Consider the following 144,179-nt stretch of genomic DNA (forward strand, 5'->3'; position numbering starts at 1 on the left):
CTGTAAACATGGTAGCATCACTCTTGTGGTTTCCTCACATAGAGACAAATCGGTGGAGGAGTTCATTCCATATATTGATTTATTTACACTATGGCATCAGGTGCATTATCACACTAAGTTCAGTGTATGGATAGATGCCACATTTTTGTGGCCTTGTTAGAAATTGGTTTACTGGTTGCCTGGGGTGTGAGCCATGGTCAAAGCAGCAAACACAATCCTAGTCAGGGTAAGGCTCAAGAAACCCCCCATTAACCTCTGCTCACCCCCTAGTAGCTTGGCATGGAGTAGGCTTAACTCAGAAGCAATGTTGGAAGTATTTGTGCAACATTTCAGACAGTAAACAGATTCCACACCAAATTAGACCAAGATTTAATAAATAAAACAAGACAAAAATGGCAAAAATCCAATCCGTAGAACCGGTGTTATGAATTGAAAGACAATAAATTGCAATATAGCACCTAACCTAAAGCACCAGCCACGACTATCTGGTTGTGCTGGACCAGGTCAAAGTCAAATGTTCAGGGAGACTACAATGGAGTGCGGATCGGATACAGTACCAGATTAGTTCAGCTGAAGTTTTACCTTCTCTAGTTTTGTCAAGAGTCCCGGTCGAGTTGGCAGAGGTTGGTGTAGTTTGAAGAGCGGGCTGGATGTCGTGGTTTGGGCAGACTGGAGCTTCACGTTGGCGGCCCCCGCGGGCTTCCAATTCTGCTGTGCGAGGACTGGCTATTGGCGGCTTGCACTGATTTTCGGTGCCAGCGGTGCAGTCCCATTGCAAACTGGCGTGTTTGTGAAGAGCCCAAAAGCTTGTATTAAGAGCCTGCTGAGCTACACCCAGGGTCTAGGACTTAAGGGGCACGGCTTGGGCATCAGGGACTCACTGAAGACAAGTCCTGGAGCTTTTCATGTTCCGAAGGCTCAGATCAGGAGGCCAGCAGACTAGCCCTTTGAGTCAGTCTGGGATCCTGGGTTCACGATTTGTTGCAGGTCCAGTTCTTCTCCAGGCAAGAGGTCAGCAGAGCTGGGCCGCAGTTCCTTCAGGGCAGCAGTCCAGCAGAGTGACAGTCTGTGTAGCAACCCAACAATCCTTCCTGGCAGAGTATCCACAGGTCCAGAAGTGTACTGGCGGAATGGTGTCTGGGGTTTGAGTTGTGCCCTTGAAGTGTGAAGAAGCTTCTAGAGGCATGCCTTTGGAATGTACTGATGCCCTGCCTTACCTTCCCTGGCTCTAGACTATCTACAGGGGGTATACAGCTCTTTGTGTGGAGACAAGATACAGCCTATTCAGGTGTTAGTGAGGCTGGGTCCAGCTCCTCGCTTCATCCTGCTAGAGATGGAGCATCCAGTCACACTTGCGCTCCCATTAAGTGTGGCTGTATAGAAGGAATAAAGCCCAACTCCCCACCACACCCAGTGATGTGACCCAGAGACAGGCTGCAGACACCAAATGTCTAAGGTAAGAAGATGTCAACTTTCTAAAAGCGCCATTTTCAGAATTGCTATTTAAAGTTTGACTTCACCAGAAGTTAAGATTTTAAACTAGGATTCCAGAGGCACCAGAAATGACCCAGTTATCTTTTACCATTTGGACATTACAATGTAATTTGGCAACTTCAATTCTATCCTGAGAGAGAGAGATGGGCATCGCAATAGTGAAAAACAAATTTGAGTTTTTCACTACCTTAACATGTAAAACTTAAAGGTACTTGGATAACTTTTTAAGTGAACTGCACCCTGCTCTTGGAGTTGTCCAGTGGCTACCTCGGGGTGACTTGTATGTATTCAGAAGGTTTAAGCCTAGCGAAAGGGTTATTTTGCCTGGTCGTAATGGCAGTTTAAGCTGCACGCACAGGCAAAAGCAGGCCTGAGATGTTTTTAAAATGCCACTTAAGTGGGTGGCACAATCAGTGCTGCAGGCCCACTAGTAGCTGTTAATCAACAGGCCCTAAGCACACGTAGTACACTTTACTAGGGTCTTATAAGTACATTTAATATGCCAATTGGGTATAAGCCAATGTTATCAACACAATAGATTTCTTAGGTCTGGTACATCTTTGAAGTAATGTAACAAAGCAGCAAAAGAAAAAATACAAGAGGGAAGAAGAAGAGCAATAGAGGTATCTCTTGGATAGAAATCTAATAGGGGAAGAAATCCCTTTTAGGATGAATGCCCTCACTCACCAAAGGTGACATGCTTCATCATCTGGGCTTTCTCCTCACAGTGGGAAATCCTAGTCCCACTGAGGGCTACAACCTCCTCTCTAAGAGGAGGGAGCTCTGGGATGTTTTGATATTTAAGCCTCAAAAAAGGATGCTAAAATCCCAAGTGTGAAGGATGGTGATGTGGGGGTGCAGCGCGATAAATCAAAAATAGAGAAAGTGTGAATCTAAAACTGCCTAGTGCAGATGAAAAGAAAACTTTATTAGCTCATCTGTACTGACAGATCTAAAACGCAGTGTTCAGCAGTGTATAATTAAACTGCTAGAATGGAAGGGTCGACATGTTTCAGGCACTTAACGTCTAACAAGTAAGTGTTGGCTTTCTTCAGGACCAGTAACAACGCTGCTGCAAAAGTGAAAAACAATACAAAATGTATACTTAGTAAAGAACAGTGATCCAAGTCCAGCATCAGTATCACTGGAACTTGTCCGTGTAGTAGGACAAGTGAGCCCACCTCTACCTGGTCACAAACTCAGGAAGGGGAGCCCCGCTCTCTCCGTCGGTACTCCGTTGCGGAATGCATATTTCAAAAGCACATTGCACTACCACAGAAGGAATTGTGGGCAAATTGGCAAAAATATATTTTCGGTTCCAATTTGATATGTATTGAGATCTGTAGATACTGCATTTTAGTTGTGGTTACACTCAGTGTCCTTTCCAAAGATCACGGTCAGTTGCCTATAAAATATCTAATCCTGGGTTTAACCCATTGGGATCAGAGTTGAAATTACTCTTTTTTATTGGATGACTGCTGTCTCCACAGTGAGTGGAATGCAGCATTGTTACGAGAGAAGACCGGTCTTTGGTATAAATGCAGCAACAGTGTTAAACATTCAACTGGCAGGCTAAGGGGTGCTCCTGTGGAGGAGATTTGGGCCCATTTTCTCCCCTCCAGCTATAACCTTTTTAGAGAGCTTGAGTAATAAAGGAGTTAGGTTCAATTTAAATTCACAAAGACAGTGTAACCCATTTGATTACACAGTAAAGCTCTGAATCAAAAAGTCAGGTTAAACTTAGATTTATTACAATTCCAAAACCAACATAATATAAATCAGTCTCAGAAACATTGCATAACGATACAGAATTAACAAACGACTTCCAACTCTACGAAGAAAATTCATTCGCGATAGTAAATATCCAATGAGAACCTCAGTAGCGATGGCACGAAGCAAATGAAACACAGCAGAATGAGAAGATTGCAAAATCCAATCCTCCTGTCTATAATGCATGAAGATTTCTAATTCCTCCCCAATTAAAATACTCCAAAAATGATAAACTAAGTTCAATCAGATCCATAAAATAAAGAGAAAGGTGCCAGTGTGGAAACTACCGTAGAAGTTTATAAAGCATTGCATAGCATAAAGCCACACAACGAGATTAAAGCATAAATGCAAGGCACACAGGTCTGAACCCATCCTAATCTAAAGAAATCTCAGTGTAAGTAGGCGTATAAAGCCACAGAACATTGCCTAGTTATGCCCTCAAAGACCCTCCTAAATTATTGTCATGGACCTAATTAAAGGCCACCTTCAAACAATACTCTCTTAGCAAAACACCCTCATAGTTCTTCTTTCTTTGATGTACATTTCGAAAACACACTCTTAACTCTTCTTTGAACCACATATTTTGAGACGACTTTGAATTTATGCCTTCATTCCACACGGACTGTAGGCCATCCGTCTGGCCATAATTTCTTCTGCCCTTGACTTCCTTCTCGTTTCCTTATCTGTTTCACACAAAGAGTCTTTCTCCATCAATTAGGTAATCTTACAAGGTACCTGGAGAGGGAAAAAAAGACCCAATCTGAGAAAGAATTTACATCGGAAGTTAGATCTTGCGAAACCCAAATGCTTAAGGCTTTTGGTCCAGTTAACAAATTCAAGACTTCAATGCGCCTTAAAAACATGAACAGTCACGTTATAAAAGTAAATGCATTTCTCTTGCATACATAATCTATTATATAATGGAAAAAACATCTTCGTATAAATGCAGAAAATTGCAATTCATTACGAATGGAAACATAACAGTTGAACACCCATATAAATATTGTGATTACATAGAATGAGCACTCCTTATATGGCTTTGTGTACTTTCTCTAGCGAGTTACATTACATCCCACAAATACTTAAGGCCTCAATTTAAATTAGTGGTCTAATCAATAATAATGAGGATAGAGCCTATTTTTTGCTGCTTCAGGGGAAAAATTGACCATAAAGTGACGTGGCTAATTTTAAGTTCCACAACAGCCTGGAGGAGCCTCACAAAGGCAAACCAAAGATTTCTCAGATGCACCCCTATATTGCCTTTTATTGTGTGGGTTAGTTTGAAGTCTTATTTTTAGGTTTAAAATTGTGTTAAGAAAAGGCCACAAGCACACTCTATAAATTGTTTAAGAAGAGCCTGAAATATTCCTGATTACATAAACATCCAGCCACTTCTCTTCATAAACCAGAGAAATACACCACACCATTTAATCTAGATGACCATGATGAATCAGGAAAAAAACCTCTTTGTACTAAAATAAGGAACAGCAACGAAAATACCAAGCACAGCAATTATCTTACCTCGCCATTTTATATATTCAATTTCGATTGTTTTCAAGTAGTATAGATTTGTTCCTTTCAAAGTGCACCACTTTTGTAAGCCACCAGCTTTTTTTATTTATTCAATCATTGATATAAGCTTGGTTTTAATTCTCTTTCACTATTTCATGACGATTTTCTTTGCTACTTTAAGTTGGTATAAGCTTTCTCATATTCAGGTATGGTCAATATAGAACGGCCACTGAGGACACAGAAGGATGCAATGACGTGCAGGTCACAAGTTGAGATCTATTTAGGGCCGACTCAGCCTTCAATCCTTCAACGATTGGTAAATTGAGTGCCATGAAATTGAGTAATAGTGACACATGGTATTTATAGCACTTAGAAATGTCAGAATTGCAATAAAACAAGCTATTGCTGCTGTTCTTACTAAAGCTTAGATTTGTAAATTTATTAAAGGTCAATTCTATTCTTCGACAAAAAGTGTTGATTTTTTTCAACATTCATTTAACTTGCCTCATTTCTCTTGCTTTTTCACACAAGTTCAGCACCCACACTTAGGGGCATATTAACAAGCCAGGCGATAAAATTATCGCCGCTTTAGCGGCAGTAAACTGCCACTAAATAAGCGATAATGGGCTTGATAATATGCTCTATGGAATTCCAATTGAAGCCCATGTTAGACGTCCTTCACATCTAACATGGGCTTCAATTGGAATTCCTTAGAGCCCATTATCAAGCCCATTATCGCCGTTTTAGCGGCAGTTTTCTGCCGCAAAAGCGGCGATAATTTTATCGCCTGGCTTGTTAATATGCCCCTTGATTTTCTTAAACTGTGTTCAATATTTGCACAAAATTACTCTATTGTACTAATTATAATGGCATGGCTAACTTTCTGTCCAAAGGCTGACCAGCTCCTTGTTCCACATACAAGATACAGGGGTAGACATGTCGCTTTCTCCATTTCAACTGCTGTCAGTTTCTGATATGTGGATAGCATTTTCTACTTATCTTTTCTGGATGCCAACCAAAATCATTCTGCTTTGGCTGGATATAATTAAAAGCGCCTGGAGAATTTCTTACTAATCACATTCTCTTGGGATACAACAGATAAGGAGTTCACTAGAAGTAGATACCTTTTGCTTTTCTCAAAGATGGCTCGGCTATGAGCAGATTATTTACTTCTTCCAAAATGTTTCTCCCATGCCACAAAGTTTTCTGACTCACAGAACATTTTTCCACAAGGAAGAAGTAACGCCTAAGCCTGGCTTGAGACACAGCTAGTGAATCAGACTTTAAGAGTTTTACTAAGGGCAACAAATACTAGGAACATATAAAAAAACTGGTAAGTCAGTCCACACTGCCTCCTTGGAGGCCTTTTCAGCATTCAATGCCAATTCTAAAATGGGCCTCAGAATTCCTTTCAGAGGGTCACAGGGTCACAGGGTATGCAGTGGGCCCAACCGTGGTGGTTAAGACCTTTTATTCTTGATGTCCCGGGCAGTACCCAGCAGGTGCAGGCTCTCTCCCTCAAGCGGCATTTCCCAGCGATCGTAGCTTCCCTCAATCTACAAAGATGCGGTAAGTCACTCTTCCCCACATGGCAGGGGATAAGGGGTCATTTGATCCTGGACCCTGGAGTGAGGGTGCAACATCTCCTGCGGTGTCCTTCACATTCCTCAGGCGGGTCAGTCGGAGGCAGTTCTTAGTGTACGGGCTCGACCTGCTGGTCACCACTGCAATCTTCTTTCTGGGCAACAACCTGAACTTCTGGAAGTGTTAGTACCGGCAAGACCTTCTGGCATATGGGGTTGCTGCAACACTTTACGACCTATACTCAAACTCCTCTGGTGCAGTCGCCCACACCTTAGCGGTTCTTCCTTGCATATGGGGATGATTAAAGCAAACACAAGACTGGATGTTCTGGCAACAATGAAATTAGCGGTGGCCCCCCTCTAGCGTACGAGGCCACTGCAATGACACAGTGTGGGCCTGGCACTTGCGTTGTGGTGCTGAATATACTGCTCAGGTCACAGCAGCCCTCTTCTGGCATTTAGAAGGTCATTGAATTGCTGCTGTGCATGGGCAAGGACCCAATCTGTACACTGACATTTCCTCACAACTCACTCCCTGAGTGCTCTCGATAGGGCTCCCCTCTGGACCTTGCACCCTTCAATACTCTCCTCTTCCTCACAGGGTACATTGGTCTTGGTAAGCAGGCAGCTGCTGGGGCTCCAGGGCAGGTAATCTTGGTTTCCTTGATTGAGGTCCCCTCACCCAGCAGGGAGACTAGCAGGCCTTCGCACGCAGTCCTGATCACAGGCAGAAATCTTGCACAGCTTCTCCTTCTCACAGCGTGCCTTGCTGCTTGGCAGATGACATTTGTTTGGGTCTCAAACTCCCGCCTTAAAGTCCATTTCCAGACACCAAATGTGATTTGGGGTTTGAGTCTTTGAAGTTTTATGTTTTGGGTTCTGCTTCTTTTTCAAGTATACCCTTTTTCTTCTCTTCTTTCCTCTTAAAAAGCTGTCTGTCACAGCAGAAAAGACTCTGAAGCTGATTGTCCCACAACACAGGGCATGGGAGTGACTAGAGTTCACACCTGGATGCCATTCACAGATATGTGCATCAAAAGGTTAATCCTGGGCTCCCAGCAATGCTCTTCATAATTCTTTTAGCAGACCAATCTCCTTCCTGAGATGTGTTCAGGTTCAAATGTGTAGATGGGGAATCTTTCTCCTTTTCATCAGTGTGTGTCCCACCCAGCTCACAGAAATACAGCTATATACATCTGTCTGAGGGATTACAGTACCCCTCATGTCTACCCTAGGCTGGTCTGTGCTTCCCAAAATGGAACCCAAGGTCCTCAATGTAATGTACTGTTGCAGGCACACTTGCGCTCAGTGTACTAAAACAGCACACATGCTCTCCAGTTCTCCAGTACTGTTATCCCCATGCATTGTGCCACTACAGACACACACATTCAGCACTGACATTTTGTCGGGGAGCACTGCTCGGTACTATACCTTTTCTGTATTGTACCAGGGTGTACTGGTTGCAAACACACACTGCCAGAACACCCACTATCCATGTGCGCGCTGCACAATACTTCACCCTTGCTGTATTGTATGTCTCACAAGCACACATGTATCGAGGACGTGCTTTTATTGCACACTCATTGTTCAGCACTACTTCTTTCATGTAATGTATTCCTAACGGCACACACACACTCAATAAGTACACTAATCATTCACATGCTTCACAAAACTGCTACCCTTATACTTTACCCTTCCCAGGCACACACATTTCGAGCGCTACACAGCAATCTACATTTACCTGATATAGGCCAAGGGTGAGTTTAGCACACAGCAGTGGAACTTTAAAATTGTGAGTGAACCTGTAGGCCTCACTCTGACACAGGGTAAAAAGGACATACTAATCACTACTGGTATGCTGCCCGACCGTGTTTGTACGGCTTAACTCTTGGTGAAGGCGATGCCCTTCCACCATTGTGAGGGTAGGGCTTTAAGTGTACCTCCTGATCCAACAGGACTACAATCCGTGACACATGCCTCATGTTGCAGATACTTGACCGGTGTTTGCCTATGACAAATGGCAGCATTAGGGATCCAGAGAAAAGTACAGTTGGGCACTCCAGGCTGGGGTGTATGTCGCTCACCATGCAGAAGACTTTTCTGTCCCAACAGGGTTTCTCCTTTGCTTGAACTACATCTATTACGCAATCTGATGTTTGTACATTATTTTCTATATTTTATAATATATGAACAAGTATAGTATATTTATTTCCCTTTTGCTCACATTTCCTAACCATCAGTGCCCTAGTGAGAATTTTATAATCAATTTTTAAAAGAGATATTGGTATTTTGAGCATCCTTGGTTGTTCATTCCCTATATGGTAAGAAACGTCATGAGCATGTCTCCTTAGTAAAATACTTGAGTATTTTGGTTATCAAGTCTTTATAAATCAAACACAATGACCCAAACCGAACATATAATGGGATTAATGAACCATACAAACCCTTCATATTGAAAGTTATATGTCACCGAAATAGACTGTACATCGACCTCTTTGTGCTGTTACTGCAAACATTGCAGGCACCTGAAAGTTTTTTGGGCATTGTTCAATACGCATAGCTAATTTACACAAGGAGAAAAGAAAATGCCTTACCTTGGAATGCTTACAATTGAGTCCTAATTCTTACACCTATTTGCTACATGTTTGCAGTGTTATTCATAGCAAGTGCTATCTGCTTCGCTGACATTCAATTACTTAAGTGTATCAACTTTCACACACCTTTCTATTTTCTGGGGCAGTTTGTAGGACAATTTGATTTACTATGCAATGTTCAAGTGTAGGTTTCCTGGGCATAGCCAAACTGGCTATTTTAGGACTGACCTTTGCGACAACTGTGGCTTTCTGGAAAGTTGAATGTCTCTGTATAGGAAAATGAGCATTGGCAAACCCAGTAGGTCTTGCCTTTGTGAGAACTTATTTTTTTGCCTTACTTTACAGTAGTGTGGTGTGGGTGAATAGTAATGTAGATTGTATGTACTACGGAAATCCAAAATACAATAATATAGAATAGAAATAAGATTGTCAGCATCACTGAAAAGAATTTGTGATGAAAAAGTCTGCACTTGGGACTGTATAATAACACTTTTAAAACAAGAAATTCACATGCTGTTTATTAAAAGACAAAAAAACTCCGAAGAGAAATGCCCTGTGTTTAGAGTGCATCTCACAATTTTGGGTTATTTTTAAAGTGAATTTTTGTGGGTGGGGATTGCAAAGCAGTTGCATTTGCGTTCTATGCAGAAGTCCTTGATGACATTTTAAAGCAGTCGCTGCAGCGTTGTCAGGAATACTTTGCAGCCAAATAGGACACAAAACCGCAGGAACACAAACTAGCATCATACAAAATAAAGATTGGAATGCGTTTTAATTGTGCAGTCCAAAGAAGTTCCAGCCATCTTATATGCTGCGACAAAATAGTCTTCACGTGGGTTTGTGATATATCACATTTAAAAAACAGAAATATGCATGCACAAAAAGACAAAAGACTACTGATCAGAAATACCCTTTGTTTAGAGTGCATCTCACAGTTACAGGTTGTTTGCAAAGAGCAGGAACTGCAAAGCAGTTGTATATGCTCTATGTGCTGAAGTTGATGACGAAATCTTAAAGCAGCCGCTGCAACATTGCCTGGCATGCTTTGCAGCCAAATAGGAACAAGCAATGGCCAGCTTGCATGTGTGCCTAAGAAACTTATGCCCTTGGGAGGCAAGCACTTCAAAGGCTGGTGGCCTTCTTACCGCGGTGTGCCCTCAATGCTACGTGCATATAGGTTCCTTTTAGAGAAGTGGAGTGCTAGATGGAAGCAGGGTGGCTCCATACAGCTTTGATTCGAAGTGGGTGCTGTGGGGGGACGAGGGGGTGCGTTAGTGGCTTGATGGTGACAAAAAGCAACAAAAAAGAAATTCAGCACTTTACGAAGAAACGGGAACCTTCTAAAACACGCGCTGGGCTCAAAGCAACAAAAAAAGTGTGCCTACATAAACAGAAATGGACAAAAATGCAAGGATCGAAGTAATAGGCCACTCGTCCATGTGAGAAAGCAAAACACCAAAAAGAGGGACAAAAACACGCATTACCCATATACAAGCATGCTGTTGGAAAGGACACATGAACAAATCAAAAGCGATGGGCTGGCTGTAAACCCACACAGGAGATAAAACATGCCTCCAAGAGAAAGCGCATGCGCTGCCTAGGCAGGACCTAAAGTGATAAATAAAATACCTGCGTGGGAAGTGACATATGGCTATATACGTGAGCGATAAGTATGTTTATCTAAAGTGACCGCTATGTTTAATTATCCCTGACATGTTATGGTGAAAAGTGATATAGCATGTTGTCATCATAGAAAAATCATACTTTTTGCCCTGGTCATCCCCATTTTCTGGACTGATGTGTGTGATTACTGACTCTAAACGTTCAGTGGGCCCTGCTAACCAGGTCCAGGGCCAGTGCAGTATCCTCTAAAACTAAATGCTGTTTGGTATACTTCTGATTGGTACGAACAACCTAATTGTAAGTTCCTAGTAAATGGTAAGGCATTAGGTTTAGAGATCCGAGTGGCCTTAATGACCTAAGTGTGCACTGCTGTGGTGCCTGATGTCATTTTAAAGCCAGGTCTGCCTTGCAGGCTGGTTTAAAAATAATACAATCCAAATTCGACTTTGCAATTGAAATTGCTTCGTATTACTTATAAGTCACACTCTAAGCTCTGCAATTAAAATCCACCCAATTTTCATTGTTTTAGAAAAAAACAATACATAGAAATGCATGATTTTCCCCACATTCCAATTATTCTAGACCAGTTTCTAACAATTGTTCCAAAAATTCTTTAGGGTAGAAGCATCCAACCTCCTGTGAAATTGTTTGCCTCATCAATGTCATTGGTCTAAATTACATTAAAATCATAATTTGAAGAGATTCCTACTTACCACCCCCCCCAACCTCCTGAAATGCTACCTAGCTTTTCCAATATCGCTCGCCTATTGTGTTTTAAAATGCATATTTCATCTTTTCAGCCTGCACAGCACTGCTGTAAGCCTGAGGCATGCGGAGGGGCTTGGTGGGCACACGAGGCAGACCCATTGTGCAGTCCCTTCTGGGGAATGGGAAGACTGATATGGTGGCATAGATTGTGCCATCTGGAAAAAGAGCCTTTCTTGTACATACACCTACCTACCCTTTAGGATGTCCTTACTTCATTGTCATTTCTTGTTCATTCCAAGCAAAAACACTTTTTCGCTTGTTTTCCTGGCAGAATACCTTTTGCTCTTTGATTGGTCGCATACCTAATTTCAACTTTATCCACCAGATGTGTATTGCAATGTACTATTATTTACTCCAGATAAAAATTTTCCCAAATATAATTTTTATTATTGATTTTTCAAAACCTGATTAGCATCCAGCAATCTCGAACTACATGTGATATCACTTCTGGTTAGTATCTCCCTCTCCAATTTCGGCTCTTTCACCCCACCCTCTCATCCCCCCCCCCCCCCAACTCGGGTCTCAGTGTACTCGGTTCTGTCGCTACATAACAGCATTATGATGAAGACAGTCTGTGTTGGCTTCCTCAGGACAGGGCTACCCCTGTTCCTCATCAGGGGCCGGTAGTATTGTTTGTTATAATATCTCTAATCGCACCTCAGTCTTACTCTACATACATATTGTCGTGGTACATAGGTATGGAGTTAACCATACTAAATCTTTATTTACTGTCACAATATTTTGGTAGTCAGTATTTGAGTCGCAATAGTTTTGCACATAGGTATTTTAGTTGTCGATTTTCTGGTAGTATACCCTCATCACCTTCCAATTACGAAGTAAGTTACTTTAGAACATGGGCTCCAACTTCTAAGGATGGAGGGTTTTATCATCGCTCTTTAATTCCACAAAGTTATCTGCATTTAAAGATTTTAGAATTAATCCTTTGAATAAAGGGTATGTACGATCCATCTACTTTTCTTGTATTATACCCTTTATTAAACCCTTCACCAAAGGTCTAAGATGGCAGAAATGTTATGTGCAGTGTTTTAAACACTTATCTCCTACTGGTGGTTGCCAGTAGGTAGTAATAGTTTGAACTTAGTTTCCATAGGAAAATATTTTTTTGTTTTGCAGATTTGACGAATCCTCACGAAATGTATAGAGCTAGTTTGCCACTCACTTCAGGTGCTATCTTGAAAGTTTCATGGTGACATATCAAGTGGGGGCTCAGAAAAGGGGGAGGTCCTAAAATGTGTTTTCACCATGTTAATTCTCATAGAAACTTTAGGCAGAGCTACAGCCTGAACTGCTGAACGGAATTACACCAAATTTGGCAGGAGGTTAGATGGAATTCCGAGGAAGTGCCTTTTTGTGGGGGAACATCCTTTACATCGCGGTTAGTACACCGCGATGCAGTTACATCGCAATCGTTACAACGACTGCGATGTTACCACGCCATGCCATTACAACGCAAGTCTTTACATCGACTTGCGCTAGATGGCGTGCTAACATTACAAATAGTGTAGTTTACTATCCCAACACCTTCCCTACTGTTAAGTGGACTGGAGTTGGAATATTAAATTACGCTTTTCTAATGTTAGCACGCCATCTAGTGCAAGTCGATGTAAAGACTTGCGTTGTAAAGGCATGGCGTGGTAACATCGCAGTCGTTGTAACGACCGCGATGTAACGGTACGCGTTGTAAAAACTCGTGTTGTAACATCGTACATCCCTTTTTGTGATTTGGTGTAAATCTGTTCAGTAGTTGCGGAGTTATTAACCAAAATCCAAATTAGTATACATAGGTAGGTGGATCCTCCGAGGATCCAACAGTCCCTGTGCTCAAATGTAATTGGCTGCCAACTCTTCAAACCAGGAAGTGTTGGCAGCTGTCTTGGGACTCATCTTGAGCAGAGTCCCAGAAAAAAACGTTAACAAAAGAAAAGGGGGCAGAGTACAACTGAACTGAACCCCTAGGCCTATTGTTGGCGTCCCCCAGGGACCACGCTGATCATAAAAGCATTTTTTTTTTAATTTAATGAATTTTAATGGGAGTCACGTTAAATCTGCGGCTCTGCTGAAATGTTTAAAAAAAGCTTTGCTGCTCTTGCCAAGCCACAGCAAAAGCTCCTTTCCAGCAAGAGAGAGCATTACAAATGATCTTCATGAGTAATTGGCCCCGAGGGCATTTGTATAATAAAGATGGGGCCATGCACAACCTCCCCTCCTGGGACTTATTAATGCACGTGGGACTGCCACCTCCCCTGAGCTTTTCTGTATCATTTTAAATGGAGGGGAGCCCCATACGGCCTGTCCCGGGGACCAGCACCTCCCCAGGGCCTATTCATGTTTAAATAGGAGGGCCTCTTGGATGCCCGTCTTCCGGGGAACTCCAGCTCCCTGGGCTAATTATTTATTATAGGGTGCTTCGTCCTGGCTCTGGGGACCAACACCTCCCTGGGGCCATGATCAATTTGTGGTAGCATGCCTCAGGGACCTCGCGGGGCCAACTTTTAAAAAAAAAAGATGACAGAGGAAGCCGTTCTCGGCCCTGGTGCACCATCACCTCCCAAGGGCAAGCCCACCACCCAGAAAGGAGGGGGATTGCACAGCCTCTCTCCTGGAGCCATAAATGGTCCTGGGAACGCCACCCCTCAAGGGCTGGCTCTTGGACATAGCTGTTTGCTGTGGCTTGTCAGGAGCTTTACCGCTCTCACCAAGCACCAGCACATGCTCCTCTTCCAGCAAGTGTGAGCATTAAAAATAATCTTGCTTGCTGGAAGCGGAGCAGAATTGCTTTTAGACAGAGGGGGCTGCATGTTTAGCAGCACCCTATGCCTATAAACAATGTTGACTCCCACTGGAGGCGGGGAGCTGGCAGAGACCGCAGGTGCTTTCAGGCTCCCCAACGAAATTCCCTGGGTGGTACCAGGGCACTCAGGATAGAGGCCGGGACTCGTGGAATGGGGTCCCTGCCGCTGAAATCGGCCTGGGAGAGGGGGCCACGTAGCCCCCCTCCCAAATTAAAAAAAAAAATAGAAAGGCTGGGGTTATATACTTCAAAAAAGAAAATTCTTTCCAAATCCAGAGGGTTGAGAGGCCCCTTTGCAATTGAAGGGGGCATGGGGGGATACATCTTTACTAGTGTATCAACACTAAGTGGTCCTTAGAAAAACATAGGGTAAAGGGGTGGGTCACCCCAAGTGGGTACAATAGCTCCACGCAACTAGTGCGGCAAAGGAAAAAAAACATTTTTTATATATATAACCCTCACACACTAGTAGTGTCATTCTTCATCATTTGGTTCACCCCGACTCCTAAAGGTCAGGGTGGGCTTGACCGTATTCCAAGGAGCACTTACAAGAAGGGAGACCAGGGGGCTTAACAAAAGATTAGGTCACTCCGACATGGATGTGAAATGGACAGTAATAGTTACTGACCAACGAGCAGCACTGGATATACAAATTAGAAACGTAAATCTGGATTGAACTACGAAATACCATGGGGGCAACTGATGAATTAACAACACAGGAATTCCAAAACGTATTACTATAATGTGCTCTATATAGTAAGACCACGAGAAAATATATATATTGGAGCACCTGCCTGAAGAACCCTCTAGAGACAAAATACTGGCTAGAAAGCCATGACTAATAAATAACTATAGCCATATTGCCCTTCGATGATACCACCTAAGAATGAACGGATTGGGGAGTACCACTACGCATACCACCATATCATCATATCCGTGATGTGTTCCCTGCTGGTTTACCAAAGAAATGTATATTAGATTGGCACGTGTGTAGATGTGGGTGGGGTTAGTATTCCCCCTATACATTTCTTTGGTAAACCAGCAGGGAACACATCACGGATATGATGATATGGTGGTATGCGTAGTGGTACTCCCCAATCCATTCATTCTTAGGTGGTATCATCGAAGGGCAATATGGCTATAGTTATTTATTAGTCATGGCTTTCTAGCCAGTATTTTGTCTCTGGAGTGTTATTCAGGCAGGTGCTCCAATATATATATTTTCTCGTGGTCTTACTATATAGAGCACGTTATAGTAATACGTTTTGGAATTCCTGTGTTGTTAATTCAACAGTTGCCCCCATGGTATTTCGTAGTTCAATCCAGATTTATGTTTCTAATTTGTATATCCAGTGCTGCTCTTTGGTCAGTAACTATTACTGTCCATTTCACATCCATGTCGGAGTGACCTAATCTTTTGTAAGCCCCAGGGTCAACCTTCTTGTAAGTGCTCCCTGGAATACGGTCAAGCCCACCCTGACCTTTAGGAGTCGGGGTGCACTCAATGATGAAGCAGGACACACTACTAGAGTGTGTGAGGGTTACATATGAAAAAAATGATTTTTTTCCTTCCCCGCACTAGTTGTGCGGAGCTACTGTACCCAGTTGGGGTGACCCACCCCTTTACCCTCTGCCCCTCTGTTTTTCTAAGCAACACACCTGTGGTCTTAGGTGGGTTACTCGTTTGTTTAATGGGGGAGGCCAAAATTGACCCGGGAGAGGGGCTACATGACCCTCCTCCCCAAGTTAAAAATAAATAAAAAGGCCTTGAGATAGGGTCCCAGGGGCTGAAATCGGCCCAGGGAAGGGGAGGTCGACGCGAACCCCTTCCCTAATAAAAAAATGTTTTTATTCATTTAAAAGTGGCCCAACAAGTCACTGGAGGTTCCTCCCTCTTTCACCACCAATCTACAAATGCACCTCCTGCCAAACTACTGGTTGAGGGATGAAGTCCCCTTGCATGCTGAAGGTCTTTTGGGGCCAACAAGCCCTCCTGTTACCTCAAGTACGTCCCACACAGCGGGATTGCTGAGAAGTCATCAGAGGACCTGCTACCTTTCACCACCACTCGGCAAACTCCTCCTGGTGTACTACTGGTTGGGGGATCAAGTCAAAATAAGGATAGAGGTACTGGGGCTTTTTAAGGTTCAGCACACGGACCCCTACAGTTATGAGAACAAAGAGTGTACTGTTTCTATGTAGGTATCTAGGTCCGGAAGGTGGTTAGCGGAGGGGAGTGCTCCTTTTAGGAGCAAGAGCCCTCACACACCTCGAGGGGTATCATGCTTTATCATCGGGCAGCTCCTCGTTGGGTCTGCGCTACAATGCCAAATGGGCCTCTCGAGGGGTCTCTTTGCCTGCAGGGCAATGAGTAGGTTGGCAGCCGCACCGCGCTCCGATACGGTAAGCTACCCTCCATTTTCCTGCCTGGATTTTTTTCATACCCCGATGGCCTCCCACCACCAGATATTTTCTTCGGCCACCTTGTGAGCCGAGTACGCACTGCGGACAATACACTGCGGCACCCCCATCGAGTGGTGTTTATTGTATGGCCCTCACATCTCTCCTTTATTTATCCTTTGCATTTTTAGCTTTGACGGTACGCTTTTCAGTGTATGCCTTGTCCAGTACAATTGGGACCGTGCCTTCCTGAATTCCCGGGTAATTTCCTTTGGTGAGTTTCACCTGGCTGAACTTCCCTCCCTGAGGTGCCGCACGCACCAATGTGTTATGTCTTGTTCACCGGCTACTACTATGCCACTCCATGTTCCTGTTGAGGTGCACTCACTAAGAGGAAGTTTACTTCACCTAGGAACTTTAGGCTGGTTTACTGGAAACCGCAATTCTTAGAATACTTAAGCGGCTGGTGAAATGTGTAATTGATTACAACCAACATCCTGTTCATCTGTCTACCTATGATGAGCATACATCGACACGCATCACTAGTCCACCTGAAGTCATATTTACTAAACTAATTATGCAGCTAGTGACCCGTGTGATTGATTACACCCAGCTCATATGCCTGCCTGTGATTAGCATGCATCGATACACACTATGAATTGCTGTCATCACAACAGTGGTAGTTCTCCCTAACAACTGTATTTGTATATAATCATGAATACTGGGTTTCAAATTTGTAATGCCTTTTCTGTACTCTCTTGTTTCTCGCCAATCTAGGTTTACCCCCAGGAGCTGTTCTGAATGTCTATGTAAAGTATGCTGGCCATATTCTGAAAGTCTATGTTAAATACACAGGGAATGGTGCATACACTCTTTATTTACCCATCCCTGTGCAGAGTAGAATAAGGTCCTAATGAAATGCCATGATCCGCTAGGGACTGTAACAGGCATGAAACATGTTGACCTTTTTGAATTACATTCATTGCAGCTAAATTGACCATTAATTCTATTCTATGCTCAAACCACGTTTTTATCCGTAACAAAGAGACCCTAGTATTAAAACGTATTTTTTGTTTGGATCCCTTTAGTCATTTTTAACACACTTCACCCTCACCCATTCTATTCACATTTTATCACTCACTTATGCAATACGCATAGGCAAAAAAAGAGAATATCAATGGCAAAGAGCCCCCTTAAGGGGCACGTTGGTCATTGCAGTGCTGGCCCAAGAAGGAGCTGCCCGATGATAAAGCGTGACACCCCTTGGGGCGTGTGAGGGCCCTTGCTCCTCCCCTCTGTTGACCACCTTCCAGACCTAGATACCCACTTGGGGGAAGAAGTCACCTTGGCTGCTGAAGGTCCTTGGGGGGCACGAACCCCTCCTGTTACCTCCAGTAAGTTCCACACAGCATGATTGCTGAGAGCTTGTTGGAGGCCCCTCCTCCCTTTTTCCACCACTCTTCAAATGCATCTCCTGGCTCACTACTGGTTCGGGATGAAGTTTTCTTAGATACTGAGGGTCCTTAAGAAGCCCTCTTGTTACCTCCAGTAAGTCCCATACAGCAGGATTCCTGAGAGCTAGTCGGAGGCCCCACCTCCTTTCTCCACCACTCTACAAACGCGAATGCTAGTTAAACAAAAAACCCATATAAAATCACTTAAAAAAACAAAGGTTTCAGGTATATTATAGTTAGGAAATAAAATTTGAAAAACCTTAGACTTAAAAAACAAAGGTTACAGGGATGTTATAGTTAGGAAACAGAATTAAATCAAGCATTGGTAAATGCATTAGGGTTAGCTTATGTGAGTTAAATAATTTTTTTGTTGTAAGATTTAGCTTGGTGAGCAGTTGTGCAACATGACTTACTGAAAGTGTTATGACTTTTTTTTATTGAGAAAGCAAATACATTTTGCAGTAACTGATGGCAATATAATGCAGGGAGATTAGGTAAATGGTGGAAGACAAAGAAAAGCAAAACAAATGCAGCAGCCAAGCATGTTTGATATGCATGCCATACTCGAGCAAACTCATGACCCAAACTTGCAAAGAGCTGTGAAATGCTTTCACCCCACTTCAAGAAGAGAACTGGAAAAAAGAGTAAATAATATAAGACATACAATTTGCCATTCAATGAACTGGGTCACCTGCAAGTGTCTGAAAGGTCCGTTACTAGCAACTACACTTGACAATGTGACTGGTGAAATGCAGTTGTTCCCCCACAAATGTTTGCCGTAGCCAAAAAAGGGGATGGGGAAGGAAAGACTTTTCATCCAAAATAATATTTACATGAAAAAAAAATCCACATAAGCAGGTTAGGAAAAACTGTAGTGTGCCAGAGATGAGAGGAAATAGAATATATTTACGTATAATTGGGAAGCTCATAGGGCCTATTTCGGAAGGCTATTTGTACACGTAATTTTGACTTAACATGCACAAATAGCTTATTGTTTGATTACAAAATTATCATTGTAATTCACAAAAGTCGATTTTGTAAAAGATTAAATTCACAGGGAATGGGTGTTCCAGGGTGGGAATGATCTGGAGGTCTGAGGACACCCACCAGCTTACACATTTATGGATATTCACAAACTCACCCTACCAGCCTCTTCCATTCTAGAAACAGTTAGAGATTGATTCCTGAAAAGGGCAAGAGAAATTCCCTTCATAGTTCGGGGAGGGAAATAAAAATGCCCGCACATTGGTGGGAGTATAGGAGAAGGGATATCCCCATGGCTGAGAAAAAAAAATTCCTGTGGAGATTTAAAAAAGGTAAAAAGGTAGCAAGCACTTTTACACTTCTCCTTTTGTCCATTGTGAAAATATGTACAGGTATAGATGAAAGTGCATAAGCATGCACATTTTCGTTTGATAAAATGCAACCCTCAAAACGGTTCCACGCTTAAAACTGGACAGCTGCAAATGCCGCCGGTTTCAATGAGTAAGCTGAAAAAAAAAGAGAACTCCAAAGGGATGCAAATCTGCACACGTGCAACGTAGTAAATGTTGGCGCAGATTTTAGGACTTTTTCCAGAAAGTTAGGCCCATTAAGAACTTATAGCATAGGACTGGGCAACGTACGACTTTCTTTTTTTACACATAGCAATATGAATGCATTTAATTTTTTTCATGGTACTTTTGATGCATGGACCGAACGTTCATAGGCGCAACCAATCACCGTGTGGATAATAAGGTAAACCATATTGTTAAAGCAGTCTCTTTGGCTACTCCAGCTATACAGTGTGGGTCAATGGTGCGCACAGCAAGCAAAAGCTAAATGAAATAAAACCTGAGTGGCGCGCGAGCTACTATAGAGGAAGCCTCAATTATTAGCTTCTATCCTGGCCCGCCTGGACTACTGCAATGTGCTTCATCTCGGCTCTAATAAATCTGTGCTTAATAGATTGCAGCGGGTCCAGAACGCGGCAGCACGCGGTATCTTTGCCCTCCCTAAATTCAGCCATGCCTCTAATCTCCTCAGCCGCCTACACTGGCTGCCCCTTGAACAGCGTGTTTGCTTTAAGACGCTCTGCATCACGCATAAGATACTGACAGGAAGCGCCCCAGACATTCTAGGCGATCTACGCACTCTGTACACCCCACCGTATGCACTGCGTTCGGCGAACCAGTGTCTTGCACGTATTCCTCGCATGCGCAGAACTAGATCTGGTGGCCGCTCTTTTAGACGTCCGGCCCCCGCTCTTTGGAATTCTCTCCCCCTACACATTTGCAGCAATCCTGACCATCAGGCCTTCAGACGTCTTGTGAAGACCTGGCTCTTTTCTCAGGTCTAACCCCTTGGTCTTGTCCCCTGCCTAGTCTTGCTCCAGCGCTAGGACGCCTCTTTGCCGAGGCAGCCATGCGCTTTACAAGTATTCTAATCTAATTATCCATTCTTTTCTCTGTTTTCAGTGTGTGCCAGCAATTGAATCGTAGGCATTAGCCCAGGGATCTTCAAATGCTTTTTCTCCAAGGCCCCTCAAAGCAAAATATTTTAAAGTTGGGCCCCCCCTTTAAAACTTTTTTCCAAGGAATGGGGAGTGGAAGGGAGGGCTCAGCACAGGGGGTCGGGCCTATGAGATCATTTTGTTGATACTTTTTCAGTAGTTTATAATCCACAATAAATCTGAAACTTACAAAGAGCAAATTCGTCAAACTAAAACAGAAATTGACCAACAAATTCTACTCCCCATAATCAGTGTGTTGTGTTCACCTTGCACACCTTGTGCCAATGCAACTACACTTGCTGCACTAGTGATAGATAGCAGCAGCCCTGAGTAGAAGGATATCTCCTCGGTCTCCTTCACCCGTCTCCCACCAATGCCTGATCATCACTACAGTCTTGAAACAGGCTCTGTACCTTTTGTTTTTTGGGAAATCTATTCAGCACAAACTCGGCCCAAGGGTATGGAGCTCTGGTTTACATGAGCACCAGTTACATTACACATGGTCAGATTTGTTTTTAGGCACATGGAGATTAAGGGATTTGCCCACGGGATGTTGAGTCGGGAGCCAGTACAGCCTTGAACTAATGGAGCCAGTTGTAGCTCCACAAAGGTTTTTTATTGAGAGGTAATGTCAGCTGAGTTCTTGAGTGCATCCTTTTAAAGAACTCAACAAAATGTTTCTAGGTGTAGTCTGATTACCGATTACTAAAATATATAGATAAAAATGATGACTTACATATTCACAATGTTTTCTGTCACAGGCTTGGACTTTTTAGCACTATATATACACATGCAACTATTCCCCACTGCACTAACTAGCATTCAGTTTAGTGTTTTTCTGGCAGGACCACTGAAATGTTGTGATTCTGCTGTATTTTACACATAATTATGGATTTTGCTGCATTTGCCACTTAATCAGTCGTCTGCTGCATAATATTTGAATTTTTAACAAAAATAAGTTTCTAGCTTAGACAGATTAAAAGGTATTAATAATGTAGCGATGTGTTGCCATGCATGAAAGGTGATTAGTCACCTTTCAGTTGCTCGTTGGTGTATTTCAGTGGGAAACTGGTACTAATGAATTTTCTTTGCCCAGGCTGTAGTCACATATGTACACATGTAAACATAATGAGATACTATCATAAAATGTGCCACATTAAGTCATATTATTTGCATTTCCTTGCAACATAATTTATGTAACCCTGCAGCATAACTTTGGTCCTTTCCTTTTGCATAATTTTAGTGGTGCTGCTTTCTGGCCACAAACATCTGCCTTGGTTGTATTAGGCAATTGAGGTTTGGTAGTAAAATTGATTAGTTTAACTTGCATTTATTTTCCATTTAACATGTTGTAACATGTTGTGCAGGTAGCTGAAGGTTAGAAAAATAACAAACCTGTTATAGAATATATTGCTCTTTTTAGCCGCATCCTTGACCCTGCCACTACACTCACTTACTCCCACCTCCGGGCATCCGGGATCACAGTTCATTCTCTGTTAAAGCCCTTCAGCTGCTATATGTAAATCTAGATTGCCTGTAAACATGCCAAATGAACAAAGTCCCGCTTCCATGCCATCCTCACTTGCAAGTACTTCACGAGCCATGTTCGCCACCCTGGGAATGCAGCCACGGCCACACAGTTTGAAGAACTCAGCTTTAGCCGTGTGATTAAACAAAGCTTTCATTAAATGATGCTATTGTTAAGAGTGAGGGCCTACCTAACCGATTCTGTCACACTAGCAAACATTTGAGAACACCCTTTCAAGTGTTTTACAGGGAGAAACCATGAGGCCCCCTTAATACCTCACTCCTGTGCAGGGAGTAATGGCATTTTTAGGGGGGTGTCGGGGAGTAGACGCATCATAGAATACAGAAAGGGGATGTTCTTCAATGAGGAAGGGCTGTCAAGTAGAAGTGTGATATGGTGACAGAGCAGCAGCGCTACTCCGGGCTATAGTAGCATTTATGCAGCAGGGGAAAGTGCAGGAGTGGGAGGACCCCCCACTGCACCCCAAACATTACTCTCTTTTACCACCACATTGACTAACAAGGGGGCCCGATGAACCATTGCTCCTCCACTGCTGCGACGTGCCTTCAACAGCTAGAAAATTCCTTGCCTATAGAGCAGTGACTCACAATTGTGCCCAAGATTTAAAAAAACAACAATGGCAGCCACACGCTCAAGAGATGGGGGTGGACGCTCACGATGACGTGGGATAATCAGCAAGTGGAGGGATTGTGAGGCAGACAAGAAGATGTAGACAGGACGCAACGTTGAATCAGAAGTTCACATCTCTGATCACTAAAGGGCTCTGCAGTCACTGCAGTGCGCTGAGAAGGGGCTAGCTGCGTAACAAACACCCTAATGCACCAAATGATGGACATTTAACAGCGTAAAACACAAATCACCCGCCAGGAGGTAATGAAATTCGTTTTCACAGAAGGGTTACCGAAAGGCGTGTTTGTGTTGGACAGAAGTTTGCAGAACGTACTTTTGCCCTAATTAGATTCTGTTTTCTTATTTAAAAATGAACCTTTTGACTGTTATATTCATTTCGAGGAAGTACAGCTGAAGGCATACTTTAAAAACATTTCTGCAGTTCAGAGAGGGGAAAAAAAGCAAAGAAAGAAAGTGCATTAAGGAAAGGGGAAACAGCTAGGAAGCAGTCAAGGTGTTAAGGGCTAGCCTTGCTTTAAATGTGTGCAGCCGGGCAACAAACAAAGAAAATGCTGTTCAAAAGAAGTCATACAGCTCTGAAAAAACATTGACAATGCGTGCTGAGAGCATGTATGTTATCCTTTACTGATTAACTACACTGTAGACACTATTTTGATGTTACAACTTATGCCCAAAAATAATGGAACTATCAGCAACATGTAAAGTAGGGGTGGGCGGAATTTGCGTAGTCTCGCTACGCAAAGCTCCGTGAAACAGTAAAAAGTCTCCGCGAGCACGCAGAGTTCCGCGAACATTCGGAATTGCTTGTTCCGCCCGTTCGCAATTCTTTTTTCTGTTCATGAACTCTGTTTTCGTGCTCGGGGGGAAATATTTTGCAAACACGCATTTTGAAAGCGCCAACAAGCAAAAATTCCGCGCAGCCGCGGATCGCGGTATTTTTTGGCAATTCCATGTTCTCTGCAGAACGCGAAATTACCCAAATTCTGCAAATTCTGTGAGCGGAACGGAATTTACCGCCTAGGCCTAATGTAAAGCAGTGAACGCTGCTGGGTAGTAGAGCACCTGAGGGTACAGGGAGCTCGGCTACAGTAGCTATTTCCTTGCCGTATTGCCCTTCTCCTCCAGAATGTACTAGTATCTACATTGGTGTAGACATAAGGAGCCCACCCCCGTGTCAGACCGCAGGCATTCATGTATGGGACTTGCAGGTGTGCTGCTGCAGAATGGAATACCAGTAGGCAAAAATGTGGTGTATTGGCCTGCAGGTGCAGGTTAGTGTCAGTGCATACTGAGTCACACAAGAACTGGTACTGTCGCAGAGGAATCGGGGTTCTGCATGCATCGGGTGGCAAGAGACTAGCCTTGAAATCCGCCGTCTTCTGCCTGGATCGAGAGGGTTGGCATGTATGCTGCTGTGGTACTCAGTGGCAGCATTGTGCTATCTTTGGCAGGTAGAAGGTGACAGTACACTGCTGCTCGTAGCTGCTGCCCTTCGTCCTGGAGCAGAGCTGAGGAAAATTTGCCACAATGTGCCATGTGGTGCTTGCTAGTTTTGTCTCTGTTGAGTCACAGTTAAGCGCGAACGGTCACAAGTGTTGCCAGACAGTGCCTCACCTGGCCCCAACACTTGTAGGCTGGTGAGGTGGGGCTTTCATCAGGCTGGGGCCCAGATAACCTGGCTGCAGCGATGTCTACAGTACCTGAGTGGCAGCTGATGTTGGGGGGAGGGGTCGGGGGTAGCACAAGGCTTGGAAAAACATTGTGCCTGCAGGTGAGTGGAACCTTCTCTGAGGTCACGCATGAACCAAATGTGCCACTCTGGCTGCAGTGTGCTGCTAAACAATGAAAGACAAATCTGCCACCAAGCTGCGTGGTCACAGTGTGGCAAGAAAACAACAGGCAATGCGCTGCCTCCCTGGATCCATGTGAGGAAGCTGCCAGTCTGTCCAAAATTGTCACTGAATCACGCCGCCAACACAGAAAAATGACAACCAACAGACAGACTCTTACAGATCCCTGTCAGAGAACCACCATGTACTGGAGCAGGTCCATAAACACAGGGAGTGAAGGAGCACAGAAAACTCCCTCCTTAGCTGGAAAAGAGCAGCCTGCACACCACTCAGAGCAGTGTTTTTGAAGAAGGGCATGCTATCCCGCAGCAGGGAAGGAGAGAGTACGCATGCATGGCTCACTGGGAATCCAAAGCTGGGTCTGTGATTGGTGTCTTAACACAATGCTAACTGGTGACGGCTGCAACTAATACCAGAGCACTGAACATGCAGTCACCAGCACCCTGATATTTTATGGTGTACAGCTGCACATGCAAACAAGCGCCGGCCTCTGGAACAAAAGGAAGCACTAGAGTGAGGGTCTGCTTTAGCCCAGGGGGGGACTTTTGAGTGTCAATTACCCCATTGGGACTGGTGAGTGCCATGCCACAACTGAATTTACTAGGTTTCTACTGAAACCAGCACAGTGTGCTGAGCCCAAAGGGCAGCGCTGTAACTAACTTTAAAGCAAGGTGGACTTCTTCTTTTTATTTATTTTTAGATTGTTGCTTCCAACGTTGCTCAAAAGAAGTTCCATGAAAATGGATAAACACAGTACTTTGCTGATGGGAAACTGATAAGAGAAAAGCACGGAGGAAAAGGAAATAGAATGGCTACAACCAATAGAAACCAGGACGATTAAAGTGACATGTGCAAGGACCAATAAGAAGTGAAGAAAAGTGAAGGTGGGATGTAAATCCCATTTAAGATATATTAAATGCAATAGTTTTCACAAGCGCTGTGCAGGCGAAACCTAAAAACTTAGAAGTTCACTGAAATAAACAAATGTTTTAGGGAAGTTCTATTTAGGCTCAGATTTCACTTGTACAAAACCAGTGAAGTACCTGAGCTAACTATAACTTATGCCCTTGCAATGCACTGCTTATGACCTCACATAATTACATCATCCATGACATGGTCAGTGACATCACTGATGACATCATCCACAGAACCACTCACACACCCATACAACCTCTTGCATGCCCACTCACAACCACTCACATACTCATTCACAGACCCATACCAGTACACACACCTACTCACTCCTCCATAGAGCCACTCACACACTCATACAGCCACTTACACAACCATTCACTCACCCATACTGCCATTCACACAACCAGTCACACCCATACAGCCAGTCACATAGCCACTCACCCCTACAACTACTCACACAACCACTTATTTACCTACAGTCACTCATGCAGCTACTCACTCACCCATACAACCTCTCAACACAGCCAATCGCTCACCCATACAAGCACTCAGACACCCACACAAACACGTATATACCCATTCACGCATCCCTGCAGGCAGTCATATCTGCTTAATCACCCATATAGTCATTCACATAGACACTTACTCCCCAGTACAACCATTTACACACCAGCACACTTAACAATACACTCACTGAATCAGCCACGTACTCACCCATACTGCCATTTATACACCCATTCAGTCACTCGTACAGTCATGCAGACACCCATTCACTCACCCATGAAGTCACACAGCTACTCACTCACCCATACAGCCACTAACACACCCACTCACTCAGCAACATAGTCACTCTTGCATACACCCAGTCACCCACACAGCTACTCACATGCCTACTTTTACACCCATCCAGCCACTCATACAACCACTCACTACACACCCACAAAACCACTCACTACACACCCACAAAACCACTCACTTACACACCCATACAACCACTCGGATACCCACTCGCACACCCATACAACCACTGACACATCCACTCACTCAGCTGCAGACCTAATCAGAAATCCACTCTCACACCTATACAGTCACATGCATGCATGCAGTCACAACCCCGTACCGCCACTCACACACAGATACAGTCACACATCCACTCAGCTCAAACGTGTTAGAGATAGTATCACTCAGTAGTACAACTAGTATACTAATTAACTTTTGTAGTATGTTCGTATATATGTTTAGCAACCACACGTTCTTAAAAACACACTCACTTGATTATTTGTCATCAGTGATGTCATTTGATGTGTCATCTGTGATGTCACTGCCCATGTGATTAGTGATGAAATATGTGAGGTCATAAGCAGTGCATTGCAGGGGCATAAGTAATAGTTAGCTCAGGTGACTATAACTGCTGAATTTCATTGGTTTTGTACAAGTGAAATCTGAGCCTAACTATAATGGCCCTGTGAGAGAGACGGGAAGATACCCCTGGTTGAGATGTTGGTAGATAGACCTCTAGGTGGGTGGGCCAGGCGGGGGGGCGGAGTGAGGGGGGGAATGTTTAGTTGAAAGTTCGAATGATGGTTATTGCTAATGTTCAAGCATATTGCCGGTTCGGTACACACTTCGAAGATCACCATAGATGGACTACCAGTTGCTGGACATATATTGATAAGACTTTAAAAAAGGATAATTTAAAAGATAAGTGTACAAATAAAAAGCATGTGCCATTTAAAAAGAAAAAAAAAAAACTATAATGGCCCTGTAACCTTTGTTTTTTAGTGGAAATTTTTTTTTTATATATATTTATATTCACTGAAAAAACTATAGTTTTCAGGGGCGTTATAGTTAGTTGGACATTTCCCTCGTACAAAACCCATGAAATTCCCCCGTTCTAGTTAGTTCAGCTAACTATAACTCACTGCTGATGACGTCACATATTACATCACTCATGACATGGTCAGTGACATCACTCATAACATCACTGATGACGTCTCAAATGACAGCTCCCCGGCTTGGATGCCCCGCCACATTAAAACATTAAAGTCCCAGTGGCTGGCCCCCCCACATAATTTTGAAACGCCCCAAGGGGTGGCGTTCCCCGGGCCTGGGGGGGCCCTCTGGGCCCTCCATTACAATTAAAATATTCCCCCCCGGACTTCGCCCACCCGGGGGCCAAATAGTAATTAAGCGCGGGAGCCCACACTTCATTTTATTTTTCCTTCGGCCGGGATTGCCGATTTAAATAAATAAATAAATAAATAATTGGGCCTTGTGGTACCCCCTAAGCAGGCCTAGGGGGTCAGGGTGTTTCTACCCTGCCCCCTTTTCGTGTTTTGCGCTTTTTTTTTACTGATTTCTTGTGCCTCGGTTCTACCGAGGCACAAGATGGCTGCCAACACTTCCTGGTTTGGAGTGTTGACAGCCAATTAGCATACAGCTCGTGATCGGGAGGGTGCGCGGATCCTCTGCGGCCATAGATGTCGAAACTTTTTTACTTTTGATTTTATCAGCAACTACTGAACGGATTTACACCATTTAAAGAAAAGGGTTCTTTCTGAAACAAGAACTACCTCTTTGCCAAATTTGGGGTAATTACGTTCAGCAGTTCGGGCTGTAGCCGTGTGTAAAGTTTCCTACAGAAAATTGCATGGGAAAAACACGTTTTGGGACCCCTTTTTTTCTCGGCCCCGCTTGCCGACTCATCCCGAAACTGTCAGGATAGGAGCGGACGGAGCAGGCCATAACTTTTAAAACTTTTGCGAAGATTCGTCAACCGGCGCCAAAGTTATTGGGAATAGAATGCTGCGATTTTCCTATGGAAAATGGGTCCTAACTATAACTACCTACTGGCGACTGCCAGTAGGTAATATATATATATATATTCAGTGAAAAAACCATAGGTTTCACACACGTTATAGTTAGCTGGACATTTCACTCGTAAAAAACCAATGAAATTTCCCCGTTATAGTTAGTTAAGCTAACTATAACTCGCGCGCCCGCAATGCACTGCTGATGACGTCACATATTACATCACTCATGACATGGTCAGTGACATCACTCATGACATCACTGATGACATCTCAAATGACATCACTGATGACATCACTGATGACATCATCCAGTGAATGTGTGTTTTTCTGAAAATTACATATGTTTTATATATGTATATCTCAAGGTCGATGGAAGAATAAATGAGTATATAAGTGTTTAAATGGATGATTTGTTTTTGAAAAATTGATTGTATTACTGACTGATTAAGTGTATCTTATTGAATACATGGCTAAGTGAGTAATGTTTAAATGTGTAAATACCTGTATCAGTCTCTCACTTTGTGTATAAGTGGCTGCATGGGTTGGTGAGCAGCTACATGAGTGTCTATATAGGTTATTAGTTGGTTTTTTGAGTATCAGTATGAGTGTCTGAGTGTCTGTATGGTTCGGTGGGGGGTATTACGTAGTGCATAAGTGCATGAATGAGTGACTCACTGTTTGTGTGTGTTGAAGACAGCATATGTGCAGGACTGTATGGGTGGAAGAGTGTGTGTATGGGTGTGTTAGTGAGTGAATGGCTGTCTCAATAGTGTCTTTATGAGTAACTACATATGTTTTAAACTAGTATATGTGACTATTGGTGTATATAAGTGAGTGTATGTGGGAGTGAGAGATTGAAAGAGTTCCTGTATGAATAAGTATGTGTTTCTATAAGTGATTGTTTAAAAGACTAAGTATGTGTAAATTTCCATAGAAGTAAGTGTGGTGGTGTGTGTATAACTGTATATGCAAATAAATGTATCTTTGATTCTTTATTAGCATGAGTAACTATGTGTGTGAGTAACTCTATGGATGAGAGGCATTGTGTTACAGGATGTATAGGTGTATGAGTACATATGATGTGTGAGTACACGAATGAGTGACTGTACAGGACTGTTGGTGAATGAGTGGATGTTTATGTGGTTCTTAGAATTATTGAAGAGGTTGTTGTAATTGGTATTGGTATGTCCATTTTTTTGAAAATTTCAGTCTCTATTTTTGAATGTGTGTATCAAAGGTTATATTAGGGTGAGAGGAGATCTGCCATTCTATCACATGGATGATGTCATCAGTGATGTCATCAGTGATGTCATTTGAGATGTCATCAGTGATGTCATGAGTGATGTCACTGACCATGTCATGAGTGATGTAATATGTGACGTCATCAGCAGTGCATTGCGGGCGCGCGAGTTATAGTTAGCTTATCTAACTATAACGGGGAAATTTCATTGGTTTTTTACGAGTGAAATGTCCAGCTAACTATAACGTGTGTGAAACCTATGGTTTTTTCACTGAATTTGCAAGGTTTTTTAAATGCTAATTCCTAACTATAACATGTGTGAAACCTATGGTTTTTTCAGTGAATTTGCAAGGTTTTTTAAATGCTAATCACTAACTATAACATGTGTGAAACCTATGGTTTTTTCAGTGAATTAGCAAGGTTTTTTAAATGCTAATTTCTAACTATAACGTGTGTGAAACCCATGGTTTTTTCAGTGAATTTGTATGGTTTTTTAAATGCTAATTCTTACCTATAACATATGTGATTCCCATATTTTTTTTTATTGATTTTGTATGATTTTTTTATTATAAATTCTTATCTTAAATGTGTTTTTTTTTTAAAAAAAAAACAAGTTTTTTTAAAAACTTTTTATTCTCTTAAAACACTATGTTTTTTTAAAAAAAAATATGCAATATATCAAGTTTTCTCTTTTTTTTTACCAAACAGGTAAGATATATTAGTATAACATAGAAAATATATATATATTTTTTTTTATTACGCGTACGGTAAGCGTACGGTAAGCGTACGGTTTACGCAATGTCCGTAATTTATCTATAGTTACGCAATTTGCGTAGCCGCGCGTACTGTGCGTGGGGCGCGTAGGCGTGTACGCTACACGCGCACGTTACGCGGAAGTGTTGTGGAGTGACTGTTTTGCGCATGCGCGCGAGCGCGTGTCTTTTTTACGCGCATGCGCACTTTTACCGTAAGCGCACCGTAAGCGCACCGTAAGCGTAACGTAAGTGTAACGTACGCGCACGGTGGGTCATGTGATCATGAAACACAACTTTTGATTGGTTGAAACTACTTTCAGTTCTAGAACTCTCCTACACCACACCCATTCCCCTCATTTCTGCTTGTGATCCCTTAGGAGAAGGAGCTGACTTGTCTTTGTGATACGATGGCAGACCAGCACTCTTCTACTGAGAGTGAGGCTAGCAGCACCACCATCAGGCAGAGAAAGAGGAAACAGAAGAGCTCTTTCATATGGGAGTATTTCAGTTTTCCAGAGGGTGAGAAAAAAGTCAATGCTGCCTTGGTGACTTGCAAGCTGTGCCAGCGTGTACTTTCGCGAGGTAATCCCAACAAGAAGTATTCCTTCGGGAATCACACTATGTTGAGACACCTTGAGGATGTGCATCCTAGGACACATGCACGACATACTAGGGGCAACCCTTCAGTAAGTCGAGCAAGCACATCCACAGCAGCTCAGCCGAGTCCTTCTTCGGAAGCTCAGCAGAGCCCTTCATCTGTGGGGGCACAATCACCTTTTTCTGATCCTCTGGAAACAAACCCTCGGTTTGGTAGGGTTACTATGCGGTGTTCATTTTGCCATGATCTAATTGTTCATAGGGAGACCAGTGTTTCCCTCATTAACAACAAAATAGATCAGCACAAATGTCCAACCAGCTAATGTTCCCATACTTCCTTTCCTCTGTCCCTGCATGAACACAACGGCTCTTTTAAGAGCCAACCTTACCTCTCAACTTTTTTTTATTTTTTCTTTAAAACTTTTTTTTTTTTACCGTACGCGTACGGTAAGCGTATTTTTTTTTTTTTTTTTTAAAAACACTAAAAATCAATTACCACATCTCAAGATCCTTGAGGAATTAATAACTAAATACTAAAAATCTTTTTGAGATAAAGTGGAAGAAAGAGACCTTCTAATTTCTCAGTTACCTGTCCCACCCAACAATTTAATTTTTAATTAAAATGTAATTGAAATTACTTGAAAAAATGGTTGGTTTTTTTTGAAAATTTTCTTTCACAATCTGAAAAAAAAGAAAAAAGTATTAATATTTAATAAATCAATATATTACACAGTACACGTATTTATATATTTTTTTTCAAAAACTTTTTTTGCCTTTTTTTGCTGTTTTCAGAATATATTGCATTCCACTATAAATTGTGAAAGCAATTGCATTCATCATTTAACAGCGGGCAAAAAAAAAATAACAATCTCAAAGATTGTTTTAAAAAAGCCCACAATCTCTTTTTACTTAAACATAACATTATAGAAATGCATAATATTCTCAAAAAATATCAACTAATATCAATACTTATTTCTTTAAAATACCGTCTGACATTTTTGTTTCAGAAGTATAATCACAAAAATATATCTCAAATAACTCCACAATACATCTGGTTCCATTTCCTTTAGGCCAAATAGTAATTTTAAAATTCTTTTTTGATTAAATTTCCAATGGTAATCCAATAAAATTCTAAAGTTTAAATTGTACAGATCTCACCGATTCTCTGTAACATTTTGGTTTCCGAAAGATTAATTAATAATTAAATAAGTCCACAATACAATTGTTTACCTTTCCTCATGGCCAAATAGTAATTTTAAAAATCTTTTTTGAATAAATTTCCAATGGCAATCCAATAACATTCCAAAATTTAAATTGTGCAGATGTTACCGATTTTGTCAAAATTTTTGGTTTTCCAAAGTTTCATTAAAAATTTAAAAAGTCCACATTACAATTGGTTACCTTTCCATTAGGCCAAATGATAATTTGAAAAATCATTTTTTTTGAAAATTCCAATGGTAATCCAATAAAATGGTAAAATTGTTTTGTACAGATCTTGCCAAGTCTCTCTAAAATTTAGGTTTCAGGAAGATTAGATAGGAATTTGCTAAATCAAAAGGCAAACGTTGCTTGAAAATCAATTGGGAATCATTACACAGTGTCCAGCCTTTTTCACATTTAAGATAAACTGTGTAATGTCCAGAAGTAACAGTAGGTCCTTCATGGAAAATTATTGCAACTGTTACAAAAGTTTTTCCTGAAATTGATAATTGCTGTCCTGTAAACTTCTTTATTAAAGTATCCAATTTTGAACCATCAGCTTTACATCGTTGCATCATTAAAATTACATATTGTCCATATTCCTTTAAAATTAACGTTGAAAACATTTCAGATTGACACTCACTGCATTCCATGTTATGATTAGCATCTTTAACTAATTTTGCAAAAGTGACTGTTTTACTTTCTGGCAATGTTAAATAAATAAACCTTTCAGAATCAACATTAGAGCCACATGTATTGTAACAGTTTTCACAACTATGTTCCCATTTATAAGAGACACCAAACATATTTTCAATGGGAACCCCTTCTTCTTCCAGTACCTGAAGAAAAAACATCAAGAATTCCTGTGCGTCTTGCTGTACATTTTGAGAAAACTGTGTTCGTCCTGAACATACATCTAAAAGTTTTCTAATTTCAGTAGCACTTTCTATTTGAGTTTTATCATTACTCAGCTTTTGAAAAAGGAGACTCAACTCAGAACAGAATCTTTTTCTCTGATTCACTATTATCTGCTCTTGCACACTTTCCAGATAAAATGCAACATTCAGCACTACATTAGCGTAGCAGTTGACACCAGAGCTATTTTCAAAATGACATCCTACAACCTCTTCTTCATTTTCCTTTTTCTTTTTGCTTGCAATTACATCACTCCTCTTTTTTTTCCTCCTCTCTACATCTTCATTACAGATATTCTCATTTCTCCTTTTACGAGAAACTACACGTTTCTCCAACACAGGATACTGACCTAAATGAGGAGCATAGGTTCTTCTTAATCTATTATACTCCTTTACACAATTTGTATCAGCACTAACTTTTGAGTCATCAAAGTCTATCATGAATAAACCAGATAATGTTTTCACTCGTGACAAAGCTACATAAGCCATACCTTCTTTGAACACAGTTGAACCAATGTTCACAAAAGCACAATCTACAGTCAATCCTTGAGACTTGTGAATAGTTACAGCATATGCTAGCGAAAACGGAAACTGCTTCCTACGTACATATAAATCTTTCACAAGCATGAAACGAACTGAACAACGACAAATGTCTTTAACTTCTTCTATCTGATCAAATTTTATTTTTAAACATTCAATTCCATCTTTTTTCTGATAATTAATAAAACCCACAACTCTTCCCATAGCTCCATTAACTAAACCTTTTTCAACATCCAAATTTCTCCTTAAAAATACTCTACAGTTCATGCAAACATATAGATTTATTTCTAATCCAGCTGTTTTGGAAATGTTCTTCTCTAGTGAATCCAATTTATTTTTTAGTGTGCCTGTTAATGTGATAGTAATTCTTCCATCCTCAATTTTGTCCACTGCTTCCAATTTCCTGATATCTTCCTTTTCCAATTTTAAAAGCTCCTCATTGAATATTGAGCATTCACGTAGAGTTGGCATTAAGCAGATGACACTTTTCTTTTCTGCAATGTTCTTGTATAGCTTCTCTGCAACTATTTCTTCCTTTGGAAATAAATTATGTAGCAGCCGACTCTGTAATGCTTTTTTGCCAACTTCTGTGAGTAGTCCAATTCTGATATCTTTCAGAATACTTCCATATTCTTCATCGTTTGCTTGCCTCATATTAGTAGTAAGTTCCTTGTACTCAAAGAAGGACCAAATATTTGCATTACCGATGCTTCCCAATGACTTCTTTGTGTCTTCATGTGTCACAGTATTAAACACTGGTTGTCCTTTAACTGGAGTAAGTTGTAGAAGATCCCCAAAAACTATGACATGTTTTCCACCAAATAACATGTCATAGTCTGTCCTTAGAATTTGCTGCATTCTTAAATGCACAAAGGCAAGCATTAAGTTTGATACCATGCTCACCTCATCAATAATGAGAACTTGCATCTTCTTCAATACTCTTGAAACTTCCAAGCATGCTTCTCCAGTTATCTTGTTGTATTGTATTTTGTTCTCATGCTCCACTGGTAACATTAGCAAACGATGTAAGGTGATTCCTTTTATGTTATATGCTGCTAACCCAGTTGGAGCAGTAACCACACAAGACAAAGTAGAATCCGTTTTTTGCTGTAGGTAGCTTCTGATGACTTTTATTAGGAAACTTTTTCCAGTTCCAGCTTGTCCGCTTACATACATCCTGATTGGATGAAATGATGTGCATGAGCACTCTTTTTTTTCATGTAGAAATCCGTGATCAATTTTGCTTCTGATCTCTTCATAAATTTGTTGCTGCTCTTCATTCAGTTGTCTTTCCAAATTTTGTAAGTCTATAAATTCTTCTTGAGCTTGATTCATAGCCGTTTCCACTTCATTCATGGCTATTGATGCTTCATTTTCAACGATTGGTTGTCCTAGGGGATCTTGACTGAGTGTTCCTGAACTTTGGCTGTCTTGAGAACTGTCTCTAGCTACTTCAGCTGCAATTGTAGTTTCCTGTTCAATTTCTTCATTTAACATTTGCAGATAAGTTGAGAATGTACTGCATTGTATGCTGTCTTTGCAAGCATTAAAAGAATCTTCATAGCTTTGAAATTCTCCCAGTAGTTCATCCTCTGTACGCCATGGTTTAAACAGCTGTAAAAGAGCCAAGTAGTAAAATTCCTTTTTGTCAGTAGTGTCGCAACTCAGCTTCCTGTGATTTATCAAACTTCCTTTTGCTTGCTTCACCAAACATCCTTCCTCATCAATGACTTTATATTTTCCATTGTTGATGTCTTCTGCGGCTTTCCGTGAATAAATGTAGTTCTGCAGCACTTCATAGAGACACATGTTCTCCAGATGATGACTTCTTTTTGGATAATATGTGTCCAACATGTTTGATTTCAAAATATCTGTACTTTCTGGGTCATTCTCGGCCAAATATTCAATTTCTCCAACAGATTTCAGTACCCGATTTCTCATTGCTGCAAGGCCTAAACTTGCCCAAATTATTCTTCTTGATTTCGATTAGAGGCTTGCAGAAGATAACCTATCTGAACATTCGTAGGATCCAATTTCTCGATGCGATAACATCTTTAAACTGAAACTGTACAGCTTCTTGCTGACAGTCTTCTCGTGAGAAATCTCTTCCCACATTTCTTTCAATTCAGTTTTTTCAGATTTAGTAATGTAAGACGTTACATATCGAGCAACAGCAATGGAATTGTCAGCTACATACTGTATATCCATGTTAGCATTCCACATGGATAAAATGACTGGGTTGTAGTCATTTATATTTTTTGATTCTTCTTTTCTTTTTAGGTTGTAGGTATTCTTAGGTGATTTTCTTGTGATAGTATGTCTCACAGATGACATAAAACTGTTTACTCTTCCATTTGAAAGAACAGGTCTAGGAAATCCAAATCGACATTTAGTGTAGTATTTTTCTTTGCTCTTGTATTTCCGTCGACAGTATTTTCCACACCGATGACTTTGAAAACGTAAAACTTGCTCCTTTAACTTTTTCTCTTCTGTGCTTTTTGGTATAGCACATGTTGCATATTCTTCAATGTAAGATAACACTGCTTCATCAGTATCTGTTCCAAACTTTGGGGCATCCTTGATCCACAACAGCATATGAATATGAGGAGCACCTCTTGCCTGGTACTCTTTTCTCCAAAAGAAATCCACTACTTCTCCAAGAGGTGGATTTTTTTTATTGCAGATGAAGGACATCATAGCCTTAAATCTATGATTGAAATATCTGCAAACATTAACCGGATCCAATGAGCACAGTTCTCCTGCTGTCTTGTATTCGATGTTTTTAATCTTTGAATTTGCCTCTCGTAGAAAATCCAGTAAATCATCCCAAGCGTACTCAGCACAGCTTAGGGTAAGGAACCATGTTGGTGTTCCTAATTTCCGTAACATGCATTTTAATTCACCATGGCGTCGGTACCAATATTCATTTGTCCCACGCTGACAAGCCATCAGATTGATCAGTTGTGTTTCCAAATGATCATCTCGGTGCTGCACTTTCTCCATAAAATCCTTAGCAGACACATTTTGTAAATGTACTCCACTTTTTAAAATATGATTTACTGCATAAGATAGTGCAGACAAGTCGCTTTCAAATAAAAGATGGAACAAATAAGGAATACTTTGTCGAAATCTGGGATCTTCTGCATATAGTCTTGTAGTCCGATACTCAGAAGCTGGAATCTGTTCTGGACGTTCATCGTATCGTCCTCCTTTTCCTTTAGGAAACAGCTGGGGAAAACATCGAGCTTCCAAGCTCTCCTCCCATACACTCACGGGAGTTCCTTTTGCTTTCTTCATCTGAAACAGATCAATATTGTCTCCCATAACTTCTTTTGAATGTAGAGGATGTATGCTAAAATGTTCATAAATTTCTTCTTCCTTTGACTTGTCCACTTTTTCAATTTGACCAGTTGGTGTATCTGTGTCTTCTTGTAAATCTTCTTCTTCTTCTTCTATATAAATTGATTCATACCATTTGTTATTCCTTTTCAAATACAAATTTGCTCTTTGTACTTTCCGTACATCTACCAGCTCCTGCCAAATCTTCTTATTCTTTGTAGGTACACCATTAACCAGAATAACTAATGGTTCAGTTTCCAAAGTATCTGCATCAATAGTTTCCATATTTTTTTTCAAATCCAAGGGCAAATACACCACTCTACCTTTTAAACCTCTCAGTAAATCTGAAGGAGGTAACTTACCAGTTTTGGGCTCCATACGTACTATGGTCTGGAACGGATGAACACATTGAATAAGTATAGACTCATATGTATTTAATTCAGAAAGTTCGGCAGGAATAACATCCAATTCTAAATTATTATGTACAGCTCTGGTTGGCATTCCATTTTCCTCTAACTTGTTGTAACAGTATTTACAAATACGCTGATCTTCACCCAATTCAAAACAATTTTCAAGAAATATATATGTGGCAAAATCCTTCCACTTATAATTATCTTCATTTTCACTCTTTCTGTAGAGATCAACATTCCTAGTTTGTTTTCTATAATGAGTTCTGCGGCAACAAATACAAGTTATATTTGGTCTTTCATTAGAGATTATTGCAAATTTTGTTATGTGATCATTAAATGTTTTACTTACAGAGGGTTCTACATTCTCTTCCACTTCTTCCTCATTTACTGTGTCCTTTTCTGCACTGTCTTGTTCAGGACCAAAGTAACAAAACTGAATTTCATCAATAACCTTCTCTACATCTGATACCGATCCACGGAACAGAGCCCTATTCAATTCATCTAACTTTATTGCTGGACTTTTAGCAAAATACAACCGTCTCACAAACTTTCTCATTTCAGTATGATGAACAGCCAGCATCCTAAAATGATGGAAAACACTATTACACACTTTTCTAGATAGACAAGCCAGAGAATGACCCTGCAAACCAGTATTCTCTCTCACTCTGCATGGATCTAGACTTTGAAGCACCTTAATCTTCTGTTTTACACTTTTTTTACTATATTCTCTTAGAAACTCACGAAATTTATCAATAGATTCCTGATGCACAGTGCAAATACTACTACAATTCCAAGTGTACACTGGGGCTTTAGGACGTCTCCCCATAGCCTCATCCGCCATCACTTGTACCTCATCTCTTGGAACCATTATCTCCTTCTCCATTATGAAACCATTTTTCACTTCATAAGCACGACCTCTGGTGTCAACTGCATGCAGCAAACTATTACTTTGAAAATAACTCTCTTCATTAAAAAAAGGTTCACTACTTGAACTATGCATCCATTCTCCTAAAAACACTTTACAAAAGTTTGTTCTTTTCACTACTCTTTTCCTTTTGCTTTGTGATTTCAGTACATTAACCATTTTATCTAATGTACGCATCCTATTCAAAATTAAAATGAATAGTTTCCTTTTTAATTCTAATGCCTTTGCTGCAATGGCTTCAATTTCTTTTTTTCTCTTGTAATATTTTGCCTTTTTCTTATATTTCTTCACATCCTTTATCAAATTGGACATAACTCTTCTCTGAAACATTTTTCTACGTATCTCTTTAAACGCTGTTTTTCTGTTTAAGTTAATCTTTGTTATTGCAGAAGGTATATTTGCATTAACTAAATTCTCAATTTTTTCCTGTTCTTTTCTATTGAAAACATTCTTTCCAGTACAGACATTTTGTACATTTTTCCTTTTTTTGAAGATGTTCTTTAAAAAAACTTTTGTCTGCTTACCAGAAGACTTTCTCTTTGTCCCAACATGAGCATCTCCAACTAACTTAGGTCCTCCAGTTGTCTTCAAATATAGCTTTTTTTTGTGGTTTTTCCTTACTCTGGATTTTGTAGGCATCTTAAATTTTGTTCACTGCTCTTCAGCAATACCTGAAAAAAACTAAAAAAAAATTCCTTTTTTATATTTAAATATATTACTACATTTTTTATAATCTTTTCAAATCTTAAAATACTAAGTACCCCTTTCCTAGAAGTGAAAATCACAATAACACCTTCACAAATTAAATATCTAAAAACAATTCCTGTGTGCACACAGAGTCATGCTTTGAAATTAGGCAGAAGACAAAATTTCTTTGCCAATTGGAAAGCACACATTCTACTACTTTTTTGGCAAGTGATAAGTACTTTTACAGTCTGACACATTTTGAATCCACTTTTCAGATTCTGATAAAAGCACATGTCCAAACTGCTTTTTGAGACCAGCACCATGTGTAACCTGGGTGACTGACTACACTCCAGCAAGGGCAACCAGCCTTAGTGATACTGAATGTATTTGCATTACTGACTGCAACCTCAAACCCAACTCGGTTGTGAATACTGTGCATGATTCCATAGGATAAGCAGCTGGGTGTGTGCTAAGAGTCTGCTTCTGCATAAAAAAATAGCTCCCCCTTTCCATCTAATGCAAATGTAAAATCACCAGAGCAATACCAAACAGATTTCTGAGACCAGCAACATGTGTAACCTGGGTGACTGACTACACTCCAGCAAGGGCAACCAGTCTTACTGATGCTCAATGTATTTGCATTACTGACTGCAACCTCAAACCCTAAAAGTATTCCTCATTTATACCACTACACCTTAATTTATGGTGAAAACATAGTCCATATTATTTTACATGTTTGTATTTGCATTACTAAGTGCAACCTCAAACCCCACTCGGTTGTGAATACTGTGCATAATTCCACAGGATAAGCAGCTGGGTGTGTGCTAAGAGTCTGCTTCTGCATAAAAAAATAGCTCCCCCTTTCCTACTAATGCAACTGTAAAATTACCAGAGTAGTACGCAATAAATCTCTGCCTGTAATTCCTCTTTGCACACAGAGTCATGTTTTCATATTAGTCTGAAAACGTAATTTCTTTGCCAATTTGAAACCACACTTACTACTCTTTTTTTTGGCAAGTGATAAATACTTTTACAGTCTGACACATTTTAAATCCACTTTTCAGATTCTTAAAAAAGCACATGTCCAAACTGCTTTTTCAGACCAGCAACGTGTGTAACCTGGGTGACTGAGTACACTCCAGCAAGGGCAACCAGCCTTAGTGATGCTGAATGTATTTGCATTACTGACTGCAATCTCAAACCCCACTCGGTTGTGAATACTGTGCATGATTCCACAGGATAAGCAGCTGGCTGTGTGCTAAGAGTCTGCTTCTGCACAAAAAAATAGCTCCCCCTTTACATCTAATGCAAATGTAAAATCACCAGAGCAATACGCAATAAATCTCTGCCTGTAATCCCTATTTGCACACAGAGTCATGTTTTCATATTAGTCTGAAAACGTAATTTCTTTGCCAATTTGAAACCACACTTACTACTCTTTTTTTTGGCAAGTGATAAATACTTTTACAGTCTGACACATTTTAAATCCACTTTTCAGATTCTTAAAAAAGCACATGTCCAAACAACATTTTTTGACCAGCAACATGTGTAACCTGGGTGACTGAGTACACTCCAGCAAGGGCAACCAGCCTTAGTGAAGCTGAATGTATTTGCATTACTGACTGCAACCTCAAACCCCACTCGGTTGTGAATACTGTGCATGATTCCACAGGATAAGCAGCTGGTTGTGTGCTAAGAGTCTGCTTCTGCATAAAAAAATAACACCCCCTTTCCATCTAATGCAAATGTAAAATCACCAGAGCAATACCAAACAGCTTTCTGAGACCAGCAACATGTGTAACCTGGGTGACTGACTACACTCCAGCAAGGGCAACCAGCATTAGTGATGCTGAATGTATTTGCATTACTAAGTGCAACCTCAAACCCCACTCGGTTGTGAATACTGTGCATGATTCCACAGGATAAGCAGCTGGGTGTGTGCTAAAAGTCTGCTTCTGCATAAAAAAATAGCTCCCCCTTTACATCTAATGCAAATGTTAACGCAATACATCTCTGCCTGTAATTCCTCTTTGCACACAGAGTCATGTTTTCATATTAGTCTGAAAACGTAATTTCTTTGCCAATTTGAAACCACACTTACTACTCTTTTTTTTGGCAAGTGATAAATACTTTTACAGTCTGACACATTTTAAATCCACTTTTCAGATTCTTAAAAAAGCACATGTCCAAACTGCTTTTTCAGACCAGCAACATGTGTAACCTGGGTGACTGAGTACACTCCAGCAAGGGCAACCAGCCTTAGTGATGCTGAATGTATTTGCATTACTGAGTGCAACCTCAAACCCCACTCGGTTGTGAATACTGTGCATGATTCCACAGGATAAGCAGCTGGCTGTGTGCTAAGAGTCTGCTTCTGCATAAAAAAAATGCTCCCCCTTTACATCTAATGCAAATGTAAAATCACCAGAGCAATACGCAATAAATCTCTGCCTGTAATTCCTATTTGCACACAGAGTCATGTTTTCATATTAGTCACAAAACGAAATTTCTTTGCCAATTTGAAAGCACACTTACTACTTTTTTTGTTGGCAAGTGATAAGTACTTTTACAGACTGACACATTTTAAATCCACTTTTCAGATTCTTAAAAAAGCACATGTCCAAACAACATTTTCAGACCAGCAACATGTGTAACCTGGGTGACTGAGTACACTCCAGCAAGGGCAACCAGCCTTAGTGATGCTGAATGTATTTGCATTACTGAGTGCAACCTCAAATCCCACTCGGTTGTGAATACTGTGCATGATTCCACAGGGTAAGCAGCTGGCTGTGTGCTAAGAGTCTGCTTCTGCACAAAAAAATAGCTCCCCCTTTACATCTAATGCAAATGTAAAATCACCAGAGCAATACGCAATAAATCCCTGCCTGTAATTCCTATTTGCACACAGAGTCATGTTTTCATATTAGTCTGAAAACGTAATTTCTTTGCCAATTTGAAACCACACTTACTACTCTTTTTTTTGGCAAGTGATAAATACTTTTACAGTCTGACACATTTTAAATCCACTTTTCAGATTCTTAAAAAAGCACATGTCCAAACTGCTTTTTCAGACCAGCAACATGTGTAACCTGGGTGACTGAGTACACTCCAGCAAGGGCAACCAGCCTTAGTGATGCTGAATGTATTTGCATTACTGAGTGCAACCTCAAACCCCACTCGGTTGTGAATACTGTGCATGATTCCACAGGATAAGCAGCTGGCTGTGTGCTAAGAGTCTGCTTCTGCACAAAAAAATAGCTCCCCCTTTACATCTAATGCAAATGTAAAATCAACAGAGCAATATGCAATAAATCTCTGCCTGTAATTCCTATTTGCACACAGAGTCATGTTTTCATATTAGTCACAAAACTAAATTTCTTTGCCAATTTGAAAGCACATTTACTACTCTTTTTTTTGGCAAGTGATAAATACTTTTACAGACTGACACATTATGAATCCACTTTTCAGATTCTTAAAAAAGCACATGTCCAAACAACATTTTCAGACCAGCAACATGTGTAACCTGGGTGACTGACTACACTCCAGCAAGGGCAACCAGCCTTAGTGATGCTGAATGTATTTGCATTACTGACTGAAACCTCAAACCCCACTCGGTTGTGAATACTGTGCATGATTCCACAGGATAAGCAGCTGGCTGTGTGCTAAGAGTCTGCTTCTGCACAAAAAAATAGCTCCCCCTTTACATCTAATGGAAATGTAAAATCACCAGAGCAATACGCAATAAATCTCTGCCTGTAATTCCTATTTGCACACAGAGTCATGTTTTCATATTAGTCACAAAACGAAATTTCTTTGCCAATTTGAAAGCACACTTACTACTCTTTTTTTTGGCAAGTGATAAGTACTTTTACAGACTGACACATTATGAATCCACTTTTCAGATTCTTAAAAAAGCACATGTCCAAACAACATTTTCAGACCAGCAACATGTGTAACCTGGGTGACTGACTACACTCCAGCAAGGGCAACCAGCCTTAGTGATGCTGAATGTATTTGCATTACTGACTGAAACCTCAAACCCCACTCGGTTGTGAATACTATGCATGATTCCACAGGATATGCAGCTGGCTGTGTGCTAAGAGTCTGCTTCTGCAGAAAAAAATACCTCCCCCTTTCCATCTAATGCAAATGTAAAATCACCAGAGCAATACCAAACAGCTTTCTGAGACCAGCAACATGTGTAGCCTGGGTGACTGACTACACTCCAGCAAGGGCAACCAGCCTTACTGATGCTGAATGTATTTGCATTACTGAGTGCAACCTCAAACCCTTAAAGTATTCCTTATTTATACCAGTACACCTTAATTTATCGTGAAAACATAGTCCATATTATTTTACATGTTCCTCACATTTAAATTTCTCCCAAAACAGAAAATGATAAACACAACTTCAACAAAAGGAATTCCAATTCTATTATTCATTTCTTAATTTACCATATACATCCCCTCTCAAACTCTAAACTCACCTTTAAAATTAGTTAGCTGTGAAAGAAATGTGGCACTCAAACAGCAGATTATCAGAGCCAGGATCTCTGTTCTGTACACCTCTCTCCTCTCAGCAGAACCAGATAATGGCAATGTTTCCCTCTCTTTTTCCACACATATACATGTTAATTTCAAATCTCAGTGCTTCCCCCTTTTTTCAAATGTAATTACACATTTCTATTGGTTGAAAACCAACCCTTTTCAAAAAGTACCCTTCCCCCAACTTGACTTCTGCCTAGTACCCTTCCCCCAACTTGACTTCTGCCTGCTACCATAGCAACAGCTCATGGAACACTGCTGTGTGGTGTCAGGTCAGAAGTTCAGCAGACAATGTTTCATTTTCAAAGTGCAAGAGTGCTTGACTTTTCAAACCTAACAGCAAATCCATAGTACTGTTCTTTGGTAACACATTTTTCTGTACCAATACAAAACATGCTTCTATAAATTTACACATACAGCCTAGTTTTTATTGTAGAATGGTATGAAACAGCCAATCAGTTTAAAAAAAAAAAAAAAATATGTATGCCTCCATTTCCAAACTGTCTTTAATTTCTTTTTACCATTCTACTGAATTACACCTCCTGAGTGCATCCAGTTCTCCTTTGAAGATGTTCACAGTGTGGATTGTAGGGCACAGCTATGTCTTCTGGAGTGAAAAGTATGCAGAGAAAACAGGTATGGTGAGAGACCTTGCTTTGCCAAATGTAGACATTAAATGGATTGGTCAGGGAGGGTTAAAGTGGCACCAATTGATGCCATTGGTGAAATCCTTCATGCAAATCCATCACCCTGACCTCATAATAGTGCACTGTGGTGGCAATGACCTAGGCACTTTGACTGGGGTAGGTCTGGAAATGCTTATGAAGGAGACCTTTGCACAACTGTTTTCACTTTTCCCTAAAACTGCCTTTGTGTTTTCTAACATATGCCAAAGGCAAAAATGGAACTGGTCCAATCATTTCTGTCCACAGATTGACAAAGCAAGAAAGCACGTCAACAAATCTGTTTCTGCTTTCCTCCGAGACTATGGTATGGGTTCCATTTACCACAATAACTTGCGTTACGACATGCAAGACATTTATAGAGGAGATGGTGTACACTTCAATGATGAAGGGAACAGAGTCTTCCTCTTGAACCTTAGACTCTGCATCGGTACTTACTTGTAGGTACCACTAAAAACTCACTTCATAAACACAACGGCTCTTTTTAGAGCCCCCTAATATCTAAACACTTAAATCTGCATTTCATTTCTTTTTTAATTTTTTTTCTACCGTACGCGTACGGTAAGCTCACCGTAAGCTTACCGTACGCGTACCCCGCGATTTTTTTTAAAATTAATAAATGTTTTTTTTGTACTTTTCTGTCCTTCTTTGACCCCCTTTCAAATGTTATGGGGTCTGTAACTCTATTCCTTGCCCCCTTTTCAAGTTATCACCCTTTTTTTTCTGAGTGAAACACACAAAATGGCGGCCGCCGCTTCCTGGTTTCGACCGATTTGAATGTTTACTAAGATCTAACAGCCAATCAGAATCGCGCTCGCGCACGTCACCGTACGCGTACGGTAAGCGCACCGTAAGCGCACCGTAAGCGCACCGTAAGCTGCCACAGATATATATATTGATTTAAAGGCTATTTTCTCAGAATCTACTGAACATATTTACACCAAACCTACAAAAGGCACTTCATTGACCTGAGGACTACCTCTCTGCCAAATTTCATTTAACTCTGTTCAGCCGTTCGGGCTGTGGCTGTGTCTAAAGGTCCTATGGAAAAATGCATGGGAAAAACGCGTTTTGGGACCCCCCTTTTATCTCAGCCCCCGCTTGACGAATCCCCCCGAGACTTTCAGGGAAGGAGCGGAGCGCAGCGCCCCACCTATTTTGAAAATGTGGCGAGGATTCGTCGACCGGCGCCAAAGTTATTCAAAATAGAATGTTGCGGTTTTCCTATGGAAACAGGGTCCTAACTATAACTACCTACTGGCGACCGCCAGTAGGTAATATATATATATATATATATATATATATATATATATATATATATATATATATATATATATATATATATATATATATATATATTCTACAGCAGGATCCCAGGGGTACCACCATCCAAAGAAAGGCGCAACACCGGGAAACAGACTCCAAAGGCAAAGTTGAGAGTTAAATGATGATTTATTCAAGCATCAAGTGTCCAAATGACGCGTTTCAGCCGCCAGACATGCGGCCTTGATCACATATTATCTACTGGCGGTCGCCAGTAGATTATCTACTGGCGGTCGCCAGTAGATTATCTACTGGCGGTCGCCAGTAGATAGTTATAGTTAGGACCGTGTTTCCATAGGAAATCCGCAACATTCTATTTGGAATAACTTTTGCGCCGGTTGACGAATCCTCGCGAACTTTTCAAAATAGGTGGGGTGCTCCGCTCCACTCCTACCCTGAAAGTCTCGGGGGGATTCGTCAGGCGGGGGCTGAGAAATAAGGGGGGTCCCAAAACGTGTTTTGCCCATGCAATTTTCCATAGGGACCTTTAGTCCAAGGTACAGCCCGAACGGCTGAACAGAATTACTTGAAATTTGGCAGAGAGGTAGTCCTCAGCTCAGGGATGTGCCTTTTGCATATATGGAGTCAATCTGTTCAGTAGTTCCTGAGAAAATCAAAAGTAAAATCATATATATATATGTGGGCGGAGCCTAACCACACATCTCATCCTGAGATCTGATTGGCTGTCAGCACTTCACCCAAGAAGTGTTGGCAGCCATCTTGGGACCAATATACATGATAGCACCTCATTAAAAAGCATTGCAGTTAATAGAAGGTTTTAAGACTTTAGTTACATTATAAATCATTTGTTGATGGTACCATACTCATTTTAGGAATTGTGGTATGTTCTAAGGTGATTTCACCATGTGAAAAAGCCTTCTGCTGGGATATCATGATTGAGAGAAAAATATTTTCTCATGCTTTTCCCACAGAGGTTTGGAAGGTGATCTATAAGCTAAACTGACAGCTTATTTTCTGTAAATTCACATTATCTTTCTCAGTCATGTGAGAATGAAGTCTGACATTCTCAGTAAAACATGTACATCCAACAAGGGCAGAGACTGTCAGTTGATTCCTTTGTGTTCTACTGCGGCTTCCCAGAGTGTTCCAAAGAAAAACTAGAGCGCTAACAGTCCTACTTATGATAAACGTATGGCACACCTGAAGCCATCTTGCTTGGATTAAAGTGGTAACTCTTAAAACATTTAATTTAAAAAGGAACAAAATGAGGGGGTTCATTTTTCCATAAAAAGTATGATTAGTGCTGCAGAAAGAAAAATTAGGGCACATTTTGAGTGACTTCTCAAATCCTCTTCTATTTCATTAAAACATTTTGACATGCAGACTGAAACATGCACTTTCAATACCAGCAGCAGTTTTCCCTGGTGAGCAGTAGCTTTACTACAGTGATCTAATGAGCAACTAGAGTGCTAACATTCAGAATGTATGGCAAATGTGTGACATATCTGAATACCTTCATGATGGAATCAAAGTAAAAAACTGAAAGCATTTCCTACTGAGGAGACTGCAGTACATGAGGAAATTAGGAAACTTCATAACAAATAAATCTCCCAAGATGGCCACCGGAGACAAAAGAGCCCAAATGTAGCCCAAAATCACCCAGATGTAGCCCAAATATAGCCCAATGACAGAAGTGTGCAAAACACTTATTATTTTGTGTTTTTGCAGTGTTATATAGTGCAGACTTGTCAGGTATTGGAGTGCTTTACATGAGCATTGGTTACATCACACAAGAACAAATTAATTTTAGTTGTAGACATGGGGAGACTAAGTGATTTGACCAAAATCACAGAATGTCGAGATGAAGCAGAAACTCCAACCTGGTTCCCCAGTTGCAAAGTCTGCAGTTCTGGAAGTAACACCACATCATCTCCCCTAAGTGCAACTTTTAATCAAGTGGTCAACTGGATAAAAAAACATAAAGGTAGCAAATAATTTAAAAGTGCTTTGTCACTATTTGAAAACTCAGAAAATATGTCCTTATTTTAGTCTTTTAGAGCACTAACCATAATTTTGATGCCAATAAGACCCTCTCATATATGTAATTTCTAAAGGAAATGCTCTAGGTATTACAGTTTTGATTACATCAAGATGACGTCAGGCGTTCCACACTTTTGTAATAAATATAGAATGTTAGCAATCTAGTTGTTCATTAAGATACTGTTGAGAGGCAGAGGCCAGGGGCACGGACTCTGAAAATTGAAGGCAGGTAGGAGGGTGCAAAGGCAACAATTTAACCACACTGAGCATGCAGAAAGGGCCGTGGCAGCACAACAGACTATGGAGGGCAGTGGAAAGGGGGGCAGGGGCAACAAACCAACAATACAGGACTTGCAAGAGAGGCTGTGGCAATGTAATAGACCATTGTGGGCAGAAGGAAGAGGCAATGGTAGTACAACCATACATGCCAACAGACCCGATTCAGCCAGGAAACGTCCAATGTTTTTAAGCTCAAATGGGCTTTATTTGATCTGTCTCCTGTCTACAATCTCCTCTTTTTCAATGTAACTCAAAGGGGAAAATCAATACCCCAGTTTTTTTTTCAAAATCTCCCTCTTACCAAGTTCAAAATGTTCGCAAGTATGGTACATTGGATCATGGAAGGAAATGGAGTAGGGACATGGACTTGGATAACAGAGGACAGGAGGGACATGGAGAGGTGCACCAAACTGACCCTGCAGGGCAGGCATCAGGGTTTGCAGCAGCACAATACACCACACAGGGCATGCGGGACGGGAGTGCAGCACAACAATCCATAGAATGCACATGGACAACAGAGAACAGAGGGGCAAGAGGCAATGGTAGCTACCTGACCATAATGGACAGACAGGAGAGAAAGCTGCAGCATAACAGACCATAAAGGGCAGGAGGGACGGATCAGGGGCATTACAATGGAACAGACAAGCCAGAAGGGAGGGAGTAGGGGTCTGCACATGTAAACAGAGGGCTGGGGGCAAGGGGGCAGGGCAGGAGCAGCAAGATAGCCATGGAGGTCAGGCAGGATGGGCACTAGAAGCAAGACACACCATGAAGAGCAACAGTGAGACTGTGATGGCATACACACAGACCATGGAGGGAAGGTGGGAGGGGTTCAGGGGCAGCTAACTGACCACACAGGGAAGGTGGGAGGGGCCATGGCAGCACAGAAGACCATGCATGGCAAGTGGGAGGGTTAGTGGCAGCACAATGGCTATGATGGGCAAGAAGTAGGGTGCAGGGGCATGCACAAAGGACGATGGAGGATAGAAGGGAGGGTCAGGACCTGTGCACAGACAAGAAAGTTCAGGGGAAGGGGCCTCACAACAGACCGCACGGGGCAGGCAGGAGGAGCAGTTGCAGCACAACAGACCAGGGAGGGCAGAAGGGTGTGACAGTACAATGGACCATGTAGGACAGGAGGAAGAGGATAGGGGCATGGCATGTGGACAGGCAGGGTGGAGGTGGCAGGGACAGGTTACAGTCATCTGACAATGCTAGGCAGGTGGGAGGGGAGTGGCAGCTCAACAGAACACTCAGAGTAGATAGGAGTGGCAGGTCCATGGAACATGGTGGGCAAAAAGGATGGAGCAGGGGCATGCACAAAGACATCGGAGGGCAGGGGGAAGGAGAATAGGGGCAGAAAGCTAAGCACAGAGTTTAAGCAGGAGGTCAATGATGGGGCATAGAATTGGGCAATAGAGGGCAGGAGGAGTGGTACATCATACTAAATTGAGGGCAGTGGCAGCACATCAGACCTTGCATGGCAGGAGGGAGGAGGCTAGTCCATGGATTCACACAACAGAGGATAGGGAGAAGGGGGATGGGGCAGCAAGCTAACTGTTCAGAGAAGGTGGGAATTAGGAACTTTATTGTTTTTAAAACGTGTGTCTGTGCGAACTACTTAAAATATGAACAAGTATGCAGCATAATCTCACTTTTATTCAGGAAGAAGAGGACGTTTGTGACTGTGACTCCGGGCTCACTTGGCAGAAACACCCCCTGACTCTCCACCCCCTATCGCAAAATGTAATGCTCGTGAAAAGGGTAGGTGAACACAGTGTTATATAGAACATAGTCCTGAGAGCACGATTGAAAATGAAAACTAGATATAGTGTATGGTATAAACTATGCACCAAAAAGGGTGATATAAGATGAACCGGGCGTGAAATATAATATGCAATACATTGTGCGCAATGACAGATTCATTGGAGAGCGCGAGATAGCACAGGCACTAGCGCGTGCTATGCGATATGCGCCTTGGAGTGTAATATGCACTGGGCAGTGTTGTGTAACCTAACTAGTCTCTAAAGTTGTAATATAAAATTTGTGCTGGGGAGTGTAACGTTGCATATGCACTGTGACAAAGATATGGATCCCAGATTGTAATATGTATGGCATAGCACTGTGCGTTGTAACATAGGCATCGAGGAAGGCACGTTAGATGGGGCAATATAACCCGTGCGAAGACAAGTGTGGCATGACATATTCACGGGGTGGTGTTACAGTGCACATGGGCTAGAGAGTGTCATAGCATATGCACTAGCTAGTGGAATACAACACAGAGGTGTGTGGCACTCAGCAGGCAATGGTGGGTGTAAGACAGCATTGGGCTCTGCCAGGAGCGCGCTGTGACTCTCAAGTGATGTTCGTCCCCTTTCCAGAGAGTAAAATAAAAAGTATTACACATCCGGCAGTGGATGTGTGTTTTATTAACCGTGAGGGGGGTTTCTTGCATAGTTTTGGTCGAATTTTTGTCGAATCCCCTTTGAATGGCTTGGTGTGCCTGTGTATTAAATGTGCCCGTCAATAGCTACCCATGTTTGTATAAATAAACGACAAGGGTGTCTACCGGAATTAGGCACGGTAGGGCATCAGACATGTCAGAGCTTCACTAGTGGTGTAAATACATTCCACGTGGATTCATTGTATGCATAGTCGCCTTTTAATGAATATCACGCAAATCGTCATGGTGATAGGTACGTACGGTTTATCCAGCATGTCCTAGATGTGTCTATAAATATATATTTTTTAAAAATAATAAAAAACAGTGGCCGGCCCTGGGAATTGGGGTCAAAAAAATATAATTAGGAGACAGGCCCTGGGGGATGGGGTCATCAGGGCCAATAAATTAGAATAAGAAGGGGAACCACACAGCCCCCCTTCTTAAAAAATTAAAATAAATAAAAGACTGGCATCGTGCCGGAGGCCACGCCCCCTCCTTGCAGCACTCTGCAAACATGCCCCCTGGCGAGTTGTAAGTTGGGGAATTAATTCCTCTTCAATACTGAGGGTCCCTGAGGGCCAACTAGCCCAACAGGCATCTCCAGTATGCCCCAGGGAGCTGCGCTGCAGACAGGTGTTCTGAGGCCAAGCTCCTTTTTACACCTCTCTGCAACGCAGCTCTGTGGCGCTTACTGGAGGTACCTAGTGGTCTAGTTTGACCCTAGGGACCCTTAGGATTCAAGGGGACTTAATCTCTCAACTTAGAACAGCCACAGGGCTCGTTTACACGGTGGTGAAGGGAGGGGACGGGGCCTGAGGTGACGTGTGCAAACACGCACTATGGCACGTTTTAAATTGGGGATATAATTTTCCTTCAATACTGAGGGCCCCTGGGGGCTAACTAGCCCACCAAGTGCTTCCAGTAAGCGCCACTGAGCTGCATTGCAGAGAGGGGGTCCAGGCCGTGCCACTTTTTACACCTCTCTGCAACGCAGCTCTGTGGCACTTACTGGAGGTACCTAGTGGGCTAGTTGGACCCTAGGGACCCTCAGGATTCAAATTAACTTAATGTCCCAACTAAAAACGGACACAGGGCGTGTTTACACAGTGGTGAAGGGAGGGGACAGGGCATGAGTTAACGTGTGCAAAAACGCCCTGTGGCCTGTTTTAAGAGGTAGTTTTAATCCCCCTGCCCTATTATATACTAGGGGCTTACAGAGGAGGTCATGCTAATCACAGGGGGACCCCAACGCATAATGTTCCCTAGTGTATGTAGGTGTTTTCACTGTATTCTAAGTGTCTTTTAACATAGCACTGGCTCTAGGACTGGTTAGTCAGACTCAGTTACCACCAGTATCCGTCTGAAAAAGTTGAGAGTACAGGATGATTTTGCAACAAGGCTTCTTTCTGCTCTTCGTTTTGTTCTTTCTGCATGTTATCCTTCTTCCTGCACTTTTCTTAGTCTTTAAGGACTTCTGTTGCTTCTTTCTGCACTTTTTTTTCTTTCTGTGCATTTTTTCTTCTTTCTTCACATGTCGTATCTCTGTAGGCATAGTTAGAAATTAGCATTTAAAAAACCTTTGAAATTCACAGAAAAAACCATAGGTTTCAGGCACGTTATAGTTAGGAATTAGCATTTATAAAACCTCAGAAATTCACTGAAAAAACCATAGGTTTCAGGGGTGTTATAGTTAGCTGGACTTTTCACTTGTACAAAACCATTGAAATTCCCCCGTTATAGTTAGTTCAGCTAACTATAACTCGCGCGCCCGCAATGCACTGCTGATGACGTCACATATTACATCACTCATGACATGGTCAGTGACATCACTCATGACATCACTGATGACATCTCAAATGACATCACTGATGACATCACTGATGACATCATCCTTGTGATAGAGTGGCAGACCTCCTCTCACCTTAATATAACCTTTGATACACACATTCAAAAATAGAGACTAAACTTTTCAAAACAATGGACATACCAATACCAGTTACAACAACCTCTTCAGTAATTCTAAGATCCACATACACATCCACTCATTCACCAACAGTCCTATACAGTCACTCATACATGTACTCACTCATCATATGTACTCATACACCTATACATCCTGTTACACAATGCCACTCATCCATAGAGTTACTCACACACATAGTCACTCATGCTAATAAAGAATCAAACATACATTTACTTGCATATACAGTTATACACACACCACCACACTTACTTCTACGGAAACTTACACATACTTAGTCTTTTAAACAATCACTTATAGAAACACATACTTATTCATACAGGAACTCTTTCAATCTCTCACTCTCACATATACTCACTTATATACACCAATAGTCACATATACTAGTTTAAAACATATGTAGTTACTCATAAAGACACTATTGAGACAGTCATTCACTCACTAACACACCCATACACACACTCATCCACCCATACAGTCCTGCACACATGCTGTCTTCAACACATACAAACAGTGAGTCACTCATTCATGCACCTATGCACTACGTAATACCCCCCACCGAACCATGCAGACACTCAGACTGATACTCAAAAAAACAACTAATAACCTATATAGACACCCATGTAGCTACTCACCAACCCATGCAGCCACTTGTTCACAAAGTGAGAGACTGATACAGATATTTACATATTTAAACATTACTCACTAAGCCATGTATTCACTATGATACACTTAATCAGTCAGTTACACAATCAATTTTTCAAAAACAAATCATCCATTTAGACACTTATATACCCATTTATTCTTCCATCGACCTTGAGATATACATATATAAAACATATTTAATTTTCAGAAAAACACACATTCACTGGATGATGTCATCAGTGATGTCATTTGAGATGTCATCAGTGATGTCATGAGTGATGTCACTGACCATGTCATGAGTGATGTAATATGTGACGTCATCAGCAGTGCATTGCGGGCGTGCGAGTTATAGTTAGCTGAACTAACTATAACGGGGGAATTTCAATGGTTTTGTACAAGTGAAAAGTCCAGCTAACTATAACACCCCTGAAACCTATGGTTTTTTCAGTGAATTTCTGAGGTTTTTTAAATGCTAATTCCTAACTATAACGTGCCTGAAACCTATGTTTTTTTCTCTGAATATATATATAGTTGGTGCATGTGTGCCGTGGTCCTAGTTTGTGGGACATTAGATTTCTGTCACATTCTGTAAGTTTTCCAGGTGCTTCTAGTATTATAGTTTTGAACAGAAAAATTTAATATTGTGGGTGGCATCCTCTTTTTGCTCACCATTATTAAAAACCAAAATATATATATATATCTGTCCTATGAATACTTTTATCAGCCGGTGGCATCCGTATTTTCAGCTTCCAGTTCGCTAAGGCTCATTTCCAAGAAAAGAACATTCATATGCTCTCAGTTATTTCTTTTTTTTAAAAGATTGTTTGGAATGAACTGTCCCCTCTCTTGTTATCAATTAATTGTTTGTGTTCAGTATGATGTCATATGCAGAAAGAGTAACTTGATTTATTCATTTTAATTTAGAAGTAACTCTGAGTGAGAAACCAATTTGGAACAGGATGCTGTTCAGACATCAAGTTGTCTGGAACCCATAAACCAGGCAGTCATACGAAATTCAAGCATAAAAGACTACAAGCCTAAGGCAACATTCACTATCCAGACACCTTTATGTAAGAGCTAGCTTCAAGGGAAAATATTAATAGATTCCAAACATATAGTGAAGAGTATCATCCACAAATTGTTCAGTGATGTTCATTATTTCAGGCACCAGACTGCCACATAATTAACAGGGATGAATAATTATTGCAAGTGCTGTTTGTGCAGCTGCAGAGTGTTGGCTGTGAAAGTGACTGCATCCATCAGAGAGTTGTGGCTAAACCGAAAGTCGTTTTACTACTTGAACTGTAGTGGCAGAGCTCTCGACACAAACTTTGATGAACATCTGCCAAGGCATGGTGTGAAGGAGATGTTGAATACGCAAGTGTTGGAAATTTTTAGATAGGTTTTTCAGTGAGCACAATTTGCAACAACCAAAGTTACTGTGCTACATTGCTTGAGGTAGAGCGAGCGGGAAAGCGCTATATCTACATAGATATGGCATTGTCCTTCTCTCTCCCTAGCACTGGCCCCTGATTAGGCTGCGTAGCGACATGCACACACTTTTACACTCTATTGTAAGGTTGTGTGTGTGATATCTAATATAGGTTTTGTACAGGAAGAGTAGCCTTCCAGTACAAAATTCTCTGCTTAGACTAACTATTAAACTTTTCCTACTTTACACATGTGCTGTAGAGTGCAGCACACATGCAAAGCTGGAAAAGATTGGATAAATAAAAGCATCTCTCAACACCACCACTGGCAAAAACAGCATCATAATTAGGGCTCCTGGTTTTATGGTATTTATTTTTTTGCCATTTCCGTCTGTATTTATCCACATTTATTTTTGCCACAAGCAGAAGGCAACGCTGCAGCTAGTATTTTTCCACATTTATTTAAATTGACAAGGCACACATGCATTCGGCTGTTATTGATCAACACAACACATTCATCGGAAAACTTTGCCATTCGCAGAATGTCCCAAATACTCTTAAAAGTGCTATCACAAGCCATTTGTCTCAGAGCCTTGCAGTTTCTATCATCGGCACAGAGTGCTAAATCCTCTCCACCACTGAACACTGAACACCATACTGACCCACTGAGAGAAACTCACACTCCCTTCAGCTACAACCCAATTGTGCCCCACTATAAACACCTAGAAGCAACTCAATTCAAACTATGCACTAGACCAGAGTAATTTGCTGCCTGGAAAAAGTAACAGCATTCTGGAAAAATCAAACACTCATAGGGAATACAACTTAAACTTTTACACTCATTATTCAGAAAGCTAAGGGCATGAAAAGAAAAGTAGCGCTTGGCTGGCAAACTCTGTAAGGTGGCGCTAATGTGTTTGGGTGTGAATAAAATCAATCTGGCCACTTTGCGACTACTCTGTCTTGTTTTATTTAGTTATGTATTTATTGTACGCATTTTAAAACCTTTTTTCTCTCCTCCTGAGGCCACATTTTGGAATAGAAAAATGTCAGAAAAAGACTTTTATAAGACAAGTGTCCTTTTTTTTAATCCAAATTCACGGAGGAACGAATGACAGAAAGGAAAGGAAAGAACAGTCACGATTTTCTGCAAGTGAGGAGGAGCGTGACAAAGAGAGGGAGTAAGAGGAAGAAAAAGGCAGGGCAGCAGAATTGGACACTGTCCTTGTCTTGTCCGGGCAAGAAGGAAGAGACAACAATGGTTATGGGCTATGCAGTCTGGTACCCAACTCTGCAAATACTGTTTCTGAGTCTCACTTACACCCTCTTCCCTGTGTGTGTCTGACTGAGCCCTGCCCTCCAGCGCAGCCCGGGCTGAAAATACCAGGATTGGATTTCTTCTCTCCGCTGCCCACTCCACCCTGTCCACCCCAGGCGTGTCTGCGAGAGAGTGAGAGTGCAGCCCGAGCCAAGGGAAGGGGGCTGAATGTGCTGTGTGTGAGTGTGATTCACCTCACGGAGGTGGGGCGCTGAGAACAATACAGGCCTCCTGGAGCTGGCAGCCGTGGATCATCCAGGAGCTCAGGGGAACCGCGCCTCCTGCCACGACCCCCCATTGTGCAGGCACTTACTGAGCGCAAAAACAATGAACAGGAGTAGTAGGCATTGTGAGTGTGAGACGGAGGGAGGGGGGCTGCACACAACACAATTCGACGAACTAAACGGGACAAACAGCAGCACCAGAGTGAATTATTTAGAAGTGGCCCATGTGATTACACTCGAATCTACGTGCCTCAGGCTCAGCTCTATGCGCTACCTATCGCTACATAGAGAAGGGGGTGGTGGTGCATAGATTACTGGGCTTGTGTTGTTTCAGCTGGCCGATCAGTGTTGGGTCTGTAGGCTCTCAAGCCCTCTGTGTTCTGGGGCCCAGAAGTGAACCGGAATACAGGAGAACGCCTGGGTAGTCTAAGACAGGGCTCTGTGGCTGGGGCAGTGTCAGTCACCTGGGGTGCATGTTGCAGGAACCAGCAGACTTCTCTGTCGTGGCTAGTGGTGTTGCAAGCCTTTGCCGAGTTTGTGGTCGGACTGTTCTTGCAGCACATGTACCCAGTGTAGTGCTCTGCAGTCCGGACACAAACTCAACAATCACTATACTGACATAGCTAGGCTGTGCAGTCCCACGGTGGGGGGGAGGGAGAGGGGATTGTGGGGGGAAGAGCTGGCATCCAATTCCTACGTTTGCTGCCCCCAAAACTGCATACGCCATTGACTCCAGCCACAGCCCCCCGTACTTACCTTTCTTTTGAAATGGCTGGCCAGGCTCACTTGAGGGGCAGAGCGGAGCCCCAGACATGGCTGGGCAGCTAACAAAAGGCCGACAGGAGTGCAAAAAGACCCCTCATCGAAAGAAATTTCCAGAAAAACTGAAGCTGGTGTTTCGCGTTACTGAAGGCAGCCACAGCCATAGAATCAGCAAGAGGGTGTGACGAGGCAACTCTGCTGGAGCACAGCAGTGCGGCAAAATGTGCTAGTATTTTCCCGTTTTTACATAAATACACAAAGGAAAACTTGTTTTCCGTCTGTGTTTATATGTAAAAATCCATTTAAATGGAAAACCGGGAGTCCTAATTATAATTCAATTCAAAACTGTCTACTTTTTTTTGATAGATAGGTTTTAATGTCAAAAACCACCCTTGGTTGCATGTGAACACCCATATATTACCCATGGAATGCCACCTTAACTTTCGGTACTGCAATATAACACACACTAGGGTGTATCCTGTCAAATACAAGAGGCTGGGGTAACCAGTATCAAACTCAACAAAGAGCCTCTCAAACAGTAGGTACATTTGTAATTTAAACACTCAACTATTATAAAAGGTCTAATTTCAAATGGAGATGAAGAATATACACTTACTTGTTTTAATTTACATGTAGAAAAAATACTATTAACACAGAATATTGTTAACATAAAGATACCCTATACTTATCTTCCCAGGATAAAGCAAAAGAACCCTATTACAACTTTCTTCTATAAAACATAAATACAAGACCTCTAGACAAAGTTTAAAACAATGAACATCAAAGGAAGTGAGCCACAGGGCCAAAGAGATAAACTCAGAGGGAAGTGAAGCCTTCCTAGCATTTCAAAATTGGGAACCAATATCTTTCAACAGTGGCGGCTGGTAATTTTGGCAGGGAGGGGGCAGGCGGGCCATACACTCACACACTCACACCCATGTATATATGTATATATATTTATATATATATGTATATATATATATATATATGTACAAAACACCCCACCCCCCTCTCATGCACAACAAATTCATACATTTATACATACACTCACCCACCCAACATTCAAGGTTTAAACCTTACCTGCCCTGCAGCTCCCGGTAAGGAAAGCTGCTGTTGTGTGTAGATTTAGATTCCGTGTATAGGTTTCCCGATTTATGCCCTTATATAGGTACAATTCATATTGCCCTTATTAAGGCATAGAAAATCCAGCCCTTATTTAGGCATTGTCCATGCTAACCAAATACAGGCATGGTCTCCTATATCCGTCAATCCACGTCAAAACGAGTTCTTGGAAAACCAGACGCTTAAACCTTCAGGAATTTCCCTTGCTTGGATATTGATTTCTCCAAGAACTCATTTATTATGCATGAACATCTATTCCTTAGGGGTTCATTCATGACGTTCCGATTCCCGACTTTTACGTCAATACAGGCATTCCGAAACACCTTAAAGGTATAAATATACCTGCATTTGCCCTGGCACACCACGGTTTCGGTACGGTCCAGTTCGACTGCCTACTTGCGGTTCGCCACGGCAAGTTCGGAAGGAGATCGAGTTCCCGCCTGATGCACTGACCAGACGCTGTCATCCTCCTCGCAGAGAATCCAGCTCCAGTGTTTCTGACTCCCCTTGCGAGTGTTAGATATCGAGTCCCGCAAAGAGATTCCAACCTCACACATTCTAAGGTATGGAGCAGACTAGAACTTAGAGAAACTTTTGGCAAATCTTGGCAAAACTAAAACTATAGCTAGCTATACTTTAAAAAACAGCTCCTACTTCTTACCTCGTACTACACTTAGGTTAGGTACACTGGGGTAGAACTATTTAGAAGCATCAGATGAGTATTCACATTTTAGCTTGTGTTATTTATGTATGTATTTTATGAATATATGTCATAGCTACAAACCATGCTATTGCAGTATTATTTTATCTTACTGCTAACCCTGAAAGTATTGTACTTCACATCCTGTCTCACGATTGTAGCAGTTCATATCTCTTGCATGAGAAATAAGACTGTTCAATAAACTACTTTTTATTGAAACGCCCGTCTCTCTATTTCTGTGCAACTCTGTAGAAACAAAGCATGCACGATTGACTGAGTGAAACTGTTATCTATTGTTTCCACGGTTCTGAGATTGTTCCGTCTCTAAGGGAAACAAAGTTGTCATGTTTATGCAGTTGTCAGAAACTAATCCCTTCTTGTATATTCAAGAAGTTTCTAATGACCTCTGAGTTAGCTGGCACACACAAGTAATTAAGTTGAATTTACTCAATAGAGACATACTGACCTCAGTCCTATGTCAAAACTATAGTGTATATTAATCCAATGCGCAGAGCCTATCGGGGATATAGGAACTACACTACACTGCATGGAGGTCCCAGCAGGGTTGGGACTGCTGTCTTCTCCCTTAAGTCAGCTAATGAGGGGGAGGCAGCAGTTCCTCACTCGTCACAGAGTGGAATGCGGTCAGTGAGGCTTGCTGACCCCACCCCACTCTGTGATGTAGTTTCACTGATTGACCTTCCGCCCTGGCACTTTAGGGCGTAAAACATAAGCGCCCAGGTCCGGTAAATCAGTGATGCTCCCCCTCCTCATGAGGATAGGGCCTCAAGGCACTTTTGCCAGGTTGAGGAGGTCATTCACGCATTTAGAGCATGTTTAGCTCCTGGCTGCCTGACCTGAACTAGAAGAGTGTCGGTCAGGTTGTCACCTTGATAGACACTCTTCTCCGGAAAAAAGTGAAGAGGCCCTGCCCCTTCGCCTGTATGGACAGGCTGCCACTGTCTTCCAGTCTTCATTCATCCCTGCTCAGAGATGGCCAATGAAATGCCTATTTTGACATTTATGTTCCTCTTTAGTCGTTTTTGGGGACCATCCTCCGATACTCATGAAGGTCCAAGAGTTAGAGGGTACTTTTCACCTCTGAAATCACATGGTCCAAACAGCAACTCATAGTAAGAGCTGGTCCCAATTCACTCTTTGCGTCCGAAACCACCCTGGGAAAATACAACAGGATCAGACTCCTCATGCTCCAAGTTGCCACACTTTTCTAAGCTTTCAAAAATCGATATTCCTTCAATTAACAAAAAATGTTCTCTGATTACAGAGTGACCACTGAAACTTGTATCATCCTGTGGCTGGTCAGAGAGACAAAACAAAAAGTACTTTTTTGTGTTTGATATATTAAGTAGTGCAAAGCAGTGCTTGGTGTTACTTTTGGGTTATTTTCCATTGGAAACCAAGTTTTGCACTATTTTATACAGCATAACAGGGAGAAATAATGGATTAAATTAATTACTTTGCACGCTGTGAATTGCATTTCATGGCAATACAAAGTTCGACTGGAACCCTTTATGTGGACAATTACAAGGTCTGAAATCTTAACATTTGCGAAAATGACAAGTGAAGAGGTAGATGGGGACTTTCATATTGTGACCCACGAGCTATTGGTTTCCCAGTCATCGCTGGAATTGGAAACAAACATGTTGGTGTCTGTTAGAAATGGGGGTCTATAGTTTGTAGAGGTAGGTACCTTTGTCCAAATAGGGACCCTTGCTTTTAGTCAGGGTAAGGGGGATACACTTCTAAAATAAGTAATAACCCCTGCTCACCCCTTTGGTAGCTTGACACGAGCAGCCAGGCTCATCTCAGAGGCAGTGAGTGAAGCCTTTGTGAACACATACAGTAATACGTTGCAAACACTACAAATGGACACCACACCAGTTTAGAAAAATAAGTAATCTTTATCTAATCCAAAAATCCACAATACAGTAATAAAAATATGACTTTCCAATGGTAGAAATAGTTCAGTTCAAAGCAATTTTCAGATGCAATACTTGTCACACAAAGTACCTTGGATGCGTTGCGCGCACAAACCAAAAGGGCCGCAGGGAAGGTGATGTGTCGGTTCCTTACACTCAGAGAAGGTGATGCGTCGGTTCCTTGCTCTGGGGGAGGTGATTCATCGGTTCCTTACCAGAGAGTAGGTGATGCATTGGTTTCTTACTGTGTGGGGAGATGATGCATTGGTTTCTTACTGCTTCCCCCAATAATGCAACAGACCTGGTGCCTTGATGAGATGCGGCGATCTGGGATGATGCGTAAGTTCTTACAGCAGGGCTTGCGTTGGAATCGGTGCTGTGATCCCGGACTTCGTAGATCGGTGCACTCGATGCGACGTTCAGCGATTTCTTCGGTGAGGCTTCAGAAACAGGTGCGGGTGAGTCACGCTTCTTGTAGTTGCGTTACTCTTTCAGCTCCCAACGGCAAACAGCCTTCAGAGGTCCAAAACACCAGCAGGAACCTCTTAGCAGATCAGAGCTCCCAGCAAGGAAGTTCAGGGGAGCTGGTGGTGAAGTCTTTGTGTCCGTGAGACTTCGGAACAGGTGGCAAGCTCAGTTTCAAGCCTCAAGCAGGTGACACAGCAAACAGCAAAGTCCTTTTCCCTTACCTTGGCAGAAAGTAGCCACTGCAGTCCAACCCCAGGCAGCTAACAGCACAGGTGCAGTAATCTTACTCAGTTTCTCCAGCTCTTCTCCTTAGTTAAGGTTCCTCTTGATTTCCCAGAAGTGATCTAAACGTCTGGGGTCTGCGTCCCTCTTTTTATACCATAAAATCCTTTGTTCTCTGGTGGCAGAGAAGCTCTGTGCGCAGTCAAAACCATTTCTGTCCTCTTTGGAGCAGCTTTCCAGCAGGTGGAAGGTAGACCAGGTCCATTCAGGTGAAAGGAAATCTCCTCCCCCTACTCTAAATGCAGCCCAGGTCTATTCAGCCCATCTCTGACGCATCCAGACTCTATGGAGCCACTGTGCATCCCCAGCCCCTGTCACTCCAATGCCAGACAGTTGATACACATCCTAGCAGAGGCACACTGGATGGCTAAAGCAAGAAAATACCTACTTTCTAAAAGTGGTATTTTCAAACACAGAATGTAAAAATCACCCTCACTAAAAGATGCATTTTAACATTCTAAGTTCAGGCATACTAAACTTTATTTCCCTACCTTGTTACCAGGGGTACTTATGTTTATAAGATGTTATAAGCAAACTCCCCATTCTATTATATGGGAACAGGTAGCCTTGCAATAGCGAAAAACTAAATTGGCAGTATTTCACTATCAGGACATGCCACACACATCAGGGCATGTCCTACCTTTCGCATACACTGCACCCTGCCCACAGGGGTACCTTGGGCCTACCTTAGGGGTGACTAACATGTAAGAAAAGGGAGGGTTAGGGCCTGGCACATGGGTGCACTTGCCAGGTCGACATGACAGTACTAGACTGCACACAGGCTCTGAAATGGCAGGCCTGATACCTTGTTGCAAGGCTGCTTATGTAGGTGACACAATCAGTGCTGCAAGCCTATTAGCAGCATTTACTTTACAGCTCTTGGGCACACAGTGCACTGTAATAGGGACTGACTAGTAAATCAAATGGGCCAATCATGGAATCACCAATCCATAACAACAATTTACAAAGGGTGCCCCTGCACTTTGGCACTGAACAGCAGCTGCAAAGTGCCAAAGCATCTAGACCAGCAAAACGGAGTCCAACACACAGCAAAGACACAGGAGGTAAAGACAAAAGAAAATCTGAATGAGAAAGGCGCCCCCCTAAAAGGGATAACTGGACAGGTCTGGGTGTAAGGGGAAATGAACAATTAAATAATAAAGTGCCTCCCACTTGACCTATATTTCTTTGCTACTAGCTACCATTTAGCAATAGAATGGGTCATCTGCTGTTACACAAAATGTCTCCAAGCGTTACTTATATTTCAAAATTCATTTATTTTTCCTTTATCGTTTAGTTAAAAAAAAAGTGAAACCATTTTTCATTGCAGTACATAATTTAAGACAATGTTCCTCATTTGGCAAAACAGTACATGTACATGATTGGTTTAATTTTGTTATTTGACAAATATCTTCAGTGCATTAAATATAGATCCAATAAGCAAAAAACATGTCATCGTGAAACACTAAAATCCACTCTTATCAAAAAACAGACAAAAAAAACACCAGCCCCATACTCACACTTCATTCATGTACTCGTCGATCGTATCACTAACACATACTACACGCACTTATACACACCCCAGTACAACACTGCATGCACAGATGGAATCAAAAGGGGTGAACCATCAACCCTCAGTGGCTCTGCTGGTAACCGGGATGTCACACTGTCCGGTCGACGTACGTTTCAATTGAAGTAACTGATGAACTCCATCTTCATCAGGACCAATAATTCCTAAATGTGTACGGGTGGATGGATGGGGATCTGAGGACACAAGGTAACAGAAAAAAATCTTTTTACTTTACTGACCCTAGAGCTATCGCTCAATTCTCTATATAAATACATAAAATATGAATACGTAACCATCCTGTTTAAACCAAAATAAACAACCATAGAGCCATCACCAGTGTCTTAGGGATAGGAAAAGTGATCATAATTCAGGGTAGCTAAGATAGAAAGATGAGGATTATGCATTGTCTACTTATCAGGCAGTCCCTAGAAGATTATACATTGATCTGCACATAATCCAGCCACTGGTAATCCTGCAGGGCCAGTGGCACAGGGCTAGATGGTGTCTCGCAAGGACCAGGCAAAATAAACCACCCTAGGCCCGATTGATACGAAGCTCAGAACATTGAAAGAAGAGCACTAAAACCACTGCAGTTTGATGCTCACACATAGGGGGAAAGTTGACATGCTATGCCTGTTTGCTGTTATGTCTTCCAGCGGTCTGATGATTAAGCATACTGCCTACACAATGACACACAGTGCCACCATCACCCCTATTGTGTGTGATAAGAATGCAGAACATGCTGATAAGTTGCCCACATTGTGAGTTTGAGAAAATAATGAAATGGTGACCAGCTATGCCTCTAGGAGTGTCTTTGTACATTTCAATACCTGATAACACTGATCATGCTGGACTGCAGTATAACACTCCAGCCGGAGTGTAAACAAGTCGGGGCGACGCTCAGTCACATGTTGCCTATGCCTCTGGTGTGGTATGAGTCTCAAAAGTCTAAATAAATAAATAGATTAAAGATTGTTAACCCCTTCGATGCTTATGACAGAGCGGTTCCGTCATGAGCATCGGTTGGGCTGTGCTCATGATGGAACCGCTCCGTCATGAGCACAGCCCATGGGGGAAGCGCTGGTGCACCCCCCTGGGTTTCCGATCTTGCCCCCACAGAGGGGGATAGCAGCGGAAGGGTTTCTGCTGCCACCCCCAGCCCATCCACGCATTCCCATGACGTCAGTGCGCACAACGCGCGCCAATGTCATCAGGAAGCGCTGGAGGCGCTTGACACCACTTGTTTCCAGCTCCGGTGGGCTGGGGGGGGCACATTGAGGCATCGGGGGAGAGGAAACAGTGTTTCCTCTCCCCTGATGTCTCAATGCAGCGCCTTCCTGGTGCACGATCGTGTACAGCGTCGCGATCGTGCACCAGGAATGCCCCCCTAGACACCAGGGACATCTTTTTGGAGGCAAGGGTCGCCTCCTAAGGGGGAAAGTTTATTTTAGACTTTCCTGCTAAACCCCCCCCCCCCCCCCGGGGACAGATCGGCCGGATTTTTGCTGTTTCTGGACCGGGGGGGGGGGGGGGGGGCAGAAAAGCCCACTAGAGCCAGGGAATTGTTTTTTTTTCCCGATTGGAAGCGACCCCTTGGGCAAGGGTCGCTTCCAGGGGCCCAATTTATTTTAACAGTACATTTTTATTTGGGGGCAGAAGCCCCCACCAGACACCAGGGAGTTGGTTTATTTTTAAATGGAAGTGACCCCTTGGGCAAGGGTCGCTTCCAAGGGTCAAATCATTTTGAAAAGTATATTCTGCCCCCCCTGGGGACAGACCGCCTGATTTTATTTGGCGTTTCTGGCCCCGGGGGGGCAGAAAAGCCCACTAGAGCCAGGGAATTTGTTTTTATTAAACTGAAAGCAACCCCTTGGGCAAGGGGTCGCTTCCAGGGGCCATATTTTTTTTTAAGTATATTCTGCCCCCCTGGGGGCAGATCGGTTTGTTTATTTGGCCTTTCTGCCATATAAACAAACCCCACTAGACACAAGGGAGTGTTTTAAATTGTAAATGGAAGCCACCCCTTGGGTAAGGGTCGCTTCCTTATGGGCCTAAATAATTTTAAAGACTTTTCTGCCCCCCCGGGGATAGATCACCTGCATTTTTGGGCATTTCTGGCCCGGGGGGCAGAAAAGCCCACTAGAGTCAGGATTTAAAAATAAATAAATTGGTCGCTTCCAGGGGACATATATATTTTTTATGTGTATTCTGACCCCCCTGGGGGCAGATCTGCCCGTTTATTCGGCCTTTTGTGCCCCCATTTGGGTAGTGACATAGCATGTTATAATGTTAATTGTTTTATTTCTTGTGTATTGCAATTGTAATGCTTTATTTCTACCTTTTTATTCTAGTTCAAGGCTTTTGCTCTTTAGACTGTTCCAGGTTGCGGTTTAGTTACTGGTGGTTCTGCTGTTTGTGTAGTTGCATGTGTTTGGTAAGAGACTTTTTTTTGTACAATGTAAATGTTTTTAATTTCTCTGCATGAATGTGTTTTTTGCAAATGGTGTTATAATTGCAGTATGTTTGGCTTCTGTTTTTTGAGTGTCAAAAACCTTTTGCATTTGTGCTCGATGTGTATTTTGTTGTTTTGTAAGTAATTATTTTTTGTTTTTTATGGGGATATCGTATTTGCTGTCTCTGCAGAGTAGGTGCTGGTGAGTGTAGCGGTCTCTTGCAAGTGAATCGTATAGTTTTTGAGTATATAGATCTTTGTGATAAAGGCACACATTTTTTTACTTACTATATTGCACAGTGTTGGTTGTTGTTGACTTGTTTGTGCAGTCTCCTTTCTTAGTAAGGATAATGGCTAGCCGCAGGATTACTGCTCAGCAGGTTGTTGGTATGCTTTTTGAGTCTTCCTCTGACCATGGATCAGAGACTGACTCTGATTCTGAGGCAGAGGTGGGAGGGGAAGATTCAGGCAGTGAGTTTTCTCTCCACATAGCATCATCGGATGATGAAGCTACTCTCAGTGCGGATGAAGCTACTCTTAGTGTGGATGAAGTGCCTGTGTTAGAAGAGGACATTGATGTGCCGATAGTGCGCCAAGAGGCATCTGGGCTGCAGCCTTGGGCTGCAAGGCTTCCAGTTCGAAGTGATGACCTCTGGGTTGCCCCAGGCATGGTGCAGCCGGCATTGCCAGACTTTACTGGTGTTCCAGGGTGTGAGAGTGAATACAGAACTTTTTGCCGATAAATGGTTTTCAGTTGTTTATGGATGATGTGTTCTTGGCAGAGATTGTTGAGCAGACTAATTTGTATGCCAAACTGTTTTTGAGGGAGAACAGAGCCTGCCTTAAGCCCCATTCTAGAGCTACCCGGTGGACTCCCACAAATCTTGAAGAGATGAAGAAGTTCTTGGGTTAAACTTTTTTGATGGGCTTGCTAAGGAAGCCATCAATGTCTTCATATTGGTCTACTAGTCCCTTGATGGCAACGGCTATATTTACGGCAGTCATGAGTCGTGACAGGTATTTGCTTCTGCTTTGAATGCTGCATTTTGTCGATAATGGTTTAGCGTTGCCACAAGATCACCCTGAGTGTGACCATCTTTTTAAGATTCGGCCTGCCACTGATCACTTTGTAGATCAATTTTCTGAGATCTATGCTCCAGGGAAAGAAATAGCAGTGGATGAGTCTTTGGTCTTGTTCAAGGGTCATATGGTGTTTAGGCAATACATTCCTAGTAAGAGGGCACACTATGGAATTAAGCTGTATATGCTGTGTGACAGTAGGACTGGATATGTCCCTAATTTCAGGGTTTACACTGGTAAGGAATCCAGGATTTAACCCCCCTGGTTGTCCGTCCACTTTTGGATTGACTGAGAAAATTGTGTGGGAACTTGGTAGAGGACTTTTTAACAAAGGTCACCATTTATATGTAGATAACTTCTACACTGGTGTGTGATTGTTCAGGGAATTGGCCAAATTGGACACTGTTGCTTGTGGCACAATCCGCTCTAACCATAAAGGTTTCCCAAAGGAACTTGTTTGTCAAAAGCTTGTGCGGGGACAGTGCAGTGTGTTGCGTTGCGAGGAACTTCTAGCTGTGAAGTTTTCAGACAGGAGAGATGTCTACATACTGACTACCATCCATGATGAAAGCACTTCACCTGTGACTGTTTGGGGTCAGGTTGCTGAAGCGCGCAAACCTGTGTGCATTTTAGACTATAATAGGCACCTTTGGTGGTGTTGACAGAGTAGATCAGAGGTTGGAACCTTACGCTGCTCTTTGTAAGGCTTACATTTGGTATAAGAAGGTGGTTATCCATCTTTTCCACTTGGAAACCTTTAATGCTTTTGTTGTTTTCAAGGATTCTTGCCCTGAGTCAAAGATGACTTTTGCTAAGTTACAGGAGTCTGTAGTAGGCAGCCTTGTTTTAGTGGAACAGGCAAGTGTTCCTAGAGTTGGAGTGGTGGAGGATGTGGCTAGATTGAAAGATCTCCACTTTCCTGATCACATTCCTCCCACACCCTCAAAAGACTTTCCCAGACTCTACAGTCTGTTGGCGAAGAGGTACACGGAAGGAGACTCGTATGTACTGCCCCGAGTGTCCTTCTAATCCTGAGCTGTGTGCCTGCTTATTTTAGAATGTACCACACGCAAAAGAATGTTTGGGAGCATCCATGAGTGGTAAAGTGAACTGCCTGGTCTCTATTATTTAATATTTTTTGTTCAGTTTCAAGGTTGGCATTTGTTTAGTGTATTTCGTTTCAGAATTTGTGTTAGATTTGTATCTATTTTCAATTTGTTTGTGTTTTCTTATTTGTATAAAAAAATCCTAAATGTGATGGCGGTGTGCGTGGACTGGCGCTTGGCTGGCAGTGTGCGTGGACTGGCGCTTGGCTGGTGGTGTGTTTGGACTGGCGCTTGGCTGGCGGTGTGTTTGGACTGGCGCTTGGCTGACGGTGTGTTTGGACTGGCGCTTGGCTGGTGGTGTGTTTGGACTGGTGCTTGGCTGGCGGTGTGTTTGGACTGGCGCTTGGCTGGCGGTGTGTGTGGACTGGCGCTTGGCTGGTGGTGTGCGTGGACTGGTGCTTGGCTGGTGGTGTGCGTGGACTGGCGCTTGGCTGGCGGTGTGCATGGACTGGTGCTCGGCTGGCGGTGTACGTGGACTGGCACTTGGCTGGCGGTGTGTGAGTAGTGACTAGCTGCTGGTCACTACACACACTGCTAGCCAAACACCACTCCATGCAATCGGTGAGCTGGTGTGGTTGCTGTGTCAGGAATGTGGGCATGTGAAAGAGATGGCCCTTGAATGGCGCTGTCTGCTGGTGTGAGTGTTGTAATGTGCTGGGCCCGCGGCTGGCGGTGTGAATGGTTTTGTATGTGTCACACGTATGAAAGGTGTATGAATGGCCTGTAAAGAGGTTGGTACCTTGTCATGGCTTTACAGCTCACGAGCTGTGAGTCAATGTTTCAGTTTCTCGTCCTTTCAATTATTAACAGTGCATTTCTTTTTTGTGAAATCTCTGTTTAATACAACTGTATATACTGAACCATCACTCACCCTCGTGCCTAATCCAACCAGTATGTATGTGTGCTTGAGGAATAGGTGGTTGTGTAGAAAAAAAATGATTTTCTGTTTTTGTCAAGCAGGGTGTACCTTGTCCCTTTTTGTGAATGTTTTAATGTGTTGGTTTTGTGCCTGGTGGTGTGAATGGTCTTGTGTGTATCATGTATGAAAGGTGTGTGAATGGCCTGTAAAGCGGTTGGTGCCTTTGTCGTGGCTTTACAGCTCATGAGCTGCGAGTCATTGGTTCAGTTTTTTGTCCTTTCAATTATTGACAGTGCATTTCATTTTTGTGAAATCTCTTGTTAATAAAATGTTATATACTGAACCATCACTCGCCCTCGTGCCAAATCCAACCAGTATGTCTGTGTGCTTGAGGAATAGATGGCTGTGCAGTAATCTTTGTCTTTTTAGTCTCTCTACCAAGGTGTACATTTCATCTAAGAATAACCTACCAACTGTACATTTTGTCGTAAACTAAACACCCATGGGAGTACATGGTGATATCCCTCTTGTGGATCCCAACAAGTTATCTTACCCACAATGTCCTGCAAACCTCAAAATGTGACTGTGATATTTTCCTTGCATTATTGTGCTCAAATTTTCACGCTGCAGAAAGTAACACCAAATTTCCAACCGACAGCATTTCTCCAAGTATCCCGATAGAAATGGTACCTCACTTGTTTGGGTGGGCCAATTACCTGCGGCAGGTAAGGGCCCAAAACCTATTGGTGCGACATCAAAATTACCTATCACAAACCAACCTGGTTTTGCAAGGGGGGTCCCATGAGTTTTTGGCCCAGGGCTCGGCGGCCATCTAGGGAAACCTACCAAACCCACATATTTCTGGAAACTAGACACCCGGGGGAGTCCAGCGAGGTATGGCTTGCGTGTGTCCCCCAACATTCTCCTACTCGGAGTCCCCTGCAAACCTCAAATTTTGTTGAAAAAAATCACTTTTTTCTCAAATTTCTGTGTGGGAATGTTCTGGAATCTGTGTGGATCCACAAATTTCCTCCCACCCAGCATTCCCCCAGGTCTCCTGATAAAAATGGTACCTCACTTGTGTGGGTAGGCATAGTGGCTGCAACAGGAAATGGCCCAAATCGTACTGTGGAGACTTCAAAATTACCTATAAGAAAACTACCTGGATTTGGGGGGGGGGGGTCACCTGAGATTTTGGGCCCGGGATTGGCGGTCATCTTGGAAAAGTACCAAACCCAAACATTTCTGAAAACTAGATACCCAGGGGAGCCCAATGAGGTATGGCTTGCATGGATCCCCCAACGTTTTCCTACCCAGAATGCCATGCAAACCTCACATTTAGCTGAAAAAAACACATTTTCCACATATTATTCCGTGGAATCACCGTGCCGGCAAAAATGTCCTATCCCACAGTGTTCTCCTTAGTGTCCCGAGTAAAATTATACCTCACTTGTGTGGCTGTCCAATGCAGAATTGGCTAAAAACTTATTTTTTTTAAAATGTAGCGCTTAGAATTCTCGGTGCGATACCCTTATTCCCTATGTTTTGGGCTCTTCACAGTCACAGGCCCTTGCCCCACCCACGCAAGTGAGGTACCATTTTTCTCGGGAGACTTTGGAGAATGCGGGGTGGGTGAAAATGTGTGGATCCACCCAGATTCCAGAACTTACCACCACGGAAATGTGAGACAAATGTGTTTTTTTGCCAATTTTTTAGGTTTGCAAGGGATTCTGGGTAACAGAACCTGGTGGGAGCCAGTCAAGTCACCCCATCTGGATTCCCCTTGGTGTCTAGTTTTCAAAAATGTATAAGTTTGCTAGGTTTGACTAGGTGCCGGTAGAGCTAGGGTTCAAAAACTACAGCTAGGCACTTTGCCAAAAAAGGGTCATTTTTCACTGTGAAATTGTGGTGTATCCACGTTGCGTTTTGCACCGTTTCCTGTTGTGGGCACTAAGCCTACCCACGCAAGTGAGGTACCATTTTTCTGAGAAGACTTTGGGGAACGCGGGGTGGGTGGGAATTTGTTGATCCACGCAGATTTCAGAACATTCCTCCACAGAAATGTGAGGACAATGTGGTTTAAAAAAAAGAAAATTAGGTTTGCAAGGGATTCTGGGTAACAGAACCAGGTGAGAGTCAGTCAAGTCACCCCATCCTGAATTCCCCTGGGTGTCTAGTTTTCAAAAATGTATAGGTTTGCTAGGTTTCCCTAGGTGCCGGCAGAGCTAGGGTTCGAAAACTACAGCTAGGCACTTTGCCAAAAAAGATTAATTTTTCACTGTGAAATTGTGGTGCCTCCACGTTGCGTTTTGCGCCATTTCCTGTCGCGGGCACTAGGCCTACCCACACAAGTGAGGTACCATTTTGCTCAGAAGACTTTGGGGAACACGGGGTGGGTGGAAATTTGTGGATCCACGCAGATTCCAGAACTTTCCACCACGGAAATGTGAGGAAAATGTTTTTTTTTTTTTTTTTACAATGTTTTAGGTTTGCAAGGGATTCTGGGTAACAGAACCTGGTGGGAGCCAGTCAAAAAACCCCATCCTGGATTTACCTGGGTGTCTAGTTTTAAAAAATGTATAGGTGTGCTAGGTTTCCCTAGATGCCGGCAGAGCTAGGTTCAAAAACGACAGCTAGGCCCTTTGCAAAAAAAAGGAAATTTTTCATTGTGAAAATGTGGTGTTTTCACGTTGCGTATTGAGCCGTTTCCTGTCGTGGGCACTGTGCCTACCAACACAAGTGAGGTACCATTTTTATCAGGAGACTTAGGGTAATTCTGATTTGTAATGCAACTGTTATTACCTATTGAGTTTCAATGCATTTCTGCCTTCCAAATGAAAGACAATGTGTAAAAAAGGAGTCCTTTTGAGAAATGACCAATAATTCTCATGCTAGTATGAGTATTCCCAATTTCGGAAATGTGCATATATCTACTATTTCTAAGCTCCATATTTTGTTTCCATTTCAGAAATACATAGGTGTCTTTCATACCAATTTTTCCATGTATACATTTTCTCAGAATAATTGCTATATACCCGGTACATAATAAAAAACCATTGCAAGACGCTGCTCAGTTTTTGGCTCTGGGTTCGTCGGGTTCTTGGTGAACCCATAAGTCCTATATATCCCCACAACCAGTAAGATCCCGCGCATGTAACGGTATATTGCTGTCATAATTAGAAAAAGTTACATGAGAAAACGTTGACACAAAAGGCTGTTTTTTTCAACTAATTTTCAATTTTTCCTATATTTAACTGTTAGTTTCTATAAAGAAACCTTGAAGGATCTACACAAATGACCCCTTGCTGATTTCAGAATTTTGTCTACTTTACTAAAATGTATAGCTTTCCAGGATCCATTATTGCTTTCATACCCATTTCTACCATTAACTGGAAGGAGGTTGAAAGCACAAAAAATAGCAAATATAGGCTATGTCCCAGCAAGTTGCCAAAACTGTGTAAAACGTTTTGGTTTTCTGACAAAAGTCTGTCATTCCCTAAAAGCTGGGAAAATGGTGATTTCAGGTACACAAACTCTTTTTTGATACCATTTGCAGGGAAAAACCCAGATGCTTTTATTTGCAGCATTTTTTTCCCATTCCCCCCACCCCCAAATGTTTTTTGCTTTATTCCAGGGGAATCCACAAACCCTGGGTATCTTTAGAATCCCCAGGATGTTGGAAGAAAAGGACGCAAATTTGGCGTGGATACCTTATGTGGTCAAAAAGCCACAGGGGCCTAAACGCGAACTACCTCAAATGGCCAAAACAAGGCTTAGCACAGGGGGGGGGAAAGGCCTAGCAGCGAAGAGGTTAAGCCTGTTGTGACTTTAAACTTTTCTGTCTCTCGATGTAGACTCATTTTAATGGTAATTACCGTATGGTACTTTCACTTAGGCTGTCTCTCGGTGTAGGCTCATTTTAATGGTAATTACCGTATGGTACTTTCACTTAGTCTGTATCCGGTCCTCCTGAAGGTGGACTTCCGATCTTGCGAAAAAACTTCCCAACGGAAGTGTCCAATCTAAGGTTACAGCTCAGAAGATTCAAAAGAAATTTTTACCTCTGGTATGAGTCATCAATATCTCTCTAATTACAGGAAAGATAATATGAGCCATCCTCCTTTTGTAAGAGATTATTTCTAAGATTACTATTTGTCTAAAAATAGTCACCATATTTGTCTTTGTCAAGACTGTTGGTTGGTTCCTGCATTGATACAGGCTTAGGTTAGAACAAATAATAACCTGACTGCCTACTCAGTCCTTAGACACTCCAGGGTAATGTACATATGTCCAGCCTGGGCTCTGAAAGAAAGGACAAAGACTAACATCATGCCCCATCGCTGAAAGCAGCCTAAGTGAAAGTACCATACTTAGTACCATCAATACTCTGCCTTCCATATTCAGTCCCATCAATACTCTGCCTTCCATATTTAGTACCATCAATACTCTGCCTTCCATATTTAGTGCCAGCCTTCCATATTTAGTGCTATCAATACTCTGCATCCATATTTAGCAACATCACTACTCTGCCTTCCATATTCAGTGCCAGCCTTCCATATTTAGTGTCATCAATACTCTGCCTTCCATATTTAGTGCCAGCCTTCCATATTTAGTGTCATCAATACTCCGCCTTCCATATTTAGCAACATCAATACTCTGCCTTCCATATTTAGTACCATCACTACTCTGCCTTCCATATTTAGTACCATCAATACTCTACTTCTATATTTTGTACCATCAAAACTCTGGCTTCCATATTTAGTCCCATGAATACTCTGCCTTCCATATTTAGTCCCATCAATACTCTGCCTTCCATATTCAGTTCCATCAATACTCTGCCTTCTATATTTAGTCCCATTAATACTCTGCCTTCTATATTTAGTCCCATCAATACTGTGCCTTCCATATTTAGTCCCATCAATACTCTACTTCTATATTTTGTACCATCAAAACTCTGGCTTCCATATTTAGTCCCATGAATACTCTGCCTTCCATATTTAGTCCCATGAATACTCTGACTTCCATATTTAGTCCCATCAATACTCTGCCTTCCATATTTAGTCCCATGAATACTCTGACTTCCATATTTAGTCCCATCAATACTCTGCCTTCTATATTTAGTCCCGTAAATACTCTGCCTCCCATATTTAGCACCATCAATACTCTGCCTTCCATATTTAGTCCCATCAATACTCTGCCTTCCATATTCAGTCCCATCAATACTCTGCCTTCCATTTTTAGTACCATCAATACTCTGCCTTCCATATTTAGTGCCAGTCTTCCATATTTAGTGCTATCACTACTCTGCCTTCCATATTTAGTAACAGCCTTCCATATTCAGTGTCATCAATACTCTGCCTTCCATATTTAGCAACATCACTACTCTGCCTTCCATATTTAGTCCCATCAATACTCTGCCTTCCATATTCAGTCTCATCAATACTCTGCCTTCTATATTTAGTCCCATCAATACTCTGACTTCTATATTTAGTCCCATCAATACTCTGGCTTCCATATTTAGTTCCATAAATACTCTGGCTTCCATATTTAGTCCCATCAATACTCTGCCTTCTATGTTTAGTCCCATCAATACTCTGACTTCCATATTTAGTCCCATCAATACTCTGGCTTCCATATTTAGTCCCATGAATACTCTGCCTTCTATATTTAGTCCCATGAATACTCTGACTTTCATATTTAGTCCCATCAATACTCTGCCTTCCATATTTAGTCCCATGAATACTTTTGACTTCCATATTTAGTCCCATGAATACTTTGCCTCACATATTTTGTCCCATCAATACTCTGACTTCCATATTTAGTACCATCATTACTCTGCCTTCCATATTTAGTACCATGAATACTCTGACTTCCATATTTAGTTCCATAAATACTCTGACTTCCATATTTAGTACCATCAATACTCTGACTTCCATATTTAGTACCATCAATACTCTCCCATCAATACTCTACCTTCCATATTCAGTCCCGTCAGTACTCTGCCTTCCATATTTAGTTCCATCAATACTCTACCTTCCATATTTAGTTCCATCAATACTCTGCCTTCCATATTTAGTTTCATAAATACTCTGACTTCCATATTTAGTACCATCAATACTCTGACTTTCATATTTACTCCCATCAATACTCTGCCTTCCATATTTAGTTCCATAAATACTCTGACTTCCATATTTAGTACCATCAATACTCTGCCTTCCATATTTAGTTCCATCAATACTCTGCCTTCCATATTTAGTTCCATCAATACTCTGACTTCCATATTTAGTACCATCAATACTCTGCCTTCCATTTTTAGTCCCAGGAATACTCTGCCTTCCACATTCAGTCCCATCAATACTCTGCCTTCCATATTTAGGGCCATCAATACTCTGCCTTCCATTTTTAGTCCCAGGAATACTCTGCCTTCCACATTCAGTCCCATCAATACTCTGCCTTCCATATTTAGTACCATCAATACTCTGCCTTCCATGTTTAGTACCATCAATACTCTGCCTTCCATATTTAGTACCATCAATACTCTGCCTTCCACATTCAGTCCCATCAATACTCTGCCTTCTATATTTAGTACCGTTACGGTCATTTATTTATTATGCACATCCGTCCTTGCACTTAACAGCAGACAGGCTCATGCAGCCCACGCACGGACATGAACGGCACACAATGTTCCTGAAGGAGAAGCAGCATTCCCTTGCATACAAGTTGGCACAGCCGAGGCGAAAGAATAGACTTCCATATCATGCACTTGGGTCCTGTCAAGGCAGCGGGAAGGCAAGCTTCCTTCACGCGCCACAGACCCGGATCACTTGCACCGTGGGCTTCAGACGGTCAAGGTTCTTTTGCATGCAGAACCTATTCATCGCTGGCAGCACAGACGGCAGTGCAGGCTGGCCTCAGAAAATACAAGAGAGAGAGAGTAGCAGGGGGGCTCTGCAGCCCCCTTCCCCCGTACCCTACAGGACAGATACAGAGTGGGCGGCCAGAAAGACAGAAACATGAAGTCTGCCGGACACACTAGGTCAGGCTGACGGCAGACTGATGTTCCTGCAGGATCTTCAGCCGGGTGCAGTGAAACTGCGGAAGGGGCATCAATCACGGAGGACTGCAGCCCTCGTAAGAAGGACTGTGAAGAGGGAAAGGTGAGCTCAGACCCATGATTAATAAAAAGCAGGCCTCTCGGGCATGATTGACAATTCTAGCCAGAGATGAAGGAAAGCACTTTAAACTGACAACATTCATGTGAAAACGTACTAACAAACGGTGAACATATTATGACGTTGCACAAGTGTCACGTAGAAAAGAAAGCGAAATACTAAGCTGTAAATGATAGGAGGAAAAAAGTAAGTCCTATCTGTTCACTTTCTCTTTGCCACAGTGCTGGCTTTGAACCAAAGGCAGAGCGCACCCGGTGCAAACTGCATACACGGAGCAGTTTGTGTATTCCGTATATTGTTACCGCCATCGGGTCCAGGACAGAGCTGACTGATTCCATCTGCGCCTGAAATACGCATATGCGCGGTAAGTAGGGGTGCGTGGTGGGCTGCAGCACCCCAAAATAACCCTGCAGGAGACTGAGCAATACAGATGTATTCAAATTTGGTTTTGATCTTGTAAAATTTGCTGTGTTTCCCAATACAGAGGTTCAATGTCCAGTGGTGGTGGACTGGTGGGTGACATTTCAAAGAAGTGGGGTGTAAAAGTTGGGGATGAATATTAAGTTGTGAGTAAGTCCAACCCAGTGATTGCGTGTGTGGGGGGTGGGTTCTGTAACGGTCTAGTTGTTCTGGCAGCCTACAGCCCCGGAAGAGCACCCACACATTGTATCACTCTCTGGCCAGGCGTGGCCAGAGAGAGTATAAATAAAAGGGCGGAGGTCGCTCAGGACCTTCCGTCCCACAACCGTACCCCTGTCTCATGTGTATTCCTTGTCCGTCCCAATCACCACGTGCCCCACCATACCTGTGCGCTGATATCTGCCGCGGCGCCCCTACATCGGGGCCTTACACTGGCGACGGGGGTGTGGCCAAGCCCTCTATTTTGCACCTCGCTGGGCAAAGGCGCGCGTCCAACACACACGCGGACACGGAGGACAAGGACACCTGGAGAAGGAAGCAGGCCGTCCGCTGTGTCCAAATCGCACCACACGGCGAATTGCGGTCACCCTGAATGAGCGTCCGTCGACGCGAGTGCTGCCGAGAAGAGGATCGGCGGAATAGCGCACACGCGCGTCCTGCGCGTGCCTTCCCCAGTTGTCAACGGAGTGCCGGTAAGACGGAAAGAGACACGTGCTCAGCGGGGCACCGAAGCTGCCAGCATTGGGGGAAGTGCTTTCGACAGCCACGCGAGGCTTCAGAGTGGGAAAGAAAAAAAAAATAACAAATAAATAAACATTGGCAAATAAGCATTGGCAAAGGCAGAGAGTACAGCGTTGGTGGACACCATTCCAGCATCATATATTCCTACATCCTGGGCCTCACATTCATGAAGGGACAAACATGATCACAGGCACAAGCATTGGCAAGGGCAAGGAGACCACTCCACGAGTTATTCTGATAAATCTCAGTAGTGGGGGAGGAACAGACCCACAACACCATCTGTGGGCAACAGTGGGAGCACCGACCTGCTAAGTTAAACGAAACAAGCATTGGCACCTATATCCAGCGAACTTGTAGCCAACACAGCTAACGGGAAGATACTCCCTTGAGACAGCACAGGAGGACAAGGCACGAGCCACCCCACGTCAAGGGAGACTCTAGAAGCGCAGTTCATCCGGAATGACATCGGGCAAGCGCTCAGCATGGTAGATCAGGCGGCGGCAGGAACAAGCAGGCAACCAGTTGCACCAGCACCACCAGCAGCTCACATCCACTCACAAGTAAGCGCGCTACCCCCGTTCAGTGAACTGATTGACCCCGCAACGGCATCACCCAGGTGGAAGGTATGGCTGGGCCGCCTTGATAACTATTTCATAGCAACGAGGGAAACTGATGACAAAGTCAAAAGATCACTCCTGTTGCATTTTGCGGGGGACGAAATCTACAAACTGTTTGCACACCTGCCGAACACAGGGCCAGCAACAGACTATGACGCAGCGGTCAGGGCATTGAATGCACACTTTGACCCCCAACTTAACCCAGATTACGAGCGTTTCAAATTGCGGCAAGCATGCCAGCGAGACGGTGAGTCCATGGATGCATTCCACGCCCGTCTTCGAGAACTAGCCAGCACGTGTACGGAGGATGACCCGGTCAAAGAAGCACAGGCGCAATTGATTCAAGGGTGTCGAAACAAGACATTGAGGACGCTCATCCTGCGCCAACCCCGCATAGCACTGGAAGATATCCTAATCTTGGCGAGATCACACGAGCTTTCAGATGTCCGTGCGTCCGCAATGGAAGCCGCCCTACACGCAGCAACCGAACAGACAGTGACTGTCAAGACTGAGCGACCTGATGCGATGCGCACAATGCCACGTGGAGCCCGAGGGAGGTGGCCTACCAGGACGCCACGAAGATCACAGTGCGGATACTGTGGAAAGGAGGAACACCCGCAAGAAAACTGCCCGGCACGAGGGAAGACATGTACCAAGTGTGGCATACCCAATCACTTCGCAAGTGTGTGCAGAGGAGGCGCAAGGCCGAGAGGAGCGTCAGGGAGGAAGACACCGTACAGACAGGTGAAACAGCTATCAATAGATGACCCGACACAATCAAAAACACCCAACCCAGGGCATGCGCATCGGCAATACCTAGAGGATTCGTCAACGGAGGAAGAGGAAGAATGCCACTTCGTGTCATTCGTGAATGACCTAAAACGACAGCGTCGTCCACAGCCAACCTGCGACATCAAGATAGCTGGGACACCGGTCACTGCCCTAATAGACACAGGGGCATCTGTAAATGTCATGGGATACCAACACTACCAAGCACTCACACCCAAACCTCAGCTAGCACCTTCCAAAGTGAAAATCCTTACATATGGAAGCCAGGTACCACTCCCGCTAAAGAGGAAAATGGTGGTAGCCGTACAATCAGAAGATCACGAGGTCACCACGACATTTCATGTTGTAGACAAGGAGGCCGACATTCTACTTGGGAGCCACACAGCCGAAGACCTCAATTTAGTTATGTTCGCTAACGCTGTGAAGACCCTGCAAACGGAGGATATCCTGGAGTCATTCCCACAACTATTTCAGGGGCTAGGAAGCATAAAAAGGCCTCCCATAAAGCTACACATAGACACAGCAGTCAAGCCAGTAGCCCTACGACATCGGCGGATACCTTTTCACCTGAGACCATTGGTTGAACAAGAACTACTGAAGCTCGAACAGCAAGGAGTAATAGAATAGGTGTCCGGTCCGACTCCGTGGGTGTCCCCGATGGTGATTGCCGAAAAACCCCGCCAACCAGGAAAAATCCGAATATGCATCGACATGAGGATGCCCAACCAAGCGATCAAACGAGAACGGCATTTGACGCCAACAGTCGATGACATCCTAGCAGACTTGAACGGATCGCAATGGTTTTCCAAGCTAGATTTGAATGCGGGATACCATCAACTGAAGCTGGATAAAGACAGTAGATACATCACAACATTCTCAACACACCTAGGCCTGCGGAGATATAAGAGGTTGAACTTTGGGATATCCTCAGCTGCTGAGATATTCCAGAATGCGGTAAAAGAGGTATTGACAGGCCTGCAAGGAGTTATAAACGTAAGTGATGATATCCTAATACACTCGGCGACGCTGGAAGAACACCACCGCCGACTCAAGGCAACCCTGAAACAACTAGACCGTTACAGGTTCCACTTGAGAAAATAATTTGCAAATTGTACATTTTAAAGCTCATTTAAGAAAGCAAAAAGAGTTTTAAAGCAATTAAAAATGTGTACTCTTGAAACATTTAAACACATTAAAAATTGAATAAAGGGTAGAATGTGGTGAATGCTCCAGGACTGGAATTGCCATCCGTAAAGAGCAGAGAAAGGGGTCGAGGTATCCAGCTGTGAGGGGAGTGTGCATGGCTGGACTGGGACACATCCCAGCCTTTCCTCTGATGCACATGCTACTCTTGCACTCTGGCCCTGGGGGTGCTGATGGAAAGTGCACTGGGTCTATCCATATGGACTGTCGTGGACTTGCCGTGAACAGGAATAAAGCATTTACTGCTCAAAGTCTCTGTTCTATGTGAGCAGAGTTCTTGTGCAGTGCTTTAGTGTTACAATAAACTATGTTCCCCCCAAGTTACATCCGTACATCGGTTTAGCACCACATGTCCGACCAACAAAACAGAGATACTACATTACGCAAGTTCTGCTCGTCAGCATTTCAAAACTTGTTGGGAGGCACTATCTAAATTGAGGATTTATGCTGCTCATACTTGAAAATAAAACTACAGTGCACTTCTCTTACTAAACGCACACATTTATGTAGAATGTGCACAGTACTATAAGTAGCTCAGGACATGGACATGCAGCTAAGCAAAGCATCTCTGGGTCTACTGGCTCTCATCAGATGGATGCTTCTTCCGCTAGTTATGTGACATGAAAAGCCCTATGTATGTTTTGCTGCTGTAAGACAGCATACATATAGCTGCAGTCCTTGAAGCTCGCCTCCAAGCAAAGCTCATAGGGAATGGTCAGGTGTGAGCTCTACGTGCACAACTAGTGGCTAACCTTTGGGAAACGGGTTCGAAGCGCACAATAGCAGAAACCAGAGACAGCAAAGCAGGAGCTGTTAATTAAGCAGCTCGTTAATTAACAATGCGGATGTAGGTTGCAAACAAAACATGAAAATATTTCCCAATTCAAACTTAAGTAGCATGCTAAAACAGAGCGCACCCGCAGTCCAGTATTAATGTCTCTGTGGGTCGGCTGGATGCGGTTCAGAGCATCATGGGGTCATAAGATAAAGGGGTTGTGTGTGTGCAGAGCACACAAATTACAAGTGCTTCAAATTGAAAGAACAAAGTTTAAAGAGCCCCACAATTATTCAACTTCATGATCGGTCTTGGAGAATTGTTTTGTCCTTTTAATTGCAGCAGGAACACAAGCACATAAAATTAAACGAAAACAGGACAGATTTATTCACGGCTCAAGTTTGACAAAGTGAGCGCTCCGTTTGAATTTTCATGTAGTTGACATAAGACATGGCAGTTCATCATCCGTAAGTCACGCATAAATGAATTCGAATATTGGCGGCACCGCATGCATAGATCGTGTTCCTTTGAACTGTGCTACACAACAGTTGTGAAGTTAAAACGCAAACATGTCGTGGCGCTGAGACATTCCGGCTCACAAAGAAGAAAACAAGGGATTGGGAATCTGGCGAAGACTTTGTGTCATTATGCTAATATTTACACTTCTCCCTATAATGGTGCATGGCGATTGACAGCATTCGGTCAGAAGAAATGCAATAATAAAAAAAAATATATCCTGTTTCCTTGGAAGACGGCAGGATTCTTACCTGAATAATATTCTCTGCGAACCCCGAGCTGCCTCCGTGCTTTGTTGTGCAGCTCGGCCTTTCCGGCCCCGCTTCCTCATGCGTGAATGACTAGAGAGGCTTAGGTGCATGTCCAATCTCGACGCTGCTCCCTTGCTGTTTATGTTAGTAAGAAGTATGAGAGCAGCACAAGGCGTTGGCTCGGTCAGGCAGCCCAGCACTCCCTAGGACACCAGGGGGCTGTGGCTGAAATCCCCGCTCCTAACATTAAGCAGGTAGGAAAGGGTTAAAGTGCGCATGTCAGGCTTGCCACAGCAAGGCACTTGTCCAACATAGAGATTGGTGTTTATTTTTCTTTCTCTGACCACAAAGTGAGAAGAATTTGTAAAGTGAACTCTTTGACAGTCTTGCAGGGCACAAGTAGTATGAAAGGAAAGTTTATAGGATGTCAGTTTTTTTCTAACACAATAAAACCAAAATATCTGTATTTGTACTGAACAAATGTTTCAGAATATTAAATTCAGCAGTTTGGAAAGCACAAATGAATCACATTAAAGCTGTAAATCTGAAGTGTGACTGAAACCAAGATTTTAATAGCATCAAAGCAAATCAAGATATACTTATTTCCTGAACCCCGATTTTCACACGTTATCGTTTGTGCACTTTTTATCAGTAAAACTGTATGGCTGAGCAAATGTAGTGGTCATTTCACTGGCAAATAATCTATCGGTAAATGACAGTGCACTACCACACTATGCTTAAGTAATATATTTGCAAAAGTGTTTCCTCTGAAAGCACCGCCAGCCAGTGCTTAACTTGAGCTGATGGTTTCCAGTGCTCGGCACCAGCACTTAATTGTCTACACCAGCGCTTATTACCATCATCATCATTATCTTTATTTCGACTTAAAAAGTCATAAAAGAAGTAACAATACATTACAGAACAAATCTTTACATATTATTAAAATTTAACATAAGAATTAAAAAATCATAACAATTTCATCAATTATGCATTAAATCAACAGAAATGCAGCTCGTATTTGTAAGGTTCAGGCCCCTAGACATTAATGGAGGCAAAGTCATTTTGCTACAAGACATCTTCTGATGTTCCACATGGCAGCTAAAAATTTACTAACAGCAAAAACAGTTAACGGGGATAGGTCAGTTTTTAATAATCGATATGAAAGTGAACAGTGCCTAATCCCCCAATTTCTACATAGAGGAATGATCCACATCTTCCTAGGCTTTAGGTAGGAAGGACAAAAAAACATAACATGGATATCATTCTCCAACTCGTCCGAGCAAGCTGGACAGTTTTTGCTGGTAGATGGATACCATCTACTAGTAAGGGCTCTTATTGGTAGGGAGTTGTATCTCCATTGGAGAAAGAGTTTCCTTAAACCATTATGACTAATGTTATCCAAAACAGTCTCCATCTTATAATAGGCTTTCGATGATATAAAGGTACTGGACATTATCCCCATTTGATCATTCAATAAACAGCTAGACAAATTATACTCATGGTACCGGTTGACCAGGTCTTTGCGTGATAAATTTCTACTCTTCCGGATTTGTCCACATCAAAGGACAACCCAGCCTCTCAAATTCCTGCTTTATGTGTTTTAGCCAGGGGAGTTCCCATATAAGTGGGATTTGTAATAGTTCCTTAAGCTCTTGCCTGTAGCTAGAAAGTTCAGGGGTTACCCATAAGCGCCTCCAAAAAGTTAGAGGCTTCAGACCCAATTCCTCTTTTAATGGTCTTATTCCCAGATCAAGCCTGAGGGGGAGAATGGGTGAACTAATAGGCAGAGAAGCTAACTGCCTAAGAAACTTATTTTCCATGACAGTGATTGCAGGGGCACACTTGTGTCCCCACAATTCACCACCATATATTATAGCCCCACGTGCCTGAGTTTTATAAATTTCAAGGGGGGGCCCAATAGGTTTTGTCGTCGACTTATTCCACATTTTAATGATCCCCCCTGCCTTTTGAGTGAGCTTAAGTTGAGATTTAGTCTGGTGTTGAGCCCAGGTCATATTCTCGTTAAGAGTCAAACCCAGATACTCAAACGTTTGTACTCTTTCTAGGCTCACACCATCTATGACCGGATTTGGGCAGGTTGTCTTAGGAGGATTAAAAATCATAAATTTCGTCTTGGCAGTATTTATTTCCAACCCCATATCAGAGCAAAACGCGACGAAACCCTCTAAAACTCGCTGAATACCCATAGGTGTTTTAGCGAGTAAGAGAGTGTCGTCAGCTAACATAATTGCTGATATCCTGATGCCACCAAGCTTTGGTGCTTCTCTGTTGGGGACCGCATCCAGGTGGGAGATAACTCCATTTACGTAAAGGCAGAACAGGGTTGGCGCCAAGACGCAACCCTGCCTAACCCCCCTATCGACTGGGAAGCTAGATGACAGATTGCCTTCTCTCCCACACCTGACCTTTGCGAAATTTTGAGTATGAAGTCTTATGATAATATCCAGTAGGGGTGCAGGTATTCCTAAGTCCCGTAGGACATTCCATAGTTTCCTTTGTGGAACCAAATCAAAGGCCGCACGCAGGTCTACAAAGACAGTGTAAAGAGAACCGCCCTCGACCTTCGCCGTCTTCCAAAAAAGCATAGCCAATCTAAAAATCTGATCGATGGTGGATACACTCTTTCTAAAGCCTGCCTGATACTGACTCAGAATCTCTGAGTCCTCTATCCAATCCAGGAGGCGATCAAGAATCAGCCTAGCAAAAAGTTTCTGATCTACATCTATTAGGCTGATTGGCCTATAATTGGCTGGAAGCAGGGGCGACCCCTTCTTAAAAATAGGGACCACCTCCGCTCCCAGCCAAGTATCAGGGACCCCCATACCAGCAGAGATGGCATTGAACATAGTCAGCAAGTAGGGCGCCCAAACCCTAGGTTCGTGTTTGTAAAGATCTCCCGGAACCTTATTCAGCCCTGGTGCTTTGCCCGCAGGGAGTCTAGATATCGCAAGGTTAACCTCACTCAGGGTAAAAATAATCGCTTCTGAGCCATCGGCGCAACTCACCAACCTATCTCCCAAAGGGACTTCCAGACAGGGGTCATCCCCCTTATACAGGGTACTAAAATGATCTTCCCATACCTCTGCAGCAATATTCAAAAATTCTGGTTGGTCGGAACAGGTGAGCCTGTGGTCACAATCTGCCAAAATTTACGTCCGTCCTTGACGGCTAGGGCTGTAATTAGCCTAGCCCAATTCTCATTTCCCCACTCAATCTTAGCATGGTGTATTAGGTGGCGATATACTTGCCTCCTTTGTTGTATAATTTCCCTGCTTGCACTGTTCTTCACAGCATCAAGGAGTTCGCTCTTCGCTTGTCTACATGTCCTGTTATACCAGGATGGCTTCCTTCGTGTCTTTTTCCCACCAGAACCTGGGGGATTTAGAATATCTGAGAGACTTATAGATAATAATTTATTAATATCTCCCAGTCTTACAAAGAAATCAGACACAGGCTGCAGTTCAATAAGGGCAGCCACATCAGCCAGTACTGGAATGACCCTAGCGTAGAGATCGGATAGTTCCTCGGGGTTGTCTACCAACTTATCCCATCTTACCCTGCGTCTATTACTAGAAAGGGTAGCCCTGCTAGGTGTACCAGAGAGCGGTCGAAATCTGCTCTTGCAGGCATCTGGGACTAAAAAATCCAAAATCAAAGGATTATGGTCGCTCTCACTCCTAGGAACCACCCTAAAATCTAAGACTCTATTCCAGGCCCTACACTGAACAAAAATGTAGTCAAGTCGTGCCTCCCTCCGCGCCTTATTAAATGTAGGCATGGAGGGGTTATCAGATCTTGCACGACCGTTACAAGCCCTCATCGAGTGGGCAAGGGTCAGAGATGTAATTTGGACGGCCAGAGGAGTCCACATCCCTGCCACCGGCCCTGCAACAGGTGGGATTTTCCAGAGATCATCCTCCTCCTGATTTATACCATCCAGCAACCCTTCAAGAGGTTCAAAATGGGAGTTAAAATCGCCTCCCACCACGAACATAGTACCCTCAGGAATTCTAGCCAAAACAGTGGACAGCTCTTCAATTGTCCCTGACTCAGCGGAAAGACTCACCGGTCTAGAATAGACATTGACCATAGCCAATCTGAAGCCAGTCCGCCACTCCAGAAACACGCACTGGACATCATCAGTCTTAGTGTCCAGAACTATGGGTCTGCAGCCCAAATGGATTGCAACCCAGATCGTTAGACCCCCTGACGGTCGACCCTTTCCTCCCCACCTAGCAGGGACTGAGAAAGAGGCATAACCGAGACGGGGTAGCTCTTCCCTCGCCCATGTTTCCTGGAAGAAACAGATGTTGTGAAGATCTATAAAAGATCCCCATTCAGGACAGGCCAACTTATTACCAAGGCCTGCTACATTCCAGGAAAGAAGTTTTAATACAGATGGGCCTAGGGAGGTATCAAGGAGTTGTTCAAGAGAAACCTCATTTCTTGGGTTCACCAGTCGAAGAGGTGATTGACCTCGTGGTGAATGCCCATTGCAAGGGGCTACTGCCGTTATCCCTGACTTCGCTAAATGACAGCTCACACCTTCAGTTCTCTTAATATCATCCTCCCCAGAAAGTCAGTCAACCTGTTCAAGGCAGCTATACCTATTAATGCAAGAGTAATCAACTAAATTAGGTATCTCATGTCGAGTATAGCTAAATCTTCTGCCTAGGGGTCTAGATCCCACCCTTGCCCATTCCTCAACAGTCCCTGGATGTGTACGAATGTTAGATGGAGGATAAAAAAATGAGAGTGGGAAAAGTTGAATGGATGTACCTTCCTTACTACCCAACCAGTTTCAGATATAGGAAACAATTTGTGGATTTCTAAAATTTACCAGAATACAGTCACCCCTAAATTTCTTCTCGGTATGTCCCAGCCAAGTGACCCTCCTAACCATCAGCAGTTCACCTCTCATAGTTAGAGGGAGGGGTCTATGGGTATTCAACCAACTGATGACTTTATTTTTTAGAGAGTCACATGTTTCTGATACAGGATTAGTGAGCTCAGGTACACCAGTTAGAACAATTACATAGGGTGCAGCCTCTGGGGGAAGATTTACTACATTTTTCCCACTTAAACTGGGTAAATTTTGTGTATTACGGCCATCTGTCTCATTCGGAGTCTTCCCTGATGTAATCACATTTAAATTGGCTACCAGGCTAGGATTCCTTACACCGGAATAAAGCTGCCCATGAGAGGGAAGTGAAGTTACAGTGGAAAGGGCTGGAGGTTTAGATGAAATTTGGGATGTACCCGGTAGGATAGATTTTGAACCTATCGTGGATTTTGCCAGGCTAATAGAATTAGGCAACGGGGGATCTACAGTATTTATTGACAACACACTTTGAGAGCTTCCCTTGGTCTTCAGACAGTTCTCAATATCCCCTGCAACCAGTTCTATTTTTTGTAATCTGGCATCAATAGAATCAAATCTGGCCATCAAAGGGACAAAAAAATCTTTTAAAACATTAGTGATAGCATTGGTAAGGTACTCTCCCCCCCCCTCCAAGGCCCTCTTCAGAGATACCTGGAAGAGGATGTAATAACGACGATATTTGAACATGGTCAGGTAAAACTGGGATGACATTAGAATTTAAAATTAACGGACTATCCGCTGGAGGAATCACAGTCGGTGGGTTATGACGTGGGTAATCCATTTTAGCCCTTTTACCACCCTTGAGCTTCCTCACTCCCTTCCTTTTTGGAACAGCACCCTCGCGAGACCCACATGGAGAAGGTATTTTCGAGTCACTCCCGCCTTCAACAGTCAATACAACTTCAAAAGTAGCGGGAGGGAGACTCTCAAGAGTGGGCTGGAGTGTATCTCTACGGGAAGATGTGCTAGTCCTGAGTTCTTGTAGGACAGAATCTATCGTATGGTCAATACTGTCCATAAGGGCAGTGCGAGAGTCGTCCAAATTCTCCAGGGTTCTAACAGCTGACATTAAACCGAGGGACGATCTTCTGGTACTAGCAATACCATCCGACAGTCGTCTTTCCAGGAGATTCAGTTCGTTATTCACCACAGAATGAGCCCTAATAAGGAAGTTATCAAGGGTACCTGCAACCATGGGGACTGCTGGCGTGGCTTTACTTCTCATCTCCCTTGATGACATGACCTTGTTCTTCTCCTGATGGTAGAGGGAAATGAGAAAGAGTAAGAGGGGGGGCCCGGTCCGGTCTTGCCCGTGCTTGAACGGGCTTAAACGGACCTGCCCTTTGCCCGGGCTTCGCCCCGGTCTGCGCCCCGCTCGCGTCCCGCTCACGCGTGAGTGGGCGTATCTAAAATAGTAATGGGGGAGGGATCGGGAAGAGGCCCCCAGCTGCAGGCAATGTTCGCTGCACAAGGTCCGCTGGTCCTCGCAGTCCCGATATCAGATGTGGCAATAAAACAAACCCTCGTCCCTCAGAAACACCCGGTCTGCTCCTCCAAGCCAGGGAAAGTGACTGCAAGTACGAAGAAAATGTCCAAGCCTTGCATAACAGACAACTTCTATGTTCTGAACTGTTTTATTCTTCACATTTAAAGATATTGTATTTTCCGTTTCCAGGATTTGATCTTCCCAGCTCGTACTTGGGATAATGTTGTCATCTTCTTGCTTCTGCTCTTCCAACCAGGACAATATCCCCGAAAAGGTAAAACTTGCCCAGTTCCCTCCGTAGTAACTCTTTGAGTCAAGATGCAAAACACTCTTCCCAGTTCTTGAACATGCAGCCGCAATAATCGACTCGGGTAACCCGGTTCCGAGGATAATTACATCAAAGTCTGAAGGGAGACACCGCTTATTACAGTCTGCCACTAGTGATGCTGTTTAGCTAATTTAGGGATGAGCACATTAACAGTTGTTTAATAATTAAATATACAGTAAAATGATTAATACCTTCTGCCCAAGCCATTCATATAGCTTTGGGGCCTGGAATAGTTTGAGCTGTCGTACATATAGGAGTGTGATGGTTAGTAGTTGTGTTGTTTTTTTCATTGGCAACAGCAAGGGGTGGTGCAAGCTGCAGTGGCCTCCTGACGAGGGCCCTGTCACTTATTTATTTACACAAATTAAGCACTGTGCCAGCTATGCGAAGTACCATACCCTTACCACTCCTGCTGAATACATTTGCTACAATTGTTCTTTGTGATCTTGGATTTTTCACAATTCCTAGGAATTCAGTGATTGTACATTGCTAGCAGCACCCTCACTCGGAAAGTTGTACCAGCATCACTGCACACAGTACACTAATCAGAACTAAGTGTGCGCTAACTTTAAACCCACTTTTTCTCAAGTCGTCACTGGGTCAAGCGGGATCCGTGATGATCATGAACACCACATGTACGCCACACCACCTTCTGCAGAAATGGGAAAGGTTGGGGTACGAAGGACACCACCCTACCCTGTGAAAAGACTGGAGAGACAAAATTGGGCCAAAAATAGGGCGGAGCCTGATACCTGCATAAACAACTTAACACTGCTTCTGTGCTTAGACCCCCTGTTTGTCAAATGGGTGCAGGGGCCATATCATAGCAGGCCTGCTGGGACACACAGTGCCACTGTGTGTCGCATGATATCAGAACACTTCCCATGTGCACCTAATTAAGAGCCGATATCACACTGTGAACACAAGATAAGCTAGAGATAGTGTTGGTCTGACTTTTTGGGCAGTCTGATGCTGCCAGATGGACCAGCTGAAGGGGCCATGTGTTTTTTTTCTCATCGCAGCCCATAAGACCAAATAAAAGCGGCCAGCACACTGGCCCTTTCAAGTGGGGCCATCTGGCATAGGTTCATGTTTGGAGGCTCTGCACGCCTGAGATCCATGACCAGTTTTACAATCTCCAAAGAGCATGGAAGGCAATGGCTGAAGCATTTGTGTCTTTCGTAGACAGGAGTAATGGCTTGGGAAGAACTCGAAACAAAGCCAGCACCTCCCTTTCCGTGTCCCTCCTTCTCAAAGGCCCCTCTATAGGTGCTCAAGTAGTGACAAGCTCAAACACTCAACCTTCCACCTCTAGCTCCAAGGCCTTTACACGGCTTATCTGACAGTGACACACTAAAAAAAAACACACACACTGCCCAGACCCCAGTCCCAGCCCCAGCCCCTTTCCTCTCTCTCACAGTGAAAACATTTCGCATCAAGGGATGTCACTTTTTTCATGCAGCCTGGATGCAAAATATTTTTCAACGTTTACTAATCCACGAAAGCCTGATTTGTGTGGCTAAATTGAAAAAAAAAGTAACGCAATGCATAACGCTGCTATGTGTTACTTGGAGTCAGAGGCATTTTATGGATGCAACGTGGTCTTTCCTGTGTATATTTCCCATGGATTTTGATGCAAAGACAATTTTACTAAAACCTGTAAATCTGCTTTTTCGCCAAAATGCTGCACCTTGCTGACCTTGGCATATCAAGGACAAATATCTTTATTTCTCCTCATTACCACTTCTTTCCATCTGTGCTGCATTCTGCAGCACACATACAAAGAAGAATAAGCCTCTAAGAATTGTTTCTGTGCAGGAATGTTACCTTCCTTGCCAAAAACAATCCTGACCACAACTCAGGCACCCTTGCACCATGGTCCAAGAGTGCGTGCATTGGCACTAGGCACCCACAAGTGCGCCAGCGCAGGGCGAGAGCTGAAAAAGTGCCATATCGTTGCAAATATGGCATAGTGCAGCTCACTCCCCTTCACACAACACAGCACAGCAGCTAGCCTCCTGCGTTCCGTTGCCTGAAACATTAGTAAATGTGCTCTTTAATGTATCTGCTGCAGGCACTACAATAACATTTAGAAACAGATAGACAGCTCTTCTGCGCCTGAACACACGTTTGTGATTTCGTTCAATGTATTCCTTGGTGCTGAGCCAGGAAACTGTCTGACTGTGCACTAGACACTTTTTTAGGGGCGCCCTCTCTCCCTATCCCCCTTAATGATCCGCATCTCAGTGTGGGACCGTATAGATGTGGCTTTACAGTTAGAGGGGCCGATCTTGAAGCTGGGGAACCAGCTTCGAGTCTGGCAGTAGCCTAAAAACTCCTGTGATTCTGGGCAAATTACTTAATCTCCCCGTGCCTTAAAAAAAAAAAAAGTGAATGTGTCCGTCTGTAATGCAAACTGGAGCTCATGTAAAGCGCTCTGATACCTTCGGTTCGAGTTCCCGCTATATGAAACTGCAAAAAAATAAAAATAGGGATGCAGTCGGAGTCTGCAGACTGACGCTCTTAGAGAAACACCCAAAAACATACTGAAGTTCCTGCACTCTATCGCAAAGCACTGTGTAACCGTGCATTATGTAAAGGTTCAGTCAACTGCTGCTGTCGCTCGTGGAATGACTCGTTCAGTGCAGCATTTGCTAACGAAAGTCCACAAAAACGGAAAACAAGTGACGAAAAAGTCAGGCGCGAAGACCGAGGACCCAAAAATACCCAGAAATGGAATAAGATGTTTGAGGTGTTTTTCAAGCAGCATATTTACCTCTATGCAGAACACATAGCTCTGTAAGACCCACTATGCAATTCAAATGAAATATGTAGCACATCGCAGCGCCAGAAGTTCTCTTCACTTGCAAACTGGAGGGAATATTTTGAAATGTGGAGTCCTAAATGCAAGGACAGGCACAGAAGTAGATGACATCGCCAGTGACAGAGAGGGCATTTTATACTCATTTACTTTTTGTTCTGAAATATCGCCTGCGCTGAAGGTGGCGTCAATACATTTTCAAAGACATAGTAAACTAAAATAAAACCGCTACTCATTTAATGCAGCTAATAAATTCAGCAGTAGAACGTTTCATGGCCGCACGCGCTGCTGCTGATTCCAGGCTGTACATCCTTTTACATAGTAAAGTCAGTCTTCCCAAGGCTTGACTAACCTGCTTCCAGAGGGGTAGCCTGCGTTTGACCCAGTGAATACTGTTTTGATTAGTTAGTTACCCGTAATCTCCGCTGCATGGATAGTATGGGTGCTTACCCAGTGTTTAATTAGTAAAAGGATGAGTGTTTGTGCCCAAAGCTCTGTTCAGAATCCCATGGCCACGCACAGAATATTATGGCTGCGTAGTCTTGAATCCACCTCGTGCCCCTTTCTCTCACACTTGCAGACTCCCGATTTCTCACTAAGGGTTTTTACATTTTCTCTTCCTCCTTTTTTCCCCCTCTGTGTGTTTTCCCTCTATTGCCCGCTGAAAATATCCGAAGAGGAAAAATAAGTGCTTCTCCCCAAAAATGAGTGCTGGTGGCCCACACCGGAAAACACCTACTCAAATTAAGTACTGCTTACTACTCTGAAGGGCCTCTCTCCCGACATCGTGTGACCTATCTGAAAAAGAAAGTATTCCAACCCTCCTCCCAACTCCTGCATCCTCCATCGTACGCTCCACCCTCTTACCTGGATCCAAAAGGAGGGTTGTGATCATTATACAACCTGTCATCGCCATGCACCAGGATTTATGGTCACAAGAATGGGCGGACAGTAGGGTTGTAAGTTCTGGGACAAGGAAGGATAATTGGACGAATAACAAGCATTTGCAATGAACTAAGTCTTGCATTTGCGAGAGTTTGAGCTATTGGCATTGTAAATGACAAACCCTATTATTTACGTGTTTTGAAGACCTGCGAGTGCATAAACACACACTTTGTAGTTATAATCGTTGCTTACGAGAAGCAAGGCTGGCAGTAACTGCGCCTCTTTAACTGCCAGCCTTGCTTCTCGTAAGCAAGGAATATAAGTACAAAGTGCAACTTTGCACAACGCTTGCACGTTTTCAAAACACATAAATATAAGGCATTTGCATTTACAATGTGAGACCAATTGTATTGCAAATGCTTGTTCTTTATTTGTAGCCATGTGCTCCATCAGCAATTCTTGCTTCACTCGGGTACTTATCTCCTGCCCTTCTTCCTGTTGCTGTGGCCTTCCCCTTCCCCCCACCCCCTCGAGCACAGTCAAGAGGGGATGGGGAAGCACAGATGCAACAGAGTTTGCAGCAAGCACACAGACAACGAAGGGTGTGTTGGTGAGAGGGGCCAGGGCAAGCACATGGATAATGGAGGGTGGTCTGTGGAAGGAATTGATTGTGTCCTTGTGTAATGTAACTGGTGCTCATATAAAGAGCTCCAAAAGTCGAGTTGACGCTATAAAAAACCCTCAAATAAAAAAAAAATACACGGACAATGGAGGATGGTCAGGAGAGGTTGGGACAAGCACTCAGACAACAAAGCTTGGGCAGGTGGGACTTCGAAAAGAACATTGAAAACAGGGGATGGTTAGGAGGGGTGGGGAAAGCAAACAGACAACAGAAGAGTTGACGGGAGGGGCAGGAAAACACAGACAATGGATGGTGGGTATGAGGGACTGAGGAACCACGCGGACAATGGAGAATAGGTGGGAAGTGAATTGGGAGAAACACTGAGGGGGAGAAATACACAAGGGAGACAGCTGGAAAACACACACACTCATGTAGAGTGTTTGAATAAAAATGAAAAAGCAGCACTTTAAAAAGCCAGCAGTGGAATGTCACAGTAATGCGTCCATGTTCCGGGGGAGGAACAAATGCAATAAGCTGATGAATTAGAAGCAAGCAAATGAGAGCAATGATGAAGCCAAGCAATGCTAATTAGTGGGCGAGCTCTAAGCACACCGTAAGGTAACAAAATGTCTCGCATCAAGCAGCACATGCCCTGTCAAGGACGAGACCTAAAAAGGTAGCTAAATCATAGAAAAGATAATAGCCCACCAACTCCCATCACCAAAGCGGAATTAAAATACAGCTGTGCATTAACCTGATTTACATCTAAATTCTGAATTTCATGCTCTAAATGTTCACGCATCATGCGTACCATGGTTTAGGGGGAAAAAACTAAATGATTACACTTCTGAAATCAGCTGTATGCATGGCTGAAACCATACAATAATGCTTGTGGAGATGTAAGATAATTGCATCCCGCTACACAGGCTCGCACTATGACACAGAAACTTCAAAGTGCACTTCATCAGCCATTGAAAGGCCCATTTCAACTTCATGGTCTCTGACCTAACACTAACCCACCAGTCCACCACTTCTCTTACTGTTGTACACAAGTTACACAGTTCCTGCCACCCTTAACGCCCCCTCCAAAGTCCACGCCTTGCTAAGTGTAGGGCTTGGTTCCGTCCCAGTTTAGTTTGAGCTTTAATAAAAAACCAAAACCATAAATGCATGCAACCAAACATAGTAATACCATATTTCCCCCATGTTAGCATTCGAAGCTTGCTCACCTGATGTGCAGAGCATTTTTCTGAAGCATAGGTGCACCCTAGAATGTGGAGAGAACCACAGCGCAAGTGAGCCCAGTAATAACATGTTACCCCAAAAAGCGTTTTGCCCCAATTCCTCTGCACTGGGCTAAGAGTTGAAAAGAGTGAAGGTGAACCTGTGTGCCTAAAATCGCTGGGCCGTCAGGCTAATACACTTCAGGAGGAGTAAACCGCTGAGTGGTGGCTGGACCTGGAGAAAGCTCTGTATTATTGTAGCCAAAAACACAGAAAATGACTTCGCTGGACCCAGGCCGGTTTCCATAGCAACTGGTCACCTCTCTGTGACCAGGGCCCAGCTGACGCTTCACTGTAAAGGCCGTCACGTAGGTGGCAATTAGGAAGCAAATTAGTAAGAATACAATTTGATAGCAGTTTATTATTTGCCGACTTGTAAATGACTTTTTACAATTATAATAATTACTAATTGAGGAATAAAATTATTTTTTTGGTGCATTCACCTGATGCTGTGCTTCGAACTTATCTGGTGGCAGACAGCTGACGGTCTGCCTTTAATCTGTGTCACTCCTATGCGCGTCAGAACAGACAGACATAGGACTCAGCCATGTGACTGCAAGTAAGTGGCAGCACCGTGGACAAACATATCCTGCTGTGCTGTGCCCTCTGGAGTCCAGGACTTCTCTGTCCCACGTGGACCTGGGCCGAGTCTCTCAAGCAGGATGCGAGAGGCCTCAGCTGGGAAGCAGGCCACCGTCAAGCCTTAACAGCGGGCCGATCTACACCAGATGCAATGCATTGAAGAAGGCATATCAAGAAGCGGCTGCAAGTAGATATCAGAGCCACCTGCCTCTGCAGCCCTGAGGCTGAGTACCAGTGTGTCATAAGGGGGGGTGGAGGAAGAGGAGGCAGCCGGGTGCACACTCATCGGAGATCCCGGAGGGCCAGCGGCAGGGGTCGATGCCAGTGGCACCTGAAATTACCACGCGCTATTAAATTTCTAAAGCAAAGCAGAGTGAGAGATATCTCACTCCAGCCACTGACCCACTTAGTTTACAAACACCGGCCGCCCGGGCACTATTCAGACTCTCAGGCTTAGCAGCAGCTGCACAGTCAACAGACTTATCAATCTGTCCCTTCAGGAGGCCCATGTTCCCTCAGTTTGGAAGCAGGACAAGATTCTGCCCCGTTTTAAAAAAAACATCGCTGGATCCTCTGAACCCAGTTAATTACCGCCCTATTTCACTGCTCCCTACTATGGCGAAAGCCTGCAAAACTTTTTCGACAAACAACTCACCAACTTTGTCGAGGGCGCTGGCCTACTTCATCCAGCTCAATCCGGGTTCAGAGCCTCCTATAGCACTGAGTCGGCCTTGGTGAAAGTCTCGGAAGCTATTCTGGAGTGTTTGGATTCGGGCAGTAGGGCAGCTCTTATTATGTTAGACCTCTCTGCAGCATTTGATACCATCCCTCACTCTCTGCTGCTTACCCGCCTCGCAGATATGGGGGTCTCAGGTGCTGCCTTGAGTTGGCTGAAATCATTTTTGGAGGGGCGTACTCAACAGGTTTGGCTCCCCCCGTTCTCCTCTTCACCTCAGGAGGTGACTACTGGGGTGCCGCAGGGGTCCTCTTTGAGCCCCCTTCTTTTTAATCTATATGTCACTCCTTTGATTTACTTGGCTGAAGAGTTGGGAGCCAAAATTATTGCATACGCTGATGACACTCAGCTCCTGTTTACCTGGGGAAAATTAGAATGTTCCACGTCCCTGGCTATAAATTGTCTGTCAGCAGTCTTTCAATGGCTTTCCTCAGCACAGCTTAAATGCAACGAGGACAAATCTGAAATTCTCCTCTAAGGGATCTTCCCCCCCAGTTTAGAAAAACTTTATGGCCAGCGGAATTTCCCATGCCAGCCTCAACGGGGCAACCCGCCAAGAATCTTGGTGTTTGTTTCGAGGAGAATCTTTCCTTTTCTACCCAGATCAAGAAGCTAGCGGGGAATGCCGATTCTCATAGATTGATTGCCTAGAGAATCGTGATTTTATTAAAGACAAGGAGGCTATCATTATGCATAAACACCTTTATTCGCCACCTCTGCAGCACTTCAAAGAACTCAGAATAGAACCAAACGTAAAAACACTAGAACAGAACACTCAAGTCCCATAAGATCCTGCCGACCTCCATCTTCTTCCTCTTTTGTTTCATTCTTCTTCTCTCCATTCATTTTTCCTTCAATGAATAACTCTTAACCTCCAAATAAACATAAAAATCCCAAACATCTTCAGTTATCTGCAAAGAAAACAATATCAAACATTCTCTTAAATATATCTCAAACCTCTTTTTTTTTTTTATTCACAATCCAATCTTTATTATATAACAAACAATATACATCATAAATCTTTTAATCTTTAACTCCACACCCTCTACTTTGGGAGGGAGGGAGGGATAATGATAGCCTCCTTGTCTTTAATAAAATCACGATTCTCTATGCAATCAATCTATGAGAATCGGCATTTTATGGCAAGACAGGAGGCTATCATTATGCATGTTCAAAGCTTATTTAAAACTGTATTTGCAACATGCTCAATTGGCTTAAAATAAAATCTCCTAAAAACATCTGCGTTAGACTAATCTGCAGCCTTCAAGATATCACTCAGATTTCCTCCATTCACAAGAACCTTACTTGCCATAGCACCCCTTACCGAATGCGCTGAAAAACAACTCAAATTCACACCAGCTTCTTTCATGACTGCTCTAACCCACCTGGCTATAGTAGCCGTAGATACAGCTTTAAATGGCTTTACATACGAAATCAACAACTGATCCACTCTATCTGCTCTAAATTCCGCCATCCTACTCTCACATTCCTTAAGGCACCTGACAATACAAATTTTTGGAAAAAACAGAACTAGACATAGTCTTAGTTCTTCTCCAAATTTCAAACATAACTCCCTGAGGTTATTAAAACCTACAACTCACGTCCAAGGCCTTTACATCTGAAATTCTTCTTATAGAAACCAAACACAGCAAACACGCTAACTTCCAAGACAGTTCTCTCAAACCCAAAAACCTATTCCCTGGCCACTCTTCAAACAGTTTGAAAATCAAATTCACATCCCAAACTGAACCATACCTCGACTTCGGAGGCCTCCTCAACCTGATCCCCTTCATAATCCTGCAAACTACTGGAGTCCTGCCTACTGAACAGCCCTGAATCAAAACATGTCCAGCTGAGATCGCTGAACGATAACAATTAATAGTCCTGTAAGATAGACCCTTCTCGAACAATTCCGCTAAAAAATTCGCAACCTTCATCTCATCAGCCTCCAAGGGATCCAAATCCCTTTCCAAGCACCAACGTGACCAAACTGACCACACTCCCCTATACTTCTTCCTCGTGCCTGGTGCCCACGACTCTCTGAGTAAATCTGAAGCTGTTCCCGAAAGATCTGTGAATCCTTCGGATCCCCTGATATCTTCCAAACTAGAAGGTTCAGCGAACCCTCTTGAACCAAAGGATGATGTTCTCCTCCTTGTCCCATTAACATCCCACTGTATGCTTGAATCAAAAAAGGTTTTTCTACCGCCATCTCCAGAACTGAAGGGAACCAAACCTGACTTATCCAAAAAGGAGTCACCAAAACAATTTGTACAATCTGTCTTCTCACCTCCAACAACACCCTTTGAATCATAGAAAAAGAAGGAAAAGCATAACACCTTCTCCCTTTCCAAATCTGTTTGAACGCATCCACAGCTAGAGCTCCCGGATCCGGCCTCCAGCTGAAATACTCCGCCAACTGGAAAGTTAGTCTGGAGGCAAACAGATCTAGATCCAGTGGACCAAACTGTACTTGTATTTCCTGAAACGCCTCCCTATCCAACATCCAGTCGCTGAAATCTATCAGATTCCTTAAATACCAATCCGCCTCTAAATTTTCCTGACCCGGAAGATATTGTGCTTGTAGATTTATTTTTTGCTCCAAACAATACTCCCATATCTCTTTTGCAATCTCTGATAACTTCTTTGATCTGCTTCCCCCTAGCTTGTTTATATAAGTTACTGCGGTAATATTGTCCATCTTCAATAATACAGAATTTCCACGGAACATACTCCTGAAACTTCGCAATGCAAATTGCCCTGCCTTCATTTCTAAATAATTTATATGTTCCTTCCTCTCTGTCGAATTCCAAACTCCACCAGTCACCTGATTCATGCATGCAGCCCCCCAACCAAGTTGGCTTGCGTCCGTCTCCAATACAAAGTCTGCCCTCATACCAAAGATCGCTCGACCATTCCACGCAGTCAAATTCTCCATCCACCAACTCAACTCTATCCTTGCTTCTTCCGACATTCTTACTCGATCTCCATACCATAAACCAGCAGCAAGATTTGATGTCTTCATATGTTGTAATGCCCTGTAATGTAAAGGTCCCGGAAACACTGCCTGAATTGATGAGGACAAAAGACCAATTATCCTTGCAATCTCTCTTAAACTTACCATATCTCTCCTCAATAAATTCTTCACCTCCTTGTGAATTTTCTTTATCTTTTTCTCTGGTAACAACAAAAAACCTCTCACAGTATCCACAACAAAACCCAGAAACTCCAAAGACTGAGACGGCTCCAACACTGATTTTTCCACATTTATTATGAACCCCAGGGATTGCAAGAGATCTATCACCATTTCCAATTGCTTCCTCAAATCTGACACATCCTGATTCATTATCAACAGATCGTCTAAATAAACAATCATTCGTACTCCCCTTTCTCTTAAAAAACCAATCACTGACCTCATAACCTAGGTAAAACACCAAGGCGCAGAAGAGAGACCAAAAGGTAAACATACAAATTGATACATTTTTCCTTTCCACCTAATTTGCAGATACCTCTGGCTCTTTTCGTCCATCGGAATTGTAAAATACGCATCCTTGAGGTCTAGCTTCACCAACCAATCACGCCTGGCACCTACTGGGGTCTCCCAGCTCCACAACCAAAACCTGTGACTCGAGGAGCGCACTCCTCCCGCATCCTGAGCAGCGATTTCACTCAGCCATAGTGTCTTTTTTCGCTGCGGTGTCCGCAAATTCGCAGACACCTGGTCCACACACCTTAGCGAGTGTGTAGGTAATCAACCTTTTTAATTTTTTCACTCATCACGTGGCAACTTTCACTTTGCCACTCACTGCACTCACTGGTCCTGACGAAAGACCCTGACATCCCGATGAGGGCTGAAACATGTAGACCTACAACACATACAACTATTAGAAACTAATCTCTTTCGTAGTTGCACCACATCATTTTATTTTTAGCATATCCTGAGCCGCCAACAATAAATTTCCCACGGCAAGGATTCTCAGAGATATTTTTAAAACCTTCACTACATCACACTCTTGCACCACACCAGCTCCGCTGTAGTCAGGCGTTGTAGCACAACCGGGGGGCACTCGGCCACCCGGTTGGGACCCCAATGATGAAACATGACACCAACTAGGTTGGTGTGTAAGGGGTCTTTTAACTTACCTAGTGGGTTCCCAAGCACTGTCTGACAGTGACCGTACCAACATCTTTGGGTTTGTCCAACTTTGATAAAACTGATATATATACAGGGGATACGGATGCACCCTACGCCTCCCTAGCTCTCTCATTGTTCTCCACCCACTTATAAAATATACATCTCTAAGCTAAATTACAAATCATACATTTAGCCTATTATAAAAACATAGTACTTATCTGCTCCAGAAGTAGCAAACAAAAGAGGAAGAAGATGGCGGTCGGCAGGATCTTATGGGACTTGAGTGTTCTGTTCTAGTGTTTTTACGTTTGGTTCTATTCTGCGTTCTTTGAAGTGCTGCAGAGGTGGCGAATAAAGGTGTTTATGCATAATGATAGCCTCCTGTCTTGCCATAAAATTGCTTTGGGATACTCAAAACCCTTAGGAAATTTCTCCCACTTTCTCCCAGAGCAGCGACGGAAACGGTGACTCAGGCCCTGATACTTTCTCGGATCGACTACGAGAACGCTTTGTATGCTGGCTTGCCGGGCTACCTTCTCAATAAACTACAGGTTGTCCAAAATGCTGCTGCGGGACTTGTCTTTAACATCCCGATGAGAAGCAGCGTCAGACAGCATCTGCCTTCACTCCATTGACTGCCTGTGGCCGCACGAGTCAAGTTTAAAGCCCTGATTCTGGGCCATCGTGCTCTGCATGCCTACGGCCCCACCTATTTACGGAGGCGTTTCCTGCTCTACACCCCCGCCAGACACCTCCGTTCATCATCCCAGCTTCTGGTCGACATCCCTCGCTTCTGGCTTACAAGAGGGGGTGGGTAGTTCACTTGCTGTCAGAGCTGTCACAGCCTGGAATTCACCTCCTCTGGCTCTTCGCAGTATTCAAGAGTTCTGTCTATCCCCAAAAAATTGAAGACTCATCTTATTGTCTATTTTCTGCCATTCTTCCTCTCTTCAGGCTCGCGTCGGGACACCCTTTGGAGTATCTGTGCGTGCTACAAGTTTAAATAACATAACATAACACAGTGGTGTACTCTGGGCTAAGCGACCCCGCGGTCCATGGGGTTTGGGTCTGGTCGCGGGACTCGTTCTCATTCTTTTAGGAAATGTTTATTGTGCTGTGAGCAGTGGTGGCATTGTCACTGGTGGTAGCTTCCCACAACTTAAATTCATGAACTGCAGCCACCCTATCCCTCAATGCACCACACAGATCACATGGAAGCTGCCGCATACCTCTCCAAGCGGTTGGTGTCACACCAGAAGATTAGATGCCAAATGTTGGCCACCTTAAACAGACATCCACCGGATAAGATGCAAACGGTTTGTGGGCAGAAAGCTATGCCTACTGTTAGAAATGGGGGTTGCTAGTTGGCAGAGGCAGGTTCCTTAGACCAAATAGAGACCCTTGCTTCTAGTCAGGGTAAGGGGCTACACATCGAAAATAACCCCTGCTCACCCCCTTGGTAGCTTGGCACGAGCAGACAGGTTTATCTCAGAGGCAGTGTGTAAAGCTTTTGTGAACACATACAGTAATACAGTGAAAACACTACAAATGGACACCACACCAGTTTAGAAAAATAAGTAATCTATCTAAACCAAACAAGACCAAAATGAAAAACAATCCACAATACAGTAAAACAAATATGAATTTCAAAAGTTAGAAACTGTTCTGTTCAAAGCAAATTGCAGATGTGACAATTTCACACAAAGTACCTTGGATGCGTCAAAAGTAGAAGCAAAAAGGATTGCATGGAAAGTGATGCGTCGGTTGCTTACTGCTGCGCAGGGGAGGTGATTCATCAATTCCTTACAGGAGAGGAGGTAATGCGTAGGTTTCTTACTGCGTGGGGAGGTGAGGCGTTGGTTTCTTACTGTGTCCCCCACCTATGCGACAGACGTGGCGCCTTAATGCGATGCGTGACGATCCGGGATGATGAGTTAGTTCTTGTAACTGCACAGCAGGGACTGCGTTGGAATCGGTGCGGTGATCTCCGACTTCGGGGATTGGTGCACTCGATGTGGCGTGCAGCAATGTCTCAAGCCTCGGGCAGGCGCTACATCGGTTCTTTCAGTGATGCGTCGGAAACAGGTGCGGATGCGTCGTGCTTCTCATCGTTGCGCTAATTTTCCAGCTCCCAACAGCAGGAACAACCTCCAGAGGCCCAGGACAGCTGCAGGAACCTCTTGGCAGGTCAGAACTCTCAGCAAGGGAGTTCAGGGGAGCTGGGGGTGCAATCTTTCTTTCCCAGAGACTTCAAAAACAGGAGGCAAGCTCTACTTCAAGCCCTTGGAGATCTTCCTCAAGCAGAGGACATAGCACACAGCAAAGTCCTTGTCCTTTCCTTGGCAGAAACAGCCACTGCAGTCAACCCCAGACAGCACACAGCAAAGGGGCAGTACTTCTCCTTCAGTTTCTCCAGCTTTTCTCCTCTTGAATTCTAGAAATGATCAAAAGTTCTGGGGTCTGGGCCCCAATATTTATACAGCAATTCTCTTTGTTCTCTGGTGGCAGAGAAGCACTGTGCTCAGTCAAAACCAGTTCTGTTATCTCTGGTGCAGTTTCCTGGCAGGAGGTCAAACAGCATTGTCAAAGGCAGACCAGGCCATTCAGGTGTGAACAAAATCTCCCTCCCCTACCCTGAATGCAGCCCAGGTCTATTCAGCCCAGCCTTGACTTACCCTGGAAAGGCAGAACACACCTCAACCCCCCCAAGTGGCTTTCTGAAGAGAATGCACATCCCCAACCCCTGTCAATCCAAAGCCAGACAGCCAATACATAAACCTAGCAGAGGCACACAGGATGACTAAGCAAGAAAATATCTACTTTCTAAAAGTGGTATTTTATTTTCAAACACATAAAGTAAAAATCATCCTCACTAAAGGATGCCTCTTTATATTCTGAGTTCAGGCATACCAAACTGTATCTTCCTATCTTGTCCCAGTGGGAAGTATGTTTATACGATGTTAGAAATGAACTCCCATTCTATCCAATGGGACAGATAGCCTTTCAATAGTGAAAAACAAAAATGGCAGTATTCCACTATCAGGACATGCCATACACATCAGGGCATGTCCTACTATTTACATACACTGCACCCTGCCCACAGGGGTATCTTGGGCCTTGCTTAGGGGTGACTCACATGTACGAAAAGTGAAGGTTAGGGCCTGGCAAGTGGGTGCATTTGCCAGGTCGACATGGCGGTATCAAACTACGCACAGACACTGCAGTGGCAGGTCAGAGTTACATTTACAGGCTGCTTATGTGGGTGACAAAATCAGTGCTGCAGGCCCACTAGCAGTATTTGATTTGCAGGCCCTGGGCACACAGAGTGCACTGTACTAGGGACTGACTAGTAAATCAAATATGCCAATCATGGAATCACCAATCCATAACAACAATTTACAGGGAGCACTTGCACTTTGGCACTGAACAGCAGTGGCAAAGTGCTCAAAGCATCTAGACCAGCAAAAACAAATTCCAACACACAGCAAAATACCAAGGCGAAGGCAAAAATACAGGGGAAACCCACTCCAATGATGCGAGGTCTAACAGTAGCCCAGAGTTAGGGGACACATGAGTGGTCAATTGTCAGTGTATATATATGCATTTGTGCTATGCTACAAGTCCTTTAACCCACCATTATGTGACTTTTTATCGATTAGGTAATGGTGCCAACAGCTCATGGGACATGTGAATGTACCCCCAAGTTCCTATTGTATCTGGCATTTGCTTTGCACACAGTGTGGGTGGGCACTGAGTCATATTTGGATGGACAGAAGCTACATTACTCCCCCACCCCCCTGATCCTGGTTGTTACTTACCCTGTTGCTAATGTGGCTGGTCATAGTTCGCTCTATCCTGTCCCTCGACTCCAACCACTGACTCCTCGCTGATGACCGCGGACACCTGTTCCTCCAAAGCCTCGAGCTGCTCCTGTAGCGCTGCACTCCCACATCCAGTCTGCAGTGCTGCCTGTAGATTGCTGGAAAGTTTCCACTTCGTCTTCCACTTGGCATCATGTCAGTGCTTCTTGCAGTTAGCTTCTGTCCTCTTGACTTCTACTACTGCATTCACCTTGGTCACAATAGACTGCCAAATGGCATTTTTGGTCCCCAATGACACCTTGGAGCTGATGAAGAGCTGGTGCTGATTCCCCGTCACCTCCGCAACCAGGATCTCATTTTGCACCTGACTGAATATTGTTTTCCTCTTCCTCTTCCCCTGGGACTCCTGGCTGTTTAGGAAGTAGGGGGGTTGTTATTTCCTGCTGATCTGGGTCCAGCCTGGTCCATTTTGCTTCCAGGTTGTGCAGAATTTTGCGGGCTTTTTGTGTTTATTTTTCCAGCGAAACATGAAAAAAGTGACTTGAGACTGACTTACGTTAGTTTTCTGGCCGCTAATTGGCCGACAGTCACTTTTTTCACATTATCAGCAAGATTTCTATCGCCATGACGCTGGTGTTTGCGGCAACATTCTCTGCCGCGAGAAGATCCTATTCCCATGTAGCGACGTATTGTAAATACGTCGGTACCATGGCGATAGATTTTGCGATACGCGGTGGTAAGAAAATTGCCCCTAACTAAGCAGGTTAGCGGCAATTCTTGTAAATATACCCCCTGGGGTCTTGGGCCTCTTTCCTCGTGCATTGCAATGTGCTGTTTTGTTTACCGCATTTATGTCTGCTATATATTAGCGTAATGCTGCTCTGGGCAGGCATTTTGCAATGTATAAGACAGTGTCCATTAGTGTTGCTAGATCTGCCTCCCATTTTCCCTTGATTGAAATTGCGTCATGCATAATTTCACTTTGCACGGACTTACAGATGGATACTAGATGTTGGTGATCAAAAGTTACTATCAGTTGTGTATGATTAAGGAGTTGGTGAAGATTCCAAGGAAAAGTTGTATATTTACTATGACAGCTAGCACTCAGGCAACAGAGGAAATTAGTGTGGGTTAAGTGTACTAGATTGCAAAGGTATAACGTTACTATTGGGAAATATGTCATGTTTGGTACTTACCCCTAGTTTTGATAATAGGGTTTTAGCCTTGATTTCTAGTGTAGGCAGAGGTTATCCGTGAGCAAGACGGGCAAATATTGTAGTGGGTACCTTTGCCTTTTAATTTAGTCTTTGCTAGGCCCAATTGGTACAGGTTACCAGGTTGCAGGCAGCCAAGGGGGTCTCATACGGAGGTTGAGGGTGTGCAATGTCTGTGGGGAAACTGAAGTGCTGGAATAATGGAGGAGGATGGACCAAGTAGTGGGTGTATTGAGACTTAACAACAGTAGTACAGTTGGAAATATGGTGCTGTGTAACCGCCCAGCCAGTATGGTAATGTCAGTATATCCCACGTAATGTGAGGTTGCTTCCCTGACCAAGACGTTTTACTCATAATAGATTGACATGTCGGTGGGTATGGAATGGCAAGGAGTAAGTAGAGGACCTTGGGAGGTACCATCATTTTTATCAAGAGTATGCAGCCTGTCCTTCATAAAGTAAAGTGAATCCAGTGTCTCGTCTCTTCCAATTATTCTTAATAATCCGGTTTAGATCCTGGTGTATTTGAATGCCTCGAGTCTCAGCAGATGACATGCACCGTCAGAACAGTAATTCCATGCCACATATCATGGTGTTGGCAATCATGTGAATAATAATGATTTTTTTTTTTACATGCATGAAAGCTCACAAAGTAAAATATTCCACGAATCATAGGAGCTAGATTGAGAGCTATGGGGCATATGTATCAAATTCTCTATTTGCGATTGAGAATAGCTCTTTGGGAGTTGCAAACGAGATGTAAGTAAAAATTCGCAAATTGTTAGCGATTCCTTGGCATTCCTTAATTGCGATTAGCAAATTGCGAATCGCAATTAAGGAATTCGCAATTAGAGAATCGCAAATTGAGAATAATTTCAAGGGTGCAAGGGTGTCATAAGGACACCCTGATGGACCCCTGAAATGAGCATGTGGGCGCAGGTGGCGCACATACATACCCTTAGGGCATGTATGTGCGCCACATGGCACTTTGAAAAATGCCAAAAAGTGCATCTTTCAAAGAAATCGCAAATTGCCACCAACTGAAGTTGGTGGTAATTTGCGATTTCTTAAGGAGATTTTAAGGAGAAATCGCACAACTTGGGTGCTTGCTACATCGCATTTAAGGAATCGCAATTTGCAATTCCTTAAATGCAATCGCAAAATAGAGAATGGCAAATTTGCGATTCTCTAATTTGTGATGCCCTTTTGGGATGATACATCCCAAAAGGCCTTTTCCCGTTCGCAAACGGGCCGATTCTGAGAATCGGCCCGTTTGCGAACGGGAAAAGGGCTTGATACATATGCCCCTGTGTCTCTGATGAATACAACATGTCATGTGTATACATCGATAGTAACAGTCTGTGTGGTCTGAAGTGGAAGCCGTAAATCCAAATCCAAACTGAAGTGGAAGCCACAAGCATAGTAGTACTGTTGAGTTATGCACACTAGCAGTACAACAGTGATGTCAAAAATGTCAGTGACGGAGGGCATCCCAGTCTTGTCCCTCTGGACATTTCAATTGTTGACGATATTATGCCATTAATTTTAATGTGTGCCAGTGAATACACATATATTCAAGCCAATCAATGACATTCAGTTCCACACCCATTCTTTGCAATACAGCCAACAAAAACTTCTATTACATGCAGTCTAATGCCTTGGTGGCATCAAGTAAAACTGCCAAGTCATACAATTCTGGTTACAAATGGCATATAAATGTAAAAGTATAGCTCAAGTTATGACATAGGGATTGGCTATCTGGTTTAAGTCTGGACTGGGCTGGAAGGACCGGTCTAAGCAGTTTTGGAAGAAGACTTTTCACTGTGATTCTGGCTAGAATTTGTTTTTCTGTGTTAATGAGGGACAACGGCCTGTAGGTGTTGTATTGTGCGTTAAGGATTTGTCTGAAATAAGGAATGTTATTAATAGCTCTTCATGCAGATTTGGGGCAAGGAGATCCTTCATTTTTGCCTCTTCATACATTGGAAAAAGGTGTGAGACTGTTATGTTTGTTTCTTATACATTTCAGCTGAGAGGCAGTCACTGCCAGGGGCCTTTCTACTCTGCATACCACAAACTGTACCTTTAATTTCAGATAACAAGATTGGTATAACCAAAGGCTGTTGATGTATGTCCCCAAGCAAGGCCAAAGCAATATCATCCAAATAGGACCCACTGTCATTGGGGTACATTCTAATGCACTTTAGTATAGATGCTTACAAACTCATGTAATATACTCACTGTGTCTACTACCTATTCACCTGTCTTCTTTTCTATGCAGAAGGTATCACTCAATGCCTAGTAAAGTTTGCTAGCATTTTTCCTGGGTGTTTTCCCTCATCATAGGATCTACCAGTTATATATTTACCCATAGATTTTACTTTGCATTCTCCTCCATTTCTATATTTCTGTGGCGCTTTGTTGCGCTCCCACCAGTACAAAGGCCTAACCTGTAGTACCATGTTTAGAATCTGACACCCAGTTTTTTTTCTAACCTAAGAAGGTGAGAGAGTATCAAGTTTAGAATAAACACTTTGAATGCTACCCAATGGGTACCCAAGTATTCTACTCATCCTTTGAAATACTCTACTATAGCTACTTGAGCTCTAAAAAAACACTGGGTCATAGGGGTTCTTTGGGGAAAGAGTGACCCAGAAAATCTAGTGGCTGCATCTGGTGCTCTAAGCTGGAGACTAAACAGAGAATGATCCTTCAGGGTTCTGGTCATGTCCTTGATTGTACCCTTGGATGTGCAAACATATCTTGTACCAATCAAGTAATGTATTCTAGATTACCTATAGTGGGCAGCTGTTGCAAAGAGACCCCTTCTTGGATTGTCACTGCTAGTTTTTCATTTTTTGTGGGACTCACCTGCTGCTAGGTTTGAATTCTAACAGTGGGATACTGCTATCCATGCCCAGTGTATGTGCTCTGACCCCTAAAACAAAGTCAAAATTGGATTAAAACCCCATTTGCATACTTACTTTTACTATAATGCCATTGTATGTGGTGTACAAACCACTCCTCTGGCATGTAAAAATAAAATGTTACATGTGGACCCAAACACTATAGTGTCCCATCCACTGTGTGACTCTGAAATCATGACACATGCCTCCACTAAGGCCTGGCTCCCTCAACCTGCAAGCTCTCCTGATTGCAGCTAGACCTATAAAAATAAACTCTTCTAGAGGCAGAAATGTTAAATAAATCACCCCTATTTTTGCCCATAAGGATGGGTGCATAGTGCCTATAAGTGGTGCATGCATAAATTAATGCTAGCATGTACCTACAGTGACTAAATCAACAAAAGCTGTTTCACTGTATTCGGTTTAGCTGTTCCCAAAAGAAATGCTAGTATATAGATGACATCACTGTTTCTGCATTATCAGGTAGCGAACAGCTATAAACAAAAGCACATGTAAAACTTTAGTACCTTTGAAAAGGATCAAACAGACCCATGTCACATGTCTTGTGTATCTCCTAGTTACAGAAGGACCCTGCTTTGTCTTTTTATACCTTTGTCTCATTTTATGTTGTGGAACCAGGACCTGCTTCATACTGAATTTTGGTTTGAAATGCAGGAGGACACTGCTAATTTCAATCCTACACTCCCCTACTCACCCGAGCTCTCAGAACCCAAGTTTAGTGTGACTAAAGACTTTGGCGACCTTGGATTTTCCCTGACACATTGCATTTTGGGCCTGTCAGTAGTAAGGCAAACAGGGACTACTGAAAACTAGGTATGCCGAGTCTTGGAACATATACTCCTTTGGTCAGAGAGGGTCTAGGAGTGTCTTATGGTGTCCTCCCCCATCAACAGGCTGGGAATTCCTATCAAGCTACAGGGCCAGCTTGCTCCTGCTGCAGCATGTCCTGTGCAGGAGGTCCTGCCTCGCCTACCCTGAATCCATGGAGGCCTGTACCCACAACTACCAGGTGCAGTATGTAAAACCACTCCTCTGGGTGGAGGCATTGGGCTTCAAGCAGGATGCACATACTTACTACTACTGAAGGTCTCCCCCACCGGCCCACCCAGCACACGATATGGGTGCACAGCCTTACCAAACAATGGAGTCTGCACATGCCCTCAAGTCCTCCAAGCTACGCCTTGCTACTCAGTGGTGGGAAGTCCACAGGCAGTGTGTTTAGGACCAGGCGATCTGCCGCACAATTCAGATTCACCTCACAAGATTTTGATAATATTTAGGGAAAATGTGATTTCATCTTTTACATGCCTTGGTCTTCAGGCACTGAGGGGCAGATTTATGTTGCACTTGCGCCACTTTTGCGCCGCCGTTGCGCCATTTTTGTGACGCAGCAGTGGCGCAAATCCTGCGCCATGGTGCGGGGTATTTACAACGTGACGCATCTGGGAGATGCGTCACGTTGTAAACCCCTGCGCCACATGTAGGCGTTCCAGGGCAGGTGGGGGCGTTTCGGCGCAGGAACGCCTCCTAAAAGTGGCTGAGTGAAATCTACATGATTTCACTCAGTCACTTTTGAGCCCATGCTGCGTCAAAACCCTGCGCCTGCTTGAAGCAGGCGTAAGGATTGACGCAGCATTGTGCAGATAGGGCCCCCCAGAGCATTGCTGGAGCTGCGTCGCGCTTGCGACGCAACTCCAGCAATGCGCCACTTTTACGGCACAGATGCGGCGCATTCATGATGGCGGAGCTGGGGCGCAAAATAACTGGCGCATCCCTGCTGATATGCAGGGATGCGCCAGTTATTATAAATCTGCCCCTGAGAGTGTACATAAAGTAGGATTTCGATGGATATTGGAACAAGCAACAGAGTTGACATCTTGGAGTCTTGCCCTCTACTAAAAACTTTTGTGGTTTGACTACTGCCTGAACTATGAGCGAAGGATCACACTTATAACCTATTGAGAGTAAGCATATTAGTCCTCCTGATACCTTTTGAAAATTAACATTTATCTCACTTATGAATATTTCAAAGTGAAAATAATCCTGAGTGGATGCACATGAGCATGTTTGACAAAAAAGAATATGAGGATTATTAAACTGCGCAGTGATGACACAAATGAATCACAACAAGTCTCACATATGATTAATGAATGGGTGAGGTTCAGGTGTGTATCAATGGAGTCTGTCAGACAGTAACAAACAGTAGCTTTACTGATTCGCTTAGCTGAGAGTTACACTCTGTGGACTCAACTTCATCTTGTGTCAAATCCCTGCGTTCTAATGCCTGGTTACTGTTCAACAGCTCCTTTTTAAGAATAAGACGTTTTTTGTCTTTTTAGTTTACCCAGAACTCATCTGAAGAGAAAAAGCTCTGTGCAATGAATATTCAACCTTTAAAAACAATGAAATACATTCTACTACTACACAGTTATGAGTTAGGCTGATATTATTGAAATGCAGAAGGAAGTTCCTGAAGAATGCCCTGGCTCACTTTGACATTTGATACACACTGTCCTATTGTTTTTTTTAATCCTTTGTGAGCTTCCAAAAAATCAATGATTAAACCACTAAAAAGGAGATCCAGTGTTAAAAGGTGGTTTTTTAGGGTGCACTACACCAGCTTAATTTGAGCTGGGGTGCTCTATCTAAAATAAGGAAATACACGTGTGAGATACAGGAACTGAATCAGGATTGTTACATTTTATTTCAAGAAACACTTTTGAACCATAACTTTTGATAATAAATAATAAGGTTTCATAGTCTTAGCAAAGACCAGGGGGCAGATTTACAAGCCCCTTGCATCATTTTTGCGCCGCAGTTGCGTCACTTTTTGTGACGCAGCAGCAGCATAAAAATGCGGCCCATTTACAACGTGACGCATCTAGGGAGATGCGTCACGTTGTAAAGCCCTGAGTCACATTATACTTGCGTCAGGTATAATGTATGCAGGGTGGGCGTTCCAACGCAAAAAAGCCTCGCAACTTCTAGGACGCCACTGCGTCAAATTCTTACGCCTGCTTGAAGCAGGCGTAAGGAGTGACGCAGCACAATGAGGGTAGGCATCCCCCTGCATTGCTGGAGTTACGTCGTGCTTGCGACACTACTCCAGCAATGCGTGACTTTTGCGTCAACAGATGCGTCAGAATTTCTGACGCATCTGTCAATCCTTGCGCCATGGTGCGCCGTATTGTAAATACGGCGCATCCAGAGTGACGCAAGGGTTTCTCAAAGTGGCGCAGGGAAAGTGACGCATCTTCACAGATGTGTCACTTTCTTGTAAATCTGCCCCCAGGTGTTAGGGACACATTTTGAGATGCAGAGCAAAAACATCCAATCTAATAAGACTTAAAATCACGGCAATGCAGAGGAGAGAGAAAGAGACAATTTCACAATATAGCAAAGTAATTACAACCTTAAATAACAATTGTAAATGAGAGCAACGGTTAACCGGGAGCACACATGCAGGTCGTGACCCAAGATTTTCACGGTGCAAGGTGTTCCAACTAGTGGACTGTGGGCAGCTCTTTTATACCACTTTACCGAGGAACTGTTTGACCACAAGTCCAGCTCATGACAGGTGTTTGATCGTCAAACATACCACAATTTGTACATTTATCAAAAATGTTGTGCGTCACTTCATGGAATTTTTATAAGAAAGCGGAAGATTACTAAGGTTATAGGTAATTTTCTCACACCATGTTGCTTGTCTTGGTTCACTTGAAGCTAGCAAAAAACAGTAATATGAAGAAATGTAAATATTGCAAGTGGCCCCCACCACATTGTACCCCATCGTGTTCCTCTTAGCTCGAGATGTTCCCTGTTCTTTGGTTTTGCTATATTTCAGTGGGTGTGAGAAGAGAAGTGCACATCGAGAACAACGAGGGAGTGGGGGCTCAGTGATTTGTTTAGAGAAAAGGCATTGAGCTGGGGCTTGTGTCTTTTGCAGAGGAGATGTCTTGTGATTTTGACAGAGAGGCACAGGGCCTATTGTGGTTTTAGCAAATGTGTAGGACAGAATGGTCAATTTAACAAATTCCTACATGCTGGCTGGTGGGGCCATATGGGGGTCTCATGCTTCAGGTGTGGGGTGGGAATGGCCTAAGGTAATTTATATGGTAAAACGGGACACTGCTTCACCAGACACATTTTTTATATTATTTAGACATATTCTGTACACTTTTCCACCCCCTGGAAACACATTGGTGTTTTATGATTTGTAATATAGGCTGCAGCGAAGACACAGTTATTTTGGTGACCTCAATGGTTGTACACACACCCTCTCACCCCCACAATGTGGGTAGCAATTGAGAAAGAGTGTGTAATGGCTAAGCCCTTAGTGTCTGTTTCTTCAAGATTTCAACAGTGAAAATGATTCTCTGATATAGTGGCTAAGTTTGTCCTGATTTATAAATGTATACATTTGTGTTAGCGCATTGGCCAGGGTTACAGTTTGCATTCAGTAGACCTTTGTGGTTGGCTAAGAGGTGAAGGGAGTTAGCATTCAACAAATCACAATTATATCAGTGTACCAATTTAGGCACACAATATGGACAAGGACTCAATCAGAGTTAAGGTGGTTTTATTACACATTAAGTATAAAACCACCAAGAAAACAGAAAAGTATTATGCACATGAAGCATTACAATAAGTATATTAAGGCGCCAATATGCATTCAGGTTTGAAAAGCAGAAATCCAATCAAATCTACAGGCGACTCAATCCAAGTACTGAAGACTAAAGTTCAATGCTCCTCTAAGAAACTTCGTCCCTCCTCCCTAAACATGAATAATTCAAAATTCTTTATCCTGAATTTGAATATCCTTATAGCTGGGGCATTAAGGATGGGCAGTGGGGCATTCAAGAATGCAGGAAGGTGTCAGCACATAGCCATACACTTGCAAGAAAATGAGGTAAACAGAGAGGTTTGCATCTCTCAAAGTCAGAAAAGATCTGGACTACAGTCTAACAGAATATACAATAAGCAAAGCATACATATACAGACTCATGACATAATCATCACACCACCTTTCCTTGGACCAATGGTGGTAAACCCTCATTATTTTAGCAGCATTCGAGTTTTCCCCCATCTCACGAAACCTAGGCGCTCCCACGTCCTTCAGCACCCAAATTGTTGCAGATATACAATGAATACACCGCTTCTTCACAGCGTTAGCTTCTCTGCACTTTCTGCCAAGATATTCTTCTCAGGCCTCTCTATCTCTAATACATAGTACTCCTTTTTCTAACTAATGAAGCATTGGAACTGCACCTGCAGAGGTGAGACCACACAATGCAAGCAGAAAAATCCATTTCAAGATCCAGGCCTGCAATAGTCGAGTTAAACAAGCTTCAGTGCACTTCAGTTACGTGAATATAGGTGAACATTCTATTTCAAAATAAAAGTTAGATGAATACTACAATCATTATTACACAAGGGTGATAGAGTTGAAGTCTCATTTTATTTGTAGGGGTGCATTATGATCACGTGTAGATCGCACCCGCATATAATCCTTTGTTGTACTAATGTGAAGTGTTAGGATTGTGAAATGTATAAACATGGACATGTAATGTATTTTAGGCCATTGAAAAATCTCATGTAGAATCAACGTAGAAAATTAATGTAACTAGCAGAAACCATTAACATGGAGAACTTGTGTTGTGCAACTGACAACTATTCATGTACTAGATGCACATGTCAATCATGTAATTTCATACGTAGGTACATGCATTGGAAAATGTCTTAATATTAGGTGAATTCGTAAAGCTTATATGGTGCTTCTTTATGTTAGCTGGATTTCATAGGCCTGAAATGGAAGTCCATGGAAACTCTCGCTTTAGAGTGTGCTGTGGAATTTGTTCTGCCTCACGTTTTGTATTGCATGGGAAAGAAGCACTCTTGTTAGATAGAATAATGTCTTTGTTTTAGTAGTCAGGCAACGAGAGGAAAATGTACAATCGTGTGGCATGAGGGGATAAAGGAAGGTAACTGTGCTTCACACAGAAGGCCAGGGAACCAAGGACAAATTGTAACAAGGAAGGTACACCATCGACACCGTGGAAAATATTTTCAGAATTGTACCCAGAACAGATGGGGTGATTCGCATTGCACCATGGGAATTCTACCTATGAATAACTGGTCTTGGGATTAGGGATAGTGCACTCCCACATCTTTCTTGCCCCCCGGGAGAGAGGGCATTTTGGAACGGGCTCTCTCTTTGGTAGCTTTACGCTACATGGCCCATTGATCATGGAGAGACTACTTAGAAAGAGGCCATGTGCTGACACCCTTTATCCTTCCTCCTGAAAATGCTTATTTAGGGATAGCTCATCAGTGTTAGTGTAGATATTTATTTCATGCTTTTCAGTCACCAAACCTCAATGCGGGGAAATTTGGACTCATGCTTCCTGATCTTCCATATCTTACTTCTTGAACTAATTCTATTACTTATGCTGCACCGTCTAAACTGGATGCGCAGATTTGGCTTCATGCTAATTCTTTTGTACTGCTACACCATGGTGTAGAGGTGTCTTTATGTCAAGGTATTTTTGGCTTTGTAATAAATCTAACTAAACATAAGTAGTTGTCTGTGGGGTATTATGTATCCAAAGGAGTTATTGGTTAATTGATTGTTTCCTAATGACTTTTCCCCCCTTTACACTTTCATGCTGTGAAAAAGAACCATCGGATTGTGAACCGTTCTAGTACTTATGGGCCCGCCCTTTCACGTGTGATGCACTTTTCATTTGCAATACAACTTGAAACTGAAGTATAAAAATGTTTTTAAAAAGTCATTTCTTCATGATTAGGCTAAATATTAATATGCACACATTTATGACTCTACTTTCTTCAGTATATGTACTTCAGTTTTACATTTGAGTGCACCACTTTATATTAATAACATTAGAGCACACAAAGTATATGGTGCTAAGAGCACGTATATATTGCGTAGTTGAGACTTAATAGGGTGGAGCTAAAATTACGCTGCTCCATTTGCAATTTGAAAAGTACAAAAAGTACTAAATGGCTGTTAATGAATAACAAAAGTAAATGTAGCACTGGATCCCATGAATACATGGTGATTCCAAATGAGTCACATTTGCAAAATACGGTAACGCTATTTGCGATTTGGACCTTGTTGCAAATTGTGAGTGTCACACTGGCAGAAAGTTCTAACATCACAAGCAGGAATTAAAACACACATTCCTCATTCGATTCATAGGAGTCCACAGCAGAGCAATAGAAAAACTGCTGATTGCCTGCAATACAGTTACATTGGATAGCCAGAAATCCGAGCTACATGACAATGGTGGGAAGTGGTAGCAAAACTTTAGTGACCAGGAGTGGGAGATATTAATAGAGACAATTGTTGGCCAAAATGAATAACTTTTTGAAAAAGCCTCATTGACAGATCCTGGGGTAACAAAGAAAAACATTTGGCTCAAAATCCAGGAGCGCATAAACGCTGTTGGGGTCACTATTGTAACCATCGATTAAATAATGAAATATGTAGAATTATGGATAGGTAAAAGTGAATAACTGGGATATTATTTACAACGAAAATAGTATATTCATACTTCTGGGTTGTAACACTGGTGAAATGGATTGAGTGAGTTGTAGTTCTTGCTGGGGGCTGAATCGTCGGCCGGGCTTAGCTCCGCTGTCCTAATTGGCCGGGCTTTGCTCCGCCATACCGGACTACAACCCCCATCATCCCTGCCTGCTGTGAGGTTGCTGTGCACGTCATCCTCAAGCGCCAGGAGGCGCATAAAGGGCTGCCTGGTCCCTCGTCCCGCGGGACGAGCCGGGAGAAGCCCGGGACCAGGGTGGGGCCGTCTTAGGCCGTCAGAGGCTGGATGAGGCTGGGCGGGGCACCCCTCTAACAAGGTCAGAAGACTGTAACTGTGTAAGGCTCGAATTCACACGTTGGCCATTCTTTCAATTGTTGTGTACCATCAAACTTTGATATTGGGTGACCATTGGCTGGGGGAGCAATTGTTCATTACCTGGCCATGGCAAAACGCCCCATTAAAGTATTTGATGGAAACACGTGTCATACAATCGATACTTATTTGGTAAAAGCTGTTAGTGCTCTTACGCAAGAAATCGATCGCACCGAGAGGCGACTGTCCATGGGATCAAGTGTATTACAGGCAGACCAGGACAATCTTAATAAATCACTAAGCCCAACTACTGAAGCGGTTTCGGCCCCAATCGCACTAGAATGCTCTAATAATAATGATATTAATCATTCTCATAACATATCTAGACTGTCTGATATGGAGAGTAGTCCTATTCTATTATCACCCCCCAATTCCCAAAACAAAAAATTCACGGAAGAAAATAACAGGGCAAAATCATGTGAAGGTAAAAAGGGATAAAAAAATTATCCCAGTAGGGAACATGGCCACTACCCGAACCAGGTCTAAACAAACTCCTGATATACCACTCAGTCTTGAAGCGGTCTTTGGTAAATTAACTGAGCTGATCAGGCCCTTATATGAAAAAGTGGATAATCTGGCTAGGGAGGTCCACAAATTAAGCGGGAAGTTAGATCAAATTGGTTGTCGGCCAAATAAGGAAATAAGAACCAGAACTACCATAGAGGTAAACAATGTAGAGGAGGGCAATAACGTGGAACAAAATGGAACCCCAATCATGACTGACACTATGGTTTTAAGTCCTAGCAGCACTTCCTTAGGAAAGTTATCTGACAAACATCATGCATGTATTGATCAGAATGGGCATCCCCGCCCAACCCCGGGTAGAAAAATATCAATTCTTAGAAATCAGGGTTCACAGTTAATTGAGAAACATGCATCCATAGGATAGGTCAGCAAAGAAAGGAAAGATTTAATGACCACTAACACTAGTCAGATTCCGGCCTTCATTAATTTACCTCCGGAATGTAGCCCCTATGTAGCGGTACTTGCAAATGTTCCCAAATTAAAGCACGGTCAAGTTGAAAATCATGAGATGCTTAAAAACAAAACCCTACATTGGTTGTCCAACAACTGTAATTTTCCAATGCAGGGTGCAGATCAGATCATTCTAACACAAAGGGTGGGATGGGTGGGCCCCCTAAGGAAACATTTTGAGGGGGACTGCATCATCATAAATTTCAAATCATGCTCATGGGCTCAAAGTACCCATATTAATGCCCCATCACCATCAGCTCGGGAATCAAATACAATCCTATTACCTCTAGGGTATTTATATAGACATCTACTGGAACCCGGTCATCATGGTAATTTCAATCATGTTACTAATAACTTGACAATATTAAAAAGGTCTCGTCCTGACTTTGCAATACCGACTTATAATAGATTCCAGGCATTAGGATCATTAGAGGATAATGATTGACATAATTTGCTAACCGGTATGAATAAGATCAATATTAGCGTAGGGGTAACGAAGGTTGTTCCATTGGATGTATGCAAAGAACAATTGGGACACAATACCCGGCTCCCTTATGTTCCACCTAAAGGCATAACTGGATTGTTTAATTCTAGTGTATTTAATATTTGTGAGGATGATGGAGCCTCTGTAACAAAGAGAGTGGGAGTGAAACTACCATTAACTAATTTGAAAACTCAGTATTTGATTCCCCATGTAGAAATACCAACATTTCCCAACAATATTGAACCTGTGGTTGTTAATACAGGCACAATTACTGGATACAGTGTAGTTACTTGGAATATAGCAGGCCTTCATAGAAAATTGGATACACCATTCTGGGGGGGCTTCATTAATGCAGGACACGATATTATCTGCCTTCAGGAAACCTGGTGCAAGGAGCCCATTTTCATAGAGGGCTATACTTCTCATTGGCTAAATGCCGTTAATTCTTCAGCCGGTAGGGCCAAGGGTGGCCTTTCTTTGTTTATATCAAATAAACTGGCCAACTGTAAAATTAGAAGTTGTACCCCGGTGGAGCTTTATAGTCAGGTGCTACACTTAGAATTTATTAACGGTAAAGATTTATTACTAGTCAATTATTACAACAATGTTTTTAATAACAACAGAGGAAACATCTTAGTCCCACTTATTGATGAAATAGAAAGGATCCTGGCGTCATCACGTAAGCAGACCATCCTCCTTTGGGCAGGTGACTTTAATATTAGTATGTGTCCATTAGCTACGAGTAATACATGCGGCTTTAGGAGGGAGACTGGTAAAGACGAAGTGGTTGACCATTTACATTTCCCCCACTGCAGCTATGGTACAGCTTTGAACAGAATGATAGCAAAGTTAGATTTAGAATTACTAGGCTGTTCTAAGAATAAGGACAATATAAACTGCCCAACTTTCACAGGGAGGAACGCCAACACGTATATCGATCATATTCTGATCTCTAGTAACACTGACTACTCGAATTTATGGGTCAATGAGCAAGCGTTAAGTGATCACAATAGTATATCCATTTCGCTATTGTGCTGGGGAAACAAACATATAGCGGAACCTGACTGCGTTAATAATATTGAAGCATTAAGACCACAGGGCATGAGAATTAAATGGGCTGGGATTGATCCACAGAAAATGCATAATGAGGTGGTAAGGAAATGCAGCACGGAGATAGATTACTGTCTCAGAGAAGAAGTTGATTTTAATACTATTTTTATTAGCTTTCTTAGGATAAGTGAAAAAATAGAAAGCCTATTTACCAAAAGAAGCAGCCGGAAAAAGTCAGTAAGCATCGGCTGGTTTGACAAAAGTTGTACTCGGGCTTTGCATGAATTAAAACTAGCTCTAAGCACTAAACCCCGTAATAATATTCTTATTAAAACTTTACGTGGAAATTACAAAACAACACTTGCTACCAGGAAAAGAGACCTCCAAGAAGAGGCCTGGAATAATCTTAATTTAGCTGCAGCTACAAACAATTGTAAATTGTATTGGGAGACTATAAACAGTCCTTTTTTAAAAAATGATAATGTGCCGGAAATAACTTCATTTATCGATTGCAATTCATGGACCGAACATTTTTAAAATATTTTTAATGCGGAAAGGCTAGGTCTAGATTCAATTTTGAGTATTGACTCCTTATGGCCACCACTAGCACTGCATATAAGCATAGATGAGGTATATGAGGGCTTAACAAACAGTAAAGGAGGTAAAGCCCCTGGCCCTGATGGGGTTCCGTTGGACTTATACAAAACTGAAATAAATCTCTGGGCACCCATCTTAGCGATATTTTTTAATGCGACGGCAGAGGGACAGCTTCCGATTTCGTGGGGCCAATTTTTAATTATTCCCCTTCATAAAAAAGGATCCAAATCCGAGGCATGTAACTATCGTCCCATTTCCTTACTAGATTCCTCGATTAAAATTATGAGTAGAATTATGTTAAAAAGGCTGGAAGCATGGGCTAAAGAGAACGCAATTTTATCAAAGGCACAATATGGGTTCAGAAAAGGCCTGGGGACTCTGGAGCAGTGTGTCAACCTTGACCTTCTTATTCATAAATATACAATTGCCAGGGAGGGCAACCTGTTCCTCTGCTTCGCGGATTTGAGTAGCGCCTTTGATCTTGTAGATCACACTATTTTATGGCAAATTTTATTTGATCTAGGTGCACCTAAGGAAATCGTACATTTTCTAGCTAGACTCTATTCAACGCTGTCATTTAAAGTCCGCTATGGACCGTCTGGTGAATGTACTCCCTCTTTCAAGGTAGCGAGAGGCATCAGACAGGGATGTGTTTTGGCGCCTTTTTTATTTTCATTATTTATTAACCAAGTCGACACTACCTTAAGTGAGATTTCATCGGACGCCCCTCTTATAGATGGGAGAGCAGTCCCAATTTTGTTATATGCGGACGATGCCGTCTTGCTATCTCGTACACGGATCGGATTGCAGCATCTTATTGACAAGTTTGTGAAATTTATAGAGTGCAGGAAACTCGTTATCAATAAATCTAAGACCTTTGTGATGACTAGTGGTAGAAAAGTTAAGGCAGCTAGTACCTTCTACATAGAAAAGGCTAAGATGCAATCTGTCCAAACGTTCTGTTACCTAGGAATAACATTTTCAGGGGATCGGAAGTGGATAAATGAACATGATAATATGAGCCTCAAAATGAGTAGGAATACTAAAAGTATTTTTAGATTCTCAGCCAAACTAGGGGACAGAAGAATCAAAGAAATGATGGCCATCTACAATGCGAGGTGTGTCTCATCCGCATTATATGGGGCAGGAGTGTGGGGCCACCGATGCGCCAAAAAACTTCAGTATGATGAAAATAAGTTTCTTAAACGTTTATTGTGCGTCCCCCCCTCAGCATCAATAATATTAATTCACGAGGAAGTGGGAATTGAATATATTTCGGATCTAGCAGCACTACGCCCTTTGACACTCTGGCGCTCTATTTGGTCCAAAAGTGAAACACAATTTACACAAACTATTATTAAAGATTGTTTGAGGCTGGATCATTCCCTGCGTATACAATGGCTTAAATATATTTATTATTGGTATAACCTCTTATTTGAATGCAACATTCTCCTTGACCCTGAGTTTGCAGCATCAATCACCAGAAAAGAGTTAAAAACAAGGTTTTTACTATATAAAAGGGAGGTTCGTTAGAGGTCGACCAAGAATCTACCCACCTCTGTTTTTTATTATGACTTAAATCGAAACAAAGGATTTCAGGCATATTTAACTACAGTGACATGCAATTCCCATCGCTTTGTTTTGACAAGCTTTAGGCTGGGAATTGTTCATCATTTAGTGTCATTTCCGCACATAAAAATTAGATCCAACTCTTTATGCCCATGTGATAATATTTCCAGACAAAGTTGTTGCCACTTCCTTATGTTTTGTAAATGTTATCATTTTTATAGGAAATTTTATCTGAAACCAATATTTTTAAAACATAATGTTCGCTCCACTAAATTGGCAATGAAGCTTTTATCATCTTTAGGAGACGCAGATATTTGTTTTTATGTCGCATCGTATATATTGAAATGTATTGTTGTAAGGAAATCAATTATTCCTTCTGTATAACATTTAATTTATTTGCTCAAATTTGCACATCTTTTCCAAAATGTAGTCAGTATATGCACTTTATTAATGCCACGCGACACTTTTTGCGAAAATTGCACATAATATCTTATCCAGGATTACAGATGCATTTTTAGTATCATTGTTGCTGGATTATATGCATTGTTTTGTAGAGGGTTGCATCACAAATTACATGTTTTTATTGACGTTTTTTTTTTGCAAATCTGTTTTTATTGCTTTTTTTTAAGGCATAACAAAGAAAACATACGTGGTTCAGCAGGATACATTACACATAGAAGTATATAAACATATGCGGGTCGCCGGTCCATGTCTGGCCTAGCCAGCCAGACATCCCCACAGTCAAGAAATGTACCAGTCGCAACCTGCCCTGGGGCTGGATGCATGTGCCTCATCAGTTCCAGTGTTGTCTCTTAAAAGGGGGCAGCAGCCACCACACACCAGCCACTTAGCCATACATGCCAGTGTGAGCCACCCAAGCAACTTAGACATTGAGAACCAATAAATCGCAAACTGGTCAAAAGGAAAAACTCAGAACAGTGGCAGCCTGAATAATTGTACACAGAGTGTTCCCCCCCTTTCTCACCCACGACTCCCCCCCCACCCCCCAGGACCGCCCCCCGCCAGCCCTAAAAATGCAATCATCTCCATGTGGCCGCAGGTGCCCCTGTCTACGGGTTAGAAGCATCAGGGACTATGCTATCCCATCTACGGGGCAGCTGATCGCACGCCGTCACTCGCGCAGGCATTTCCAGCCATCCCCTCCTGGTCCGTGCGCCCCTCCCCTTCTAAACGCCGGAGCTCAGCAAGTAGTTGCTCCCAGCGGTCCGCCATGGGTTCCCTCCGCAGCCCCAGAGTCTCCTCCCTGCGGATGGCCGTCCCCTCCGCCCTAGCCCACGCCTGGAGTGAGGAGCTCCATGCCCGCGTGTGTGGCGAGTCGTGTGCCTTCCATCTCTTGGTAATGAGGCGCTTTGCAACTACGAGCCCCAGGTCCATGAATCAGGACGTTACCTTGTCTTTGGGTGGTCTCTTGAAGAGGTGCAAAATGTGCTCGGGCCAGTCAAATGGGATGTTGCGGCCCACGCATGTTTTTATTGACGTTTTATTGATTTCAGCTTACAAATCTGTGTAATATCCAATTAATAATTGCTCATTTGCACATTTTCATTAAACGAAGTTAGTATATGCACTTTATTAATGCCACGCGATACTTTTTGCGAAAATTGCACACTATGCATCATTTAAAACTTATAGAATAACTTTTGTATTTGCTGGAATATATGTAGTTTTGCAGAAGGTAGCATTATAAATTACATGTTATTATTGTTATTAGCTTTTAAACTTTGTGAAGGATTTGTTTGTTCTGCTTATATGGTTAGGTTTAACTAACCGAATAAAGCTTTTGAACTGAACTAAACTGAGTTGTAGTTACATGTTCATAATCCTGTTGTTATTCAGTCTGAAAGTGCACTTTAGTAAACGATCGGCCTATACTTATAGAACCATCCACATTGCATAGTTCAGACCATCCCAATAAAAGCTTTGCACAAGCAGCATGTCTCAAATGACACAACCCTTTCAATGTAGATTAAACATGCTCTTTCCCAATTGATGGCCTTGTACTTCAGCCAGGAGATATGCAGGAGTCAGACAGGAAAGAGTCTGCCCAAACTGCACCATTGCAAGCTGACCCCTACAGCCCACAACTACAGGTACCATAACACGTGTCATGGGCGCCCTGTTGCACAAGCTTCACGTAAACAAATTAAGGGGCAGATAGAATAGGCAGCAGTGAGGTCACACCGTATATAGTACAGATTTATAAGGCAATGCAGAGCTGCATTCAGGGCAAGGACAAGCGCGAAAGGCTGCTCTGCAACAAGAGAGTTCAGGTTACTGGAGACTCCGATGTTTGCAACAGAGAACAAGCAATTGAAGGCCAAAGAGCATGTGGATCCTGCAGAGAAAGATGGGGTTTCAGGATGCATTGGTTACCCAATTATTCCAGTTTGGATATTGGAGCATGGACTCAACGGTAGAGATAGTTACCACAATCTGTAGCAGTACACATCATTAAACTATAAGAAGTAGGTGCAGGCAATGCCACCTTCAGAGTCCCATTCAGAGGTTCAAAGGTCGGTGGGTAAGCGGCCACTGCCACTGGTGTGCATTCCTGGTGGACTGTCAGTTTGTAATTGAATGTAGTGCATTGGAGAAGGATCAAGGCAAGGGGTCTTCCCAGGTTTCCACAAGCCTCAACGGATTGTACAAGCAGATACTTTGAAGCAAGCAGTTGCTTCAGAGAGTAACAAAGCAGCCGGCCAAACCAACATGTAAAATGCAAAGTTAAGTGGCCACGCCTCACGGCTGCCAACCATTGGTAGCAGTAACTCATTAGTCCTGCCCTGCTCTCGCATTCTCTTTGCTGGTAGGAAGTGTCACAAATAAAATTGTAATAAAGTTATTTTATTACCCTTTAATTTTTGACGCCTTCTGCCCAGCATTGTGTGTGTGGGGGTGGTGGAGGGGGGCAGCGTTCCTCTGCTCCCATGGAAGAACCACCACTGCCTGTGTCTCCCATTATATCCTCTTCTATCTTGTCTAACACAGAAATTCTTAGTCTTCATACCACATTACAACTTCGAAAATTACTATTTTGCTGCTGTCAATTAAAAGTCACTCTCTCAGCCTTCTCTCAGCCTAGAATATGCTTATTAACAAAAAGCAGAAAAGTCAGTAATCACAAAATAAACAAATGTAACTTCAACCTCATAAAATTATTGAGCATATAATGCTAGCACGACTGGAAATCTCATTACTTTCATACATTTTCTTCAACTGGGCAAAGAAGGAGCGAAACTACAGATGACAGGAGCTATGCCAGTCACCTGTGGTTCTCATAAGATAATGGTTGAAGGGACCTTGAATAAGAGATACACAGCAGAGACGCCTCTGTGACCTAACAGGATTCTAACTTTCTCTCTTAAGAGTGCCAAGGTGAAAACCGGCCTTTTTCTCTCGCAAATCAGAAGGCCTGCACATCTGGGTAAAACATCGGAGTGCATTAGAAGTGCGTTTTAAAATAAAAAGGCTGATATAAAAGCGGTAGTCGAATACACGTTAAACTAGATGTTTAACTATGTGTATTTGTCATTTCTTGTCACTTATAATTTTTAAATGCAAGCAAAATGTTCTACTAAAGCCTGTAGATGAGACACTTCCTAATATTTCTATTAGACATTGGTATTTACGAAATGGTTCAGGGGAAGCATTGGTTATTAGAAGAAATACTGAATGAAATTAATTTGTCTTGATAATTCTGGCTGATTAATTCTGATATCTTTAGCTCATTTTAATCTACCCCTTGCTACTGTGGCAAAGATCTTACATATGTAAACAGAAGACTAGAAACGGGAAAACAAGCAATAGCCAAGTGTACAGGTTTGAATTTGTTAGAGGGAACACACGGGTAGGCAACACTACAAGCACTTAGAGAACATACATTTAGGCACACATGCCAACAAAAACTCCTGTTTCTGAGTAATTTGAACAGGTGCAACATTGAGAATGGTATGTCACGCAGTGTGCATTCAGAACCTTTTGTATGAGGTTGTCAGTAGTCGCTGAAGTGATTGTAACACTCCTCAATGTTTGTGAAGCTAAAAAATGTTTGTGAAACTGAAGACTCAACACAAAACTTGACAGTTTCTAAATGACATCTGAACATAATTGTGATTCTTCTTCACAAGTAAATATCCATAAAATGGTCACTTTCACCCTTGACATCATCCATCTATTGATTTAATTCTACACTCCTGCAGAGAGTTTCCTCGAGGCTGTATAGCTGCTGTTGGATTTGGCCGCTTTCTGTCGATCCACCCCAGATGTTTAACTTCCTCTGCAAAACACGTTTATTTTGGCTTTTAGGACTCTGTTCACTTTACCCCTGCTAAGCAGTGCTAAAGTGCTTGTGCTCTCGCCTTAAGAAATGATAAAGTTGGCTTGCACCTAATTAGCTCATTTAATTTTCTTGTCGGTCTCTAGTAAATGGTACTGCATGAGCCCAAGGCCTGTAAATTAAATGCCATTACTGGGCAGTAACAATTATTGTGCTGCTCGCCTTTTTAAAACATGTCTCAGGCCTGCCACTGCAGCCTGTAGTGCAGTATTAAACTGCCATTTTGACCTGCCGAAAATAAACCTTTTGTGAAGCCTAAACCTTCCTTCTTGAAATCTATGTCGCCCTTAATTTAGGCCCTAAAGGCTCATAGGTTAGGGTGCATGGTATTTAAAAATAGGACGCGTGTTAAGTTGAAAGGCATCTGTCCCATAGGCTAACACTGAGTTACTTTATTACATTTAATAAGTGCTAACTTCTGTTTGGAAGCAGAAAGAGAAATTATGTTTACACTCACAATATTACATAGGAGTATAATTTAAAATCCTCTTTAATGGTAAAGTTGGATTTTAAATTATATTTTGAAAATATCACTTTTAGAAAGTTGAAGCAACATATGATGGAGGGAATGCTGAATAAATCAAATATTTATCCCCTGTCAAGAGATCTTGGTTGGACCCCGCCATATGCAAATCAGTCTTGACCCTCCTCCTCATGGAAACAGTCCAGCCTGAACTGCCAAGCCGGGTCTTTCCTGGAACAGAAACAAGAATCCTGGGACCAGTTTCCTTTGACCCATTTTTGGGGGGAATTGGGTCATCAAGTATGAAGTTGGTGTCCAGTGTGAATACAAGAGACTTAGCATTGGGGTTTAAACCTGTACGGTTCATGTAATTGAGCCAGGTTTGTACTGGTTCTTATTTGCTGTTATTGGGAAATAACAAGCATCCTGTCTTAGTGGGGTTGAGCTTCAGGTAGGCATAATATAAATATAATGTAATTAATACAGGTAAAAAGGTGCAAATCGGCTGCTGTGGGAAAAGTTAAGACTCGCTTAGGGTCTCACGTATGATATGGGTCGCTCGCACATATGTGAAAAGGTAAAAACAAAAATTTAAATCAGTTTGTGATTTTCTCACTTGTTTCTCTGAAGCAAAAATGGTTACTTAATTAAGTGGTGAAAAGAAAGACATTAAATTTCGATTGCAGATATTATCACCTCAGGGCTGATGGACAAATATTCACACTCATCTACATCTGTGGTGCTTGTTGCTCAGCAAAATGAGAGCCCTGTGGTGTACCTGCACCCCCCACTATTTGGCAGTTTGGCGGAACAGGAGTGGCAGCTGAACATGACTGAAGAGATTAGTGACAAACAAAACCTTGTCATGCTTACAGAGACAAACCCTGTCTTAGGCACACATTTGCATCGCAAAGACTCTTTTAGAGCTCCCTTCCCTCGAAATTTTGACAGCAGTATCCGCTGACCGTTACAATGAATTTGCAGATTACTTTCATGGAAAAATTCAGAACATATATAATACATTCCCTGCCATTCCATGTCCCAGCGACCTTCCTGCCATTAACAGGCTGCCAGACCTTATTCGGCACACCCTGGAGGAATTGCCACTCCTAGACCAAGACACACTCTCATAAATCTTTGCTCAAATAAAGTCAGTTTCACCTTTTGATACAGCCCCCCCCCCTCGCTAGTTGTGCAAGGTCAAAGAGGTGGTGCTCCTAGTAATCCTGGATATAATAAATATCTCCATCACCAATAGCCACATCCCACCTTCCCTGAAATGCACCATGGTGAAAGCTTTATTGATATCTTTGCTGCCAATGGTTTGTAAGGTCATGGAAAAACATGTTACTTCTATTCTCTCCGACTTTTTAGAATCCCATGATCTCCTACATCATTCTCAGACTGGTTTCCGTCCAATTCTTGGAATGGAACCGGCTCTTATCACTGTAGTCGAGGAATCGAAAAAGATAATAGACCATGGAGGAGTAGTAGCCATTATTCTCCTCGACCTGAGTGCCGCCTTTGACACGGTCAATTTTGACATCCTCCTTAATAGGCTTAGGAGCGCTGGAGTATCGGGGGAGCAATTACCTGGATTCAATCATACCCCAATGGCAGATCATTCCAAGTCTTTGCTGTAGAGTCCACCTCTAGGGGTCTACCCCTCTGTTATGGAGTTCCTCAGGGATCCTCCCTAAGCCCCACATTATTTAATGTTTACATGAGGCCGTTGGCTGATATCGTCCTGCCATATGGGATTAAAATTGTCACCTACGCGGATGATACTCAGCTGCTGGGCTCACTTAATCATCCGCACAATGCTCCTTCCGACCTGGAATCTTGCCTGAAGAAGGTGGCAACACTCTTGTCTCGGACTCAACTGAGACAAATCCTAAATAATGTATCTAGGTAATCTGCCTAATGCAGATCTCAAACTGTAATGGCCAATCTGTCTGGGGCCCGCACCAATCCCAAAGGGCAAGTTCAAAAGCCTAGGTGTCTGGCTAGATAAATCACTAAAATTCGACCAACAAGCAGTGGAAATGGCAGGCATTTGCTATGGTATCCTCAGAATGCTGAGGAAAGTTCTCCCCCTCCTCCCTATCAGGGCTAGAAGAACCATGGTCCATGCCCTGGTCCTCTCGCGCCTGGACTATGGTAACTCCTTGTACCCTGCTGCGCCCAAATCCACCACAAGGAAATTCCAAGTTGTCCAGAATTGCGCTGCTAGCTTGTTACTTGGTACCCCTAGTACTCAATCAGCCAGCTGTGCCTGAAGACCTTACACTGACTACCCATTCTGGAGATGATTAAATTCAAATCCCTCTGTATAGCCCATAAAACTCTTATGGGCAAAGGCCCTCTAATTTATAAGTCCTTATCACCTTTTACCACCCTAGGAAACTCCTCCGCTCTGCGAGCCAGAGCTTGGCTGTTATCCCTAAAATCCAAAGGATGCGAAGTGGGGGTAGCTCCTTTTCTAACAGCATAGCCAAGCTTTGGAATACCCTTCCCCTGTATCTGCACTCTGAGATCCACCATCTTACCTTCCGAAAACAGCTGAAAACATGGTTGTTCCAGAAAACTATTCTGTAATCCTCTTCCCCCTTCTGTTCTGCCGCTTGCACTGGGATGCCTTAGGGTAGCTATGCGCTCAAGAAATGTTAAATAATTATTATAATACCATTACATGTGCCACACCTGCAGCACTTCTCTGTCATGCACTAAGACTTAAACAGGTGCATGTTGTGGATTCATTTGGGCCAACATGCAAAAATGACAGGCATGCATGCACACAAAGAAAATATACAGACCCACATGATAATACAGTAAAGAGGGATAACTTAAACGAATTGTGTGTTTTGTCATGTGACCCCCCCTCACTACTAAGTGATACAGTCATAACTACCAAGTGACCTCTTGTTGTTTGTGGCACCTTCTGGCAATTGAGCAAATGGTATTGTGCGTTTGGGGACATGGCGTTTTGCTTTAATGAATATTAGCATGACTGAAAAATCCCAGCATGCACTGTGTAATTAGTGAAAAAAATAAGACTGGTTTAAGATGCCACACATGAAATGTGGTTGCTTGGCAACTGTGCTACCACACACAGTTTTTGTTTTCAGCCTTGTCATCAAGAAGGTTTGTGGTAAATGGTGGATGCAAAAAACAATTGTTCCTGAAATTATGCTGTTTTTACAATGTATTTAAAATAAGAGCAGGCGTTGAGCTCAGACAGAACTACACAGAATTGCATCCTCTGCACATCCTGCCCATTTAAAAGTCAACTACCCAATCAACAGTTGTTTTTTCAATCAACTGATACAGAGAGATTCAATTCAATTTAAGTAAACTTTATTCGGTTTCAGAAATGTAAAACCATAACAGTTACCAATACATCAGAATTACATAAAATTTCATAAAATATCAACACAGTTTATCATTATCAAAATACATTACACAACAACCCATAATAATCTGGAACATAAAAATACAAAGTCCAGACACAGATAATCTCCCCCATTGATCAAAGCTCACCTATAGGATTATCCCAACCCACACAAATATGTGTGTCTTAAAAAGAATCTTTAATCCTATATCTTAAAAGCTTTTAATCAAGACAATCCCTAGACTTCACAGCGGATTTCAAATATCCAACGACGAAGTAAATACATTATTCCTTCAGCAGTTGTAGGTACAGGAGAGCTGGACGAGCCTGCCTAAAATTCATCTGCTTTAAAATCGGGGCTAAAAAAGACTTTCGGGGAACTTGATAAAATCTACAGAGTAACATAAAGTGTAGCAGGTCCTGTGGAGACACTCCGTCGCAGCCACAGGGTGCTAACAACTGGCCTCTACTGCTCCCCCTACGAATGGTAAGCAGGAGGTGAAAAAGATCCAGGCAAAACCTGGTCAATAAAAAACGCTCGTAAACAGATAAAAGCCCCAGAAGATAATGCTCGGCTAGTGATGTTGTCTTTAACATAAAACATTTACAGACACTAGGTTTCCGCAGTTCCAGCTCCTCCCTTTCCAATTTCCTTAAACTGCTGAAGGACTCCCTTATTATCCCCACATCCTTTTTATTTATTAATTCAGGGTTGTTGTATAAATCGACTTGTCCTAACTTTTCTAAACTGTTCTTAATATATCCAAGCCAAGGTATGCTGAGCGCGTAGTAGAGATTCATACACTCTTTTAAATTCGACTGGCTCAGCGATAGTCCCTTGTTCAACCAGATATTTAGCCAGAACGTTAGAGGGTGAAGTGCCAGGGTGTCACTTAAGTAGGCCACCCCCAGTTCCTCGTGTACCACCAAGTTGGACATTCCACCGGGAACACCTAGCAGACGCTTCAGGAAGGTGTTCTCGACCACCTGTAGAGCATCGGTGGAGGCATGCCCCCATATCTCGCTCCCATAAGGGGCTATAGCTACACTCTTAGATTGGTAGATCTTCAACAAGGCAGTGATGGGTCTATTTCCTAAATTAGAAGCAAAATAAAAAATGGCTGCGTTCACCCCTACCAAATCCCCTTTCTTTCTATGTTTAAGCGGCCCCCAATTAATTTGATCATCCAGTACGACCCCCAGATATGAAAAAACATCTGTGCGGCGTACCTTGGCAAGACCTACCCTGAATTGGAAGCTTTTTTTCGGGCGTGTCCCCACTTGCATTACATAAGATTTTGAGATGTTAATGGATAAGTCACGTTCCGACATAAAGTCAGAGAAAGCGTCAAGCAAGGTTTGAAGCCCCCTTGCGGTCCTAGATATGAGGAATGCACCATCTGTATAAAGTAGTACAGGGAGACCTTGTCGCCCTGCATGCGGATACTCTACCCCTGTTGATAAAAGGGCTTTGTCTAAATCATTAATGTAAAGATTAAACAAAAAGGAGACCAAAATGCATCCTTGGCGTACACCTCTTTTTATATCAAAATTCCGTGAAACACGGAGGTCCTGCAAGAATCTAACATTGGCCTTGGTTGACCGGTGAAGATCTTCCAAGAAATGGGCGATCTTGCCGTCAACCCCAATATCCTTCATGGAGCACCACAGCTTTGCCCAATTCACGTGGTCAAATGCGGAGGACAGGTCCATGGAGGCTAAATGGTACCAGAGCGTGCAACCGTATATTTGTTAACTATAATGGTTAGGCTAAGGCATTGGGCCACGGTTGAACGACCGGTGCGGAACCCAAACTGCACGTCTCAGAGTATATCATGTTCCTCTGCCCAGGTGGTCAGTCTGTCAAGTAACACACAGCTCACCACCTTAACCACCGAGTCCAGCAGCGAAATCGGCCTGTAACAGTGTGTACTGTTACGATCACCTTTTTTAAAAACCGGTACTATGGACAAGGTAGCCCAGGACTCGGGTCATCCTTTCCTTGCTGTCGCATTAATTATGGCAACAAGGACCGGTGCCCAAAAGGATGGATCAGAGTTAAAGAGGTCTGGAGGGATGCCATCAGGTCCCGGGCTTTATTACTTGTTAACCCTACAATACCGCCCTTAACCTCCCCCAGAGCAAAGGTTAATACAGGGGCATCTACCTCTCGACCTAACTGACAGGCTGTCTGCAGAGAGATGATTTTTGTATGTATTAAGGCAAAAAATGCAAATCAAAAGTCACTATTTATGGTTGACTGGGACCTAGACACAATTTCAAGACGTGTGTGATGAAATGAAGGTTTGATACACCAAGTAGGTCATCCCAGTCAAAGTTTTGACCTGTTGTCCTAATCTCTGAAATGGATGTCCAAATCATACTGTAGGGCAGGGGTACTCACAAACTTTCTCTTGGGGGCCAAATTTACAGTGTGGTTTGTGGCCGAGGGCCGCACCTTGGGGGCGGGGTCATTGGGGGAGGGGGCGGGGATAGAGCAACAAAAAAAACTGTGACCATGAGGTGGAACACAGGTTCCTGCAGCGGACGCCTTCGTCCACTGAGCCACCGGACCCAGCATGCACATATCTCTCTCTCTCTCTATCTCCCTCCCTCCCTCCCTCGTCTCCCTCCCTCCTCCGTCTCCCTCCGTCTCCCTCCCTCCTTCGTCTCCCTCCCTTCTCCATCTCCCTCCCTCCTCCGTCTCCCTCTCTCTCTCCTTCTATCCATCTCTCTCCCTCTCTGTCTCTCTCCCTCTGTCTCTCTCCCTCCCTTTCTGTCTCTCTCCCTCCCTCCCCGTCTCCCTCCCTCTCCCCGTCTCCCTCTCTCTCTCTGTCACCCTCCCTATCCGTCTCCCTCTCCGTCTGTCTCTTTGCCTCTCTTTCTGTCTCTGCCTCTATCTGTCTGTCCCTGTCTCTGCCTATCTGACTCTGTCTATCCCTGTCTCTGTTAGTCTCTATCTCTGTCTCTGTCTCTCCCTACTGCCCTCTGTCACCCTCTGTCCCCTTATCCGACTCTCACACCCTGCTGTTCTCTTGTCATTCTTTGTCACCTCTCAGGACCCCCCGCCCTCCTGTGGCAGCTGAGGCAGCTTCCCTTCCAGGGCACACACACAAACGATTATCATTCAAAGGACGCTGGACTGTGCATCAACACTGTAGTAATATGATGTTGGGACTTGCGCCTGCATTTGATCTGAAAGCCTGAAATAGAAAAGTATAATGTTCCGTGTTACTACAGTTAGTGCATGTGTTAGGGAAAGATAATACAAATTTATTTCGATTTGATTCAAAGGATAATAGCTGAAAGCCTAAAATAGAAAACTGTAATGTTGTTCGGTGTTATTCTAAAAACAATTAGTGCCGCTGCTAAGAAAATATAAATAAGGGTTAATTTTTTTTGCCGTGATTCACAGGAAAAAATGTTTATGATCTTTTCCTCGCAAGTGCACTAACGTTAAAATAACACAGAACGACATTCTACTTTTGTATTTTAAGCCTTAAGCTAATATTCTGTGGAACACACCATAATAAATAATGCGTATTATCTCATCCTTGCAAGTGCACTAACTGTAATAACAGAACATTACACTTTTCTATTTTCAAGACGAGGCGTGTTTGTAAGTAAGGCATAACGACTACAGAGACCAATTAAAAAAATCAGCTTGCCTCGCCCTGCCGGCCCCACCCATAAAGAAAGGTTAATTGAAATCCAGCTTTTTAAATAACATTTTCTGAAAAAGCGATAGCCGTCCCAATAACGTACCTTGGAATCGCTTGAGGGAAGGCCTGTCCTTCTCTCTGGAGTCCGATGGCAGGAAGCTGGCAGGAGTCCGCCTGTGTCCTGGGCACTGCTATCAGACAACACCCAAACCCCACAGTCGCAGCCCCAGGCCAAGACTCCGGTGCTCGATTGCTGCAAGGGAAGGCCTGTGTCTGAATGCTCAGGTCCCAGAAAACGGCATGCCAGAGTCTGAGCAAGTTGTTGCTGCACGGGACCTTTGTTACCTCTCCGCGCCCCCTCCTCCAGGGCACACACACAGCCCCACCCGAGTACTTCACAGGTCTTTAAGAGACCATTTGATGATAACGAGGCTTTGTTGTATTTCACCTCTTAGCACCACAGCAGCTCCCGGCCCCCACAGAGCAGAGTCTGTGTTTGCGGACACTGTTAAAAAAAAAAAAAAACACTGGTACGATGTCTGAAAGGTCCGCGGGCCGCCAAGAAAGGCTAGCCGGGCCGCTGGCGGCCCGCGGGCCGTACTATGAGTGCCCCTGCTGTAGGGCAAGGTCCAGTACTGTGGCAGGCAAGGAACCATCAAAGTCAGATATGTTGCAGTTGAGCTCACATGAAAGCCGTTGCTTTTGGTGCCAAAGGCTCTAAGTTGCCGAGGTTTCTTCACAGTTGGATAGATATGCTGCCTCTCTCCAGTGCAAGGTGTTACTTTTGAACATAGTCACTATTTGGAAGCCAATATTGAGCATGACAAAACTGGAAACTGTAGCTGGGCAGGACTCTGCAACGCCAGATGCCTTTGCTGCAAAATCCCACTGGACTAATTTTCAGCACAGCAAAAATGTCAGGGCGTCCCCCCCATATCTTGTCTCAATCCTCTGAAGGCGGAAAAGATTACTTGTTCCACTTTTCTATTGACTTCTTGGTAATGTCTTTTGGGTTAATTCTGTAGCTCCTTGTTCTTCAGGGCAGGCCTATAGGCACCAGGTCTATCTCAAGCCAGGTGCCCTCCAGGGTCCAATCCTCTTAGTCAGCTCGTACCTCTAAATGTCAGGCGTCTTTCTGCTTTTTGTATCCCTAAAGTAAGCAAACGGAATGCCAAGCACTGGTGCCTGGATGCCCCTAGGATTCGTGAGTCCTTGAATAAGACCTATTCTTCCAGTGAAGTCTTTCCAGATCAAGGAATGTTCTGGGAAGGTGGTGGTTAAGGTACTATATTTATCCTGTGCATGTGCCAGTGATTGGAGACATTCTGCCACCCAATCCTAGCTGTTTTCTAGCACCCTCACCTCTGTTTGCAGCATTTCCTCTTTGCCTTGCAATACATTTACCTAGATGCTCCTGTTTCAATATGAGAGAACACTTCAGCCTCGGAGTAGTCCTATTTCCAACACCTTACCCACGCCCCTATTTATTCCATCAAAGCCGGCTTAGGGACAAATCTAGCAAATCTTACACAATGAAATAGCTTTCAGATTTTATCTCACTGTGAGACCACACTAAATTCCTAAATGTAGTGTGCCCTCTTTTTATATATTTGTACCCTACCCTGTGGGTATACAAGGCACACTTTAGAGGTAACTTATAAATCTCTAAAAAATTACTTTTTTCAGTGCTTAATTTGTGAAAGAAAGCGTGCTGCAGCTCGAATGTCTGCTCAGTAGCCTGTGGCCAGTACAATAAAACATCGGAGCGCAGAATACCAAAACTGGAAGTTTTAAAACCACTTCATAACTCTTTAATCCAGTACCAGGCACTTCCTTCCCCTTTATCTCACTCCTGCAGGTTCCTGCTTTCTCCCTTTGGGATGGTTTTGCCATCTTTCTGTTCCTCCGTCTTTCCAATCTGTGTAATTTTCTCTCTTGTACTCGGTAAATAAATGATGCAGAAAAATAAGTGCTGGTCTCCAAAAAAAAAGAAAGAAAAAGAAATGGTGTCCCTCACTGGCAACCACCAACTCAGATTAAGCACTGTTATTTTTCATGGTACACATTCTGCCATGTATTACTGCAGTGCATTCAACCTACAACCCACTCAGATCACAGAGATACTCCTAGCAGATATATATTTTTTTGTGCCTGGTGTAAATACACACTTCAGCCCACTTATGGCATTTAACCTTACATGCTACAGGTGCACTCTAGGACCTATTTACAGTGAACATATAGGGAAGTTAAATAGGCCACACAGAGCGTTCCAGTGTTTTCGGGTGAAACACAGGTGCTTTACTACTATTTAGCAATGGTAAAGAGACCAGTGCTAACACTAGCACAATCGGATGGGTAGAATGGGGAAAGGGCCTCAGAAGAAATGGGGAAATTTATCACAGAAACGAATTTAATTTCAAATTAAATCTAATGCAAGTCCAACTTTACTGCCTTGCCTCGTTAGGATCCATTGTATAGGTGTCACAGTCCAATGTAAGGAAAAAGTAGATAAATATCTGGTGATATAACATTAGAATATATGAATATGATGACTGTGAGCAAACCTGGCTACGCCCAGAGTTTTATCTCACCAACGTCTTGGTAGCAATAGAAAACAGTCCTTTGGTGGGAAAATTACCCGTTCCTCAACTTTGACAAGTGCAAGTGTAGCTTGAAAACTCGCTTATAACCCTGAATTATTTACCACATTTTGGTCGCTTTGCAACAGATGCTGAGGTTGGAGATGAAAATATGGGGTGAGTGGCAGGGGGCCTGGGCTCCCTGTTGGCCTTAGATGAGGCCATGCTGTTGCCGAGACCAGCCACTGACCCCAAGGCAGCACATTCCATAGAAAACAGTGGGTAACACCCCCATTATCCAGGATCAGCAAAAGGCGCATTTCCGCCAGCTGAATTTCCTTTCAATGACCCCCACTGCTCGCTCAAAAAAGCTATCAAAAGTTGTGTTTTTTTTGCCTTTGTTGGGTCTCTGCCCTTTTAGTTTCCGTTTCATCATGCTGTTGTAGAAACCGGTGAAATAGATCACCAGGATCCAAGTGTGAAACTTGGGAATGTTCCCCTGGGTGATGGGAATAATCTGTTTTTGCCCACCTGGATAGAAGAGGCCACTCAAGGAGTGAATCACAGAGTACAAGTGCTTTATTCCCATCTAGTAGATTATGACCTTTGAAATGGAAATGGACCTTTGCATTGCTGCAGAAGTGGCGAGTCCTCCCCCGCCCCGTTCCGTGGCTGCTACCTATACAAGCGGCCACAATTGATTATAGCTTTATCTCAAGGTATTTGTTGAAACATGTTGTTGATGGCTCAGTGGACTATTCTGTATTTAGCAAACATACTACTTTGGCTATAACTTTACAGGGGCCAATGGATAGTCCTAGGAAGGCCAGTGGTGTCTGTAAGATTTAAACTACCAAGGATGAGGGGAGAAGACTAGTCTGGCATTCAGGTAATATGGATGATCTTTTAACCCCTTCGCCACGGCAGGAATTCCGCCGCGGCGCTGGGGGGGTTTGGGAGATATATACAGTTGAGGGGAAAACCCAATACACCCTTGAGGGCTTGGGCAGATAAATTGAAAAGGTCAAAGTGCCAACAAGGGATTTTATTTGAAACAAACTATTTCGTTGTAAATATCTAAAGAAATTAATTAGTAGGTGTGTTTAAAAATTAACACCACAAGGTTTATCAATCCACAGATCTAATCATCAAATGTAAAGAGAGCACACACGGGAATTGTTTTTTGTGAAATAAACACAAATCTTTTTTATGTATAAATTGAAGTACAAAGGAGTACAAATGAACCATTGGTTTGAGCAATAAATCGTGAAAAAAGAGGGTTACATTAAATCCACATTTCATCAAAAAAATATCTATTTCAGTACGATTAGACAGAGATATATCTCATTCATGAGAAAATAGTCAACTGTATATAGCCAATATTGTAAAAATAGATGATGTAGTCGACGTTTCGGTCTTGGATGGCATCAGTCCGTTAGACCATCTTCAGGACAGTTATTATTGCAAATGGTCTATCCAGGTCTATTCCTGACCTGGATAGACCATTGCGCGTCCAGCTTTCAACAAGACACTTTGGAGGAACTACACAGTTTTGAAATCATACGAGGAAGGACTTTCTCCTGTATACAGTTTTGCTGCCAGAAATCTGGAAGAACATCTGTATCAGCCAGAAACGCTTATTCCACGATACAAAACGAGTATCATGTGACATCTATTCTCTCATTTGCATATATGGTATCTATGTGCACACCTGTCTACACTGAGGTGTTTTTCTCACCAGCCTTCCTTAGGTAGAAGAGCATGGAGCCATGACCTCTCGGATATCCGACTGATTTACACATGTTTCAAGTTTAATGCTTGCCTGGACACTAGATATAACCCTGAAACCAAGAAAGTGATGCCACATGACCCTGATCTTGATATCACGATGATTGGCACCAATGAAGCCCTCCTATTGTAAACCACAAAGAGAAAATATAATAATAAATCACAAAGAGGGGAACAAAAAAGAGACATGACAATTGTGCCAATGTCCATCTGTGTTCATTCAAATGGGTCACATGATGAATGGATATAAACTGTTATTAGCCTAATTACGCTTTATTATTGTTGATTCGTTTTGTTTTATTATCACTTGTAAGACACTTTCACTCTTGTGTGAATAACGGAGGTAAAGGTTTTTGTCAGAATCATTTTTCATGTCTTCACTATAATGAAATATAATTCTATGATGCACTGCACGGGTGAATGTATTTAATGTATAGAACCACCTCTAAGTCGAGGGGTCCCCGGGACAGTGCTCGGGGCCGCACGTGGCAAGCGAGGGGTCGAAGCAGACGACCACTAAATGACATGGTTTCTCGTATAGATTATGCCATTTACTGTACTGGTGGGACTTGAATACTGAGGGGTGTTAGTGCTCGTAAAATGGTATATGGTATGGTATGGCCGTCCGTCATTGGCTACGTTTCTTGATTTCTTGATGGGCAGTTGCGGTCTGGGAAACGTTTATTTACTGAAAACAATTCGCGTGATGCTTTATTCTGCAATGCGTGGGCCCCGTCATCAATTTTAAGTAAAAAAATTGCCTAGCTACGGATTTGGGCTTTTATTGGGGAAGTGACCAATACAGAGTATTTGACTTCGCACATTTTGCACAGATGTCTCGCCACAGAATCTGACACACAGGTAGTTAGTTCTTCCAACCTGTAAAGAGGTAGGATTTTCAAAGTTTGTTTTTCTGGCGGAGTTCAGGATTTTGTACAGTTCCTACTCGGATGACGTTTTTTTTTATTTTGCCATGTTCCTCCTCAAGGTCAGACGAAAGCTCATAAAATAAGGCAGAACTCTCTGAAACAGTTGTCAGAAGCTTTAATTGAGAGGGTACATTGCGTCCTGCAGAATGAAATCATGGCAGTTCTCGGGAGTATTTATGAAAACATGCAATAATTCAATCCAGCCCATAAATGACGCTCTGGCGCCTAACAAATTGAGAACATTTAAACAAACTTAGAGCTTCCATGGCACAGTGCAGAGTCTCATGAAGAAATAAGGGATTTGGGTAAACAAGGCATAACTTGACTTCTTCAGCAGATAGCAAGAAAAATCTATAACACATAAATACAAGACCATTCACAGCCTGCGCTCTTCTCTTTTTGCAAACGATAGTTTGGGGATCCACAGCTCTGCTGGGGACGCAGATCTTCCCACCAAAGGAAAAGAGATGCACTGAAAAGAACACAGTTTGTGATCAACTGAAAAGAACACAGTTTGTGATCAACGTTTTCGTTTGAACACTAGTGAGAACTACCTGGTAGTCCACCCCAAACACTCAGAGGAGCTAAGAATAGGGCGATTTGACCACAGATAAGGTGAATGCGTTGAGTGTGCATGTAGATTCAGTGGTGAGTCCAGAACTAAGTTGATGGGAGGTTTGTGAAGGTCACGTTTGCCAGGATACAGGCGACAAATGTACTCATTTGCCATGACCTGGAGCATGCTTTCCACTCCTCGGCATGGGGCAGTATATTGTCAATACCAGGTACTTCCACCACTTGCATTGACGGACCAGTCCCTAAACCACCATCGTCAGGAAACATAAACTACAGTCAAGAGTAGAGGCGGTAAAATGTGTCAACCCCTGCAAATGTCGACATGACCACAAACAGCACACACACCAGACACACTCAGGGTCAACCACTGGTGTTGAACAACAGACGTCATGTGGATTGTGAAGAATACAAGTCAAACAAAGAACAATTGTAGCAAATGAGCCACGTCCGTTCAGCAGCAGAGTGGTAAGGGAGTCGTTTGTAGCTGATGGTGCATTTTGGAGCACATTGTCACATATATATCACTAAAACATGGTTTGGTCGCGCACTGTCATAACAGAGACAGGAGAGGCAGGCACGGCTTGCGGGTGGGGGGGGTTCGGCCGCGGGCTGCTTCAAAAAAATAATAATAATAAATAAAAGTAAATAAAACTTACCTTGCTGCTGCCGGGTCCCGTCTGCATGGAGAACAGGGGAGTGCGCATGACTGGTTTGGGTGGCCCGAGATGGCTGACCAAACAGTTATTGCGCACTCAGAAGTGGGCAAACCACTCCTCCCCTGCCATGCTCCGGAAACAGGGTACCGCGCGCAACAAAACACACCATAAAATGGCAATAACTAAAAGTTATTACCATTTTATGTTTTTGCTTCTCGCACTGCGAGAAAGCAGTGGAGCGACGCTCCTCTGCCATAGTGGAGGAGACACCACTGAACAGAGAGCAAATTATCCATTGAGATGCTCACAAAGGGGCAAATCAACAAGGGCTTTATCTCTGCTTTTTTGGCTTTAAAAGCCAAAAAAGCAGAGATAAAACTAGTGCCCTATCAACAACAGGGTGCTAACACGCAAATTTGCATGTTAGCACCCTTTTACTCTACGCTTCCCCTTGCATCTCTAATGAGATGCAAAGGGGGCGTTCCAGAGTAAAATAATAGGAGAAATGTCGCTAAGCGACATTTCTCCTATTATCAAGAATGTCGCTAACCCTGTTAGAGACAAAAAAAGCAGCGCTAACCGCGGTTAACGCTGCTTTTTTACGTCTGCTAATTTTCAGACTTAGCCATGATATCCTATGGAAGGAGGATATCATGGCTAAGTTTGCCTGTCCCTATCAACAAGGTAACGTGTGATTATCGCTGGGTTTCCAGCGATAATCTCACGTTAGCCTGTTAGCGTGTAGATTTTTATCGCTATTGAGATAAGCGTTGCTAATAGCACGCTATCTCAGCGATAAAAATTCACGCTAGCCGGCGATAATTATCCTCACGCTAAGAGCGCTGAGCGATAATTATCGCCGGTTGTTGTTTATATGCCCCTAAATTTGCAGAGATATGCATTTGTAATGATAAAACTGTATTTTGCACAAAGTAAAATGTGTGGGAAACGGGTTTCAACGAATATTTATCGTTTGCCCCTCACCAAGTAAAATGTCATTATTTCTCTGGATCCTATTAAAATATTTGTTTCCATCACATTTTAGTAGTAAATGTCTCTTTTTGTGTTAGAAAAAATGTCATCCTACAGACTTTCACTCCCTCTATACTCCAGCAAGATTGTAACATAGTTCACTTACAAAATCATCCCACATTACAGCCAGAGAAAGAAAAGTAAACACTAATATCCCCATTAAAAGATTATTCAGAAATTTGTCTGAAGACATAGTCTGACATTTGATCCATCTTTGAATGCACTGCTAATGTGACACGATAGAAACAAACTTTAAAGGCAACTTTATTAGTCATAAACCTTCTGATCTACAACATTGGTATTTTTGCGGCGCTGCAGCTCCCTACTGCACGCCTACTTCCTGCACCAATGGGGTCAAGCACAACATATAGATATAAATAGCTAATCAATTGCCAGTGAAGACATATTTCCTCACAGGCAATGTTAGATGTCAGCACCGCTTTCCTTTACTCTTTCCAGATCATGTGTGGGTACCATGTCAAGGCAAAACAGCACTGCACTCCCCTGGTGTGGCAAATGCACAACCAGGACTGACCTCACAGCCCCGAACACTCACAAAGCCAGGTAGGATCACCAGCAATATTGGTCTTACGCACAGGCTGAAGATAGGTGTTGTAAGACTGTGTGCTGTGCAAAAGTCACCTGAACAGATGCCCATCCTCAGTATTAGGACTTCAACATCACCTGCACATATGTCCACTGCCACCACTAGGTTTACAACCACCCAAGCCTCTCTCTGTACGTGATATGCCGTCTCACGTTGTGGAACCCGGTAGGACTGCTTCCAATCAAAGTATCACATACATGTATGCTGCCACTGTAGAACCCGTGTTGCCAGTAACATCTGTCACTGCCTGCACTGCTGTTGCTATTCCTTCAGCTGCATGTAGACTGACCATGCAGTGTAAAGAGATGACAGGCTGCCAGTTATTCTTGTAGTGGAGACAGAACTAGAGATATACACATTGCTATGTTAGCATAAGCGTCTTAGGCATTACAATGCCATCTTGCCACTTTTGCTGCTTTTGCACATGACACTGTAGATAGATGTTATTGTATGAAAACTGCTTGCTTGCTTTTTCTTCACATGAGAACGGTCTGTTGTTCACATCCCTAGATGTGCACCACAGCCTTGGTCTGAACATTGTGTGCAGAAACAGTCAGGGCCAACAAACAATGTATGCTTTTGAATTCAGGTTGATCGGCCCACGCTCTAGCCATAACACGCACACAGCTGCAAATATCTGAAACTCGAGCGCCTTTAATATTGCAGTTTGCATGCATGAGACAATCATTCTGGTGAAGACTTTCCAAACACAGAGCAAAGCTGATCCTGTGATGTGATTCACCTAAGCTGTTATTTGTGGTATGGGGTTCCCCATTCAAACCTAGAGACCTTCTGTTATTTTAATAATACTAGGTTACTAGCGAAGGGAGGGTGGTTGTATTCCACTATCATTTGTAATATGATTTCTCCCTTCATTTTCTATGGTATTGTAACAATGCTGATTGTTTTATTTTTAATCATTTGTCTGCTTATGTTAGCCAAAGTACTGCATCTTAGGACACGTAGTTTATAAAATAAACATTTTAAACTTTACGGTGTCTCTGAATACTCTTGTTGTGGACTGATATGAGAATAATAACGAACAGGTATTTCTGATTCCCACCATTCCTGCGAGTACTCTAAGTCGCATGTTCTGGGTTGTCTAATCATTGGTAGCTTCGAGATGATACGAAGAGCGAATGAGACACTGATGCTAGTCGGATAGGGGTTCTGGGTACTGAGGTGAGTTTTTGGTACACCGCAATTCACTGAGGTCCTGGTTTCCTGCGCATAGTTCTGTGCATGAGCAGAATCCCTGCAACATTCTTTGACATGATACCTCAATGTGTGGGTTTGTACACAGTCAACTACATATCCATTCCAAAATTTGTGGTTAATGCTCTGGCATATATAATGCTGTCACATACAGTTAATTTTCAGTGTGCTCACAACTGCCAAGTCAAGATTATCCTCACGCCATAACCACCACTTTTGTCACCAACCCCTCACTAGTTGAGCCCCCATAATTGTGTCTGTTTCAAGATATTTACAAAGTGTGACCTCAGACATTATAATCTTGTGACAGGCCAATGGAAGTTACTATTACTGTAAAAATGGAATGTCACGGACTGTGTTTACTGTGTTTGTCCGGTGAGCAGACATCAACAACATCTATATGCCTGCAATGGCTTTTGTTGTCACAGTAATTTCTGTCAAACCCTGGGTTTGTTTCATGTTGGCAAATGTGCCAAAGCTAAAGGATTATTTGATTTGTAAAGTATTCCATGCATCACTGGATAAAATGTGCATTATTACAGGGTTAGTGTCAGATCACATTTAATCTGATGGGGGGACCATTTGAAGTTTTGATATGTAGAAGCTTACCACTGAGACGAGGATTGAGTGTTAATGGGAGCCATTTTCAAAGAACTGGGTGGTCATGGATTCCTGCCATCCCTCCACTGGCCCTACCATTATGAACACAATAGATTGTGAGGTTCGTTGTAGGTAGAAGCATACCCATAGTGTTTTGAGATGTGCCATTAAAACACATTTCTGCCAAGACTTAGAGATTAAGAATGACAATCGTATCTGCACACTGCAGCTTGTGTTGTGCAGCTGTTCTTAAGTTGTGCAAAAGAACCAAAGTGAAAAGTTGAGAGTTCTGGTGAATGCTGTAATGAACTGTCCATTTATCCCCTAAATAGGATCGTTGAGTTGAACAGTTTTTAAGGGGTGCCTCATACACACAAATCTGTTTTCAGAGACAAATGGAATGGGAGAAGTGAGATCAAAGCTGGGAAATTCGGAGTCAGGGTTTGGCTTACTATATCCATAACTATCAAGAGAATTGAATGTCCGTGTTACACATGTAGTAGTTATTCAAACAGGGTCCATTTTACTTATTGGAACAGTTCAGATGATTTTCGGACAAGTGTCCAGATTGCCTCAGGATTACAAGTATATCAAAGAGGACTACATCAGGGTGAGAAAGAAATCTACAATTGAAGAGTAGCTTTAGGATTGGATAATACAGATGGAAACTGGTTCATTCTATTAATTAATCTGCTTTGGCATGGGCTGCATGGTGCGCTGATGTAATCGAACTTGAACAAGTTTACAAGGCTTGAGGTACCCTGGTGTGACTGTAGCTGGTTTCCGACTCATAATTTGTGTAGTTGGTGCAATCCAGTAGGCAAACCACTGATTGATGGACTCTTGTATGGAATTCGAGATATTCTGAGGTGTGAGGGCTATTCACCTAGAACAGCACCACCCAAGGAGTAATGAGCAACTGGTTTTGTGAGTGCTGTAGTATACCTATTACCCCGGTTTAATTTAAGTGAGGAAGGATACATGAAGGCAAGAGGAAAGGAAGGACAGGAAAAGTGTGGTAGTGACTGAGACCGAAGTACAGATGAGTTTGGGTAGAAAGGGCGGGCGGGGGGGGGGGGTGAGATAAATAGGACATATAGGGAGTGGTTAGAAGAGATGGTAGTTGTGAATGTTTTAGTATGTAGCAAAAGGGAAGCAAATGACTTACAAGGGATATGTGAAAGAGACGAGGTTGGAAACCAAAAGCTATATCTTGATTAGGAAGTGTGGTGATAGAAAAAGGGTGAACAAGCATTGGTAATGCATTGGTTTCACCTATGCGATACTGTCAGCTACTTCGGAATCCTGCTGGTTCGTTTTACTGGATTGTTTTTTTTTTTTTTTTTTTTTTTTTTTTAAACCGTTTATTGCATTTTAAAAAAAAGTTACAAGTATGGGCCTACAACCATCCGGCCGGCCGCTAGAGTGGCAGAAGCATACGACATACCTACAGTAAGAGTCTCTTGGCGGTGCAGATTGGTAAATCAGGAGATATCAATAGCGCAGGCCACATAACTCCAAGCCCACAATACGGTTTCCTTTTTTCAAAACAGAACAACACAAAAAACCACACCCGCAAGGCAACCCGCCATCCAAAGTGACAGCACGTGCTCCTTAAGTGGGGGATCCCAACCAGCAGCCAAACTCTGAAGAGGGGGATGGGAATAGATCAGGGACTGGGGAACCACATGCCCACGGCTGAGGGAGGGGGTCGGCTAGGGGGACGGAGCTGGTGAGGCAGCCGGTAGCAGTGGCGGCTCACAAATACCCCCGCGATAGGCGTTCCAGGGGCCCCAGATTTTCACCCACGCCCCAGGCTTACCCCTCGCCACATACACTACCTTTTCACGAAACATACACCAATCCATATGTTCTTTCCAGGCCAACACCGCCGGGGGCCTCTGGGATCCCCACAATTGAGCAATGTCACGCTTAGCTATCATGTATCCCAGGGTCACCCACCGCGTCTGCGGGACCGAATAGTCATTTGGTTCCCACACATTCAGCAAGCATCTCCTCGCTTCAGGCAACAGCGCGACACGCGTCACCACACGCAGGACCTCATGCACACCACGCCAGAATCGCTCCACCTTTGGGCACTCCCACAGATTATGCATGAAAGTTGCCAAGGCACCACAGCCACGCTTACACAATCCGTCACCAGCAAAGCCCATACGTAGAAGCCTTGGCCCCGTCACGTAAACCCGGTGAAGGATCTTAAGCTGGACGAAGCGAAGGTGAGCCGGGATGGCCACCTCCTTCGGAGAGGCCACCGCGGAAATCCAGTCCTCGTCGTCCAGTTCCAGCCCGTCGGCAACCCAGGCCTCGCGGAGACTAGTCAGCAGGCACGATCTGTCGTTGATCAGTTTTTTATATATAAGGGAGATCGTGCTGTCTGGGACATGGCCATCCAGCACTCTGTCCTCCAGGGGGGAAGACTCCGGAATGGACGCGACATCCGGGAAGACGGAGCCCAGCGCGTGGCGGACTTGTAAGTACCGAAAGTACTCACTTCCTTGCAGCTGAAACTCCGTCTGCAGCGTCTCAAAAGTTTTGAATCCCCCCCTCGTCCAGAGATCTCCCACTGTGCTGATTCCGATCGTGTCCCACTTCTCGAAGCCCTTCGATGTCCACAGGGAGCCCAACCTCTCAGACGCATATAGCGGTGTCGCCCGGGTCAAACGGTCCTTCCACCCCATAGCTGCATTAGCCGCGTGCCAGACACGCACCATGACACGCGTCGGTCCCGTCAGACGGGAGGCGGGCGCGCCAGAGTAGAGCGCTCGATTGTAATCGCCACCGGGCAGGAGCATCTTGTCCATTTCAAATGCCGGGTTCAAGGCGGGCCCGTAAAGGCCATGATTAATTGCAGCTAGCTGGGAGGCCCAGTAATACCGTTTAATGTCCGGGAGGGCAACCCCCCCATCGTACCACGGGAGCGTCAATTTAGCCAGAGCAATACGCGGCCTCCCGTCCCAGAACAGGCGCCGCTGCAGGCTCTCCACCTCACGGAAGTAGCGCGCCGGAACCAAGTCCATAGTATTCTGGAGCGCGTACAGAAAGCGCGGCAAGGACATCATCTTAAACAAGGCCGCTCGGCCAAGCGGCGAAAGCGGAAGACGCCGCCAACGCGCAACGTCCTCCTTCAAGCGCTGGAGGGGGGGTAGCAAGTTCCGCTCGTAGCGGGCCTCCGGGTCTAGAGTAATATATATACCCAGGTACCGGAACCCCTGGGAGGCAATCTGGATCGGGCAGTCCCGTGGTAGGGCCGGAGCCTCCCCGGAAAGCACATATACGCAGGATTTCGCCCAGTTGATGACAAGGCCTGAGTTACGACCAAAGGAGCGCAAAACATCAACCAGGACAATCAGCGAGTTACGCGGGGAGGCGAGATATAATAGGATA

The 144,179-nt window shown here is 43.1% G+C and overlaps 1 long non-coding RNA gene across 1 annotated transcript; it reads right to left on the bottom strand.

Annotated features, from left to right (window-relative positions):
- Positions 1–3,283: 3,283 nt before the first annotated feature.
- On the bottom strand, positions 3,284–80,748 carry LOC146865798 (uncharacterized). Its single transcript, XR_014976702.1, has 3 exons — positions 80,562–80,748; positions 62,591–62,774; positions 3,284–3,999 (listed from the first exon to the last, which is right to left on the bottom strand). It is a non-coding gene; the product is annotated as an uncharacterized LOC146865798 (long non-coding RNA).
- Positions 80,749–144,179: the final 63,431 nt, after the last annotated feature.

This window comes from Triturus cristatus, chromosome 2_1, assembly GCF_964204655.1.
Source record: "Triturus cristatus chromosome 2_1, aTriCri1.1, whole genome shotgun sequence".
In the NCBI taxonomy this organism is placed as follows: Eukaryota; Metazoa; Chordata; class Amphibia; order Caudata; family Salamandridae; genus Triturus; species Triturus cristatus.